General features: G+C 31.8%; 4 protein-coding genes and 3 long non-coding RNA genes across 9 annotated transcripts; 5 read left to right on the forward strand and 2 right to left on the reverse strand.

The window, feature by feature from the left end:
• Positions 1-5,319: 5,319 nt before the first annotated feature.
• On the reverse strand, positions 5,320-13,232 carry LOC148607373 (uncharacterized). The gene is made up of 7 exons (XM_088545128.1): positions 13,160-13,232; positions 12,808-12,906; positions 11,106-11,225; positions 9,961-10,074; positions 7,919-8,073; positions 6,779-7,009; positions 5,320-6,408 (listed from the first exon to the last, which is right to left on the reverse strand). The coding sequence occupies exons 1-3, from the start codon at positions 13,217-13,219 to the stop codon at positions 11,220-11,222; spliced, it is 165 nt and encodes a 54-aa protein (XP_088401254.1). The 5' UTR covers positions 13,220-13,232; the 3' UTR covers positions 5,320-6,408; positions 6,779-7,009; positions 7,919-8,073; positions 9,961-10,074; positions 11,106-11,219.
• Positions 13,233-18,480: 5,248 nt separating this feature from the next.
• On the forward strand, positions 18,481-21,926 carry LOC148607374 (uncharacterized). Its single transcript, XR_015915144.1, has 5 exons — positions 18,481-18,591; positions 19,638-19,717; positions 20,084-20,182; positions 20,472-20,594; positions 21,702-21,926. It is a non-coding gene; the product is annotated as an uncharacterized LOC148607374 (long non-coding RNA).
• A 4,243-nt stretch (positions 21,927-26,169) lies between these two features.
• Positions 26,170-33,010, forward strand: LOC148607375 (uncharacterized). The gene is made up of 5 exons (XM_088546211.1): positions 26,170-26,284; positions 26,486-27,380; positions 28,078-28,201; positions 29,340-29,496; positions 31,227-33,010. Exons 2-5 carry the CDS (start codon positions 26,782-26,784, stop codon positions 33,005-33,007), a joined length of 2,661 nt encoding a protein of 886 aa, XP_088402337.1. The 5' UTR covers positions 26,170-26,284; positions 26,486-26,781; the 3' UTR covers positions 33,008-33,010.
• Positions 33,011-33,571: 561 nt separating this feature from the next.
• On the forward strand, positions 33,572-36,273 carry LOC148607376 (uncharacterized). Its single transcript, XM_088546212.1, has 3 exons — positions 33,572-34,347; positions 35,038-35,190; positions 35,425-36,273. Exons 1-3 carry the CDS (start codon positions 33,588-33,590, stop codon positions 35,568-35,570), a joined length of 1,059 nt encoding a protein of 352 aa, XP_088402338.1. The 5' UTR covers positions 33,572-33,587; the 3' UTR covers positions 35,571-36,273.
• A 1,325-nt stretch (positions 36,274-37,598) lies between these two features.
• Positions 37,599-57,421, reverse strand: LOC148607377 (uncharacterized). Of its 2 annotated transcripts, XR_015915364.1 has the most exons (3): positions 57,226-57,421; positions 39,956-40,077; positions 37,599-37,841 (listed from the first exon to the last, which is right to left on the reverse strand). It is a non-coding gene; the product is annotated as an uncharacterized LOC148607377 (long non-coding RNA). The 2 variants fall into 2 exon arrangements; XR_015915365.1 differs by lacking the exons at positions 37,599-37,841; positions 39,956-40,077 and adding an exon at positions 54,407-54,550.
• A 2,428-nt stretch (positions 57,422-59,849) lies between these two features.
• On the forward strand, positions 59,850-62,466 carry LOC148607378 (mucin-5B-like). 2 transcript variants are annotated; one of them, XM_088545762.1, is made up of 5 exons: positions 59,850-59,939; positions 60,483-60,609; positions 60,851-60,919; positions 61,814-61,933; positions 62,351-62,466. In XM_088545762.1, exons 1-5 carry the CDS (start codon positions 59,901-59,903, stop codon positions 62,362-62,364), a joined length of 369 nt encoding a protein of 122 aa, XP_088401888.1. In that variant the 5' UTR covers positions 59,850-59,900; the 3' UTR covers positions 62,365-62,466. The 2 variants fall into 2 exon arrangements, with proteins under 2 accessions (XP_088401888.1, XP_088401889.1); XM_088545763.1 differs by having other exon boundaries at positions 60,486-60,609.
• Positions 62,467-64,558: 2,092 nt separating this feature from the next.
• Positions 64,559-72,484, forward strand: LOC148607379 (uncharacterized). The gene is made up of 2 exons (XR_015915276.1): positions 64,559-68,443; positions 71,974-72,484. It is a non-coding gene; the product is annotated as an uncharacterized LOC148607379 (long non-coding RNA).
• The last annotated feature ends 48,218 nt before the right edge of the window (positions 72,485-120,702 follow it).

Genomic DNA, 120,702 nt, shown 5'->3' on the forward strand with positions numbered 1-120,702 from the left:
CTGAGGACAAATGTATCACCCTAACATAATAACGAAAACGAAAACTCGTTATACTACTTTGCATTACAAAGACATGAAGTAATATATAGTTTATTTGTAAGTTATTGTTATTGTGTGTTGAATCTCTTATGTTTTAGATTAAAGTGTGAACAAGTTTTGATCTATAATAAAATTGAACTGTTAATTCGTTATAGTGGAGTACATGCATTAAAAATTTCCCGAAACAACTGTTCTTATTGTTCTTTATTTTACTTGACAAATGTAAAAGTGGTTGAGGAAAGGAGGAAAGTGTCACTTGTGTTTCCAACATTTGTATTTCTATGTAAAATGACTTTCGTTTTCGATTTTGATACAAAGTCTTTTTGTTTGTCGGGAAATTGATTTTAAAATTGTGGTAAGGTGGTATTTTTGGTATGTATGTATATTTATAGGTTTACTTGTGCATTTTCATTGTATTAATTATTTTATATTTCAGTACAGATTATATTTGCATTGTAGTGTCCTATTCAAGGTATATTTGTACTGGGAGTAGATTCAGGTAGTTCAGATATTTCAGGTTCGCTCAGGTGTGAAATTGGTCAGGTGTTTTAGGTATTGAATTTTACTGGCTTGAGTTCAGATTGAAATTATTCGGCGGGAATCTTGTCAGAGAGAATTCAATAGTCGAGCTAATCAGATGTTCTAATGTTACAGGGAGAATTGTTGAATTTTTGCATACTCATTCAACATTTATTCCCAGGTTAGTTTTTCATTCTTTTTACTAATTATTCTAATTGTCTGGCTCTAAAATTCACGATTTAACGTAAGTATAGGAATGAGTGGCTTTGAGCAGATGTGCGATTGTAGTGAGTAACTGACAAGCGCTAGTTGGAAAAAAGATTTTTAACGCAATTTATTTTAAAGAAAACCAATTCCGGTTTAAAAGTTAAAATATCTAAATCCTGGTTCACTAAAATATGTGCGAATGTACATTTTCATTGGTAAGTGCTAAATATCTAAACTGTATTCATTTATAAATATGATGCGTTGTTTTACCGCAGCACTTTTTCTGATAAAGGTATTTATGATTCGTATATTGTACTGTAGGTATGACTGTTTGATACCTGTTTATTCCAGACGTACAAAAAAGCCTTTGTACAAACTTACAAGGTATAATGTAATTGTTAATTATTTTAACAGAATGATTGTTTAATATTTTCTATATCTTGAACTGCGTATTTATATAAGCAATTCGTATAATGTGAATTCTGGAACAGTGCATAATTGATTTAGTAGTTTATCTGTATTTTTGAGAATCAGTGTAAAGTTAGCAAAACGTACTATATTCATTTTGCAATGTGGATACATGCACTACGTACAAGACGCAAATAGTTATTTTCTTTTTAAATGCAGTGCCCGGTTGTTCTAAACGCTATGCGCTTTAAGGTGTGAGTATATTTATGTGTAATTATTTATTATGGTATACACTTTCCATATATGTAGCTTATTGTCATTATTATATTACAGGGTGTTTTTTTCTTTCCTGTACGTCCGAAGTTGACGGAAAGTGTTCGAACCAATAAATGTAGTTATACATGTAGTGAGCAGTTGGCTTTTGTTTGGCCTAGTGCCCCAACCTTACTACATAATGCTCAAAACGAATTGTATCAAAAAGGTCGAACGCCTTTTTACTGTTACAACGGTGAACCATGGTGATGAATAAAGTTAAATATTCCCTGCAAATGATTGTGAATTCTACTTCTTTTCGGTTACATACATTTTTAAAATATAGTTTTTCCTGTTTCAGCATAATACATTGATTCATTATCGAAATGCATATAATTCCTAATTCCATACTTTCTGATATCAATCATTGAGCAAAACGTATTTTATTGTTTTCAAATAAAGTCAACGCAACATATGACCACAGGTAAAAAGAAAAGTTAAAACAAACATACAATTTGGAGCCTTCCATTTTTTATGTTGATTTAATGTTTGTTTGTGCTTTTGTTTTTTAAGTTTCTAAAACATTCTTTCGTTCAGAACGTCTTATTTCATAATTGCAATTCTATATTATGTTTCAAATTCTACGTGGTAATACACATCTGTTCATTTATGTGGTAGACCTACGGAAAGGGACATAACTCATGAAATCAGTGATATGTTTGTATATTATTCAATTTCACCAGTCTTTCAAGTTTTCATTTAAAAAAGAAAGAAATCAATCCAAGTTAATTTAATGTTTACATGAGACTGATATCAAATGCTAAATATAAACATTCGAATGATTTGTAAGAGTTGGTTGTGTTCCTTATCTTAGATCTACTCCCTTAAATAATATCATATTTTATTTACACATACACTTTACATAGTAATTCCTGACTCTTTAAATATTAGATGGAAGCAAACAAAATATGTCAAAGTTGGAAATAATTGTTCAACAATATAAACTATGACATATGTCATCAATGCATTCAAAACAAAACAAAAAGGATTGATGTGAAGACCAGTTCCGGTTTAAAAGTTAAAATATCTAAATCCTGGTTCACTAAAATATGTGCGAATGTACATTTTCATTGGTAAGTGCTAAATATCTAAACTGTATTCATTTATAAATATGATGCGTTGTTTTACCGCAGCACTTTTTCTGATAAAGGTATTTATGATTCGTATATTGTACTGTAGGTATGACTGTTTGATACCTGTTTATTCCAGACGTACAAAAAAGCCTTTGTACAAACTTACAAGGTATAATGTAATTGTTAATTATTTTAACAGAATGATTGTTTAATATTTTCTATATCTTGAACTGCGTATTTATATAAGCAATTCGTATAATGTGAATTCTGGAACAGTGCATAATTGATTTAGTAGTTTATCTGTATTTTTGAGAATCAGTGTAAAGTTAGCAAAACGTACTATATTCATTTTGCAATGTGGATACATGCACTACGTACAAGACGCAAATAGTTATTTTCTTTTTAAATGCAGTGCCCGGTTGTTCTAAACGCTATGCGCTTTAAGGTGTGAGTATATTTATGTGTAATTATTTATTATGGTATACACTTTCCATATATGTAGCTTATTGTCATTATTATATTACAGGGTGTTTTTTTCTTTCCTGTATGTCCGAAGTTGACGGAAAGTGTTCGAACCAATAAATGTAGTTATACATGTAGTGAGCAGTTGGCTTTTGTTTGGCCTAGTGCCCCAACCCTACTACATAATGCTCAAAACGAATTGTATCGAAAAGGTCGAACGCCTTTTTACTGTTACAACGGTGAACCATGGTGATGAATAAAGTTAAATATTCCCTGCAAATGATTGTGAATTCTACTTCTTTTCGGTTACATACATTTTTAAAATATAGTTTTTCCTGTTTCAGCATAATACATTGATTCATTATCGAAATGCATATAATTCCTAATTCCATACTTTCTGATATCAATCATTGAGCAAAACGTATTTTATTGTTTTCAAATAAAGTCAACGCAACATATGACCACAGGTAAAAAGAAAAGTTAAAACAAACATACAATTTGGAGCCTTCCATTTTTTATGTTGATTTAATGTTTGTTTGTGCTTTTGTTTTTTAAGTTTCTAAAACATTCTTTCGTTCAGAACGTCTTATTCCATAATTGCAATTCTATATTATGTTTCAAATTCTACGTGGTAATACACATCTGTTCATTTATGTGGTAGACCTACGGAAAGGGACATAACTCATGAAATCAGTGATATGTTTGTATATTATTCAATTTCACCAGTATTTCAAGTTTTCATTTAAAAAAGAAAGAAATCAATCCAAGTTAATTTAATGTTTACATGAGACTGATATCAAATGCTAAATATAAACATTCGAATGATTTGTAAGAGTTGGTTGTGTTCCTTATCTTAGATCTACTCCCTTAAATAATATCATATTTTATTTACACATACACTTTACATAGTAATTCCTGACTCTTTAAATATTAGATGGAAGCAAACAAAATATGTCAAAGTTGGAAATAATTGTTCAACAATATAAACTATGACATATGTCATCAATGCATTCAAAACAAAACAAAAAGGATTGATGTGAAGACCAGTTGCAGAAAACCACGTAAAAACAAGGTTCATTAGGTTGTTGACAGACAAAGCGACGAATGGACATCACGGTCACTATATAACTCCTAGACAGGTAGGGTATATTATACACTATCAGTACAACTTCAAAGAATCAATATGAAAAAAACAATCACATTTAAATCAGACTGTTAGAAACGTATGCAGTCAAAATTTGAATACTTTTAAAGCAACAGTATAAAAGCAAAAAGGACGTAACAAGAAATGATGAGTGTAAAAAGTCACCCATAAATGTCAATATTTATTTTGTCAGGAGAATCATTGAATCTATATTGGAATTTGCCATAAATAAATATCATGTTACAGAAACAAGATTTTAGGTTTCTTATGAAATTATGTTGTATGTCAGAGTATGTCACGTGTGCTAAAATATGCTCCATTGTGTAAATAAAATTATTCCGAAAAGAAACCGATTTAAAAGTAATTATAACCGAAGTGCGAATATGCACAATAACTTTATAAGATGTGAAGGTGAATTTTGTAGGCTTTAAAATCAACTAACATCTACTAAGTTTGTTTTTTATATGTTTATTTGATGAACCTTTGTATTAAAGGTACATGTTCCTACCTACTATATTCAGTATGATTCAGTTAAATCATAATAGAAAATTTAGGATCTAGAATCAATGTGTACTACTAATAATAATATCTACATGTAGGCATTCTGTAGCTGTAAAACGCACGAATAAAGGCCATTCAACAACTGAATCTTCTACAGAATACATTGATAATTTCTTCTTTACGCATTTTACGTGGTGGATTTTAAGCTCATGAACTTCACTTTCAAGGACTAAGTTTAAGATAATTCGAAGAGTCCAAAATGGGAGTATAGCTTCAAAATATTGTGACCTTTAATGATTAATTTTCTAAAATGTATAATACTGAGGAGCTTGACACATTCAATTTTCACATGTTGATTATAAAGGCATTAAATTCAAAATATAAAAGATTTTAATCTCAATCATTTATGAATGCAAAAGACTTACAGGTATTAAAACATACACACTTTCTGACAATTGTATAAACACAATCGATATTGTGCAAACATTGTCATTATAACTATCCTACCTATTTATATATTTTATTTAGTTTTAAGATGTAATAAGTGCTTAATATTGTTATTGTTGAGAATTGCCTTCAACATAGATGCCGTTGGACCATTTATAACCCATCTATTATGGTTTTCAACGATGGTCAATATAAATAAAACCATAGTTTGTCTGATTTATTTACTCTGTATTACTATTAAAGTGCCAATACACTATATATAGTTCATCTGCTGCATGCTTATGTCAATGTAGTTATTGGGAAATTCTCGCAAATGAAGTTTAGTGATTGGCTACATTTGTTGTCATACCATTGTCCATTGTATTGATTTTTACTTTGAAATTCCATCGAAAGGCAAGTTTCTTTGCCGCTAAACTTCATTGGTCTTCCTGAATACCAATAAGAAAATTCCAACTCCTTACCATTTTGCCAGTGAAATTTTCCACTATTGTTTAGATTTGCACCTATCCACCAGTCAAGTCCTAAACAGAATTAAACGGTAAGACTGAAAGTCAAAACAAGCTTACTGCAAACATGTATTTGGGTCGCTTTTTATTTGAAGTGATACATCCTTGATCAAGAAAAAAAGTTTTTGGAGCTGAGTTCAAGTTTTTACTTATTTTACAAAAAAACAAATGAAATAGTCAAATAAAATATTCAAAACTAGGAAAGTCCGTATAACAAAATGGCAATAAACAACACCGAAACTTGGAAGCAATTGCATTGGTCCTGATATTGTGGGTTATAATAAGTTTGAAAGCGCGCTAAATTTTCAGCTTCCACCAGGTTGATAGTTTTTTGGTATGATGCAATTCAAACTGGACAACACTGATTAACGTATTGTGTTTATCATCAGAAACATTTCAAAACATGGCTATATGTATCAAAACGATGGCAACTTACATTCAATAGACAATATACCTAAAATATCTTTAATCAAAAGTATATATTCTAAATTTTACTTGTTGAAGCCGTTTTTGGAAAGACTATGCTACAAAAAAGACATTTGTTTTATAGAATGATCATGATTAAAATTAAATCGAGTCTTCGAAAAAATCAAATCCACTGAGATAACCTTACTGAGATTTTTAATCTTAATGGTTATGGCTTGTTGCTTTTCATTACTATCCAACATTAATAGTCGACCATTTTGATTTTCACATGTATCCTCTGCTTGGCTCCAAGTAAGCTTATTTGCAGACAACTGTACGCAGCTTCTTAGCTCTTTTACATATGTAAAGCACTTGGAAGCACAGGCTTGATATAGTAAAGATACAATTAGATAGATTTAAACTTTAAAAAAGGCAACGGTTTCTGAATTTAATCCAATATAGTGACTGCCTTTTAATTTTTGGTTTGCGGACAATAACAATATAAGTGGCTAATTAAAAAAAAATAGTTCTTGTATTCTAACTTTTCAATTAATAAGTTCACATTTAACTTCACCTGAACTTTTGACGATTAATTTTTTTTATAAGCAAGTACTTGATTATTTTATGTATTTTAGATATTTATCATGAATTCCCTAAAAAGCAAATTAGAATAAACATATTCATTCTACGTTTGTATATAATTATTTTATTAAGATATGAGTTCAGACGATACGTCATGATATTAATATACGTACTTTCAGTCGGTTTCTCGCAAATAAATCTCAGTGAATTGTTACAATTCGTATCAAATCCTTTGAAGTATCTACTTTGATGGATGAAGGCACAATAAGACTCAGTGCCATTGAATACAGATATGGTTTCTTCAGGAGTAGAAGTCCAATTGTTTGAGTATAGTTTCGCTCCGCTTAGCCTTTGAAAACCTCCATCTGAATCCATATTATTTAACCCAATCCACCAATCGTAGCCTACGATAGAAATATTTGAGAAAGAGATATACATGTGTGTTTCAACATCTGCAGGTATTGAATTGCGATTGTTACATAATACAAAATGAGTAAAGATTGTACCTGTACTACATGTATAAAAAACATATCATGTTTATCTTTCAGTATACAATATTTAAGTCAAAATATTTTGTCCAAAAGAGAGAATCACTGACTCTTATAATAAACAACCGAAATGAATTGTTTCGAAGAATGAATGAGTAATGACATTTTAAAAACACTTATTTTCGTCATATTTGAAAGATTTCCGTACATTAAATTTGTCGTAATGTGCTTGTGAGTGTGTTACTTTCTTAGCAGACCTCTTTTGTTAATGCAAATTGATGTTTTTTTCATGCTCTTTAATCAATTTAAATGGTTCTGAAAGTGCAGGTTGACTATACATTATAATTACATATTATAGGAACAACATTGAATAGGCATTACAGTATGGATTTATTTCAGGCAAATCTGAATGAAAGTTCTCTTCGTCCACAATGTCTAGCTTTAGCATGAAGGAAAATATGTTCTGATAGATAATGAATTATCCTGACAAAACATTAATTAAATTTGTAAACTCAACACAATCGCCGCACTCCAACCATCATTTAAATTTCAATTAAAGTATAAGCAACAATACAATCATTTATCACCACAATGTTCATGTTTACATTTGATAAAATTTTGATTTTTTTCTTGTATCAACAACCGATTTCAAATTTAGTTTCCACTAAGTTTGATGTTAACCTATGTCTGATTTGAAAAAATAAATAAATGTGTTTTTTTGTAACTTATTAGATGTGCAACATCTGGCATGGGTTTATAATTGTGACAAAGAATTCAAATATATATTCAAAATATTAATCGTGACAAAAATGCGAATAAACGTACCATTTGTATTTTCTTTCAACGTTTCCTCGTATTGTCTATAACAGCAAGTCTACCTCCGTCTGCTTTGCATTTATCACGAGCATCCCACTAATTCATCTTGAAAGGATAAAAACTCAGGTAGCTGCCAAAATCTTGGTTGTAGTTATAGCCTTGTACTTATTTTGCAAAAAAAATGAGGTATTAATTAATAAAATCAGACCGTTTAATTTCCATAAAAATACTCAATATTACATGTCCAAATATATATAACATGCTGTATCAACCCAAGACTCCTATTATAATTATAATTCTCATCAACCACTGCTGGCTTAAATAATGACTGTAATGTCCATACACAATCAAAATTGACTGAAGCAAACAAAGTTTGTCTATTTAAACAATCATTTTGTTTTACTTAGTCATATTTTGACCAATTTCCAGTAGCCGGCTAAATAACTCCTGCAAAAAAAATACTGCAAATGAAAGAGTGAAAGTGGGAACCAAGATTCGAGCACAAATCAAAAGAATATTATCCAAAGATAGAGACTAAAAACAGAAGCAAGACCAACTTTTACTTCTTCACAAATGAGAAGTTTGGACCAGCTATGGTAGGCGTAATTGACAAAAGAAGGACAATTTCTTTCAGTTGATTTAATTGTACGATAATAAACAAGTAATTCTTTTAAAACTTTTTATATAGTTTATAATGATATCTATTCTGGAATTTTCAATAGGAGTTGAATTCGAAACCAAACATGCAAAATTCGATTAAAATAAGACATCAGATGTACGAACAAATCACAACCATCTTAATGTCATTAGCTGCAGTGACATGTTGGAAGTTCATGTGGTTACTTCCCTTTGGAATTTATTCAAGACATATTCAAGTAATTTTTTTTCTTTATAATTCATCAGTCTTTGTGTACATTTATATACTGCTTATAATTATGAATTAAAAGATCTGTTCCATCACAATATCATGAATATACAATTATATCGTCAGGAACAGAAACATGTACACTTCACTGTATGTTACTTATACAACAACAAGAAAAACCTGGTTTTTAGTGGAGTCCGAGTTGCTCATTTACTTTTGTTACTTAATATGTATGATTTTAGTTACTTTATGTTCTTTGTTGTGTATGTCTGTATTCCATATCAGGTCTTTGTCCCTGGTTTACATACTTTTGATTACGGCTACAACCTTGGTTCTATTGTTTACTCTGTGAAGATTCTTTAGTATTGAAAATTCTTTAAAAGTAAATATTTACCACAATGGTAAACAAATATGAAGTTATTTTCAGAAAAGAGGTATTTTTTACATAATGTACTTGAAAAAGATATTAAATAATGGCGAAAAATCTTTTTGACCAAAAGATACAGTTTAATATTACAGTTTATTAAATTTATTTTCACCCCTTTTTACAAATACAGTCTACGTACAGAGTCGTATTTCGAAGAGTCTAAAGTCAAACTTAAAAATATCTGCAACGAATATTTTGTAAAAAATTTAAAAAAAAACACTTCACAACGTAACTAGGCCTTAAATGATTGATCATTTTATATCAGTGTACCATACCTGCGCATTTCGGACCTGTATAACCGGGTCTACACTGACATCCGTCAGTAAATACACAAGTTCCACCATTTGGACAAGTTATTGATCCATAACAAAGAGCTATTATTATATGATAATTCGTTCCAGACAAATACAAATACTCTACCTGTAATTTTATTTACAGGAACGAATAACAATTGTTCTTTACATCTACTTATTCTAGAGAAAGATTTGAACTATAAATAAATTTTTAAAATCTATATAAAAGACTTTGATTGAAGTTAACCACTCAGATCGCATTTGTGTTTTAGTGTTACACATTTAATTAGAGTTTCAATGTAGTGTATCACAAAACATAATCAAAGACATATATACAAAGATTAAGAGTTTAATTTTGCAAAACAAATGCTGGTCACCAGTAGATTCATACAACCATTATTGTCCTTTCCCTTATAGAATTGACAGGTTTGTTAAAACAATGGTTAAAACGTTATTATATACACACCGTTTTCACAAAATGTGCCACTAAATCCTTCCAAACAATTGCAATTGAAAGTCCCTACTCCGTCAATACAGCTACCACCATGTTGACACTGATTACCTTCGCAATCATCCACATCTGTAATGTCATGAATTATTAATATTAACAGAAAAACAATTTTTATATTAAATTAGAGCTATGTATAGCATCTAAACCTATCCGTGCAACAACAAATGCGAGCGATCAGCGATTAGTTTACGATCTGTTACTGTTCCGTCAAACTGATCAATTAAACCGGTGATCGCATCATGTGACAACAGAGCAGTCAATATATTTTACGGATGTCATTGTTTTATTTGTCCATTTTACCCATATTTACTTTATACAATAGATTTAGATATCAATTAAAACAGTTGTTTAGTATTTGATTTATTTTTAACAGATCATTCGTCATTTTACAAAACAAAATTGCGATCAGATTAGTCACCGGTCATCGGTTATCCATCTGTCAGCGATCAATCAGTCAGCGGTCATCGATCCGTCGAACTGTTGCAAGGATCGGCTCAGGGACTGTACTATAGAAATATTGTAAGTTAGATATTATCTATTAGATTTTAAGTACCAGTCTTTGTAAGATTCACGCAATTCTGTAATATGTGATAGACACCCAAAAAGTCTACACTTTTTTATGTTCGTTATTTAGTTCTTTAATATGTTTTTATGATGAAAATTATAATTATTCATTCCAATCAGTCTGTTCTAGGACATACTCCACATTGAAAACAGATTCACAGATTCTATTCTATTTTAGTGTCATTTACAGAGTTATCTCCTTAATTTTGAATTTTACAGTACATTCTTGATAAGTTTTATTTCCTTAGAGAACGGGTTGCATGAAAATCCATGCGTCATTTCTGTAAACTATGACATTTTAAACAAAATATCAACAATAAAAATATGTAGTCTTTCCAACCATGAATCACATTGCATGATTCTTACCTAGAGTGCTAATTCAGTATTTGTCAAAGGCCAGCTATGCTAGCGCATGTCATCCTAAAACTAATACCCAAGTAGGAGTAATAACATTTATTTAACATAATTCTTTTTGTGAATATGGGCATTACATTATAATCTAATGGTCATAGTATTTTATTTCGTTTTGGACTTACTGTGGCATGTTTTCCCATCACTATGGAGAGAGTAACCAAATCTGCAGCTGCATTTGTAAGATCCGGGTGTATTTGTGCAGATTTGAGAACAGATGGAATCCGATCTGCATTCATTTATATCTGGAAACAAGTAAAACGGGTTTTCATTTCAATTTATGAAACCATATTCAATGTGAAAACCATATTTGATAGACAAAAAAAAACAACAAGAAAACGACTTAGATAAAGTTGAATAACTTATATAATCATTATATGTATACTTGTACACAGTACTTTGAGATAGATACGTGGAGAAATTTAATGGATAAACCAGTATTTTAAGCAGAACGAACGAGTTATAGGCAATTAAAAAAGTCGTCTAATATAGTTAAATGTATTATTCTAAAAAAAAAAGAAAACGGCAGCGCAAAAGTTTTGCATAAAATGAAGGAGCAAAGATTACCCTGACATGACTTCCCGTTTTTTCATTCATTTATTTATTTTTTTTTTTTTTTTTTTCATTTCGTTTTACATTTATTATATGGTACCAGGTTGCATCTCATTGCTTAAGATAAATGTGATAGTGTTTCCAATTGACAAAAGAAGGACTTTTTTCAACTTTTACCAATAGGGAATTTTTACATTGAGTGCATGAGTGAAAAAAATGTATGCATTTTCAAAATTACTACTTTCAATGAAGATACAACTAGTCTTCAGACGTTATTTTTGAATTTAAACAGTTACAATGTGTAAATCTCCGTTCGACCTTCGATATTACGTGCTCCGTCTTCTTTATCATGTTAGTGTTTTTACGCTGAAAATGTTATTGATTAGATATTAGATATAAATATTTGTAATGAATGGTAAATAACTGTCCCTTTTCGAAAGTTTAATAGCCTTTTTTTGTTTGTATTTTATGTCATTATTAATCAAAGGTATCAACATTTTATTTTATTGTCATTTATCATTTTCATTTACTTTCTCATTGATACCAGTCTTTTTTCGACATTAATGAACAATGAAACGGAAGAAAAAAAATCTTACCCACAAAAATGTTATTTTTATGAATAATCTTAATTTGATTAATTGAATGTACTAAAGAAACAAATCGACATTATTTCGTAATACAGAATAATTGAAGGTAAGTAATTTTCAAGGTATTATATACAGATGTATCATGCGAATAACATTGCGGTGATTATATGTAAGCGTCTCTATATTTTCGGTACTTTCTCCTACCAAAACTTTACAATCCTGATCTCTTATAATGTTATCTTTATTTGAAATACCAATGATTGCTGACCAATAAATTAAAAATTGAAGAATATGATGTTAAAATGAATGCCCACAGATGTGAAGATTTTTTTAATACAAATTCAATAATCAAATCAATTGTATTTAAGTACACACAAAATTCTAAACATCTACTAGAACACTGCTCATTCGATATTCTTATACTCAAAGACGATGTTGCATTGGTTCATATAACAAAAACTCAATCAGCACTATATTGAAAAGGAATCTGTATATCGGAGAAAATTAATAAATGTCCAGATAATTTGTTTCATTTGTGAAAATTTAACCTTAGATGACTTTTTCATATAGGTATCCACAATGGTACACAAATATGAAGTTATTTTCAAAAATATGTAACTTTTACGCAGTACATAAAAAAAAATACTAGACCATGAAAAAATGACCATTTCATATTATTATATCATACCAGCGCATCTTGGACCTGTATATCCGGGTCTACACAGACATTGGTCTGGGGATACACAAGTGCTTCCATTTGGACAAGTTGTTGATCCATAACAAAGAGCTATAATTATTTGATAATTCGTTCCATATAAAGACTTTACTAGTAATTGTATTTAAAGGAACGATGACAACTGTTGCATTACATCTACGTATTCTTAAGAAAGAATTGAAATATAAACTGTAAAAAAAACATGATATCAGACTTTGATTAATGATAGTCAATCATATTTTAGTTATCTCTTTAATTTGAGTTCCAAACGGAATGTATTACATCAACAAAAATGATTAAAGATAGAATTTAATTGATAACCGACCTTGTGAGCAACTATTTCCAATATAGCCAGTACAGCACTTGGTATATTTACATTTGTCATAATAGGTGACCAACTCTCGACTTATAAAATAAAACAAAATTAATATCAAGACTTTAACGTAAACAAATACATTATATATTCAATAAGTGTTTAAAACAAAATAAAATGACATGTCAGCATGGAAGAGATTTCCATAATGTTAAATGTTATATTGAACATAGACCAGGAAAGGAATACCATCTTTGCCTATTTGGTGTCATTTCATATTTTCCTAATACATTATATATGTTTTGTAACCATGTTTTTTTGTTTGAGATTAAATATGTAAACACATGATGACTAAATAACAATTGTTTGTTATGTCATGCAAAACAAAAAAACATAAGATAGCATACCACAATATCATTGTGGTACCCGTACTACTGGGAATTAGTTTTCATGGTGGGACAGGAATTCCAAGAGTTGTTAAATCGTTCCTTAATTTAGTTTTTTTCAACTTTCCTCCAACTTTGTTGATGGACATAATAAACTTTGTCGAAATTTTGATTTCATTGTTTAATGTTTAATCGAACCAGAGAAACCTAGAAAAGTTGAACCATATGAACTGAAACACTACCAGAATAATCAACATTTAAGTACAGCTCTGCCTAAAAGCCAGGTAAAGACTTATTTTAAAAGATGTATGCATTTCTTAATCCCAAAATATATTTAGATTGGATGTCTTTCGGTGTGCTTCAAAGAAATTGTAATGAAAAAATAAATGTGCAAATTAAAATTGCCGACTGGAGATATTAGCACTTAGATTTTGGTTATTTTCTACTACAGAAAAAGCAAAGGAAAACTTCCCGCCATAATTTTTACACTATAACCAGACAAAAAATATTTCACGATAAGTAGCAAATCCAAATACAAGAACATAAGAAGAGTTGTCTTAAGGACCTAACAAATGTATTTATACAGTTTCATTGATTATTTTAAGATTTGTTGAATCACCCGCTGTCTGGTTTCAAGACAGAAACTTAATTAACATACCTGTATAGGGAACATCGACCCCAATGCCAGAAATGGCATGCTTCAGTATAATATTAGCTGCGATACCTTTGTTTTGCACACGAGGTATAGTGCTCACAAAAACCAGCAAATGAAATACTGAAACAAGAAAAATAAACAGGACCAATGACAAAATACTGATTAGATAATTAATTTGAAAGACTGAATAACCAAAATACTATCACGAGTGTTTAATAACGCCTAGATTTAACAAGTGTGCGGAACTTGTTCCACGCATGAGTTAAATCTTTAAGCGTTCTTGGCACAAGTGTTCATATTTCGTTCATTTACGATAACCAATTGATTATTACATAGTTTTGTTTTTCTTCATAGACATCAATATTTTTAACATGAATTTTGAATTATGTGATTGGCGGATTGATGTCAAAGTTGTGACGTTTGGGGGGTGAGAAAGTCAGAGTGTGAAATCACCGAATTTATTTCACATTTTGATTATTTATTACACTTACAACATCCGATAAAACACTGATATCTATATAATAATAAAGTTTAACCATTTGACGAAATTAATCGTATCAACAAGAATGTAAATGAAGTTACTAGTAGATATTACAGGTCAGGGCACACTTTGTTTCAGCAATTTTGAAAAATGATGTATAATTTACTCATCATAGTATAATAAGTGACATTGACTATTCAAGCCGTTGCATAGTGCATGTAGTAGTTAATAAATATGTATATCAATCATAAGTTATAGCGTGCATATGGTTAATTATATTTCAAATATTGATATTGAATAACACATTTTTTTTAAACATTTGGATTACTTTTGATACGCAACTCAATTTAACGTTGAGAAGATTGCCGATCCATCTTTCGATACACAATGTGCATGCTTGTGAGATCACAGAGTACAAAAAAAAAACATATCCACAATATAACAAAAATAACGATTTAGATATTTAAACAATTAATTACCCTGCGATGAAAATACTTTGTAGTAAACAAATAAGTATCCATTTATCCATAATACGCTACACAGCTAAATCATTCAAACTGCAATTTTCAAATTATCCTTGAGAATGTTAGTCAGATACTTTTAATACGTCCTTGTTTTAACCAGGAAGATGCATCTTCAGCTGTATTTTCTCATGATGTGTATACGTTCACTTTGCCAAATAAAAAGTGTGTTCAGGATTTTCTAGTGTCCTTTTTATGTGTGGCTTATTTTAGTTTACGGACATTCAGAGGCGGTCCAGGTAATGTCGTAAATGGCGTATCCCCCACCACACACACACACACTTTTAAAGCACAAAAAATCATAATTTGCTAAATATTGTATCGAATACGGTAATTTTTCATATTCATTCATTAAATGCGTCATAATCCCGTTTCCTTTTATAAGGATTTTCGTAATTACGCCTCCTCTTTATAAAATCCTGGATCAGCCAATGACATTTCTCATTATCAGTAATTTACTATAAATTTGGTTATAGCATTCGGTTTTACATGTACATTTGCAAGTTTGTTTTTTTTTTCAAAATGATTTAAATTTTAATTTAAGTTAATTTTTTCCGAATTAACCAAAGCAAAAATAATTAACTTTTCCAGTATATCTCAACACAAAGGGGCATCATATAAAGATTGATAACAACGCAAGAAAAACAATAAGTTGTGATTTTATTTATTCTTGTTTTTTGTTTTCAGGAGTATTTGGATTAAAAATGAAAATAATTGATTTGAATTGTTGGTTGGATTATGGGATGTTAAAGACTTCGAGTCGCTCTACTCTTAATAAACAAAGATTTCTAACAATTGAATTCAATATTTTTATATTTTAGTCCAAAAAACACATGAAAACAAAAATAAATATTTGTTCACCTTGGATGCTACGAATCAGAAGGCAAAAAAATAATTCTGGAATCTATGAAAGAATAATCAAGGGAACCAAGGTTATAGCGGTAATCAAAAGAATGTAGTCCAGGGACAAACACCCAACATTTAATATTATTTATTGTTTTTATTTAGGTACATTTACGTTGCGTTTCACCATTTCCGTCATTTACTCTAACATTTGTTTTCAAGTTTTGAAAATCTAGAACAAATTTGTCTACAATACAAAAACCAAACAGCACATGAAATAAATAACGGTTCAAAATTGTTTCTTTTTCTAAATGACACAGTATATTGACATGTAAATATTCCAGGTAACAGAATCTACATTCGTTAACATTTTAAAATTCCCGGCTATGCTTTGTACGCCAATTTCCTTGTGTTTGATTCGTCCAATCTCGAGTGAAAATATCGATGACAAATTGAGTATCCTTCGGACATATCCTATATTATACATTTTGACATTTTTTATGGCAGTATATAAGGACTTTGATAAAGTTCATATAACAACATGTTACATGTAAATCACACTAAGAAAATTAATACTAGTCTAATAGTCGATTGTGCTTAATGTACATTAATACCCTTCAGTAAATACTAGTAATTATTTCAATGAAGCTCTGTTGATCTAAAAACAATATGTGACTTACCGAGTAATAGGAAAATAACAACTTTTTTTCATGGACACCAGCAAATAATTATTAGTCCATCCGTTTTCCAAAAAGTATTCAACTTGATTTAAAATATAAAAAAAGAATAAAAGGACACGCTAAAAAGGTGAAATTATTTTTTTTTAAAATCTTACTGTATAAATCCACACAAATATTTTAGTGCAACCACTGGATGCACGCATTATGTTAATAACGGATTTTTGTTGATGAATAAAGCAAACAAAGAGTAAACAAAAGTGGCCACGAAAAACATGTATATGTAGGACTTGATACTGTTTTTGAAAGTGAGGACTTACATGTTTAAAGTACCTTTAGCTTTAAGGGTTTTACAAATTAGAAGACCCGATGAACGTGAAGATTGTCCGAAGACGATTTACACGAAACTCTCGAGGTCCTGACTAAAGAGTAAAAAAAGAGTACCAATATTGAAACGGCAATCAACAGAATGTAGTTCAGGGACAAAGACCAGGAAAGGGAAACAGACAAGCACGACAAAGAACATAAAGTAACTAAAATAATACATAAAAAGTAACAAATGTAAGTAAGCAACTAGGATTCCATTTGAAGTGTGAGCATTGATTAGATGAACCGACTTGCGAATCTCTGTCACTCAGTTGCTATAAATAAAATATACACATGTAACACTAATATGTGCAGAAAATTTGACATTTTAAGAATGCTTGTTCATAAAAAATTGTCTGCTTACTAGAGCATGTTTCTATCAGATAGAATTAAATCCTTGCAATTTGATTTAACTAACTCTTTGTCTTGTGAAACCATATAAGACCTGATACTTGTATTCTTGTAAAACTAAACACATATTGCATAAAAAAATAACTCGCATAATTGTTCGTAGAATCCTTTTTTCAGGCAACGGCGACACTAATTGTTAGGGTTAGGCTAAAACATAGGTGATCGACGACTTGTAAACAATGATAAAATTGCTACCGGGTTCCTTTTAAGACAATTATACATGTTTGATACATGTATGTATCATTTACATGTAACGTTTTGGGGGATTTTTAGTACATGAGATTGACAAAAAATACATTAACACGGAGACATATTGAAACTCTAATTTATTATTGCTTCGATTGGATTGTTTGATAAGGGACTACTGTATATTTACTTTTTGTAAATTATATAAGTATATCTTACACTTTTTGATACCCGTATAATTGATTTATCAAAAAGTCATGTTTAAAGTCTTATAAATTAAGTTTTGAAGATATGTACATAGTTATATATAAGTTAAAAATGAGGAAAACAAATCCAAAACACGTTTAGCTGAGGCTTAACTCTTGACACATTGTTAGCGTCACAGATTCTTCCTGGTTTAAAAAAAGAACATATAAAAAGAATAACACTTTTGAATTTTGAATCGTCTTCCACAAAGGAGGGTACATGTTAAATCATGGACAATAAGTTACTATTTTTGCTGAATTATAGTGTTTTTATAAGGTAAAACGGCAATTAGCGGTCTTTCTGAAGTACATGTAATAATACAAATTTTTAAAATATCAATTACTTGTCATACTTAGTATGTTTGTTTCATTTATATTCATTATTACAAATGGTCATTTTATATATGTGAAAGTGTTGTTTCGTACGGGCTGCTTACAGGTCTCTGATAAATCTCATTATAATCGGCAAGTAGATAAGAATAACACAAAACATTAGAATGACCAATTCAATATTAAATATGTACGTGAATATAGTGACAATACAACATTTTTGCAGTCCTGCGTTTGCGACATTTTGCAACTACTCTACGTCATGTACAAAGTATCGGTATCAGCGGGAATCTTACTCTGTGTCATGTTCGTTCTGGTACTTGGGAAGGTGTTCTAGATACAGGTAAATATTCATAAATACTGTACAAGTGTTAGATATTCATTTGATAGTGTCGTAAAAATGCCAAAAACTGAATATATCATTTGAAATGGAGCCTGATGATAAAAAAATTGGAAATTTAAGATATTTACTTTTCAATCTTTTTTCAGTTAAGTCAATTATGACATAGTTGCAATGAGATATTTATTTCACTTTTTATCATAAACACGGGCGAAAACGAAATTTTGCCCTTTACTACTTTATTTGAATTGTTGGATATTCCAAATTAAATTCATTTAAGACAAATCCATGTCATTCGAAGGGACGTTTTAATGTTATATAATCTTACGCATTTACAATGAACGAATTCAAAATAGTATAGCAAACAACTGAAAGGGTAATCAGGGAACCAAGGTTATAGCGGTAATCAAAGAGTAATCAAGGGAACCAAGGTTATAGCGACAATCAAAAATAATGTAATCCAGGGACAAAGACCGGACACGGAAAACAGACATACACAACAAAGAACATAAAGTAACTAATAATTCTGGACCACATTGTACATCACACTCACACCCTAGAACTAGTTTTTTAACATATTTTTTTTCTGTGCTGTTAAATAGTATACATCAGTCCTTGACCTGCAGTTTACAAATTGTGATAAAGACTGATATCCATAGAAATTAAAAACAATCAAGCAGAAAATTCCCGTATCTGTAATAAAAAGTTTTATTAAATTTTGTTTGTTTTCGGAACGTTTGGCGATTTGTTTTAATAAAAGAAACATTCTATATATGCTCATCAATTTGATAACCTTGAGTCCAATTAATCAATTATCACTCGATATCATCTCGTTATGTATCGTTATTTAAGTGTAATAGAAAAACAGGAGGGATCCGTTTATTACGTATGTATATTTGATTCATTATACATGTCAAGTTCAGTTGAGTACCTTATTTTGAAATTCGTTAATGCTTCTGATGTTATTCCCTTGTCTTTGTTTTCCAAATATTAACTTTTAAATTTTCATCACTCTGTTTATAGCAATATTACATTCCCAATCTTTGCAGACAAAGGCGTATTGCTTTTTCCGAAACATGTCAGAAATCAAAATGTTGCCATGGATATGCAGGATCTGATTGTTCACAGGGTAGGTAATGTTATTGTGTAAATGCTCGTACTGAATACCAAATATCAATGTCAACAAAAAAAAAAATAAAAAAAATAAAAAAAACGATGGCAAAGCATTCTGTATTTAGTTTGTCGTTAGTTGTTGTTGTTTTTTTTTTATTTTATTATTATTATTATAATTTTTTTTATTTCATTTTTGTGCTTATCATTTAATTTTTTTTTTGTCAAGAATTTCGGTAACCAGTACCTTACCCAATGTTATTATAAATTCTAGTGTTATTTTGTTTAAGGTCATAATAATCGCATGTGTTATTTGCTGAATGTTCGACTAAATATAAGTTCCGTCCTCTTAAAATACCATAGTTAGATATAAATATACTTTAAGCTCTTTGTGATGGATCAACTACATGTCCGAACGGTGGAAGTTGCATATCTCCAAATCAATGCCAGTGTTCACCAGGATTTACAGGCAAGGATTGCAAAGGTACTGCATTGTTATTGCATTTGATTGTTTTATCACTATTTAATTCCAAAAAAGGTTCAATAAAATATTTAATGCAGAATGTTTCTAAAAATCATGTTATTTTTTACAAAAATACATTGTATTACTCGCATTTGAAGACTTGTTTGCATTGTACTGTTTTGTCCTTTCCCCCTCTTTCTCTCTCGGGGTTAATTTTGACTTTTTGATTTTTGCTAAGTTTTGTTTTGTTTCTTTTTTTATGTTTTGAGGTCAAATATATGAAGGCGCATACTATGATTTTCTTATTTAGATATCAATGAATGTTTGGTCAGGAACGGAGGATGTAGCCAAATCTGTACAAACTTACTTGGGACGTATAAATGCACATGTGAAAGTGGAATGGAAATCGGTGCTGATGGAAAATCCTGTAAAGGTAAAATATTCCTTTCAATTTGCACAATATACCATCCCCTATTTCCCATGTCCCATTGTCCCCATACCCATTCTTCATTGAAATGTCATATTTCCAATGAAAAATCCCAATCCACATACAATTCCCATTTCATTTTCCTTTTTCAAATATTAACACTATCAAATTGAATTTTATATTCTTAAATACTACAACATTTTTTTTCCTTTTTTGAATTACGTATAATACATTTAGCACATCAATAAATACCTTAAAGGTTATATTCCTTTAATACCAATCTATCCAAACATTACCCCTATTCCCATTTCCATACCTATCCCAATTCTAGCTCCTTTGTACCATAGAATAGGAAGTTTTTCCCATACAAATAATGTTGTACATATCAACATATTTGTTCTAATATAAACGTATTATTATATTACACTTTGTCTGACGAGTTGTTTTAAGAAATGTGTTAAGTAGCACTCCAGCGAAGGATCATGCCAAATGTGATTCATGGGTAAAAAGCCTACATATTTTTTTTATTTTTGATATTTTGTTTGAAATGTTATGGTAAACAAAAATAAACATGTGGTTTTTCGTATAAACCGTGCTCTTAGGAAATAAAAATTATATAGAATGCACTGTAGATTTCAAAATTAAGGGAGATAACTCTGTAAATGGCGCTAAAATACAATAGAATCTACTGGGTTTTTTTAATATCGATTATCTCCTAAGAGCAGTTTTGAATGAATAATTACATATTTCATAGTATAGACCCATAACGCAAATTAATTAAAAAAAATAAAAATATGTAGCTTTTTTGGGGACGTATCACATTTTTCAGGTCTTGCAGGAGTCTTACAAAGACAGCTTCTTTATATGTCTATACTTGTAAGCAAAGATACGCATTTTGATGATTTATTGTTATTCTTATGATAATTTCGAAGAGGAATTGATATTAATCATATTTCTACAGGTTCGTATGAAACATTTTAGTCGCGTTTATCTTGTAAGTGTGACTCAGACATTAAAATTTGAATAGAAAGAAAAGGGACGGACGAAACTTGATTTTGCGAAGTGTAATATGTTCCCAACCAAATAAATTGTCTTTCTAATTGTATTATTCAGACATTGATGAATGTTTGTTGAACCACGGCGGTTGCAGCCAAAAGTGTGTCAACGAATACAGATCATATACTTGTGAATGTGACAATGGTTTTCAATTAGGATCCGATGGAAAATCATGTTACGGTAACGCATAATGATTACCAAACACAGTATGATTTCCTTTAGTAGTATGAAGTTAACGCTTCTATCTAATTGACAAAACCACTTGATATATCATCGCTGGGAGAAGTAGTCTGTATTGAATATAATAGCATATAACGAAGATAAAGGTTTTTTTTTTTTTTAAGTTTTAATACTGAGAAAGGTCTATTCTTACCTGTCGTGTCATCACTTTTTCTCTTTTCAATTGTTGTTTTTTTATGTTTTTCATTGACATATCATATCTCAACAACATAAAACCTTTTATATCAAGTAAAACTTGTGTATTTAAAAAATTGTATACATTTTCACTACTCACTTCAAATACACCTTTTTCTGCTAGAGTTTGTGTTTTACAACTTCTACTTGAAATAACATGCTCTTGAAATCATTAGTATTTGCAAATAATTTGACTATGAATAAATTCTAGTATGTTTACAAAAATATATAATAATGTTTATAAATTTAATGTCAAATTTCTTAATTGGAATGTTCAAAGAGAACTGTTTAGTTATTGCATGAACCGTTTTGAATTATGTATTTAGATATAGACGAGTGTGTGACAAGTTCTAGTTGTCCCCAAATTTGTACCAATACAATCGGATCGTACTTATGCAGTTGTAGGCAAGGTTTTCTACTAGCAACCGATGGGCAATCTTGTGACGGTTGGTAATATATATTTTCGATTAAAACATAAAGAATCAATAAAAACGCCACCCTTTCCAATATTTTCTTGTATTATACTTCATAAATAATTCACATTTTTTATTTGCATTATTTACCGGGAAACACACTCAGAAATAATATAATCACAATCGTCCAAGTCTTGGAGGACATATCTATCTCATGTGTTACATCGGCGTATTACCCTGTACTGCCGGCAATATGTGTATTGTTTATTGGCCTAAGAAGACAATGAGTAACATACTATTTGCGACTTTCTTTTTTTGTAACTTACAACAAGATTAAGTATATATATATGAAGTGTGTGAAATATTTTTTTCAAACATTTATTGTAGATGACGATGATTGCATTGGGATAATATGTGAAAATGGTGGAACCTGCATTGATGGGCTTGGGACGTTTACTTGTGACTGTTTATCAGGATTTGAAGGAATGAATTGTGAACATGGTACACCATTTACATTAATAACTGTATATTACAAAGTCATTACTGCTCTTGAATTGTATTAGAGTCATATTTACTCCCTAATCCTGCCCCAAATTCCCTACCCACTACGCAGAGAAAATCCCCATTTTCTCATAGAAATGGACCCCATCGCCATATAATTAAAACTGATTTTTTCGTTATAACACATTTGCATAATCAATTAAAATTTTATAATTTTCAACGTCATATAAAATGTTTTAATTGACTTGTACATAACTTCATACAAATAACATATAAAAACAGATTCGCCCTTTGCCCCCCCCCCTAAAATGCTGATTCCTAGTAGAGACAGGGAACGTCTATTTTGTCTATTGATGGTGACCATAATTACAGTAGAAGTAATGCACAAACTAGGGTTTACCTGTTTTCTATATCCTATATAAAATCAAAATAAATGTTATGGCTTTACAAACAGGGTTTCTTATTTATTTGACTGAAAATCGAGTTACAATTTATACGTGCCTTTCTTTTGGCGACGAAAGGTAAACGTACCGTTAGGATTTACTATAAATATGTTAAATTATATAAAATGGAAAACACCATTTATTTCTAATTATTTTTTTTAAACTACAGATCATATAAACATTATGTCATTAGAAATACTCAGTCTGTAAGCTCCCGTGGTTATTGACATGAAATTGTGACATGTACACGTTTTAAACAAGTAATATTGACAGCCAGGCATATTGTCCTTTTTTGGGGTTATGTATACATGTATCTCTATACAGAGAAGAATCGGCAAATGACTGCTTTGAAAGTTTGTTCATGGTATATTATACATCTTCGCTTATTGCCTGCAACTGACGGTAGTATACTAGATTAGCACACGAAGAAAGAATATCACCCGAGACGTAGTCTTAGTTATTGGATCTAGTATACCAACCTCAACTGCAGACAATGGGTGTTATATTATATTGAATATCATTAAGTTGTAATTTGGATGTACTTTTTTTTAGGATTTGTCTGAATGTATTACCGAAATTTCTCTAAAAAATTTTATAAATATTTTATAAGTACCGGAAGCAATTAAACAAAAAATACATTGTAAATAAAATGATATGATTTCCAACAATAACTTTTATTTAGTAAAAATATTTAGATAGAGTTTTAAACCAATGCTTTGAATGCTCTTTCGGACAAACATGAAGGCAGCTTGGCCATTAAACTAACAGATGTGTTAATGTATAAACTATATGTAAAAAGCCATTATAAATGAAACGAATCTCCAGAGTGAAAAGCGTCATCAAATCTAATAGTAAAACATAAAAAAGTTTTGACATTTAAAAACGTCAATCAACATCATTTGATTTTTCGGGAGGTCTAGCTAGTGACTTGTTTACCTGCTTGAAAACACTTCAAATTATTGGTTCTGTTGTTTGAATATGTATGAATATTGGTACTATGAATCAATTCCAGTCTTATTGCTCAAATGTCAGCCCAAAACCCCACATGTATTTGCATGTAAATTCAAAGTGATATTTACTCTTTCGATTAAATGTTCAAAGGTATACCTTAGACACACATTTATTTTCAAAACAATATCTCAATTCTTGATATGTGATGTCGAGCATGGCCCTGCCATTGAACGTTTAAAATAATGAAAATAAAAACAAGTTATTTGACTTTTAGTGGCATTGTTGTTCTGATTCTGTGAATAAAAGGGGCAATATCCGTTCTGCATAAAAATGTGTTTTTTTTTTTCATATCTTGACATAACCAATTTAAAACAAAACCTTTAACATATGACACTTATCCAACCTAACACTTCAATACTTTAAGGTTTAATAAATTATATATGGATATAAAACGCCGACAAGCCTATATGCGTGCAACGAACTTCGGGTGGTTGATTATTCGAGTGTTCTATACTAATGCTAAGCATGAGCTTGACTTGATTTCAGTAAATCCTCTTGGTTAACAAACAGACACGTGTATAATCAATTGAACTAATTACTTATTAACAAAGGTACTCTATTCCTATAGTTTTCTGGTATGCCGTTGGCGTTTTATAGTTTTTTTTACAAAGTTCAAGAGTAAGTAATCCCAGGTAACATTATTATTTCGATATGCATGTGAACGTTTTTGCCTATTTGTACTTAGCATTTCCACGAAGACCTTGTTTAACTTAGACATGATATGATGTATTTTCACTATTTCCTCTGTTTCGTGTTTTTATATATATTTCTGTTTGAGTAAGCAAGGTGTCTATCAGAATCTTTTGGACTATGAACTAGTATAGAGATAAACGGAGTACTCTTTCGGGGAAGAGATAGCTTCTTGTCGTTTGTCATTTGTTAAAGTGTTTGTATTCTGTATCGATATCTAGAGTATAATCCGAACTCAACACTTTTTATGGTTCGTTTTTTTTTTTTTTTTTTTGTTTTCCGATCACTACCCGGGGTAAAGGGAAGGGTTGAGCTCTAACAAACAAAATTTCTGGACCTTACTCTGCTTATCGGAAATACTGCACAAAATATGATATTTGTATTTGATATTCAAAGATAGTTGTGTTTACATTGTTGATCTCTGATCAAGAAATGAACTGGTAAAAAAGATATGAACAGTTCCAAACTTTTCACCTGCACCGAATTTCTCCCTTCCTTTTTGGCTGTCGCATATGGACCTATTAGGGAGAGTATCGTTCGTCAAATAAGAGAAAATTTTTCAAACAAAATCCCCATTTCAAATCTCCTACACCCATTTTCCATTTCCCTATTCCCCGAATACCATAGATTAGGACGTTAACAAACCATAACAGAATTGAACTTACACCACGACTGTGAACTTATGTGAAACATAGTAATTACTAAAACAGACTGAAAACTTTGACTTTCATTTCAATATGATTCGAGGCTTAGTCTATGTTTCAAATAGGGGTGTAGATTGCTGTGTTATTCCAAACTTCAAATAAATTCCGAAATACGCATGTCATTTCGAGACCGCCATGTTTCAGATTCCTTACATATATTGGATGTCAGTCACGTTCCTTCTTTATGTCATGTAATCCTTACAGAGTTTGCAGAATTATGTAGAATCAATTTAATGAGCAAAATTGAGCAAACAAGAAAGATACTACAGTTGTATATACTGAATGAGGAGTAAGATAATAAAACCAATAATTTAAGGAACTAATACCTGATTTTTCATTTATAGATACAAACGAATGTTTGTTCCTTAACGGAGGGTGTGCGGACCAATGTATCAATGAATATGGGTCTTACAAATGTGTGTGCAGCAACGGAACAAATTTAGATGGATCTTGTGTTGGTCAAAGTATGCTTGCATATATCTTTTGTTAATACATAATGCACACTTTCATCGAAAAGTCAAGCCATGCAAAACCGTCTAAAAGCATTTACAAAAAATGAACTGCAAACTAAACTTTAATGTTAGTCTCATCAAATTATGTTTAATATTTTATATACACTTGTTAAACACTTAAAATGACCAAACCTTTTCATGTGCATTTTGTAGATATTGGAACCAACGCAAGCGGAGACCAAAATTTCTTTCAACTTCATAAAATTGCTAGGAAATTACTACCAAAAGGTTGTGCTCTGCTTGAAATTGACACTTGCGACAATAGAGGGAAAAATGATAGCTTGGTGTTGTCCTCAACATCAGATTGGTTTAAATCATCTGCTAATAATAATATATATTTCACATTTGGAGTAGTTTTTGCTGAGATTGGATTTGTCTCATTACCAGTTTCAATATCTGGAGTAGCAGTAATTCACAAAGAACAAAGCATTGAATTAGTTTTTGGCGCAATGACACATTCTGAAGAAACTGGCCAAAAATTAACTAATCGGCTAGACGATCATTGTTTTTCCTTCCCTATTACTCCCCGAGACGTCCATCAACTGATTAATTCATTCATGCCAACACTGTTTGATAGATTGCATGCAGTACTTCCCGAATGGGTTAGATTCACTACCTCCGAATCGTCAATCCTATCAGTGGCAGACGTGAAGACAGATTTTATTTATGGCCATGATATTGGTAACGTACATGAATGCAAGGACGCCCCTGTTCAGAAGTCTCATTTATATAATGTATTTCGGTTTCGATCAGGTTTTAAAATGGCAATTTTTGAGAACGATCTATTTGTTCCTGCTCCTTTGGCTGGCAATAAATTTTGCATATTGGTGGACTTTTGTCAGGACAATGCTGGTACATTTTTCTTATTAATTCCTCCAGAGTCACGTGGTTTGTTACAAACATTTGATATCTTCAAGTCCCTGCGCATGTCAACTGGAATAGAAATACGTCCTAAAGGAGTAGGGTTATCCATACCAAAATACATCAACGTTGGTTCTTCAAACAATGATATTGAGTTCTGGAATGGACAAAATCTCTTCACATACAGGTACATCGAAAATAGCACTATTGTTTAAAGCATCTATCATTCATATTTTACTATCCACGTGTCAAAGTTTATATAAATATATGCTCAGTATTGATACATCAAACAGTATAACTTCATATACTCCGCTTGAAAAACGGGAATATACAGTTGTCATGGTGTCCATTCGTTCGTTATCTGCAAGTCCTCTGAAACCGACAAATGGGATTTGATACCATGTAAACTTCTATTTTGTTCGTTTTTTTTTAATCCGAAAGCCTTAAATCATTTATTGGGTTTCCTACATGAATTCTTGAGTGTAGTTGGCGGAGGGAGTATCACCAAATGAGCTTAGCTCAAAGTTTTTCTAGATACTTTAATATTTTGGATACATTTCCATTTGTACCTTTTTCTAAAAGAAACCACACTGTATGGCAACTTTTGATTTATATGTTTAAACAAACAAACCACAATTTGCCATATATAGGCTGTGCATATGCAATGTGAACAGAATTTCGTTAGATTAATATTAACATGCTTGTCGAAAGGTAAAAGGTCATCATAACGTTTAAGAACAAATTAAAATATCTATAGTTAAAAAAAACAACATTACACTATAGTAGATACACAATACGCGAAGAATATTGTAGTCTATGAAACATGAAGAAATGTATACAAATAAATAATAATTCACAAATTCATTAACGTTGATCATCACTAGGGTACCAACTACTGCAAATGTTTGGTTAGGTACAGGTTTATGGTGGAGCTGGCAGAACGATATTTTAAATGTTTCTGCTAACGGTGAAGCTGACATATTTATTGGAACTCCAAGTCTTTCAGCAGTAAGTGTTTTATCTTATTATTATTTTTTCTATTTAAATTTTCTATTTCAATTCATGTTTTTTGCTTTTCTGTATAATACGAACTGGCAAGGTATCCTGTGATTCCTTTCAATAATATTGAAGTTGCGCGTCCCTCCGTTGGTCTGTTCTTTCCCAGAGTATAAGATGATAACGTTGGAAAAAATCGATGGATTCTGGTCAAAATACTTATTATGTTATTTGCAGAATTTCAATTCGATTGCTTTATTCAGTCAAAAGATACGGCAACGGTAAGTCACCACACAAACAATTATATTCCTTTCAATATATATGTATATATATATAACATTGTGAAAGTGACTTCTCTCAGGGTGTCGTGAAGTAAAAATAAAATCAAAATTATATTTTCCGTTCCATCATTTACCGACAGTTTTTTTTATTCTAATAGAGCGATCTTTGTTGTAATATGAATAGGTGAATCTTTTTAGATTAACTTGAGTCCATTTTTTTACCATGCTGAGTGAGGGTAAAAATTGTTTCTTTTGAGATAATTGAGTTTAGATAAAATTTAAATTTGAGCTGTATCTGCTGTTCGTATTTAATGGTTTGGCATTAAGCATCATTCAATGAATGTTAATTGTAACGAAACGTTGCGGGGTATCCTTTAACGCGCAATTAGATGTCATACTTTTGTTGTTGTTTTATTTAGATTTGCCATTATTATGCCGATCTTCCAGAAAATTTTATTTTGTCAATTAACATTTGGTAAAAGCATACAGGGGCAACTCAATAATGCTTTATGCTAAGATGAAAAGCAATGGCTAGTTTTAAAAGTCTTTGGTATGAATATACACTGTTGAACCCACAACCTCACGATTTGCCAATAATCTGTGTAATCAAGGCGTTATATCGGCTTCTTTACGATACATTTTCCTCATAAATACCATCCTTTGCATCTTTTCTAAAATTCCTGTTTATGTTTATTTGTTTTTTGGTTTTTTTTTTTGTTTTGTTTTTCTTTTGTTTGAATTTAGAATTGTCGACCATTATTGCTTTATTAATTTAATGGATTCTTATTACCCTAAATTTAACAATCACAACCAAGTAAACAAATATTCCTTCACTAAACATTCTACTTTCTTTTTGTTTACTCTTGTAGCTTTTGACGGGAATTTTTGTGGATGAGTGGAATGTCCTACGAAGAATAAAGGCGGGATTAGCAGCACGGTTAATTTTTAAATTATTTGGAAAAGATGTTAGGATTGTACTGAAAGAGAGGACCTCTTTTAATTCGGATGCCTTTGTATCTGTTGGTGGTATGTTCAAAATTTTCAAAAGCCATCATTTCGTTTATCTGAGGCCTAACAGTTGATAAACATGAGATATATGCGTCAAATACAGATGTCTTTTTTCGAAGACGTATTATACTACATACGACAAACATGAAATTTCATATGATAAAATAGTTTATTTCTATGATATTTCTATTCCTCTTAACAAACCACTAACGAATATGTTTTAATTAGGTTGATATAATAATGAATGTTATATCAGATATTCTGCATGTATACTAAAATTCACCTCAGCCTTTTTCATTTTAAAAATATGCCATTTTATTCATGTCGTTCTGTACTACAACTCTCCTACAATTATTTCTTGTTCTTACCTCCGAGATCGAAATATTTCCATTTTTATTTTTTCTACGAGAATTTTGGACCCGTGCAGGCCTGCAGTAGCGCTAAGCTTGTCGTAAAAGGCGACTAAATAGTACTCAGAGCACTAGCCCCCGGCTAGGGTGCTCTGCCCACAGAGCAACTGGGATGTGTGCCCCAGGTGGTGGAATGGGGTACCCCTGGCATGTTACATGCTGGGGTTGTCAGGCTATAATACGGAAAACCTGACCGCAAACCATAGTGGTGCACCGTGTTGGGAAAGATGCCACGTTCCTCGCACGTTTAAGAACCCTACTGTGGTATTCTCCCGGAGTAGGAACCATAGGGCTCCGCCACAGGAGGCTAAATTGCCCGATCCTATCAATCTCTCCCCATTTTCAGTGGCACTCAAAATTTGTCGACCCCATTGTCCTTGTTTCCCACCCCCTTATTCATTTCATCATTTCATGTCCATTTTATCATCAATTTCATGTTCATCGTCTGAATATAGCTGAAATAATGCTGCTCGGACGTTAAACCCCAACAAACTAACAAAATCTACGAGAATTTTGCACTGAACGTATTGTATATCCGCCATCTTGTTTCTATGGATATTTTGAAATGTTCCCTATTATCTAACAATTGAAGAGCTGAAATACCCTAATTTCCAGCCATATCACTGGTTCCCTAAAAATTCAATACTATTTGTGGTAAGTCTCATATTAGATACCAGTTGTAACATTTTCATTCGGAACTTTGAGTTTATTTCTTTCACAAAAGGTCAAGGGCAGAAATATGGCGGGAAATCATGCTATTTCAGCTCATCAATTGTGAGATAATAGGGAACATTTCAAAATGTCCGTAGAAACAAGATGGCGTATAAACAATGTCTTCAGTGCAAAATTTTCGTAGGAAAAAATAACTATGGAAATATTTCGATTTCGGTGGTAAGAACGAGAAATAATTGTATGATATTTGTAGTACAAAACGACATGAATAAAATGGCAATTTTTTTAAAGGAACTTTTGAGTGATTTACAAGATATTTAAAAAAAACTGAAAACAGGCTTAGGTGAATTCGAGTATACACATTAATGTTTTTTTTTTTACAAAGCCTGGTCCATGCTCCCAGTTTTTAGTGGAGTCCGAGTTGCTCATTTGCTTTTGTTACTTTGTATGTATGATTTTAGTTACTCTGTGGTCTTTGTTGCGTATGACTGTTTTCCATGTCTGGTCTTTGTCCCTGGATTAGATTCTTTTGATTACCGCTATAACCATGGTTCTCTTTCCATTGATTTTTATTGCATTTTTCTCCTTTCAGTTCAATGTGTGATTAAACGAAAACTTTGGTTTAACTTGTTCACATTCTCCAAAAGTACCGTTTGATGATTTCAGGTAATGTGAGCCGGAATTGGTGTGGGGAGAGTGCTAATCCTGAAGGAGTTTTTTTGTCTTTGTACGCACATGCAGATTTGTTCCATGACATTCCAATATTAGAAGACTGGACTATAAAAGCAACAGTTCAAATATACGCATTTTTTACAACCACTCCAAATCACTTATCACCCACACGATCAACAATTGATATATTTAATGATGTCGTTGACTTTACTGCAATTATTAAACATTTCAAAAATGTGCTTGCAGAGTTTGTAACAAAATTCCAAAACGAAATGTCAATCGCAATTGTTAATGCTATAAGTGAGCTACGAGATGCTGTTCAATCTTTTCTTGTTTTGGTTGAAAATTCTCTCAAACGTCAAAATCTGGATTTGAAAGAGTGTACAAGAGGAATAGGTAAAATGTGGAAAGTGTATGTAGATAGTTTAAAAGGAGCTTGGCAACAAGTTCTAGATTTAACAGAGTTTGACCAAACTTTGGTGGCAAAACATTTAGAAGAGTTAATCAAAAATCAAACAACTTTGATACATCTCAAAGTAAATACAATCATAGAAACTGTAAGAAATCAACTCTTTAGTGTAGTCGAACACAGAAAAGGATTCGGATTTAAGTTGTCAGCAGACATTAACCTTTTCAAACTTAATTTTGGACTTGCAAGTTTTGAATTCGTTTACTCAGTTGATGAACTAGAACAATGTAGCAAATTTAAAGAAATCAATGAACTTCTGAAAGGGGAAACATCTGCTAAAGTTGTAGCTACATTTACTAAAAGTAGTCGACTTGGATACTTTATTGAAATGAGAGAGGGGTATTCAATGAAAATAGCAATAGGGCTTTCGACGCCGAAGATTGTTGTACATTTCAACTCATTTGTGAGAGCCCTTGGTCTATCCGTCAGTGGAGATGTTTTCATCAGTGATAAAAGACTTGTCATTTATATTGAAGGCAATATTTGGAACGTTTACTATGCAAGATTGCAGTTTACTGCTGCTTTAGGTGATAGTTGGTATGATTTAACTTTTAATGTTATTGGTCAGCTAGGAGTGAAACGGGGAAAAAGAGAAGTAGGGTGGATCACCAAAGACAATGACTTCGGGGGTAGTTATTTAGATGGGCTAAGTATTCTTGCAAAAAAAGCAGCTGATGCTGCTGGTGAGAGATTGGATAATGCAAAAGACATATTAACATCGGCCCAACAGGGAATCACAAATGCACAAAACGCAATATCGGATGCCCAGGAAAAGGTTGCGAGTGCAAACTCTGCATTTGACCGAGCCGTAGAAGCAATGGATATTGCAAAAGAAAACTTCGAAAAAGCAAAGGGTCCATTTAAAATAGCCATGGAAAAATTGACAAAAGCACAAAAAAATTTAGACAGATTATGTAGGATACGAACATGCTCTGGAATATGTGTTCCAGGCGTAGTCCTTAGATGGTGTAAAGGTGGATGGTGGAATATTGGTTATCCATGCTTTCGCACCACAAGTTGTATGTTTCGTCTTCCAGACATAGGCTGCCATCTTGCCAACTTCGGTTGCAGTGTTGTTCGAGCAGCAGCTTATGTGGTATTAGAGGCAGCTAAATTGTTTGTTCGAGTTCCAATGTTGGCGCTTGATATCGCCAAGGCTGCCGTTACAGCTGCTCAATTCATTGTTGATAAATCAAGGGTTGTATTAATTCTTGCAAATGGCGTCTTAGAAGTAGCTAAGATTGGACTTGAAACCGTCAAAGGGGTACTTGAAGTTGCCAAGCTTGCTCTTGATGCTGTAAAATAGTACGGGCTGCTTTACACGTTTTTGATCTTATTGTACAGTATGGACTTAAATCTTTATTAGATGTACGTAACTGTCGATTCGAATTGCAGCTATCGACAACTGATAAGGCGTTTTTTGATGTTTCTTGTGAATTGCAAGCGTTTCGCCTTGACTGGCAAAAGTTTCAGTTTGAATTCGACTTCCGTAATCCAGTTCTTAGTATGTTGAAAATTGCCAAATCGACAGTTGAAACGCTGTTTGAGATAATTAAAGATAGTTTTGGCAAGCGAAAACGTAGGGATCTTTCGTTCGAAGCAATGACAACTCTCCATCACATTGTTCAATTGTACAAAAGAGATGTGTCGAATTTTAATATTTCTGAGCTAAATGATAATAATTCGACATATTTGATGAAAGATGCAGTCATTCATATGAAGGCTAAGTATAAAAATCGAGTTGAGTATTTTGTTTTTTACTGTAAAATTTTCCTTAAAAATCATTCTTTTTGTCTGAGTCAGTTTTAGTTCTTAACAAAGTGTCGAACGATTCTGTGTCGGCAGTGAATAATGTTGAAGAGTTCAAAACGTCTTTGGAAATTAACATGACTATGCAACACCCTTCTCCCGATTCTATGGAACTAGATACCCAGTATGCTCTTGACGAATTCAATATGACAGAACACGAAATCCAAAGTGCCCTCCGAAATAGCTCCAACTCGTCGTATGCACCATTTATTTCACAAGTGGCCAATGTGTCCCAGGACACTCTCGATATTTTGAACTCTCAAATTAATAATGCAGAATCAGTTTCGGTTATGGAAAATTGGATACTTGGTATGACTAACACTACTAACAACTACTTTGATGAAACTGACTGTTACGGTTTAAAAGACTGCGTCGTGTTTGCCTTTTCTACAATTTATGAACTTTTCGTTGACGGCTCAATTCCAGGGGTTGAGAAAAGTAGAAACATAACGTCGGTGTTGGAAGGTATATTTCACGATCTCCTCTCAAACGACTCATGGTCAATCAAAGAGTCTCACAGAATGTCATCTGTAATACTACAGGAGTTGAATAACCTTAACGAGACTAATCTTTGGTGTTCTACGGCACCAAGTGCGACAATTGAAAACACTACTAACACTGCTTTGAATGGAACATCAGTAAACATCACGTGCACAGTGTCGGGAAATCCCTTTCCTAGTATCAGATGGTATTTAAATGATACTCTTATACCTTACGCAAATGATCAAAAACTTAGTATTATTAACATGGATAGCAGAAAAGAAGGCGTGTACAGATGTGAAGCAGAAAATCTTGTGGCAAACGTGACCTCAGCGGATGTTGCCATAACTTTAACAGGTTAATGTTTTTTAATGTTTTTTTATTTATTCTAGGCTACATATTTAGCGTCATTACTTTGTTTTGCATAAACGTTCAGTTTTCACCTGGACAAAATGAAATTGATATACATGTAATATCTAAAGTATGGAGACGCATTATCATAAAATGTAGGTATTATTAATCGTTTTCTCGAATTCTAATTCATTTTTGTCCACGTTTTTTGTGTCATTAGACAATAAGATATCTTAACAATGTCATATGTCCAAATATTCGTGTATCTTTTATAATCGTTTTCATTTTACGATATTGGTTCTTAATTACAGTATATGTTTGAATAATTAGTTTATTTTGAAGTACATATGAAAAGCTTGCCTTTTTACCAAAAAAAAGTAGTCTTTTATTTTACATTGATTTACATCTCATATCAGATACAACTGCGTGGCTACAGTTAAGAAGTTAATCGTAGAAAATGGCATGACAGTAATTACCTAACATTGACGTTAAGCCTTTTAAAATTAAGAACTGCGTGTATTTATTCTAATATCTTGCATTGCAATCAAACAGAAAAAAACCAGTACTTATTCCCTATAGAATATAGCAGAACTGCCTCAAATATTGGTGAAATTTATAGCGTTCTGTGAGAGCAATGCCACTTACTACAACTTCAACAAGCACTGTACAGAGGTTTTCCTTTCTCTTTTCTAACAGAGTGCATTGCCGGAACTTTTTTCCTCAACGATTTATGCAAGTCGTGTCCATTAGGGTTTTTCCAGTTCCAGATGAATGCAAAAGCATGTTTTAAGTGTGAAGACGGTTTTACAACGATAACAAAAGGGGCAACCAAGGCATCTGACTGTGTTGGTATGACTAACCGTTTATTCACTTTCCAAGAGGAAACAATAATTTGCTGTAAAAATACTGTTAAATTATGTTTAAATTTCAACGTTGTTGTCGTTAATTCTAAAACAATTTTCAGACCAATACCCCAAGCATAACAGTCAATTGCGATAGCATAAAATTATTTAGAAAATATGGACAAATACAATTTGTAGTGTCTTCCAAAGTTTGATTATTGAATTTTGTTTTACGATTTAGATATTGACGAGTGTAATGTTGACGTAAGTTTCTGTGACCAAGAGTGTAAGAATACAAATGGTTCGTTCGTATGCTCTTGCAACAGTGGGTATCTTCTGGATGGTAAATCTTGTCGATGTAAGTACTTTGAAAGCGTTCATGATTAAAAAAAAACCACTCAAATTCTGAAAATAGTTTTGAATTGATTCTTAATCAATGCTTTGTTGTTTTTTTTTTTCATGGTTTAAATGAGAATTTTAGATAACATTTCAAACCTTTTAAAACTTCTTGAATTCAAAGGTTAAAAAACGTGTCTAATCCAAGTAAAATTCATGTCATTTTGAGTAATCTAAGGATGACAAAAAGTACAAATTTGCAATCATAGAATAAAAACAGCCTTACATCATATATTTGATCCTCCTACACCTGTTTACATGTGTAAAATTTCTACGTGTTACTGATCATTGGTTTTCTTATTTCAACCTGCTCTTAACAGGTGTTTTAATTTAATTTCGGTGAATACACACGATTCGTTATTTGTGCAAACTACGTATGTTTTGATATTGCTATTGAAAATTACTTAAATACAGTTGATAAGTCAACAAATCCAGCAGATATTTCACTTTTTTGTCAAGTTCATGTGACTGTTAATAGTCTGTTTTAAACCGTCATAAGAGTTGTATTTCTTTATCGTCCCATGGGGGTAAACGTCAGTCGTTTTAACAACACATAATTCCATTTAATAATAAGTAAAATCTAACCTGAAGTAGTGAATGTAACCATCGTTGTTTAAATTGATACTTTGTATCTTATTAAACTTTATGATCATCTAAAATAAGAATACAGAAATAGAGGTTTGCAAACAAAAAGTTTTTTTTGTTTTTGTTTTTTTTTTTTTTGTTTTGTTTTGTTTTTTTTTTTGTTTTTGTTTTTTTGTTTTTGTTTGTTTTTGTTTGTTTTAGCTGCCCATAGAAGTATTACAGTGACAGTTGTGGCAGGGAGTGGCGCTGGATTATTTGCTGCAGTTGTTATCGCAGTCGTTGTGTGCAAACTGAGGATAAACAAGGGACAGAATAAGATGAAGTAGTTAATTCTTTGTTAACACGTTATTGTTTAAAACTCCATGCTGATATCAATTGTAATATTGTCATTAGTTGTGTATACGTATCATTCTCACAAAATGCAAATACTGTCGCGATAATCCCAGCAACCCTCCATAGATACAGTTTGAGCTTTCGTTTGAAACCTTTGCCAATATTTGTTAAAAAAGCTTTGCATTTCCTTAATATACAATCCAATTAGGAAATTGGTATACTGTTCCAAACTATGTTGTCGGGAATGTTGATCCCCGAGTAAACTTTTTGGTTAAGTCAGGTATCAAGGTTCTACTGCTGGTAGCGTTATATTGCCTTTTGTAAGCGATCACAATTTTCTTTTTTGACCTGTCTATTTACGTTTCAATAGCTTCACCTTGTCCTCGGTGGTCTTACCCAACAACATGTCTCTACCCTGTTCCTTTTATATCTTTTTAATGTAGGGTTTTTGTTATTTTTTGGACTGAAACCTAGCAAGATTAATCACGGAAAACATGATTCTTCCGGAATTTCAGGGCCAAAGACCTGACTTTGAAAACCGACAAACACAACAAAGAACATACATTGACCTAAATGCAATACATACAAAATAACAAAAGCAAATGAGTTACTTTGACTGCATTTAAAAAAATGGGAGTACCGACCATATGCCCGGTAAGGTGAATGTCTTCTGCTGTTCTTGAAATATCCACCGAGTTGCTAAAAAAAGTCCAGGGTAGACGAAAGAGGAAAGGAGAACTATAACACGTTGAACAAATCAGATTTCATGGTGAAGATGGAAACACCGTGATAATCCACGAATTCATAGGGACGACCAAAAACCTATCATAGTGATGACATCAATCTTGTAGCAACATAACCCTGTTCCACAAGCCTAATTGTAAGGAGTCTAGCGACTATGAATTTCGAAGATTTAACATTTTCTTAAAAGGTTAGGTGTCACAAAATTTTACGTTTCCTTTGTTTGTTTGTTTGTTTGTTTGTTTTTTTTTGGGTTTTTTTTGTTTGTTTTTTTTGTTTTTTGTTTTTTTGCTTTTTGTTTTTGTTTTTTATTTTTTTTTTTGTTAGTGCTATACGTAGTCTGTTCTTGAATCTATTCTAGTGTCTATTGAACTTATTCTAGAGTGTTTACCATTTTTCTTCCTGCATGATGTGTGTGTATGTGTGTGTGTTTGTAAACAAGTTTTTTTTAAAGCTAATGATGCATTGTGTACCCAAATTTGCGTTGTATTTCAATTGTTTTTAGTTTGTTTTTTTTTTTCTGGTTGTCCAATTTCCTTCATGGAAAAGTCGAACTGATGTCCACTTGCTCTTGTTTCAATATTCAAAACTTTGGAGCTGCACCTAAAGGGAAAAAACACCTTTGCATTAAGTTAGGTTCGTATGATAAATCATACCCACGTAAACAAAAAAAAATTATATTTAATGCAAACTGCGCTTTTATAAAATGCTCAAGGCTATGCAAAGTTCGAAATCCTTGAAATGTAGGTGGATAGCCATCTTGCAGAACTCTCCTTTCTGAAGATCATAGCCAGAGATTATTGATTTTTACCGATAGCTTCCGATTGGCTCGTGAAGTAACTAAGTCGGTTTGATACTGATACAAGTACTGCAAATAATATGTAAACAAAGAAAATTTCGTAACTATTTTTACGCTCATGTTTACCTAATCACCAAAACACGATGACTTGTCAAGCTTACGATTGCACGAATGATAAAAGAGAAATGTTCTAAAAGTTGTTTTTTTTTACCAGCAACAAGAACATTCTTCGGAAGTAGCCATAACATTTTCCTTACAAATACTAGTCATTTTGCTGCAAATCACGCTTACACTTACGCTTACGCTTAAATCACATTTGCTTACATGTTGTGCCTCAATCTCTTCTTCAATAAATTTTGGGTTGAAATTATAGGGGAGAAGTCCCAAATTTGCGATTTTTTTTTGACATCGTAATCATTCACTTTACAAACCGACTTCGTGACGTCAAAGCTCAACCGATCATGGTGGCGCCCATAGGCGCGGGAAATTCAGATTTCCTAATTATGAATCTCGATTAATTAATCAAGAAAAGGAAATTATTTTGTTTCAATTTAATTTTCATGAATATTTAACAGATTAGTTTCGATATTTATGACTTACACAATAACATCTTCTCCTTTAAACAAATACAAATCTGCAATTTTTTTTTTTCAGAAAAACCAGAAGTAATGACATAAGGATGCCGCACGCTTTTCATCAAGAAACATACGTGTATATGGAGGACTACGATGGTCAACATAAGACAACTTTTCCTTAGTAGAATATTGAAGTTTAGGGAAAATACGACACAAAAAGCTATATACTGTCCATAATCGGATGTTTTGTATTAATATTTTGTTTTCTGTTTTGTAATTCTTACTGCTTTATTATATATTGCAATTCCGACGCATTCGATATAGTTTTGCTTTTTACCATTAGACCTGAAAGATGCTCTTCCATTGTAACGCATGTCACCTGATCGCAATTCTGTTTCCCGATTGGCCAAATACTGATAACTTAGTGGCGTTCCAAAAAACTGTATCGAAAATTAAAATTGCATGCCATGTGTTATTTCCTGAATAAAATGTAGAAAATTGCATGTAAGAGGAATAAATTTTACTGCGTCGTCTATCTTTGTTTTAAAGATATTTCTTGTTCTGAATAATCTCAATTGTTATCAATCTATAGATGCAACATGCTTTAAAGATGTTTTTTTTTCTATTTTTTTAAACGGAAACAAATCTCCATGCATTCAAAACAAGGCTAAAATACTTGAATACAAATACGGGCAAATATATCAAATGCTATTTATTTCATCAAATATATATCTTTCGTTCATTTTTTACAACATGTGAAGGAAAAAAAATGTAAACCTATCCTCGCAACCACTTGATGGATCAATTACACGAACTGAATTATCACGTGATTTAGTTGCCTTTGTGTACTAACGTTGTATTCTTGATAATTTGGATTGAAGGTGTTTATAATATATCAAATGTTTACATTTAATCAAATAATAAAAGGTGTATCCTCTCTGGAAAAGCCAAGTGAGAATCCGCCAAAAACTTGTAAACATACACAAATTACATACATTTTTTCAGAAACTTACCTTCTAAATTTTATGGTTTTAAGATTTTGATACGGACACCTTTCAATGTTTCAAATACCAAAGTAGGAGCATTATATGATTGCAACATCTGGAAATGAATCTCTATACTGTCCATAGCAAGTAAGATCATACTAAACATTATCATGAAGCAAAATTTTGAAGCCATTGAAGCCACTCAGAAAAACAAGCAGGATTCCGAAAGGTAAAGGATTGTACTTACCAGATTTTATCCTCAGAAAATTTATTGAACTGTACTGAATAGCAACTTTGTCGACTTTGAAAAGGCCTTTGAAAGCATTTATGAATCAACATCATAAAACATCAACTTACGATTCTCAACAACTCCAACCATCCAACAGCACTACTGAATGAACAAGCCTGTTTACTCTTCTTGGTACAATTTGTTGAATGCATGGTCATCTGGCCAGTACACCACACGTATAAACCTGAAGCTATACAACAGTCAGTCGTGTTTTAACCAACAAGTTGTGTGATTCAGAGTGGAAGAAAATGACTGTAAGAGCGTTGGGAGGATCATTTGAATAGTTTAGCCAAATAATATCACTAATACAGACCTCTTTCGTATATACAATCAAACGAAAATAACAACATCAAAAGAAGAAGAAGGTGGAAATGTAGATTGGGCACGTCTTAAGAAAAGATCACTAAGACCTGATTAATCGGCTATTTTCTAGACCGCTAATAGGAAGTTTACAGAAGTAGAACAGACAGAAGTCACGTACCCTCGTTGCTGCCCCACATGCCAATGGGCGTTGTTGAAGAGTAATCAAGGGAACCAAGGTTATAGCCGTAATCAAAAGAATGTAATCCAGGGACAAAGACCAGACATGGAAAACAGACATTCACAACAAAGAACATAAAGTAACTAAAATCATACATACAAAGTAACAAAAGTAAATGAACAACTCGGATTCCACTAAAAACTGAGAGCATGGACCAGGTGCACCGGTAGAAGGAAAGTAAATAAGTGATACATATTCACCCCGCATCTAGATTGAACTGGTTTAAACAACACACGATTATCCATGTAAGAGTAATATTCTCATTGACGAAAGTGTTAAAACAAATTTACCGAACTGATACAATCAAAGCAATAGTCAAAAAGGAAAAGTCCGTTTATAAAAATGGCAATGCCGAGGGAAAAAACAGATATTTGGAAACCACTGCAATGGCTCTGACTTGGAAAAAGCATTTCATATCGAATGGTAGGTTCAGAAAAATTGCATACATATCAAATGATATAAGAACTTAGAAAACGTTTGTAAGACGTTTGAAACCGGCAAGGACCGTCAAAAGTCTACGCCTCACTAAGATTCCGGTCATTTTAGATCCATTCTCCAATTGTAACCTCCTACATTTGACAGCTTAAATCTAACATCTGTAAACACTAATTACAAGCCTGTGATGTTGTTCTGAAACTGAAACGGTTGCAAAGCAATCTAGCTTGCACAAAGCTATTTAACAGAAATAACAACATGGAATAACAATATCTGCTGATATTAACTACTCAAAAATCGTTTTTGTAACTACTGGTTTAAATGAAAAAAAATCAACGTCATTTTGGCCCTGACATGGAAACGTGTCGTGTCAAAATCAAAAATGCAAGGAACAAAAAGAACAGCTAGCCAAATACATGAATAGGCGTTTAAAGTCATGACAAAGAGGAGAATTTTACTCGCTTTTATCTGTTTCGTGTTTGTTGGTATGCAAGTAAGAAAGAAATACAACATTCATATTGCAATCGCGAATATAAAAGAAACTATATCGTTTTAGAATAAATCAGTTCCTGTCCTGATCAATTGCAAGTGGAACCATATATATGTACTAAATTGAGTGACATATATATATATATATATATATATATATATATATATATATATATATATATAATGGTCTGAAAAATTCCCAACGATGTTGGAACTGTCAAATTTGCGATTCAAATTTTTGGTCGTTCCCTCCGCGGGACTCGAACTCGTACTGCTGTGACATCTATGGCAACACCGCCTGCACAAAGTCGAGCGCCCTAGACCCTAGACATAGGTCCAAAAATTTAATATAATACATTTGCCCTAGATTCAAGAAACCTGACACTATTCTTTAATACCAGATGTTTTCTGTATTGGTCAGGTAACTAGTCAAAGATTTGCTTTATTTGGGAGAAGCGTAGCCGAATGTTACATAACAAAACAAAACATGACAAGACCAACAATTACTCAAAGGATAAGACGATAAAGAATGGTTTCTGAACTCGTGGATCGTTATGGTGTATCCATCAGCACCATGAAAACTGATTTATTCAACGGGTCATAGTTTTCCTTTCCTCGTTTGTCTACCCCGGACTTGACTTTTTATGAGCAATTCGGCGGGTATTTCTAGAAAAGCAGAGGACGCTTACCCTACCGATGCACCTTGTCCATGCTCCCAGTTTTTTAGTGGAGTCCGAGTTCCTCATTTACTTTTGTTACTTTGTATGTATGATTTTAGTTACTTTATGTTCTTTGTTGTGTATGTCTGTTTTCCATGTCTGGTCTTTGTCCCTGGATTACATTCTTTTGATTACCGTGATAACATTGGTTCCCTTGATTACTCTTTCTAATTCAGAACTCCCTCTTCCTTTATCCACGGTTCCAAAAGTCGTGAAATCCAAAGTTTGACTACACATTTTTTTTTATTTGGGGTTTTAGCTTTCTACGATAAGTAGAATCGTCTGTAAAATCATTCACATTCAAATGTTCAGAAGTTATAACCATTATACTCATCATGTTGAGGGAGACCATATGCATCCCGTGGCATGTTAAGTGTCTTATTTCACTCGTTCGGCACGTCGATTTTCTATGTCTAGCATATCATATTCGTTTCCAACATTTCGGAAAACTACTACATTTAATTGGTATGCGTTTTAGCGTTTTAGAGAATTATTCACAAAGTTCAATCTAAAAAAAAAAGAATCAAAAACATGTACAGTTTCTCATCATTTATGTATCAGGAAGGTATTATTGGTACGCTAAACATATTAATATATGGGACTGGATATTAATTTGGAATTCGTAAACATTGTTTTATCTTAACGAAAAGCAAGTATCATATTTCTGAACGGTGTACATATTTACTGTACTTTCTATTTAGACGTTTGTTTGGTCTATGTTACCTTGCCACAAATGGTGAAAACAGGCTTCCCAGCAGTTAAGTATGTCCGTCATTTCTTTTGTTTTGCATCGTAACAATGATTATAGATAAGAAAATATGAAGTCCTTAAGAAACGTTTGCCCCTATTGCACTCTAGAAACAGTGGTATGCTGTTTCCTTTTCGACCTTAAAATGATTGTCCGCCATATGGACGTTGTAAGACAGATTAATTTAAATCATAAATGAAGAATTTGAAACCTGTTCAAGGCATTAGTTGTCGAAAAGGTAAGAATGAATTAAAATATTCCAATATGTTAATTGTGTATGATTAGCATAAAGTGCCAAGAGAAAAAAAATAGATAAAAGCGCATTATATTTCTACTTTCGTTTCCGGAGAATTTCAAAAAAATGATCACGAGAAATTTGGAGATATACAATCAAATAAAGTAATAACACTACAGTCGTTCTTTGTCATTCGCCACACACTACTCGAAAACATGGAAAGCATGGTGTCAGGTATTTACGGGAATCACAATCGTAATGGATCTAAACAGTGTTCCGCAACCTCAGATGAACTGGGAGTCCACAAATTTAGTGGAAACATTGAAAAAAGTTCAAGCAACATGTGGGGCTAATCCTAGATGGACCCCTCGCTGAAAGAGATGACAAGGTAAAAATCACATATCTACGTCTATGGGTCGGTGAAAAGGGGCGTGACATATTTAACACTTAAAATAAAAGTACCTCTTATAGGAAGGACCGCCCATCTGACAAGCTAGGTCCAACCCACATCAAAAGTCACCATGGACAAAACAACAGAATAAATGTGGAATTTGTGGGAAGTCTCATTCTAAACTTGAAGACTCCCCTCGAAAGGGAAGAAGTGTAACAGTTGTCAAAAATGGAACCACTTGTTCAAAGTGTGCCGGTCAAAGCCAAAAGTGTACAGGCAGAAGACGCTCAGCAGAAAGACAATGATTTGTTTCATAGACTGTATTAATGATGATCATGATAAAAATATGTGTAATGTTAAATATTATCAAGGTTTTGAAACAATTGATGTATGTTCTAAACCAACCACGTTTAAGCTTGACACAGGGTCACATGTTAACATTCTTCGATACTCCCTGAATATTCCGATATTTTTAAAGGTGTTGGTCTAATTCCAGGTGAAGCTGAAATACACCATGACCCCAAGGTCTCCCCTGTAGTATTTCCCCAAGACGTGTACCTGTTGCATTACTATTGTGATCAACGGAAGACCGAGTTAGACAGAATGAAGAAGGCTGATATAATTTGTAAGGTTAACACCCCCACCCCCACCCCATGGGCCAATTCGCTTGTTGTTGTCGAGAAGCCAAATGCTAAACTTAGGGTCTGTCTAGACCCCAAAAATTTTAACTCTGCCATCCAAACTCCACACTACCCCATGAATACTCTAGAGGACATTCTGCTCCTGTTGTCAAATGCACAATATTTTACCAAACTTGATGTCCGTTCAGGATTTTGGGCCATTAGTCTCTCAGAACAGTCTTCATAACTGACCACATTTTTAATACCCCTTATAGCAGGTATCGTTTCAAGCGCTTACCGTTTGGCCTTAACTGGTCTCAAGACTTGTTCCAGTCCAAAATAGACGAATGTTTGGCAGGGCTTGACGGGGTGATTGCTATCGTGGATGTTATTTTGGTTTTTGGCTCCACACGAGAGGAGCATGACACGAATTTGCGCAAAGTTTTGAAAAAGGTACGTAACAAAGGTGTCAAACTGAATGACGACAAATTAGAGGTCGGTGTCACAGAAGTCACATATTTTGGTCATGTGTTTTCATCCTCAGGACTTAAAGCTGACCCCAATAAGGTCAAGGCCATTCTGGACATGACTTCCCCACAAACAAACAAGAACTGCAAACGGTATTAGGTATGGTAAATTTCATCAGTACATTTGTGGCCGTCTAAACCCAGTTAAAGTTGAGTCTGACCATAAGCTTCTGGTTTCTATTATGAAAAAGTCCTTGTTAGATGCCCCCACTAGACTCCTGCGTATGATTTTTACAGCTACAGCGTTACAATCTTGACCTTGTACACCTTCCGGGTAAATGTATCCCAGTTGCTGATACTTTGTCTCGCAGACTTTTATCTGACACTTGTCCAGGTTTTCTGACAGTTTTGAGGCACAAGTTCACATGGTTCTTTCTAGTTTGGCAGTTAGTGACGGAAAATGCAAGAAATCGAAAAGGCTTCTATGTCTGACCCTCAATTTAGAATTTTGAGATCGGTTATTTTATTAGGGTGGCAAAATTTTTGCAATGAATCCCCCCCCCCCCCGAATTTAAAAAGAAAGTAAAATTGTTATTCCCACCGCCGTAAGACATCTTATGTTAGAACGCATTCATATTAGAAATATGGGAGTTGAAAAGTGTGTTCATAGGGCTCGTTATGTTTTATTCTGGCCTAGGATGTCATCTGACATAACGAATATTGTGTTAAATTGTTCCGTTTGTCTGGAACGTAGAAATGCAAATGCTAAAGAGCCATTAGAACCCCGCAAAATTCCACAATACCCTTGGTAGGTCGTTGCTACTGATCTGTTTGGTGGAATATTGCTGATAACATTGTAATTGTTAATTATTATAGTCTATTCTTTGAAGTTCATAAGCTAGGCAGTAGAAATAGTCAGTCAGTTATTAATAAGCTTAAAGGTACATTTTCCAGACAGGGTATCCCAGAAGTACTTGTCTCGGATAACGGCCCCCGGTACTCATCTCAAGAGTTCAGTGATTTTTTTCAAAAAATTGGATTTCAAACATACTACGTCTAGCCTACATTACCCACAATCCAACGGGTTAGCCGAAAAGACGGTTCAAACCGTATGTTCAGTAAATTTAAGACGGATGGGGCAGACCCATTTTTAGGTCTTTTGGAGTACAGAACAACTCCACTGAATATTGCTTACGTCTAGGTCAATTTTGCCTTCCACTCTAATGGAAGTTATTCCACAAACTCCTGATTATGATTAAATTAATAAAAAAAACTAGGTTCAAAACAAGCCTATCAAAAGGAATATTTTGACACACGTTCTAGACCGTTGAACTAGGTGACTCGGTTCGGATCCGTCAAAGTAATGGCTTATGGAAACCTGCAATGGTATCTGGTGAACATTCCACAAGTAGGTCCCATATTGTTGAAAACCCTGATGGTGTAATTTATAAAAGGAATAGGCGTGATTTATTTAAAACCAATGAAAATGTTCCACTGTATAATTGTGAGAATGATTTACCAATGCATTCTGAACCAATACTACCTAATAAGTCTGGAATAGATGTAGATACTCGTCCACCAAAACTAGCAAACACAGAAAATAATAATTTTGAGAGTGAAATGTCCAATACAAAACCTACTTCTGAAGATACACATGTATACGTTACAAAATCAGGCAGGGCTGTAAAACCAAAACTTATAGAATCTATGTAATTAACCAAACATGAACTATTCTTATTATGTTTAATTTACTTTGTTTGCTGACTGATAGAATTCATATATAAAGATATTTTGAGAACTTGAATGAAAATGACATTTTTGTTGAGAAGGGAGATGTAACATTATTGATTTTTTTAGCAAGTCAATCAGTGTTCTCAATACTTTGATAATTGTCAAAGTGTATAACCTTAGTTAGTCCCCTTTATTCATAACCTTGTTATGTAATGTGTAAACCCTGTTTGTATGTTTTTATGCTTATGGAATACAAGTTTAACACGACAGTCGTTCTTTGTCCTTCGCCACACACCACTCGAAAACATTACACTTTCTATTTATACTTCTGTTTTGTCTGTGTTACCATGCCTCAGATGGTGAAAATAGGCTTCTCAGCAGTTAAGTATGTCCGTTATTTCTTCTGTTTTGTAACTTTAAGGGGTAGCGTCATTGTGTTACCCCAAATTTTACACCAAAAATCGCGCATTATTGAACCGTAATTCTGGTATTCTGAACTTACTAAGGTCCATCGTAACAATGATTATAGATAAGTATATATGAAGTCACTTAAAAACGTTTGCCCCATTGCACTCTAGACACAGTGGTATTTTGTTTCCTTATTGACCTTAAAATGAGTGTCCACCATAATCTAAATCTTAAACGAAGAATTAAAACCCGTTCAAGGCATTTGTTGTTGATAAGGTAAAAATGAATTAAACTATCCCAACATTTTAATTGTGTATTTTTAACATAAAGTACAAAGATAAAAAAAACACATACATGTTTATCTTATAATCATAAGTATCAATTTCATACTTTGTGATGGGGTTACTTAAAATGTTTTATACAAATGTGATAGAAACAAGCGTGTCAATGTTTGAAAGCAAACAAGCGTCGCCAAATTTTTATTTCCCTATTCTTACTTCATATTTGTCATTTAAGTGTTCTATTGAGTGCAGTAAAAGAATTCGATCAAACAAACGGCCATTTTGATTTGGTGTCCATCTTGAAACGTTCTGAAACATGAGTTACATTTGTCTTATATAGATCTATCTATGTTGTACGTTTTGTAAAGATATCTTAAATAGTTTTCTAACAAAAAACAAGGGAAAACCTATAAAAAACACAAGTTCTGGACAAAGTTTTGTTTTTCCGTTAACACTGCAACACTGAACATGCCGATCCACATTTTTCTGCATATTATTTTATGACTCCGAAAATTTAACAACTATTTTAACTTTCAATTTCCTAGCCATCAAGGTTTTTGCAATGTTCTATTTTTTTACCTTCCAGTGTTTTTTTTGGAAACGGCAACCATTTTGACATTTTTTTTGTGATAAAGCAAAACTTTGGGTGGAGGTCTATTCATACATTAAGTTTTAGTTGCTTCAATTGGAACATCGTCTCAAAACAACCTGGACAACCGCCTGACTAAGGGACATTATTATAATAGACCCAGCACGTCAATTTCACCAAGGAAAAAAATTTTCATCGAAATCCGTTCATTTTAAAGAATCTGGTGCTGAAATGGGTTGCCATGTAACGGCAACTTTCCAATCTTCTTGTAATGTCTAAATTAAAACTTATCACCCTTAATACCAAATGTTATCGAAATCACGGCATTTTGAATTTTGGTTGGAAAAATAATTGCCACGGCAACGGGCAAAATATCATTTAATGTTTCTCCTTTTTTTTTTTGTTTCTCCAAATTTCAAATACCTAGGCACCTATGTTTCTGAGATGTTACAATGTCCTATATTTTGACCTTTTCTCCTTATTTGGCAGCTATTTTAAAAATGGCATAGTTTTGAAAAATGATATCTCTCGAGTGTTACAAAAGTTCTTAAATATCAACTACTGTATTTTGTCCTCAATGAACCTCAATGAACTATATTTGTTCTTTTTTTTTTCTTCTTCTTCTTTTATTCATTATTTTTAATCTTTATTTGATATCTCCATTTCCCCGTCTTTTCTTTATCCTTTCAATATTTTGAATACATGTTGTTTTTTTGTTGCTCAATCTTTAGTTTCCTTGTTTACTCTTAAACTCCCAATGCATGTATGTAAAATTTCCATGGTTTTTTTCTTGAAAATCTCAATGTGGTATTTCAACTGCTATAACAATTTCAACTAGATTTGTGTTTTTAATTCTTTTGGTAGTTGATGTTAATCATATAATACTGTCACATAAAATGATTAATAGTTCCCTGAAAGCTTTCTTCCTTTTCTTGACTGCAGTTAGTTTTCTTACACATTGGTGCCAACAATGCATGAAAACAATAAAATTTCTATATTGAGCTCACGAAATAGTGTATTTTAAACTTTTCAAAATGTCAATTTTTGTTAGTTACAGATAATATGTGTACTCATCCATTTTATTTGGAAACCTTATTTAGATGCAACTGTTCGTGAACAGAGAGTGCTTTACAGAGTCAATGGCATATTACATTGCAAAAAATATATATGTTGAGTATCAATCCCAGATCAAAATATTCAGTCATTATCATTTAAGATAGATGATACTTATTATTTCTAGTAAATGGTCTTTTCCCTCACTCAAGAATTTTGATGTAAATAAATAAGTCACCGAACGTTAGTTCGAGATAATTGATCCATGATAAAGGAATTTTGATAATGATTTGGTAAGAATTTAATTCACTATTCCGCAAACCGTCATTAAACTGGTGATTAGAATTTCTTCTTATTTAATATAATGAACACTTCATTGATATTCTTTCATATTAAGAGTCATCGAGGTGTATTCTTGCAATATTAAAAAAAAAAAAATATTTTCCCACTTTCAATTCAGCATTTTCCCGCCAAATATGTTCCTTTGATATAACTTGAATTTTACCTAACACTTGTTTACCTTACAAATTCTTTAAAGTAATTTAAACAAACTGTTTTACATCATTTCAACATGATTAGTTCATTGAAAAATATGTGTCTGTGTAATGTTATAAGATTACAGAAAAAAATGCTCGGTATTAATATATATCACATTGTATTAATAAGATATAGTTAAAAGGGTGATGGAGCAGTTTGTTACTCCGAGAAAAATCGTTGTCTTCATTTTCTTCGTTATTATTGTTTTATTTTCTTTCAATTTTGCATTCATTTGAGCTGTAAATATCACACCCCCTATTTTTGTTGGACTTCTTTTCCCGCTCTCAGAGAGAAATGTTAATAAGATGTTATTTAAAAAAAAACAGTTTTCCTGTTTAAAGCTATTTAATCCCACTGTTACTGTAGATCTGTACGAGGCAGAATTACATGTACAAATTTGACATCAAAAACAAAATAAAAACAAAGACAAAAAAGGTCATGAATTCAATGTTTGGACATTTAACAACAATGACATACATTTGAACACATTTTTTTTTCAGTTCAAACCTCAGTCACTTTTTTTAATTTGACAACACAATTCAAAACGATTAGATGCAGATTTGTAGTAGATTTGGTATCATAACTACAAAATGTGTACGTCTGCTAAGTTAATTTATGGATCGATGCTATATTAGTTATTGATATGGAAGTTGCGCATATTGATTACTTCAAAGCTTGAAAGTGCAAGGCTTTAACGAATTATAATTGGTCTGTTGAATTATTTAATTGACAAATGTTAAATCTGCACAAATACAGCTCTTGCTTTGTTAGAATATTTTGAAAAAAAAATGATATACATGCATGTAGTCGCAAAATTGTCGTATAATTGCAGCATACTGTGTTCTTTCTCCGAGGGAATTTTTAAATACGAAAAGAAATTTAATTTTGGATCGTAAAGAGATTGTACCAAAAATTGTTTAAACAGGTGAGAAGGACAAGAACTGATCTTGAGTCCTGGAACTTGATTGATTTAGGAATTAGATGCCGAAAGGTGCAAAAAAGCATCGTCCTGGTTTTCTGGCAATGTTTTTCTGAAAAGGTTTATATGATTATAATCCTAAGATTGAGTCTTGGTCTTGTCACTTGCAATAGTACTTGGTTGGAAACGGTTACGAAACAAACGTTTTCCTGACCCCCGGTTAATAAACTTGATTTAAATGTATGGTTCTCTCCGACGTTGTTCATCAAACATTTTCAGAAATGGCGTGTCTATTCATATTGGGTTTTGCACAAAAAAATTGAACCTTTAACAGTAATATGTGCTATTTATGCAATGCTTTGGTCAATAATATGGGTAAAACATTTGAAATAGTACAATAACATAATTTCAGTTTTGATGTCACATGCACTTGATAAAGTTACATAACTGTAATAGATTTGGAGAAGATGTAAGTAAGCATAATCTTACATAATAAAATAGGAATGCTTAGCTAATTAGGTTTGATTAATTGTTGAAACAGCTAACGAACATCAATTCAAATGTATAATACTAGCGATGGGAAAACTTCCCATTCTATGATATATTGGAAATAGGAGATGATGAAAATGTGCGGGGGATGAAGATTTTGAATGGGGAGGTTGAGGAAATCGTATTTATTAGTTTAATTGATATGAAAAATGTAATGTATTAATTTTAATTAAAATAAAATAACAGTGTAAAATGTTCTTTTCTGGGACATGTATAATAATAGTTTTCCTTTCCTCGCTTGTCTACCCCGGACTTGACTTTTTATGAGCAACTCACCGGGTGTTCCTAGAAAATCACAGGATGCTTACCCTATCGGTGCACTTGGTCTATGCTCCCAGTGTTTAGTGGAGTCCCAGTTGGTCATTTACTTTTGTTACTTTGTGTGTATTATTTTGGTTATTTTATGTTCTTTGTTGTGTATGTATGTTTTCCATGTCTGGTCTTTGTCCCTGGATTAAATTTTTTTTATGTCCTCTAGAATCTTGGTTCCCTTAATAACTCCTTTACTTGCACTTTAGAAATTCGGTTTTTAGCGCAGTTGATTCAACTGTAGAATTAAACAAAGCAAAATATAATTCAATTCAAGTGTCACCGAATCGATAGTATAATCAATGAAATGTTAACTGAATACTTAGATTGTTCTACTAGTTCAGTACGTCTTATACAAATGGAAGTTTTCTCTCCTATATAATGAATGATTTGGAATTTTGAAATGGAGTTTGTACATAATGGTTATGTACATTTTGTAGAACAAAAGTGACTTTTACTCCTCTTAATGCGTGCGGATGATAAGATTTTATTCTCCGAAACAGTTGGAGGTCTATAAACTGTGTGAGATACACTTTGAATACAAGCCAATCAGATAGTTTGACAGTTAACACATCCAAAACTAAAAATGTTGTATTTAGACATGTTGGGTCAAGAAAGGAATGGTAAGAATGGTATATTATGGATACATTTTAGAGGTAGGTTTGTTATTTAGGAGTATTGTTGAAATATAATGGTAAATGTTGGAAAAGACTTGTAGCTGACCAAGGATAAAATCTGTGTTCAGTCTGAGGTCTAAGACTTCTTCATTCTACTTGAATGTACATGTCATTACTCAATTGGACTACTTTGATGCTTATATAAGCAGTAATTCGTGTTATGGTAGTGAAATACTGGGTTTCCATACATTTCCAAGTGTTGAACAGATTGAGCTAGGTATTTGTAAAAACTTGTCTGACGAGAAGCTGTGTACAACAATTGTCATAATGTATAATGAACTTGGAAGGTACTGTTTACAGTACTTAATCGATCTGTGCAACAAGAATTGCGATGGGTCATCGATCATCGATCAATTTCCGGTCAGTCATCGATCCGTCAAACCGATCCATTATACCTGTGTTCGCATTTCTCAATTTTACACATATTTACATAATGTAATAGATTAAAAATCAATTTATACTTTTATTTTACATTTCTTTTATTTCGAACAAATCTTACGTCATTTTACATAACAAAACGGCGATCAGATCGGTCATCGGTTATCGATCCGTCAGCGATCAATCAGTCAACGGTCATCGATCCTTCAAATCGTTGCGCTGATCGGTTCAAGGACTGTAATTAACAGTCCCTTAACCGATTCACACATCTATTTGACGGATCGATGTCCGCCAACTGACTGATCGATGAGGGATCGATAACCGATGACTGGTGACCGATCTGACCGCAGTTTTTGATATGTAAAATTGGCCCAAAAATAAAACGAAATGATTTAGACTTTACCCGATAGGGACAAAATTTTATCTTCTTGCATGACAACATTGTTGATATTGTTGTGAGAATATTGTTGAAAAAAGTGATCTTTCGACCAACGGAAATATGTGATACTTCCTATTCCTCAAAATGTTTGTCTGCGTAAAAGTTCAAGTAGTTACATGATAGTAACATACATCATTTTCAAATTGTATTACTTCCGACAGAAGTGTCATATTTCAGAGCATGGTTATATGTAGGCCTTTGCCTTGTGGTACAGTTAAGACATATTTACATGTATTGGAATTTATTTCAATAAAATACCTTGTCTGGAGATATTATATCGGGCAAGTGCTGTCATTTGATGTTTCAAAAATGAAATGACCAATCATTTGACTTTTAAATGGCATGATATATACTGCACGTGCTCCGTGCTTTATACAAAGTGTTGTTTATAATATCCTTAAGCATGTCCAATGAACTACAAAATATTTTATTCCCATTTTGCGATAAAATGCAATAAAAACGACACGTTCGTTTCCCTCTTATAGTTCAGAAAAATGATGACACAAAACACGGGCAAGTCTGTGTGTATGCGAACGAACTATTTTATTTGATAATTCGAATGTTCGACATCAAAAGTCCATCACGCTAGACAATAACTGACTTATTATCTGTTTTCAAATAAAGAATAAAAGATTTTCGTCTGAATCGGAATAGGCTGATCGAAAGTATTGTTCATAAAATGTTATCTTACTTCAATATTCATTTTTTTAAATGCTTTCAAAGAATCATAATGCTGTGTCGATGGTTGAGTTGCGTACATTTACGAAGCGTTCCGTTAATTTAGTAAATTTGACAAATTGACCTTTTTGTTAATTCATACGAAAGCATATGATACTTTTCTTTGACGACTCAAATATTTATAACCTTGGTTCCCTTTATTACTCCTTTTAATCATTATTTTGTCAGTTATTGAATGATAGCGCCCGATCAGAGAAACCAAAAGTGTGATATTTGTCACAGAAGCCAGTGTTTGGTGCTTTGAGTGTTTTGAGTCTCTCGGCCCTTTGTGCGATGAAAATAAACAACTCCGAAGCATTTCGAAAAACCACAAATCAATACCTATTCAAGATTATTTGAAGCTTAGACCAGCTGCTCGAGAAAGAGTAATCAGAGGAACCAAGGTTAAAGCGGTAATCGAAAGAATGTAATCCAGGGAATAAGACCAGATATTGAAAACAGACATACACAACAAAGAACATAGAGTAACTAAATTCATACATACAAAGTAACAAAAGCAAATGAGCGACTCCATTAAAAACTGGGAGCATGGACCAGGTGCACCGATAGGGTAAGCGTCATCTGCTTTTCTAGAAACACCCACCGAGTTGCTCATAAAAAGTCAAGTTCGGGGTATACGAAAGAGGAAAGGAAAACTATGACACGTTGAGCAAATCAGAGTTCATGATGACGGCCATAAAACTTTTGTTATGACGACTTCAATCCTGTAGCAGTATAACCCTAACCCTGCTTCAGAAGCCTATTTGTTAGAATTCTAGCGCGATACAAAAAGTCTGCGTAGCTCTGGTATAACGTATGAGTTGTGGTATGAAATTCAGTATGATTGCAATCGACATAGAATTAGGCTTGATTTTTATTGCGTTGACCATGAAGCACCTTGTTGCGTGACATGTGTTACAAAAACCCATAGGACATGTAACAATATCAAGCCATTGTTTGAGGTACGTCAAAAGTACTGATTCATTTACTGATCTCTTTAAACGATTGCCAGATATCAAGGAAATAGTTAAAACACTTATAATAGATATATCATCAAAAGAGGTGAAATTTTGTGACAAGACAAAGCGTGTTACAGCATTAGTTGAAGATGCTCGAACAACAGTTAATCAACATTTTGATCGTATACAAAATGAAATAATGAATGAAATTAGAAAAAATGAGATTGCACAGATAAAACGGATAAATAAGAGTGTAAAAGACTTCGAATAACTTTAAAACAAAGCACAAGAGACCTTGGAAAATATTTCGCATGCAGGTGAATATGCCTCCGAATTTCATATTTATTTTTCTATTCAAAATGGAAAAAAAACGAAGTTAAACATCACAAAGATGAGCTGCTGTCACTGCAGAAAGATAACAAATATTCCAATATGCTAAACATCAAAATAAATTCATCTATGGCCTCAGTTCCTACAATGACAAAAAAATTTGCTTTGAATGAAACAGAGTACTTAAAATCACTTAAGCAATAAAGAAAACAATCCCAATATTTAAACTAATCAGTATATACAAACATAAAATTACTTGTAATGGCAGAGAATTTCCGATTGCCGTTTTATACAGGTTGACCTAGGGTAAAGAGACACAACTTTTACAATCATTGGAAAGTTTTTGTTCATGATCAGCATTTAACATAAATCTCATAAAAGAATGAAAGTTAATTGGACTGATTTCACCCTGTTTTGAATGAAAGCTTGATAGGGCTTGGCGAAATTGAATACAATGTAAACATATCACTATTTTCCGAGAGTTATGTCCCTTACCCTAGGTCTATATTCTTAATAGGCAGTTGCAAATATTTATAATGGTTTTAACGAAGAATATAAAGTATAGTAGTATGTTATGATATTGTAATCGATTAGTTATGATAATACGCACTGATGAATTTCGATTAGTTGATGAAGCCGCATAATGTTAATGCTACGCTGAAAACGAAAGGTCTTTATGCAATGTACATATCCGATATTCAAAATTTTCAATACGGACTCCTGCCCAAATAATTCAATTAAAGCTCATCATATTATTCGATAACAGCCACTTGCATAAAACCTTTCCTTGTCTTTTGTCAACTATTTAAGTGACTTAGGTTTGATCTTGATATGGCAGTTAGACTAGTTCAGCTGTTCTCAAAAGGGGTGTCCTGTTCCACAAGTGTATTTTATTTCTATTAAATTGAAAGACAAATATGTATAACTTTATAATATTTTGTGTGATGAATAAAATATATGTATTAATATTTACATATATGTATATGAAAATGTGAATGCTGTCATAAAATACTATAGTATTAAGTGGTTATTAACCCTCGCCAAACCTTGAAAATAATACAGTTCAGATTTCACATTACTCGACCAAATTAAAAACAATAGATCATAGAACTCCATTTATTATTGCTATACCACGTGCTGGCCATTTATGTCGCATTGTGTTACCCCGGGCGAAAGCGAGGGGTCAAATAAACCTAAATGGCTGGCTATTGTAAAACAATGATAAAATGGAGTTTCCGTGATTTATTGCCATTCTACATATATTTGGGTAGACGTTACACAAATTTGTGGTCAAGTGTTTATCACTTTGTACCACGGATGTGGTCTAAAGAGCTTTATAGCGCGTGATATTACAATTGGGTGTTAATGTATTCTATTAACAATGAAAAGTATTTCTCGTATTTTTACATGTTATGGAAAAAGTATGTTTGGTTTGCTCTGTTAATTGTTTATTTTGGTTTGCTCTGTTAATTGTTTTGCTATGTTAATTGGTTTGCTCTGTTAATTGTTTATTTTGATTTTTGTATTGATTTTGTTTTTGTTCTCTTTTTTTAATTATTTTCAATATTAAGCTGTGTATTGAATTTGTTTATTTGCTTTGCTGTTTAAAACTTGAAATAGGTAATTGCATGGCATTATAATATATCAAATATGCATGAAATCTTTTAACGCATTGGGTGAATTCGGATATGAATCAGAATACGGGAAATGTGAAGAGTATAATAAAATGCATGTTTATCCCATGGTCAAAGAACACCACGCATTTACCATTTATATTGCAAAAAGGTTATAATGCTGACAATGACAAATTTAACGGGGAAAATCTAACAATCTCAATTTTAGTAACAATATGCATATTATTGTTCTAAAAACAATTTATTCATGGAGAACATAATCAAAAATTAAAAATTGTCACGAAGTTCCTCTCATTATAATCATAAATTTAATCGATACTTTCAACCCACCAATTCTTGCAATAAAGCCTGTATATGATATAAACATGGAACAGTTATGCCAAGTCATACTCATTTAGTACGAACACTAAGAGATTTTTTTTACACTCTGGCGCATATGAATGTATCGACTTGTGAATAACCTTCAAACACCGGATTTTGACCGTCAATAACCAGTCATTACAAGATCTATTTAAATAGTAACATCTTACTAGCATTGCTTGCATCAGGAATCAATATATAAATGTGACATTAAACAATTGACTATGTACAAACTTGGTTGATTCGCAAACATTGTTTATTAGGACGACAACACGTAACACAAGTACAACACATATTAATAGTTCTACAAAATGCATTATCAAATCGATGAAGGGGTCACTTAATTTGATAACAAAAGGTTTGGTTTGTCTTTGAAAAGAGGTGAAATTTCCCAAATGACTTCCTAACAGAAACTATTGTTTCTATTTTTTTGTTTTTTTTTTCTGTTGTTTTTGTTGTTTTGTTTTTTGTTTTTTGTTTCAAACATTTTCTTTTAAATTTGATTCATAATGGTTGAACTCCTTTTACAGTTGTTAAATTCCCAATCAAGTCAATGCATCAATACAAATGTGCGGTCTTACCAATGTCATGATAAATTGAATTATTATTGTTTAACGTTCCACGTTAACGTTAACCTTCCATTAAATTGTGTGTTTAATCACCGAAGCAAAAACTTAACAGCTTCAGATAATTACAAATAAAATTTGCACTATTTATACGATACCCTTTAATTCGAAATTGATTTATTTAAAAAGTTCTAGCAATTGGTCAATAGTTTAGTAACTTTAATCACAGCTCGCTACCTTGGGAAGTGAAATCTTACCCGCATTTCGGACTGGCATAGATCAAACTTTAAAAGTTGATTGCAACTGTAACAATAAAATCCCTCAGATAAATATTCCTTGCCCAATGTAAGGGGGTTTTATCCAAACAATCTCTGTATCCGTTTCGCGTATACTGTAAACTTAATACGCATTTTCTTTTTACATAATAGGAGAAAAAACATATATGCATATCCAATTAAATGCAAAGCATACATTGCTTTATTCATGTTATTTATTCTATTAAATCAACTTGAATTCTCATTTTGAGTTATTTTTTATAATGTCAGATTTATAATAATATGTATTTAACAGTTGTAGTCATTATTCGTTTTCTTGTTATCGTACTTTATATGAATAATTTAAAAATAGAGCACAATACAATGTACAATAAGGACAAAAAGAATTAAGTAGGTTTATGTATTAAATTCGCTTTTGAAAGAAGCAGGAACATTTCAATACCCGTTATATAAGGAATCTTCTAACTTAATAGTGCTTAGGAGCAATAAAATGGGGAATCGGACATTTACCAAAAAACACATTGGAAAACAACATTTTTTTTCATACTTTTATGAATATAAAAATATTGTTCGTTTAAACTGAATTCAAAATAAATACCTTACATTTGTAGTCCGTGTTTACTCATGCATAGACGACTAGTGAAAAGTGACATTAAGAATGGGACATAATGAATCGGGTACACTGACAGTTGGTTTTTTCTTTATAGGTCAACTGGGTTTTGGAAATGTTAATAGTTAGATATTGCCACAAAAGAAATTGGAAGCATCGGAATAAATTCCGTATAAAATTCATGGTATTGAAATTAAATGTTTCATTAAAGATCGTTTGGACAAAACATTAAAACATTATATTGCAAAAACTGCTAAATGCAAAACAAAAACTCTATAAGCATACATACTTGACGTTTTTTTTTCTGATATTAATTGCAATTAAGGAGGTAGACCTAGGGTAAAAGACACAACTTTTACAAATCATTGGAATGTTTGAATTCAGCATTTTATATCAATGTCATGTAAGCATCAAAGTAACTTAGATTGATTTCATTCTGTGTCAAATGAAAGCTTGATACGCTTTGGTGAATTTGAATACGATACAAACATATCACTAACTTCATGAGTTATGTCCCTTAACCTAGGTTTACCTCTTGAAGTGTGCTTCTGCCTAAAAACAGGCAATAGGTGATTCATCACATCTCATCATAATAAATGAAACTGTTGAAATACATTTGTTAAGTCATAAAAACAACTTTTACTATGGTCATTGTCTTTGGCATTTTATTTACCATGAAATATTTCTAACAAAATTTATATTAAAAAAATAAATGTTCTGGCGGGAAATGTTCACGTACTTTCCTGTAGTAACATGTAACTAAATGTTTAGTGTAATATTTTCAGTGGGCAACTATCATTTGCATTTTATTTTTTTTTAATTCAGTTTCAATGAGGCCTTTTGAAGGATTTTCAATCGAAAAATATTTAGGATTAAAACATGAATGAATCACTAATCATAAGCTGCTGCCTGGTTATAAGGTAGAGCTGCTTTTAAATACTCAGGAGACACAATAAAATGGTTGCCCGTCTTGAATATTGGTAGGAACAAACCAAAAAAAAAATATTCATAAAGTTTCATGGTTGATGCAGACTAAGTGAACTTCCAACCAATTACTGGATTAAATTCAGTCCGAAAAATCAGCCAATATTTTCAAACTAAAAGTAATATTTTCTTTGACTAATGTTATGCAAATATAATATGATATGTCGGATCCTATCGTCCTAATGATGTTATATGTATGAACAAATTAGGTGTTACGTTATGCGATCTAAAAGTTATATGTCATCACAATTCTTTGTTTGTCTATTTTAATGCTATGGTACGTCGATGTATCCTGCAATTGTTTACAAAATAAAATTAACAAGTTATCTGTATTGATAACATTCAGACCACTATTAAACAATATTGTGTACATATTGTTTCCAGAATTGAATGAATAGTTAAAGAACCAAGACTATGATTCGAACTATTAACATGATGTTTGAGTATTACACCAATAAAATAGTTTAACTATCATATAAAAAACAAGTTTACTGAAAGAATAAACACAACAACTAATATACGAATAAACAACTTAGATTTGAATTTAAGGAGGCAGACCAAGGGGAAGGAACACAACTCTTACAAATCATTGGTATGTTTGTATTAGCATTTTACATCAATGTCATGTAAGCATTAAAATGACTTTGACTGATTTCACTCTGTTTCAAATGAAAGCTTGATTGGTTTTGCTAGAATTAAATATGATACAAACATATCACTTATTTCATGAGTTATGTCATTTACCCTATGTCTACCTCCTTAAAATGGGTATATACACCAGATGCACCAGTTGGGTGAGCATAACATTTCTTCTTTGCTTTTGTAGCTACTTATTTTAATTAACGCCATCTGGTGTTATGTGTATAACCATATTAACATTTATGATGTAATCCTTTAGTATTGCTATAATTGAATAAAACAATACAAAAAGTTTAATAAAATATAGAAATTAGACTGATTACCATGTTTAAAAAAGCAATTAAATACATATGTTGCACCGTGTATCAATATATAAGTACACATTGTGCAATAAAGATAAACGACATAAGAAAGAAGTGAAACGATGATAACTGCAGTTTGTATATTTTTCTTTCTAGTCGGCGTAAGTAAATTTTGAATCATTTCGTCATTTACCAAAATCAACTATCTTTGTTTGCTTGTTTAGTTTAGGGGGTGGCTGTTTATTTGGTTTATTCGTATTTTTCTTTATTTCATCTTATTTTGTTATTTTGTTTCTACTTTGTTTTGTTACTATCACAAGTGTGATTTTATTTTTGTTGTTTAATGATGGTTTTTTTCGTTTTTTTTTTTCATTTTTGTTTTGTTTAGTCCTTTTTGACTTTTTTTGTTTGTTTGTTTGTTTGTTTGTTTTTGTTTGTTTGTTTGTTTTTTTTTTTGTTTTTGTTTGTTTTGTTTTTTTTTATCATTTTATTTTATATTGTATCTCTCTCTCTCGATTGACGGAATTAAAGAAAAGACAACTCCACAAACCCCATCAAAATCTGACTGTTGTACATATATGGATGAATTAATTTCAAAGAGAAACATATAATAGTTAATGGATAAACATGTGATCGTTTGAGTACATATCTCCTATTGTATCAAATTTATTTATTTTTATTTATTTATTATTTTGTTTTATTAGCAGATACAGGCTGGTGTATACATACCATTTGAAAAACCCGGACAGTGTCCAGTCACTCGCGGTATTACACCATGCGTTTGCATACCAGAAAACTCTGAATGCAGGTTTGATTCTAACTGTCCTGGAGGTAAGCGCATAAATGTGAAACATCGTCTTTCTTAATACTTTAAAATAAACTTTATATATAATATGTTCATTCAGTTACTCGATGAATGTACTGACAAAGAAAAGACTGAATTAAAGAAAAGACAACTCCACAATCCCCATCAAAATCCGACATTTGTACATATATGAATAAATTATTTTCAAGGAGCAACATAAAATAGTTGTCATAATGCCAATCAATAAATGTGTGTGTTAATTTTTAGCCATGAAGTGTTGTGATTTTGGATGTGGCTGCAACAAGAGATGTGTTCCACCAGTGCCATCGCCTTTACGTAAGGAAAGTTTATCTCATAGCTAATACTATAATTTTCAGTGCATACTAAAACATTTCAAATATATGTTAAATATTCTTGTCAGACGTTATATGCATATGGTTGCAGTCTATTCGCTGCAACAAAGTAAATGACATCATGTCATTTTTAATTTTCTTTCCGTGAGTGACCTGCTTGGACGATCATGATCTAAGTAGCAGATGAATGTAAATAATGAATTTCCACGAAGTTTTGAAGATGATAACTACAATCATTAAAAACTGTGTTTTACCCAAAACTAGTTGTTAACTCATGTCCGTATATTTTGTACTAGAGTACACACAGAATTTGTGCAACATCCCCTTCATTATTTGTTCGTTTCACTTCATTTGAATGCCATAAAAATATATACCAAATTCCTATGTAACACCGGTCAAGCGTAACAATAATACACATTAAAAACACTAATGCATAAAAATAAATGTCACCAAGACTGTGTTTCTGAGACACCAACCACAAATATACTTATTGTTTCTTTATTCAGTACAAAAAAATCGCTAATTTTTATTATGACAAAGTACAGTTTGTGAATGCAAGACATTTCTCAAGCTAGCCCGTTTATCTAAGACTGACATGACTACATAGAAAAATGTTCAGATTACAAAGATAAGAAAAGCTACACAATTTAAATGTAAATTTTCTGAACGAAACTTTTTACAGACAACCTCCTGATAAAATAAGATGTAATGGCAATAAAAGTTATCGTATAGACATGTAAGCAATGCGTATGTTCTTTCGCCATATAATCAGATATACTTTTCTTTAAAAGCACTTAATTTAGAATTAGAAACCTAACTTTGGCATAAATATATTTAGTGTGTCAAATGCCGCTACTTAAGCATATTTGCTCTTCAGAATGTTATTACAATGGACAGTACTATCCTATCGGAGCTCATTTCCCGTCTGTTGATGGATGTAATACATGTTATTGCAACGATGATGGGACCGTTATGTGTACTCTTAAAGCATGTGGTTGTAAGTTATCAGCCTTAAATAAATTTTTTTTTTTTTTTTTTTTTTTTTTTTTGTTTTTTTTTTTCATTACAAAGCAGAACTAATAAATCTTTTGTATGCACATGTATCCATACCATTACTTAATAAAAATACTGAGAAAAGAGTTTTTATAGACGAGTTATGCGACACAAGGTATAAATAATGAAATGAAATAAAGTAACCCCTACAATTAAATATGCAACTTGTAAAAATTGAATGTATATATATATATATATATATATTTTAAATGACCACTGAAAGATAAGTTGTCTTTTTTCCTTTGCTTTATTTTGGTCTAAAATCATATGTATTGCGAAGTTGGTTGAAGAACACGTAGATAAAGTTAAGCATTTTTGGTCAACTGTGCATTAATTCATTTCTGATTGATTTCTTTTTCAGATGGATACAAATAAAAAGTCATTCGTTCTGTGCAAGATCAATATATTTTGTCTTTATCTGTATGTTAATTAAGTATTTTTTTGAAAACAGAATAAAACAGAAAGTTTTGCAATATATTTATTTAATCCGTTTTTTACACTTAGAGATCTTTGGTAAAGGAAAACTATAGACCAAACTATCGACAAGCGCGGTGACTTTTCATGCCGTATTGTTTATTTTCCTTTGCGGCTTTATACCTACAGCACCTACATATACAGTTTTCATATGACAACTCATCCGTTATGCTAGAGTTTGCCGTAACCACGCAGACTTTTTTTTTCTGGTAGATTTCTTACAACTAGATTTCTGAGCAGGGTTATATTGCTTCAAGATTGAAGTCATCCCTACAGACGTTTTTTGGTCGTCATCATGAATTCGTTGGTCGTTACTGTGTATCTGTCTGCACCATAAGCACTGATTGTTCATCGACTCATTCTTTTCCTTTCCTCTTTCATCTATCCTGTACTCGACTTTTTAAAAGCAACTCGGCGGGGGTTTCTAGAGAAGTAGAAGACGCTGACCCTACCGATCCACCTGGTCCATGCTGCTTGTTGTTAGTGGATTATGAGTTGCTCATTTACATTTGTTTCTTTGTTCTCCGTATTTCTCTTTTAAAATTGATGGCTATAATTGTCGGGATATAACAAAATGCCGACCTGTTAAACTCTTGGTAATTGTCCGCAGTGAAGGATGGGCAACAATATTATTGCAATACCACCTACTCTCGTAGTGGCATTAATCATATGTGGATACTTGAAAATTCTGAAGATTTACTTCAAACTTTTGACTTCTCAACTCGTTTCAAATTGAAATCTCGTTTAAAAGGACTTATTCGTAAATATTTTGCTTTTTCAAAACAGAAATATGTCGTTCTTAGTTACAAATCCACATATCTTTCTGAAACATCGCAGAAGGGCAAAGTGTGCTACACTAAAAAGCAGGCTTGCGATATGCTTGATTTCCTCATTGATATCATATACCATATTTGTCACATTTGGAGGAGCTATTTTTCAACAACAAGTTGGCATTCAAATGGGCACTAACTGTGCTACTCTCCTGACCGATTTGTTTTATATTAATACGAGACTGAATTTCTTAAAGAATAAAAAATTAAATCCTTTAACTTTACATACAGATCAATTGATGATGTATTGTCCATAAACAACCCTTCTTTTGGTAAATGGTTACCGTCAATATATCCACCAGACCTCGAGATAAAGGAGACTACAGAGACAACATCCTTTTTCGACCTTAATCTCGAATTCACAAAAGTGGTCATCTTAGCACTAAGATTTATGATAAAAAAAGGCGACTAGCCCTTCATCTCCTACATATGTTTTTTTTTTTATATTTCACAATTGATTCGCTATGCTAGAGCAAGTACTAACTACTCTGATTTCCTTGAACGCCATAAATATCTGCCTAACAGACTCCTGAATAAGGGGTATGAGGAAATGCGTCTTAAAAGGTCCCTCACCAAATCCTTTTTTCGATATTAGTCTGAATTTAAAAAAAAATACTTAGTTTTTTCTAAAACAATGAGCAATAATTATTGTTTGTAAAATGTTCTTTGTGCCGATGTGACCGCTGATTTACCGATTATGAAAATGCATGCAAATGCTTTTTAATCACCACTGGTATAGTTATGTCGCAATGTGGGAAAAACCTCTGTAAAACATACATTTAACCTACAATTCGTCTGAAGTGCCTGTACCAAGTCAGGACCGTTGGGGTACCAGTAGCTCCGGTGGTGTAATATTTACTTTGCCAGATTAATTTTGGACTGGACTTGATAATGGAACGGATAAGTGTTCGATAATTTTGTTGTTATCCGTATTGAGAAGACATAGTCAAAAAGAAAAGTCGTTTAGCACTATCAAGGAAAGCCCGGAAAAAACAATGGTCTCAACTTGTTACAGGCATTGATGGAAATTGTTAAACTCGATATCATAGCAGGACTGAAATTAAGAATATTTCGCTGCTAGTTACTGTTTTTTGATATATTTAATATCAAGAAAAGGTACCTGTGAAAATATGAAACTTTTACTTAAACCTATAGCATACTTCACAAAGATACATTTGTAAACCGCAATTACATTTCTATAGCAGTATCTGTAAAAATGGCTTATAAATGTTTTCAAGTATCAGTTCTCAGAAATAGAAGTATTTTGTTATTTTTGCAATGTATAGGATAAAAAATCTTATGGGGTTAGGTAGTCCATAAGTACCAGCAATATCAGAGAAAGACAGAACAGTATAAACAACGTAATTCAGGGTATATATATATAAATATATTTTTTTTTTTTCTTAATTTTTTTTTTTTTTTTTTTTTTTTTTTGAAAATTAATAAACCAAGGATGGTTAGCTCTAAAATACAACATGATTTTCTCTTCCGGTTTAAAATGTCAGTTTTTAGTATGTGATTTATTGCTGAAAAATGGGGGGTTGCTTTGAATAGCTGTACTTTGGCTAAATAAAAGAATGCAAACAACTAAAATGAGTTGTGTTGCAGTCAATATAACATAGTAAATAATCATCAAAAATAACATTAAAGCGACCGATCAACTTTATCTGGATCAAATTTCATTGAAAACGTAGCGAGATAAGCAGGCCTTTGTTTTTTGCAAAACTGCAAGTGTAAACCTCAGCAGAAGTTAATGAAAATTTAAGCATGCATTAAACGATGTTTATTTTGCAGGTAAAGTGCTGGGGGTAAGCAAAATATTTCATAACAAATACATAAATAATTTATATTTGCCACGCGTATCAGTGATCATCTTCCTTGTTTACGCGCCTCGTATTCTTAAAATAGAAGGAGTTGCAACAACCCCCAGAAATTTTGAGAAACCTTATACACTTCAGGACTTACAATTTAAATAGTTTTAAGGTACTTCACGATTTGCAGCTTGCAGTTTTTAATTTTATCCATCAGTGGTTGAAAATTTAACAAAATGAAACAAAAATAAAACGTCGACGTGAAGCAGTTGTTAATTTTAGATTTTGATACGGACGTGCTCTGTTCATGATCCGTTCAAAAATGTCGTACTATAGTACAACTTCATTTAAAAAAACAGTTGATAAGATTAAAATACTTATCGATATGTTGAATATATTTACATGTACACGGAATATTTTTCAATTGAAATCGAGTTATACGCAACTTAAGTTGCCAACTTTTTTCAAAGTTCTGTCTGACAAAACTCCCGGTACAAGTCAACATTAATTCCTAGACGAGACTTGAGAGAGAAGTCAACAACATTTAACGCCTGTATCACCTTGACTGAGTAATAAATACAGTATATCAGAAAATCAAGCACTATAATAGTGTTTCAGTTCAAGAAAAATCGACAGACTCCACAATTAAGATAACTTTTAAAGAGACTCTGCAAGTGATTTGACAGAATTCTTAATTAACGGTAAGAAATTCAGATCGGAGACATGTTGACCCGATGTTTTTTTAAGGCGCGCATGATAACATAAAATATTTTTCTTGAAATGTCAACCGGTTTTAAAATTTTGAAGATTTTCATTCTTACATGTACTCTTGAGACCTCCATTCTTGGCATTTAAGTTCTTTGATATTTCATATCCCTCACATTTTGTCTAATTCCATATATTATACTATATACCCATTAAACTTCGTTATTGATTCATTGGTGCATATACCCGGCATACGCCTTGTCTTATAATTTCTCGTGCATAATCTCGTTAAATTTTACACCCAAATATTTTCTTGACTCGCGTCACTTTTAATTCTTTTTACGCCACTTACATGGCTGTTCAAAATCCTGGTTTTAGAAGGACAACCCGCATCAATGCAAAATCTGAAAACGAGGAGTTTAGAAAAGACGTGATCTCCAGTAATTTGTATATAATCAGCAGAATGAAACTTGTCAAACATAAACCCCTCTTCTGGGTCTGTCTGTGTATTGAATAAAATACTTTAACAATGTTATTCAAATCAAATTGTGTTTATAGCATTTCCTCTGAAACTGTCAAATAAGATTGATGGCTTTGCAATTAAATCAGGTCATAAGTAAATGGATGCACTTATTTATCCATAGATACTGGACAGGTGATGTTTATTTTAGACCCTAAAAGTAAGGGTCGTCACACATAGTTCTTGTGTATGTGATGGACAATGCAACTAGCATTACAGACGTACTGTTCTCTCTTTATATGGTTTAATTAATCCGTCACAATGAGTTGTATGTAGATTTCAGTGGCAGATCCCGAGATTCAATTAAAACTTTTTAAAAAGTACAGGTCCTGAGTCTCGTGTAAGTGCAACAGACAATTCATAATGTATGCTAAAGGTAGTAAAGTACTGATTCACTTGACTTGAACTTCGATGAAATATCAAGATACTACATGTATGTAATTTTTAGGTATATTGGACTCATTTTATATCATCTCCATAATTTTCATAATATTCTATTTAAAATTCGTAAATCTAAGCAGTATATGTATATGACAATAAGAAAGTGTGTGTTATTTCAATGTTCTTCAATTGATGTATGACCATATTGAATACATGCAATACCTTATAGTGGGTTATTTTGGCGGGTGTAAAATTTGACGATTTTGAAACAAAAATTTATACACAAAATCGCCTTCCCAATTTCTGCAGATGATAAGTGGTGCACTCAGTCCACTACAATAAGACAAAAAATTAGAAACCCACGAAAACTATCCACTTTACTCTTATTTCTGAAATAACAATATCTTGGAAACAAACTAAGTAAAAGTTTGAGCTTAATTTAGAAAAAAAAATATTTAAAAATGCAGTAGTCTGTTCAGGACCAATATTCACTGATAGTCATTATACACTGACAACACTGTTAATCTGTACTTGTACGTCCCTGCTAAGCAGTGTAGCAGATTCCTAAAATAAAATAATAGTCATCAAGAGTTTTGAATAGTGCTAAATAACATAACATTAAATTATTTGTCAACAATTTTTTTAAAAGGCATATAATAACATGTATATCATAACTCTATAGATTAAAACTACATTCACACTGACCTATGATTAAAACAGGAAGACAGCATGAATATACATATCATATGCTGAGAACGTTGTTATCTTATAATTGGCCTAAAGTTAGATTAATTGATTTCTTAAATTGGTTTTATACATGTACAGTTAAAGATCAATCTTTTCAAGGGCTGACTGATTGTTTGACTGTTCTGTTTTGGTAAAAATCATGATACATTTAGAAATTCTCCTGACTTGCATCTTTATATCCTGAGATTTAATTTGGTGCTATGTGACATGGTTATATAAATTTATAAAATTATGCTCTTAGTGAAGACAAGTAAGAATTTCACCAACATGACATACAATTGTAAATACAACTGTGTATAGTTTGAAGACAATTAAATACACCATTTCCTGAATATTGAGTAATTTACAGTTGTGCTTATCGGATATGTTGACTGACAAATAGATAGACGGACACAGAGAGAATGATTCCAATACACGACCCCAAACTTTAAATATCACATTAAAATGATCAATTTAACTACTAACGTCTTAAACTGCCATTGATATTTAAAACATAGATACATGTAGGTTAATCCTCTTCTGTCAAGTAGTCCCATGGCCACAAATGAAGGACCAGTCTACATTCAGACCTAGCATGTTCAGTACCCTACATATGTTACAATTAATAAAATGTTTAGTAAAATGCTTTACAGTGCACTGCTTGATACAACCACAAAGACTGAACCCTGAACACTTTGGACACAAATTTAACATTTGAGTCCTGAATTTCCAAACGGTTTGGGGCATAAACCCCAAAATCAATGTCAATCTTCCTGTTTTGGTTTGGAGCCTAACTGTAAAATTTTGATGTTTTGAAATATGACAGTGCCATTAACCTTATATTTCAGCAATTCCTTTGCAGTCCAATAAGAAGGGCATGACACCAACATTCAATGTAGTCACTAATAATTTTCTCTTGCTGATTTATGTTACCTCCTGTCAGAAATTATCATAGCCCACATCTACCATTGATCTTTGTTTGAAACACACATGGATGTTAAATACAGGTATAAGAAATCTGTCACAGCATATTTGATTCTTGCACTACAAAATAAAACAAAAATAAATATACTACATATCTCAAAATATATGGAATGTTTGTATACACACAACAAATATGAAAAAAAACTTCCTTTCCAGAAAAAAAGCTTCCATCTGTAATGTTAAATAAGTCATACAGTAATTATGTTCTTTATAGACAGTGCATATACAAGTATATTACAGAGTGTGATGTTATCAGTTTATGAACCTTCTCCTATTGGCCAGTTGATGAAAATTCTACTTGCCCAAACCGATATTTGTCTTTCACATGTAAATGCATATTGAAAAATAAATTTGGTTGTCCTCGGGACAAATATAATATTATTTTTACTGTCTGATTTGGAAATGTACTTGTCCCAGGCAACAGGACAACCTTTAACATTGTATCAGCATATCATTTGAATTTCGTAATGATACTAAAAGGCACTTTCAAAAAATCAATTTTTAACTCTAATTTGCAAAAAAAACGTGTTATTTTATACACTATCAAGAACCATGCAGTTATACAGTGTAAATTAAATTTGACCTATTGAAGATCATACAACTATTATCAACCTGAAAGCTACGTATGATTCCTCCACACATGTACATGTCTTTTAATGAGCCTTCTTGTGGGTAATAAGCCCTTACTAGATCCATGTGTTATGATGTAACTCGCTGTCCTTCTGAACATATCCATTTGTACATTGTATCTTTGAGAAGGTAATGCCGGACATCAATCCGACTAAAACTACGGCATGTGTATCACTCATACAAAAATACAATTTCAGCTTAATAAATCTATTAACAGTATTTATATATAACACAAAATATCAGTAACTCAGTAACATATATACATTAACGTAACATCAGTTCTTAACTCATTCAAAACCAATAACATAATTCTACCCTTATAAACTCCAATATATTTTTGCATTCTGGGGGCTACTAGTTTACCAACACCAGGGGAGAGCCCGGTAGGTGACCCTTACATTGTATCTGGGGGGAGCCCAGCAGATACATGTACATGTACTATATTTTTTTCATAATGAACTACAATTTAATACCTGTAGGAGCACGGCAGGTACTGTTACACTGTATCAGCGGGGAGCCCAGCAGATGCATGTAATGTAGATCTGTAATTGACACGTAATAATTCAGAAAATAAGATTTGGAATACTGGGGGAGCCCAGCAGGTACATTGTAATCTTAGCGAAATGAACTGAAGCATGGGGGAGCATAGCAGGCTTAACAGAAAACAAATTGCCAGATGTATTGGGGATAAAAAATTTCCTGCCAAGAAATCACCAGTAGCCCCAATATTAATTTGATAACAACTTGTCACTGTTAACATATATTGTACACAGACGAAAAAAGAAAACAACACATTGGTACCAACAGTTAAGTAAAGATTCCAGAATGATGAGAAAACTACTATCAAAATTTCACATACATATGCATGTAGCAATCAAATGTATCCAGCCTAAGCATAGGGATAGGAGTGTGGGTCTCAGAAAACTTGTCATGAAACAAAAGGTCAACATCATCAAGATTCTTACAACATCATTGACCCTTCCGAAATCACGTGACCTAAAAGTGCTGCCCCTTCCTGCTAATAAATTACCTTCACGAGGAGATATCCTTGATCTGCACTCACATACCAAATTATAATACTTCAATAAAACCTAAGTATATACATGTATACAAGTAAATATGGTATATGTGTATAAACATTTATTAACAATAAACATATTGCAATACTGTTATTGATATACAATGTACATGTGATCCTAGCCTGTGACAGAGTGCAATATGGTAGGGTTTATATACACCTTTCCCATATTGGCTCAGTATTTGGTCGTATTGGGCTGAGGCAATGCCTATAGAATGTCTCAGGACATAATTGCATGGACCAATGTGAAATAAACACATTATAAGACACCTTTATTGATTAGTTGTGTAGAATGAGGAAAATATACATGTACATGTATATCTTCCTAGAATTTCAAATTATTTTTTTAATTCAAATAACTGGCACAGAAGAGAAAATTGTGGAGCTTGTACATGTACATACTGATCACTATATAAAACATACAATTACATACACACTTGTACTGATCAAACTACATGTACTGTACATGATGTTTTATTGTAATTTGTGAATTAAACTCTTATCATTGTAGGGCATTTAATATGTTTGTCATTTGAGGATGGGGCATAACTTGAATAACATAGATGTTACATGTACATCCATATACAGTTGGCAGTTTGCTTGCCATGCATGACAAGCCAAGGCCTTGTTGCTTTGAATATAACATTCAGGGCATTGTAGGGAAGTTTCATTTATTGTTGTTGAGTATACACACAAATGTATCACAATTCATACAAGCGGTGTGACGGTGAGACTGTTTGTCAATGAGCTTTTTTTGCATGGTCTCCAAGCTATATATGAGGAATGCCTGAAAGCTATAAAATAGTGAAATTGCTGGGTTAAGCCTGTAAAGATTATACATTCTTGATTCTATCATAGGCCAAATACTTTTAAGTATTTACCCATATTTGATAGTACATGTAATTGGAAATTGATAGAAACAAGCGCCTGTGATTCTGTGGGCTTTACAGTGCTTTAGCCAGAAACTTTGAAAAGCGGTTCACTCGCATAGTTTCATCTTTCAAAGGGGACGTGTATTTTATTTCTATATTTAGGCTAATATTCGAACGTTTCTAGTCAATAGCATAAATTAGGACAGTGTTTAAAAATGAACTGGTAGCATACATTCTTGATATAAGAAAAATAGGTTTGTGTCTTTTGTCTATTGAGAACTAACAATTTTTATTCGATTTATTGACTTGTTGTTTGGCGTAATATTTTTTTAGAGTTTCGTTTTTCATTTGTTTTGATTTTTTGTGTATGTCTGTATTTATCTTTGATCAAAATATTTGACAAATTGTATTGTCTCCAGGCTATAAATGTTTCAATATACGTGCTGTAAATACTAATTAATATATTTCATTTTTTTCATTTGCTTTACACCGATGAATTGCATTGTTTATTATTTTATCGGATTTGTATACCGCGTTTATTTCGCCGTGCTTGTTTGTTGATGTTTAGTTATTTTCATTTTTATTTGTTTGTTTTGTTTTGTTTTGTTTTGTATTGTTTTTTTGGTTTTTTTTTGGTTTTTTTTTTTTTGTTTTTTTTATTTTATTTTTTTTTTTTTTTTGGTCTTTTTGTTTTGTGTGTTTGTTTGTTTTAATATTAAAAAACAATAAACTTACTGCACGCTTTTTCGGTACAAGCTGACAATTTCTCAGACGTACATATGCATGTATTACAACCATCCTTGGCAGTTTAACTCTGGCCAATCAAATACGATGTTCCGTTGTAGTAATAATCTACAGTTTAAAAAAGTCATTATAAAAGAGAAAAAAACTGATTTACTATCTTCTTTCTTCTAAGTTTTTACTTCCCGAATACTCATATCTAATGTATAGAAATATAAATGATTTTTTGTAGCAAAAAACAAAGGGCACCACCTACGACAACAGCCTAAAGTAACGATAATGATAATGTTAAAGATAATGTAGATGGTGATGTAGATGCTTATGCTGATGTTGACGCTGATGACTGCTTCAATGATGATGATGATGATATTAAGTACTTGTTTCCATTAAAAGCATTATTGAGGCGGAACAAACTTCCTGAAATCATTCATCAGTGACGATGATAGTTCTACCAACTGTCTTACTGTTCTTTGTTTAAACACCGAATAGTTCATGACAAGCAAAACAAGACGTACATAATCAGTGGATATGTGTGAAGGAATGTGTTATGTTTGAGTTATAGTAAATTGACACAATGAATATATTGAAAATAATTTTACTAACCTCCAAAGGGGTACTATTCAGTATCTAAGACAGTCGCAAGACAGAGCACAACATGTATCATCTAAAGGAAAAAACAAGAATGAAATAACTTGTAAAAGAAAAACAAGTACTATCTTTAAAAAAAACAGATGGCAGACGCAGTGAAATTTTGTCGTTTTTTACTTCTAAGTTTCTACATTTCTTTCGAGAAAATAACACATGGCACTTAATTTTTAAGGTTCCGATAATTTTTTTTTTCGAACGCAATTCCAAATTTTCGATACAGATTTTTCGAACGCCACTAAGTTATTTGAATTTGGTGGCCATTCGGGAAAAATAACTGCGATCAGGTGACTTGCGTTTCCATAGAAGAGCGTCCTTAAGGTCAAAAGGTAAAACGCGAAGCTATACCGACTGCGTCGGAAAAGCGACGTTCACAATGTTCTTTATATGGACAATTTAAAGTATTTTTTTCTGCTCTATACTCAGGAAGCTTACACTTTTTTTGCTCTTTGATTAAGTGCGCTTCAAAATTACTTGTAGAAGTTTTATTGATTGATTGATTGATTATGACTTGATGCCCTTAAGAATATATTCTATGCATTTCAGAACAAGAAACGGGAAGCTTACACTGTTTTGCTCTTTGATTAAGTGTATTTCAAAATTACTTGTAGAAGATTGATTGATTGATTGATTGATTGATTGATTGATTGATTGATTGAATGTCCTAGAGATGATATTCTATGCATTTTAAATCAGGTAGCATTGCCAGACAGGTTAATCAAATTTTTCCGAAAGAACAAAACGTCTGTCCATGGAAATGACTTTTGAATAAAGTGATAATATATATGTAGTTATGGCGTTATCTCTAGAATTGTTTATTATTTTCCCTTTTAGAAAAAAAACATATTACAAGAAACTGTTTTGTCGCACATACTTGACGTATAATAAGTACTTTTTTTGAAAAGTTATATCGCTTTGTATGATGTAGGTTTTCAGTTTGAGTTGATACTTCATCTTGGTAATTGGGGAAATGTGTAAATACTTGTGCAGGGAATGGGGAAATTAGATTTTAAACATGTAAAAATATAAAAATCATATCCAACTGAATATAGCTTTAATGTTGAAGAATTTTAATAATATATATATATATATATATACAACGTCTTAGAATGTGACGACTCTATTTGCTACACTGCTCCATCGGATCAAATTGATACAGGGAAGATATATAAACGTATAGAAAGGTCTGAAAAATTCCCAACGATGTTAGAACTGTCAAATTTGCGATGCAAATTTTTAGTCGTTCCCTCCGCGGGACTCGAAATCGTACTGCTGTGACATCTATGGCAACACCGCCTGCACGAAGTCCAGCGCCCTTGACCACTCGGCCAGCTAGGCTATATAAAAATATAGCTTTGGCTGGCCTGGTCATTCCTCCTCGTAGGATTAATCTAGGGCTGTAACTTAGTACGCGATGTATGGTGGTACAGGACAGTTCATTTAGATGTTAATATGTAGGATAGAGGATCAAATTAATAATGCATGTCACAACAAATCAATATTATATAACATTTCAGAATGTGACGACTCTATTTGCTACACTGCTTCATCGGATCAAATTGATACAGGGAAGATATATAAACGTATAGAAAGGTCTGAAAAATTCCCAACAATGTTTGAACTGTCAAATTTGCGATGCAAATTTTTGGTAAAATTTGGTTATATATTAATTCAATTAACAAAATATGGTGATTCAGTGCGAAATGATGTTTTAGGGAATAGTGATGGAATTGGACAATGGAGGATTTTGGATGGAACGTCGTATAAAAGGCACATTTTTACAATTCAGTTTATACATTCCATTACACTAAGACAACACTTCTTCTGTTAAAAATGAAAACAAAACCTTTAACATAAAATACCTTTGTATGGACAGTCGGAGTCTGTAGTACATTCTGCAGGTCCAGGACGACACACACATACCGTAACAAAGCCTATGGAAGGACAATGCCCAGGTCTTGGCGTCGAAACATTTTGACTCCCCTTTATCTGTGAAAGAGGACGATAATGAACCATACACGAGTTATGTTTTGATGTTAAATTAAATAAGCAATTGAACAAGAAAAATGCAAGAACGGTCTACTAATCATCATAGAGCAAGGCCTACATAGGACAATCACCTTATACGATTTGTTTGCGAAATGTTACTTATGTGTCAACTGAATAATGAATTTCCGTGGTTTACAGCTCATCTACTAGATAAACTTGTTTGCCTAAAGTAAGCGACGATTTATTTCATATAGGAAATAATGAGTTATTAAAAATGATGAAAGGTTTCAATATGTTTATTGTTTTAATTGGAACAAAGTACAGTAACACGTATGTACGTGCCTAAGACGTTGAAATCAAAGATGTTCGTGTAAGTTGCCGGGTTCGTATACGAAATGAAATAAAGACTGCGAATCACTGATTAAATATCTTTTAGTCCTTGAATGTAGGTATACTTACGCTAACAAAAATGACAACAACACAAAATATGCTAAACACATTCATTTCTTTCCTAATCTGGTAAAAGCAGTACATACAAACAATTTAACTTCAAATCTTCTATATAAAGATGTTTGTTTTTTATATTTTTTCAATGTTTATGTAAATCCGGCTTTATGTAATATTGTGGTTGATTACACACAAGATATTTAACGTAATACGAATAATTTTGACAAATGTTGATTTGAATATATACATTTTAAAAGAGATTGTATCAAATAAAAGTATCTAAGATTATGTTTATACATGTAAGTATGAGATTCATGCAAATTTAATTAAAACTTTTATTTGAAAGAATTAAACGATTTACATTTAGTTACTGACGATCTACAATATATTGTTTAAAGGCATGGTACTACTCAGAATTGTACACTTTTTTACTACAAAATTGCTTGTATTTTCCAAAGTTATACTGTTCATTGATCAGCTTCATGTATTAGTGTTTTGTTTTATTATTATGTTTGCCTACATTGTACCCTCAGTTTACACGCATGATAATTAAGGTGTAAAACACATAAGGTTTTTTTTTTGGCACTTTGATGTGTTGTTTACCTTCTAAAATCTCCATTGTGACACTTTTGCAACAGTGAGAAGTAAATGTACATGCTATAGCTGAGTAAACATAAATTGCTGTCACCGCCTACAAAAAATGTACTGAAAAATAATGGCATGGAATTTCTTTTGTTTTTCTTTTTGCTATTCATGCGTCTTTGTACATCAAGAATTTCAATTTCAGAAGAAATAAGTACTCATAGTTTACTTTGAGTTTTGAAATTAACAGCTGTTATCATTTGGAAAAAATATTTATTTTTATTTTTATTTTTAAGATGACTTCATTCTGATTCATTATTCGAGAACTCAACATCACCGTAATATTAAGAAGGAACCGAACATTAGTGGTTGAAAAATATGACGTTGTATCAATCTCATCTTATTGTCTAGTTTTAAGTATCAGTCTTTCTAAAAATAAGAGATAAGGTGATTTATGCATGTCAAAATTCCACCGAATTCAGTATTATTTCTTGTTCAAACAGTTACTGATCACATAACCAGTTTTAGATTTTCATTTTGGTTGTTGCACTTTTGAGATAAACATCAGATAAATTTTACATGAAATTTACACTTTGGAAGATTATCGTTCTTGATTCGGCTTCATTTGGTTAATATCAGTGGGAGATGAATTATTCTCTTAAAAGTGCAGATCTGGATGCAGAAAGATTGTTGTTATGTGAAAGTATGCATAAGTAGACTGAAAAAACGTTGTTTGTTTGGTGATTTTTTTCTGCACCATTAATACCTTAAACATTGGCACTGCCTGAACTTTATATGGACTGGTGCTTAATAGGTTACATCAGATTCCTAATTGGACTTTTAATTTAACGAATCTACACAGGTTATACACTTTTACCATTAATCAAAATAGTTACAAAACAAAACCTTGCATAGTTTGTTTTTAAGTAAACATAAATGCGTTACAATAAATTCTCATTTAGCGAGTGACATGTTGGCACGTTATTCAAGTGTTATCCTAAACATGCATAAACGAATGTATTACATGTACTTACATTATCTTTTTTTTTAAATTACAAGTAATTTTTAAAGTGTATACATTATTGGAATTGTTAGTTTATGGAATAAAATAGTTAAGGTGATATATTTGATTTCCCTTGATAGAGGGATTATTATCTGGTGAAATGCTTTTGGCGAAACTTACATCAAACATATATAAAATCACAAATCGAGTTATTTGTTACCAATGTCAGGAATTACTTCATTGCAAACAATAACTATCGAAGATTTGTAAGGACAAACAATGACGAATGAATTTAAAGTGCATTTGTATTTACTCAACTAACATATGCAAAATATCTTCACCATTACGTTATTATCTCTACTGATGCACATTGAATGAATTTCAGCAAATAAACGCTTCGCAGTTCATTGATCTGAAATCAAACTATTTATCAAACTAATTATTCGATCTGTCCGGTTTTCATATTGATCTGCAGCTTTAATGGTCATCTCTATTTTAACAACTTCCTGTCTTATCCGGCCTTTTTGACACCTCTTGTTTGTTTTCCTGATATATTTTATTTTATTAAACGACCCAATCACCTGCCAATTGCCTAGCAACCTTTTTGTGGGATGTTAAATTGGTCTAAGACCCTTTCTTGAACGATTTACAGCGCAACCTATTCCACCGGTAGCAAAACTGTAACTGGATTCTTTGGTCGGAATTATCAGTAATTTCCGTATAACTACGTATAATAACGTAATTTACGAGAATTAATTTTGCAAGTTTTATATAGTTAAAGAAATGGCGACAGCAGAAAGAAAGATGTTCCCACTCGAACTTCGAGTGAAAGCTATCAAATTGTTAGATACCAGAAAGCCAGTCTTTTATCAATATAGGGTTTTGAAGGTTACTTTAATATCAGATATACTAATTTGCATCAGTAATCAAAAACGTTTTCTCTTCCGAAATTGAGATTAACTACATATCTCTTAAATGGTATGCTTCTTTAAAACTGCCGAAGAAAAAAAAAACTGATCCAAGTTATGAAAATTACTGTAAACGTTTTAATTTTCGCGGGATACTAATTTTGGCCATTTTTCGCTGTTGCCTCAAGATCGTGAAAATTAATACCCGCGAAAATATATTCAAATTACTAAGTCTATTGACCGTTATATCGTGGTTCCTACAATTTTGAATAGAAACATCGTTTGTGTAAGGGTCGTATCATTCAGTGCAATCAAGTCACACGAAGTATATTATAAAAACGTATACGGTAAAAGCATATGGGTTTTAATTTCTAAATTCATGATCTTATTTACATAATGATTTGTATCAATTGCCATATAGTACCCGTTACATCAAATAATAGAAATCAACACTGCGCAAACATTATATTCACACAAAAAAACAGAATGTACACACTAAGGAAATCACCGATAAAAGGTTACCGATAAATACACAAGCTGATAACTGTCAATAAAAAGTTAATCCGTAATTATGCAATTAAAGTGTCAAAAGTTCATCCCTACAATAAGCTACGGCTTGGGCAATTGAGTGAGTTCTTCTAAGTTTTAAATAAGAATGCACTGTCAGATTAAAATGGGCAGAAGAAGCAAGACATGTGGACAGGTCATTTTTTTTTTTTTTTTTTTTTTTTGTCGTATTAACGGCCGCTATTAATGTATTTTAATTTATTGAAATATTTACAGTAAAATAAGAGATCAAAAAAGGAAACACACACTGCCGAGAATTTTGGAAAACTTTTTTACCAACCTTGAAAACCGCAAAAATTAATACCCGCAAACATGTTGACTTCTCAGAAACCACAACAATTAATACGTTTACAATATTTCCAAAGGACATTAATCTGTTTGGACAACGTTTAAAAAGTTGTACAGCCTATTTGTCGAAATAATGAAGATTAATATCAGCAATTGTAACACCATAATAAAAAAAACAAGGACACGAAAAAAGACAAAAAAATGTATGTTAAATCATGTAAGACAAGTCATATAAAAAGCCATGTAAATTAATACAGATAGAATGCAAGATCTACCCGGATCCACTAAAAACTTGAACAAGATACATTGGAAAGATAACCATCTCCTACCTCTTGTGAAGAAATATCCGTCGGGCTATTATAGCATGGTAAAAATGTTTCGCCTTATTTATGCAAGTAAGCGTTTAAACTGATAACGTTAAAACTGTGCTCTGAATACTCAATGATCAAATACTCCCGTTAACAATATTTATTCTGTACCTAAATAACACACAAGACAAAATGAGCAGAAACAGGTTTTGATATGCGTTTTTTTTTTTCTTCTAAAGGTTATATTTTAATTGGGAAAGGAAAATATGTATGACAAAAAATGACCAAAAACATAGGCTTTAACTATAGTTGCCTCCTATATATAAAAAATTAAACAATTAAAAGTGATGTAAAGAAAAACAATTTCGTACAAATAGTATTGATAACATTCAATTTTATCATTGAATGTCGTATAGTTATTTGCTTATTTTGGCGAAAGTTAGTTGTATGTCTAAAAACGTCAAAATCAATTCCGCAAAATATTAACTCAGGGCGTAAGTACTTATTGCACCTCTTATTATTTATTCAAAATTGTAAACTTTGTATATATACTTTTGTTTAAAATCGCCAGGTTTTACAAACGCAAAAATAAATCACCATATGATATATAGCTTCATTAATGCATATATTAAACGAAACTATTACCTTAACTACATAATTGCTCATTTAATAACATATGATCAACTGAATCATTTTATGACATAATAAAACAATTCGATTGATTTTCATAATGCTTATATTAAAATAAACAAATCAACTATTGGTTTTGACTAAAAATTGTCGTGACTTTAATTAGTTCAACAAAATAAACTTGTCAGCAAACAAATTGTATGTTGACGCAGCAATGAAATAAATATATTGATGTTCAATGACAGGTAACCATCATAAATTTTGTAAAGTCACCGCCGTGCTACAAGTACCATTAGGACGATTGATAAATTCCGCCAACACCAATCTTTTTTTCTCGACACACTTTATATGGTAAATCATGACGCTTTGTGATTACTGATGATACTGATCTATCAGAAAAGGAAAGCAAACAGCAGAAAATGGTATTGAAATAAAGAGTTTTGGGTTGGGGAGATCTTGATTGTATTCCTTCCAATATAAAATTGTAAAGAATGAACTAATAACATTCCTTTGAAAGCGGGAAAAGTATATGCTTTTGCACGGACTTAAACATGTTAAAGAGTAATCAAGGGAACCAAGGTTATAGCGGTAATCAAAAGAATGCAATCCAGGGACAAAGACCAGACATGGAAAACAGATATACACAACAAAGAACATCAAGTAACTAAAATCATATATACAAAGTAACAAAAGTAAATGAGCAACTCGGACTCCACTTAAAACTGGGAGCAAGTGCATCGCATTCGCTTTTAACGTTTAAAATTCTTTTGAATATCGCTTAGGTATTTAAAAAAATCAAATAAATGATAACATATAAACGATAACAAATTGTATTAATGCAATAAACGAATTTAATGGTTGATTCATTAAATTTAGTTCAGCAGTAAAGGCATATGCAGCCTTTTGCCTGCAAAATACTACATATCAAGAACTCGAGAAATCCGGTATGTGTGATTAAATATTGGTCTTTAACACTTTGTTTTATTGTGACATGAACCTGAACTTGAATGTCACTCCATTTTAAAAATAAATACGCCATGCTTTTAAAAGTAGCATTAACATTTCTGGAAATGCAGAGATATATTTAAATAAAAACCATATTTGGAAATTTTGCATATATACACTATAAACATTGCAAAATATCTCTGAACTTGGCATGTCAGGCTTCTTGTAGTAGCAGTCTATGTATTAAAAGTTGACATTCTAACATTCAAGAACTAATAAAAAAAAATTGCAACAAAACCAAATATGATTAAACACTTTGTAACTTTTTGATCATGTGAAACATTTAAAGTTTTCTTTAAAAATGTAATGGAATTAATTTTTTTATCCGTTTTGTGTCTATTAAAGACTTAAGCTGGAAAACCAAGGTTTGGTTCTAGTGGAAATCAATGAATATAATCATAGGAAAAAAGACCAGACTTGAAAAACAGACACACACAACTAAGAACATAAAATAACACATATTAATTAACATCAGTAAATGAGCAAAATATAAGAAGTGTTTCTATAAGATGTGTTGATTACCAAAATGTTAAATTTTAAGTGTACAAATTAGAGTTCAAAGAGTTAAGTCAATAGGTCGGACATTATTTTGGATTAGAACATGAAATGACAATACTTTACGGGCCTCTCCGTAGTGCAATGCTTCCATTGTTTTTTTTTTTTTGTTTTTTTCGTTTTTCTTTTAAAAGGGATGCTGTACTGTCCGCATCATCACAAACTGCAAGTACATGAATCAGCATCCTGCACAAAGTACACTCAAAGTATAAGCTCCAATCAGCAAAATTCAAATTAAATACATGAAAGGTCTAAATCAAAATATTACTTGTATAAAATAAAAACGCATAACAATAGATAAAGAATTACGAAGCCTGAATCAGCCCCTGATAGATTCTACAGAGTGAGGCCTTAATGATTAAGGGATTTTAAATTTCGTAATACATTGTACTGAAAATTTTAGTAAATAATCTGTGATATTATACGGGTCATGCACTTATTACCAGTGAGTCGGTGAATACCCACAGAGACTTTTGAAACACCAGAAGTATTTGATTTTATTTTGATAAGGAACATTTCCTGTGCCTTAATGAAATATTTTAGATCATTTTTTTAAACATGCGTTGAGATTAAGGCAATTTAAGGCTAGCAGTATATTTACCAATAATTTTATCATAGAAATAAATATATAGGTGTAAGTATTCAGCAACTCCTTTATATGTAATGATAAACACATATGTAAAGACTTGAATACGTTCTTTTGCTTTAGACGTGTGTTGTGTCCTTTCTGGAAAAAAGGACATGAGCAAAGAAAAATAGAAATGTCGATGAAAAATACAATTTCTATTCTATTTATTTGACAAATACATATGATTTTTAAGATTTTTTATGATTGTTTTTGCTAATAGCAAGAATGAAAATTCTCGTCTTATAGATTATCAAAGAAAACACAAAAAGTGGTGTCGAAAATTCCATATGTATATGCCACATGCACTATTCAAATTTTAAGAATATAAATGTTTTAATCAAGTATTATTTGAATATGGAATTATTTTGGAATTTAGAAAATGACAAAACTAAATAGCTTGTAAAACTAACCCTATCATGCCGGTATGGCAATGGGATAGGGTTAGTTGGATAACAAAAGGCATGGAAAACTTACTAACCCCCCTTAGTCATGACGGCTTGACTAATCCTATTAGTACGGGTAAGTTTTATAAATATTTTTTTTCACTTTTTTTTAAATCCAAAATAATTCCAGATTAGAATAATACTTGATTAAAACAAGATTATTTAGTATAAAACTGTACCGATGTATCAAATGTCAAGTTACTAGGTACCTAAGTTTCCGATATATTGCATGGTCTTATATTTTGATCTTTTTTCCTTATTTGATAGCCATTTCAAAATGGCGGCCTTTTTCCAAATTTGATGATCTTATTTAGTACAGAAAATGTGTGCATAGTTTAGTAAGAATTTGTCTCTTGATTTTGAACAATTTTGACTGAAAACTAATAGAAAGGAAGATACATATGTCCTCTTATCTTTCCCAAATGTTCAAAGAACCTAAGTACCTGAAAACTTTTATCCAGGTGTATTTTTAAAAAAAAAAACAAAAGAATGTAATCCAGGGACAAAGACTTTGAAATGGTTTAAGTTTTTTATAACTACTGCAAATTGTGTAGAATAGGAGAACATTAAGAGCTGAAATGGCCTTGACAAATGTACAAATATTTAATAATCTTTTTTGTACGTTTTATTGTGGTGAGTGATTGAAAATGCATTGTGCACTTGTGGATTGATTCATTTATGTCTTATTTTTCAGTTGTTATATCGTTTAACAAAAAATTAAACATTTCTTCTTCTTGCTGGTGTTAGTAGAACAGTTCGAGTCAAAGACTATGCCTGTAAAAGCTTGTTTTCGTATATTGTATATTATAAGTTGTATTTTCAAAATGTGTGTTGTTTTTTTTTTTTTTTTTTTTTTTTTTTTTTTTCAATAAAATATGTTTAAACTAATAATGATGCTGCTTTATTTGTTACTGAACGATGACTTGATTATATAAAAGCGGATGATTTTGAGGCCATCATAAATAGTATGATCTACACAGCCATTATAAGAATTGTTTAAGTTAATATAATTTAAGTAATATGATGAAGGTGAACGCTCCCGATGAAACAGCAATAAAAAACAACTTAGTTTGACAATTTTAGTCAGCTCTGATTTGATGATTTAGACATTTTTTATTCAATAAATAAATTGAATAGGACTGGATAGAAGGCAAGGCCTAAATATCTTCTCCATACAAGGCAATATATACAGCATGCAGATAGAAAATATTCACATAACTTTTGTATGTAAATTAACATTTTACTTTAAAAAAATAATGATAATAATTATCTGTGCAATGTAAAATACAATGCATAACTTTTCCATTTTTTTCAAATTAATTTCTTTTTTTTTTTTTTTGTTGTTTTTTTTTTTTTTTTTAATTTAGAATATTATCAATATACATTTTTTGTCAATATTGATGGATAAAGTTCGAAGATTGAATATTATTAACTCGATCTTGACAGAAGAGGTATTTTCTGCATATTTCATGCATAGATCCCTTCATTAAGGATGATTGAATTGATTTGAAATGATTTTTAATATCTAGCAATAATTTAACTAAATTGCATGATAAATATATCATATATAATGCTGATGAATAGATCAATAAATTAGTTTTTTTTTTATATAAAATCAATATTTTATGAAAAATTAACTGTTTGTCAGCAATATAATGTTAAGGTCTAAGCAGACAGACTGCAGTCACCTCCTGTGGTGAGCATGGTGATTGCAAGATAACAAGAAATGATGATTATCTTCAATGTGGTCTCTACAGTGCGGATAGTTTTGGTTATAAGTGATGAAGAAACAAATTAAGATTGCTTGCTTTATTCCTCAAGCTCTTATTTGATATATTATACTCATAACCTTCACTTATGGTAAATTGTGTAATGATATATATTTGTCCCAAAGCATTATGCTAATTGTCATGGTCTGATATGTCTATTGGCCGAAATGTCTGGCATTCATAAGGAATGATTGGTTGCCATGGTCCGAAAATTTTTTGGTCGAATCGTCCGGCACTGGTTAACATTATGGTTCTTAAATTTCGAATCGTCTTAAAAGATTTCTTTTATTGCATTTAGTTTCACTTCATTCTGTTTCATTTTGTACACTAAAATTATGTTTTTATAACGATTTGATTCATTTTTATTTGATTCGTTCCGATTCTTTCTTTTATCGATTATTTTCGTTTCGTTTTGGTTCATTTTCATTTCGCAACTGTATTACCCGAGAATTATGGGTAATATTGATTACATAATTTTCGTAAGCATCTGGGCGCCATATTGCAGACTATAAGGCCAACTCTCTCTTGGAAAAGCTATGGTTCGATTTGTATTTAATTATCGAAACTAGCAAATACTTTCCGAGACTGGTTTGGTTTTCAATCGCACATATACAAATATACGCAAATGAAGCTGCCATTATGTTGTTTTTCAGCTACTGAAAATGCAGGTACAAACCGGATATTGATGTTTTTTCTTGCCATAAGTATACAGAACCTTTCGGGAGCGTATAAACTTACTTAAAAACGGATATTTATACGTTATTGCGCGAGTCACGATTATTGGTTCGATTGTCGTGGTCCGAAATGTCTTTGGGTCGTTTTGGCAATCGTACGGAATTATGGGTACTGGTACTTTCGTAAATATTGGAGCGCCTTCTGTTGACTGTTTTGACAATCCATTGGAAAAATATATGTTTTAAACTTAGTCAAAAACGCTAATGAGACTGATTCTGTTCACAATCACATTTTTGAAGTGTACAAAAATGAAGCTGCCATTATACTGTTTTCAAGTTCTTGAATTTACATGCACAAACCGGATTTTCATGCCTTTTGTGCCCATAAATATACATGACCCAGTTGATAATACAGTCATTAACGCTCCCTTCGGGAGCGTATAATGAATTCGCATAAATATTTGTCCCGGTTGCGTAATACTTCAGTCAACAGCAAAAAATAGACCAACAGATGTTTTTAATGTATTTTTTTTTCGGAATTTACCCTAAATACCCCCTACTAATTGGTTTAAATATTTCATATAAGTTTTGTATCAATTAAGGTAGACAACTTGTAAGAAACTGCCTTGGTTTTGACCACACTAAAATACAACAGTTTTTTTTTCTAAAGGCTATATGTCATCTAAGTTAGTGAGGCAGTTATTTCAAGCTGTTTTTTTTATATGTTTGTTTTAGTTTTGAATAAAAATCTTTCGATGTTTTATCTTTTTGCCTTATAAAATTATTTTAACTTCACAAAAATAATTGATATCATTGACATTTATAATCATGAAAACTTATAATCATCATTTTCTAAATTAGTGTGTGTACACAAATGAAATATGCACATGTATGATGATAATTTATGTCAATGTCAAAAAAATATAAATATTTGTCTTAGTAAAGGAGAATTACATTGGTAATCAAATTTATTCCACCAAGCTAACTCCTTCTATGCAATTTACTTAACTACGAAGGGAATCCATATTTGACATAAATGACATCAAAAACATTCGCTTTTAGCTATTGTGGTCTCTTGCTCAAAGAAAATCAACACGATATTTGCAAATTTACTGTCATTTGATGTATATGTGTTATTCGTCCCACCCAATTATGTCATGCTATTCTGTTAAAATTAGTTTTAGCCAAACTTTATTGACTTGACGTTTTTTGTGTATGTCGTTGTTTGTGTTCATTTCATTTTCTTGTCTTGAAAAATAAAACAAGTGTCTTTTGAATTTTATTTTCTATATTATTCTCTAATATATACATTAGAATTTCATGTCTTATAAATGGAAATTAAAAGAAAAAATATGCTGATAGATACATGCTTAACTCATTGATGTTTTCTATTTTCAGCATTCTATTTGTTCATACAGATAGAATAAAAAAAACTAATATGGTGAAACACACGCAACAAATGCACAAGAATGTAACCTAAATAAAACTAGTAAATGCATTCAGGTGTCACCAGATGTCTTTAACTAAAGTAAACGCTGTCATTTCTGAAAGACACAGGCAACAATAGTAATACAATTCCACAATAACAGAATGATGACACGAAATACATTTAAATAGCCTTCTTAGCAAAGATTCACATCCAATAGACATTAGTGTATATTACAAAGCAAACCAACAGAAGAAAACATAAACAAAATATTAAAACAAATAAAACAGACAAAAAACACGAACAAACAAATAAAAAACACAAAATCACAAAAGACAAGAAAACATCTATTTTTAATGATAAAAGTAACACAAACAAAGTATATATTTTTTAATTTAAGTTAATAAAACTACAAAGTATATAACGTGCATGGAAATCAATTAACCAATGACATTGGGTTTTTTTATTTTTCTATTTTTTCTATTTTTTATTTTTTATTTATTTATTTTTTTTTTGCGTTGTTGGTTTTCTTTCAAACTCCAGCAACAGAAAAAAAACAATGACGGATAGAAAGAGTAATCAAGGGAGCCAAGACTCTAGCGGAAATCAAAAGAACAAAAACCAGACATGGGAATCAGAAAAACATGACAAAGAACGTAAAGCAACTAAAATAATACATACAAAGTAACAAAAGTAAATGAGCAACTCGGACTCCGCTAAAAACTGGAATCATGGACCAGGTGCACCGATAAGGTAGGCGTCCTCTGCATTTCTAGAAACACCCACCGAGTTGCTCATAAAAAGTCAAGTCCGGAGTGGTCAAAAAACAAACTATGAACAAATCAGTTTTCATGGAATCACCGTAACAATCCACGAGTTAATTCGTGATGACGACCATAAAACAGAACAAATATGTTATGGTTAGATAACATTAAAATCTACAGTTTTCAAACTTTTACATGAATTTATGGTTTATCTTTTTGTTGTTATCAAATTACAGCCAAAAGATTTTTTTTAAAAAATAATCACCCCCTATCCCCCCAAACTTTTCCATTGGAAATACCTGGTATTCGGTGATCTCCACGAGACAGTGTAGACCAGCAATCCCTTATTGCAAAGTGCCTTATTTTAAAGACTGGCTTTAAAAGGGATCCTTTCTTGATAGGTCGCCCCAGTGTCCGTCTAAACATTGTCCTTATATTCCATACTATATCAAGTGTTTAAGATCAAATCTTGGCGTTTTGTTTCAAATTTAATGTTGTATGGTTTTTGTAATTTTTCATTATTTTAACTTATGTTTTTTTCTATTTCAGATATTTTCCACAAATGTCACACTATTTACTATGATGTTTACATCCTTTGTTGAATTTGCCTTGTGACTTGTGTCGGGGAGCTGCATTATATTACCGGATAACACTTATTTATTTTTACATTTAAGCTTTTCTTTGACTTATTTGAATTATACCCCTGCTGATATTAGTATTTTTGGCCGATATATAATGTGTTTTTGCAGTTAAAGCGAGAAATTTTCTCCTATCCCAAAACAAATAAATAGTTAAATCAACATTTTCAGTATTACAAATTTCAACATACCTGAAACACTGAGGCTTCATTCCTAGTATTACTTGTATTGCATATGGTAGGGAATCTGCAAGTGATGGATTCGGCTTCCTACTACGATATTTTTTTTTATTTGACTACTTTTTTATACAATCATTTTTTAAGATTGAGATCATCCTATGTATTTGATTCCTATGCTGCTAATAAGAGTTAAACTCTTTCGTAAATGTACAGTCCATCTCAAAATTAGCAATATGTATATGTATTTTAGAAAATGACATTTGTATACATATGTCAATATTTTTTTACATTTTATATAATTTCTGTAGGGAATATTTCGCAAACTCCTAAAAAAACCTAGTAGACAAAACGTCTTGTAACTTTGTATAAAGAACAGTAAACTGACATTCTTTCATATTTCAAAAAGAAAATTGGGTGTCACCGAACTCTTTTTCTTCCAATATGAAAAAAAAACTGAAGTTCTTTACACATTTCAATATAATATTTCCCGCCAGTTATCTCCCGTTGCAAAAACTCTTCCCGCCAGTTATCTACCATTCAGAGAGACTTTTAATAATATTAACTTTACTATTCTAATTTTTATGTTAAAAAATGAAATGATTTAAATGAATTTATTTTGCATCATTTCAAACACTTTTAGTTTATAGAAAAAACATATATGACTGTATGATTTTGCATGACTTTAATTAGGCTCCAGGTAATATGTATGATATTCCTTAACAGTATAAGCACATTAAATTATATCGAAGTCTTGAAAAATGGCCAGTTTTTGCTCGTTTTCTGAATTTCGCCATGCGACTCCAAAACATTGCTTCAAAGTTATTATTACAAAGGATTTCACTCATATAGTACGTCGTTTTCAATATGATAAATATATATAGTTGTATTTTATTATAGCGTTTCTTCAAAATTGTTTTGTTCATGCCAGGTTTTCAAAACACCAGTTTTAAAGAATATGAATTCCATGTCATTTAGAAAAGTAGAGGACGCTTACCCAACCGGTTAACCTGATCCATGCTCACAGTGTATAGTGGAGTCTGTATTATTCATTTGCTTTTGTTTCGTTTTGTTTGTTTGTTGCTTTTAATGACATATTAATTTGGGATACGCTTCCCATACTTAAATATTAGTCTCTATAAAATTCAGACGCTGCTTTTAGTAGACGTAATTGATAGAGTAGAAAACTGACAGCGATGTTTTTTTTCTAACTATATGACATATTTTAACGATATAATTTACTTTATTTTTAGAGAAACTACATTTTCATATCCCATTGAATTAACAAAATCAAACCAAACCAAGAATGATCACTCTTTCTCGGTGTCAATTATCTGTTTTTTTCTCAGTTGCGCAACACAAAAAAACTTTAAAAAAAAAAACTTTAAAGCACGTTTGGAAGATTTTCAATAACAAAGCACTAGTATGTTATATCCAGAACCAAAACTTTTGTAAAAGCAAAAAAAAAAAAACAAATCGTCAAGAAAATTCAGTGAAATTTGTACGGATATTGTAAAGAACTGAAGTGTTTAAAGTTAATGTTTTGTTTTTTTTCTGTTGTCTTTGGAAGTTCCCGTTTGTATTTTTATTTTGTCTACTTCTGTTTGTAATATGAAAGTTGCACAGAGAAGCACGTGTTTGTCTATGAGTTATGAATAATTATAAATATGTGTGGTTAAAGAGAGACAATCCTAGTGTATTTCATAAAATAAACAGTATATGCTTTTTTAATAATCCTAGAAACGTTCGTTACATAAATAAATGGTAATTCTCAATATTACGAAAACAACGTAATATTGAGAAATACTATTTAATTATGGTATTCAATAACTAGATTTTCTGTCTAATTTGATGCACGAAAGTTCTATGTATATTTCTGTAGTAAATAATATCCATATTCAACAAATATTTGACTGTATATAGACATCAACATGATCAAAGAAATGTGGTGTTGTTAGTATTATATGAAATTGAATTGCTTCTATTCATCCATGTTTGTATGTAATGCAAATATCAATTAGTCATTTCGTATACTGAAATAGCATAGGATCACTCGTGCCAAGAACGCTTGAAGATTAGTCTCGTGCGCAGAACAAGTCAAGTTTAGGCTCTCCTCAGACTTTTCAAAACGTGATTTTTATTAGTTCCAGCTATTTTTGTTAGCGTCTCAAAGTTAACAAAAAACTTTGATCGCAAACATATTGACAAATAAGAACCCAGGTCAACTTTTGCAGATGATAGAGAGACGCATTTACCTCTGTTTAACCATATAAAAATATGCAGTCTCGGAGTTAGCCAAAAATTGATAAATATTATTGTAATGGAAAATATTTCGCGCGTATAATATGTTCAGTCAAGTAGTTAAATGCTATTTATTTATATCCTAGTCTGGTCCGGAATCACCTGAAGTCAGCATTTGTATAACTCTCCTTCAAGTATTCCTTTTAAGAAAATTGTATCTTTTAAACCCTCTGAAAAGAAACACTAAGAAGCCAAGAAAAACAAAGAAGGTTTTAAAAATATCTTGACTGAACCCACATGAGCTTCTTTGAGGGGACTTTCTCAGTTTAAACTTTTATATGTATTTGATTATAATTTATTCAGAAATATTAAGCCAATGAAAAACGTATTTAATATTTTCGGCTGTTTTAGAATCATTTAAAATCTATAACTAATATAGACAAACGGCATATCAGTATGTTTTTCAACCACTTCGTTCATATTTCATAATGCCAATATCATGACAGTTTTAAGTTTCCTTGTAACAAGGACATCTTGTATATATAAATGTACAATGTCACAGAAGAAAAAAGTGTGATAAAATTGTTGGTATTCATGTACATGTACGAAAGGGAGTACGTCTGCACATATCTGGAATATCGACTAAAATACGTTGCAATACAAAAATAATCAAGACTGCTTTTGATTGTCAAAATAATGTCGAAATATATTCTTCATTCCAAAAATATAGACGTACTTTATATTGTATTCTTTGTGATAACACGAAAATTAACAGGACCAAACATATATAAAAAGGACATATGTTCTAATTGGAAACAAGATAAAACAGAAGAAATCGAACTTGTTTGTCATTTTAATGAGTTGGTCTACTACTTATAGTTAGTGTTGCTAAATTGCACTCGTCTGCTTTTTGTGTACCCATCAGTTTCGTTTTGTTCCGTTTCTATAAGCAATTGGTCGTTATTTTCTACTTATTTCTTTTTCGAATGATGAGATTTGTATAACCCTTTTTTATAAAAGGGAGACGTAAAACAATAGCAATAATAAGACCATTACTACTACCACACTCTCAAAAGAAGAGAAATTCCAAAACCATAAATCGATGCTATCCTTTCTGTCTCTTTACCAACGACGATGATTGTGATATATTACTGGGTTCTTCAATTCAACATGAATCCATACAAACAACATTACATTGCTAGATCTGCAAAGTGTACCCCCAAATTTCTTTCAAAACTTTAAATTTCTATAATCACAGACGTTATATTCGGTCTTCAGTCATTATTACTTCCGTTAGTGTAATGTGGATTCGAAAGATCCTCTAGAAATCCCGAATTCAACATCACTATCAGAATAAAATAGAATTAAAACCAATGATTTTTTAAATCATTATACTCCTATTTTCCATATTTAGTTTTAATCCTGAATCAAAAACATTATACATCGTTGTTACTCCAAAAAAAGACGGTACACCTAGATATAAAAATAGAGGTTTCTCATACTTTGAAGTAAAAACATATTTCAAATCGTCTTCCAAATAGACCGATGGAGATGTTTTCAAAATGCTAGAATTTATATCGACAACATATTTGTCCAGTTTGGTCCAGGAAAACTATTGAAGAAACTATACGACAAACACCTTGATTTTGAAATTACTATTATCAATATTGCTTTCATCTGTGGCAACATCAACTTCAGCACCTGCGTCTGGAGTTTTAATAGCACAACTCATATGTTATGCCAGAGCTTACTGTAACTATGCAAACTTTTTGTATTTCGCTAGACTTCTTAAAATTAGGCTTCTGGAACAGGGTTATGTTGATAATAGATTGAAGTCATTCCTACAGATGTTATGAACTCGCCTGGATTGTTAAAAAAATGGATTTGTTCAACGTGTCATAGTTTTCCTTTTCTCTTTCGTCTACCCTTCACTTGATTTTTTTCTCAGTTGATGTTTTAAACAAAGCAGAGGACGCTTACCATACCGGTGCATTTGGTCCATGCTCCTAGTTTTAATCCGATGTGCTCATTAAATTGTATTACTTTGTATGTATTATTTTGGTTATTTTAAGTTATTTGTTGTCTATATTTGTTTTCCATATCTGGTCTTTGTCTTTGAATAACATTCTTTTGATTTCTGCCAGAATATTGATAACGCTTTTATACTTCACGTGGTAAAGAGTAATCAAGGGAACCAAGGTTATAGCGGTAATCAAAAGAATGTAATCCAGGGACAAAGACCATACATGGAAAACAGACACACACAACAAAGAACATTAAGTAACTAAAATCATACATACAAAGTAACAAAAGTAAATGAGCAACTCGGACCCCACTAAAAGCTGGGAATATGGACCAGGTGCACCGGTATGGTAAGCGTCCTCTGCTTTTCTAGAAACACCCGCCAAGTTGCTCATAAAAAGTGAAGTCCGGAGTAGAAAAACGAGGAAAGGAAAACTATGTTGAATAAATCAGTTTTCATGGTGCTGATGGATACACAATAACGATCCACGAGTCGATGATGACGACCATAAAACTTCTGTAGTGATGACTTCAATCTTGTAGCAACATAACCCTGTTCCAGAAGCCTATTTGTTAGAGTTCTAGCGCGATATAAAAAGTCTGCGTAGTTTCGGCAAGCTCTGGCATAACGTATGAGTTGTGATATGAACACTCAATACGCAGGATCCGAAGGGATGTTGCCACGGATGAAAGGAAAGTCGACAATTTTGAATGAAAAGTCATCACCTTTGTCGTAACGTTTGGTCAATAGTTTTCCTTTACCATCGATGTCTAAGTGTAGGTCAAGATATGAGGATGACTTCACAGTGTTTGTCGTATCCTTTATCTCAAGTTCTTTTGGGTAGATGCGATGTATCAAATCCCCGAAATTAGTATTGTTTAAAAATAATACGTCATCTATATAGCGGAAACTGAGTTTGAAGGATCTAGCCAAACGATATTCTTTCTTTCTGATCAGATCAGCTATGAAGTCAGCCTTAAAGAGTAAAGGAATAGGTCAGCAAGGAAAGGAGCACAATTTGTTCCCATTGGAATGCCGACCGTTTTTTGAAAAACACGTCCACCACACTGGACAAATATGTTGTTGATTAAAAATTCAAGCATTTTGTAAACATCTTCCTCTGTATATTTGGAAGATGATTTGGAATTATTTGTTCAAAGTATGAGGAATCTCTACCAAGAACTATATATTTGTATCTAGGTGTACCATCTTTTTAAAAAAAAAACAACGATGTATAATGTTTTTAAGTCGGGATTGTAACTGAGTATGGTGAATAGAAGTATACAATGTTGAAAAATCATAGGTTTTAATTCTATTATATTCAGATAATAGTCTTGAACTGATTGTCTCTATAAGATCTTTCGAATTTTTCGGGATCCACATTGAATTAATACCACTACGGGAGTAACAAGTGTTGTGGTAGGAGTAGGACTGCAGACCCTCTTTGACAGTTGTGAGTATAGAAGTTAAAAGTTTTGAAAGAGGTTTGGTGGTACATTTTTCAGATCCAGCTATAAAACGTTGTTTGTATGGATTCTTGTGAAGTTAAGGAATCCAGTACATAGACGGTAAATCACAATCATCGTCTCTGGTAGACAGACCAAACGAGGATAGCACAGCTTTATGGTTTTCCATAATCTTTTCTCTTGAGAGAGTGGTTGCAGTATAGGTCTTGTCACTGCTATTATTTTCTACGTCTACCTCTGATAATTAACATTGGATATAAAACGTTTTGCAGACAAAAACAATGTTGTTTTGGACTTTGTCTGCTGGTACGACAACATATTTGTCATGTATAGTAGACAATATTTTTGCTATATCAGGTCTTTGAAAACTGATGTAGCCTTGGCACTCATTGACCTACTTACTCAAAGTTTCTCGGTGGTTGATTTGACTTGTGTTTTATGAGTATAATTCGATGAAAAAAAATTAAAATGTTGGCGAAACATTCTAATTCTTGTAAAGAATTACACTTTGAAGGACGTGTAAAACACAGCAAAATTCCCAATATTCATATCATATAAGTTGTGAATGTGATTTACGCTGAGTGCTATCCACTTTTTCCTTTTACATACATCAGGGACACGCGTATAAATAAAAGTAAAAGCACAGTTTCCCCTATTGGATAATAGTAAAGTGAAAAATACTCGTTTTTCTTTTTTTCCTCTACTACTTTATATACTTTCTTTCTTTCAGATAGACCGTCTGACCGCATAACCGATTATGTTTGTGAACAGAAATCCGGAATCCCGTTCACGTCGAAGACAGATGTTATTTTTTTTCTTTCGTATTTTGTTTAAAAAATATATTTACACAACAAAGAGATTAAATACTAGTAACTGCATGAGCGTGAAGCAAAGCATTTGTCTAAGACAAGTAAACTTGACTTGTTTTACTTTAACCCTATAAAGAAAATCTAAGTTAATGTAGCTCTTTAGAGGAAGCATATTCACATATGAAAGACGCAGACTCAAACTCCTGTCAAGTTTCTTAGTTCACAAGCAATCCTTATCATACATGGACGTCAATTTAAATCTTTACAAATGAAATATATCTTTCACCTAAATTGACTTTGTCACTTTCAATATTGTATTAGATCCTTGAATTGTTTTCGTTTATAAATATCAAAGAGTAATCAAGGGAACCAAGGTTAAAGTGGTAATCAAAAGAATGCAATCCAGGGACAAAGACCAGACATGGAAAACAGACATACACAACGAAGAACAAAAAGTAACTAAAATCATACATACAAAGTAACAAAAGCAAATGAGCAACTCGGACTCCACTAAAAACTGGGAGCATGGACCAGGTGCACCGGTAAGGTATGCGTAGATCACCGAACTTGATTTTGAGATAATTCAGCCTTATCAAACTAATATTTTAATACGTTTTTTTTATTCTGCAGGGGATTTTCCATATGCGCCAAATTCTAAAATCCAGGTAAAATAAAATGTCTTATAACTTTACATAAAGAACCCTTAACTAACATTCCTTCATATTTCAAAACGGAAATTTAGAGGTCACCGAACTGTCATACTTGCAATATTAAAAAAACATTCCCTTTATATTTCAAAAGAACATTTTCCTGCTATTTTTCCCATCTATAGAATAAGCTTTCTTAAACTAATGTTTTCAACTTTACCAATCTAATGTTTATTTTTATAAAAAATCATTTGAAATAATTTAAACATCATTTCAAACACTATTAGTTAATAGAAAATATATAAGATGGTATGATTTTGCAAGACGAGAGGTGTATATGCCCCGTGTAATAGGTATGATCTGTCTTACAAGAAATCAACCCAAACACTCTTCAGAAATAGCATTAACGTAATTGTCAAACTAAGTCTGGAGGTTTTCTATTAAAAGAAGTAGACACAGCAATCTTTGCGAGCGTCAAGAATCAGGATACAAAATGAAAGCCCTTCTGGGATCTTATTAACTTTTAAAAAATTCCCCGTCTACTCCTTCATTTTTCTGAGGCTGACTTCCAGCTTTGGATGACACATTATTGTTTAACAGTCCTAGTTTCAGGGATTAGACATCTCATCTCCCCGAAATACCTTGACATAAAAGATACTACAGACACGGTCAAATTAGCCTCATATATTGACCTACACTTAGAGATGGATAGTAAAGGAAACCTTTTGACCAAACTATACGGCAAATGACTTTTAATTTCAATTTGTGAACATTTCTTTCGTCTGTGGCAACGTCCCTTCAGCACATAAAGCTTTCTTAAAGAAATAGATTTTTGTTAATTAAAACTAATTTAGTTCGGAGTAACTAGCGGAAATCAGCATGGTGAATTTCAGGGTCAAAAACCAGACATAGAGAAGAGAAATACAAAACGGAGAACATTAAATAACCAAAATTATACTTTCAAAGCAACAGCAGTAAATGAGAAACTCGAACTCCAATAAAACATGGGAGCATGAGGGGACAGAGGAGACAGTCTGATTGAGCAATACTTTCAGTTTTTTTAGAAAGACCCACCAATGTGCTGATAAAAAATCAAGTCCACAGTATATGAAAGAGGAAAGGAAAACTATGACATGTAGTACACCTCGTTTCTTATGAGGCAGATGGAATGATCCACGAATTCGTAATTTCTACCGTTAAACGTCTGTAGTGATTACTTCAAACATGTAGCAACATAACCCTGTTCCAGAAACCTCATGATAAGAAGTTTCGCGCGTTACAAATGTGAATTTTTCGTTTTATTTATTGGACTTTTATTCACATGTCGTGCAATTGCTTGAGAACTGCTTGTTCAATGAACATCAAACTTTTCATAATTGTATACAAGTGTTTTTGTTTTATAGTCTATCGGTCTGTATACTTTTTGGAGAACTTGCTGTTATAATTTTCAATTTGTTTAATGTGTCATAGTTTGTCTTTATTTGGCTTTTTCATGTTCTTTGTTGTGTGTGCCTGTTTTCATGTCTGGTCTTTGCCCCTGGATTACATTCTTTTGATTTCCGCTAGAATCTTTGTTCCCTTGATTACTACTCCAGAGTTATGGGACTTTTTTTATGTTTTTATTGGACTTTTTCACATGGCAAACTATCGCTTGAGAACCGCTTGTTCTATGATTTTCAAACTTTACACAAGTGGTTCATGTAATTATAATGGTCTTATAGTATAGAAGTATAGAAGAAAATGTCTTTTAGAGTAAGGATTGTACGTTAAATCCCATATTTTGGAATGGCATGTTGGATTTACTTTAGTTTATACATAGTCATTAAATATATGTATAAACTTTGCTTAAGTACCTATTTTAACTTGGTTGAGTAACTGATATTTTATATCTTTTAACGCATTTCTTTTACATACTTTATATAGCTGTTTGTTATAACAGTTTTACGGTCCGTATAGTACTGTTCTACATAAGAATTTTGTTTAACCATAATTGAAGAAGAGAAAAAAGTAAGTAGATCATACATTTATTTTGTTATCGTCTCATAATCTGATATGCCTTTATCTTCCTCTATAGACGGCTACAAATTAAAAAAAAATAATATATATATATATATGTGTGTGTGTGTGTGTGTGTGTGTGTGTGTGTGTGTCTTTATCTACAATGTGTCAAAAAGTAATTTTACTTGACATTTTGTACTTATGACATTTCCTGTAATCAAAATATAAAATGACTGTATAGCTTTCTTCTATATGTATGTCAGTCACCTAGACATCAGAAACTACATATATACCAACAAAAAAATAAGACCTGTCAATAAATTAGACTTCCAACTACAATTCAATGAAAAAAAATGGAGTCAATTTTACTTGTTGGGAAACTTGATAAGTTTACTTTTCAAAATTCTATTTGATCATATTTCAAACGAGGGAGGCAACTACAGCTTAAGCCTAGGTCTTACAACCACTTCTGGGTCAAATGGCCACTCCCCGATGTAGAATCAAAAACATACTGAATTTAGATCTATAAATTGTAAGTGTATTATTTGTGTGTATTCTGATCAATAACAGTCCAATACACCTGAGAATGTGTACTTTAAAATCATACTTTGAGTTTACTTCAAAGGTGTACGAATATTGTTTTCTGGTGGGAGTATTTTGCCTCCATGCTGTCAATTAGTAGAAAAGGTTAAAGTGTGGACTTACAGTATAATTTATTCAAGTAAATGTTGTGAAGAATTTCTAGGATGATCGTACCATTTGCATGATAATTTTAAAGCCTGATTTTACCAGCTTCGCAATAGTATGCAACTTTACGATGTCAATTGTCCTGAGTATTCACAGTTAAAATTACATTTTTATCATACAATGTAATGATAACGCTAGTGATAAGTGAGACCCTTTGTCTTCTGTCATTTTTCGTTTTCCTTAATGTTTAAAGAAGAATTAAAGTGGCTTCATTTGGTAGAACAATAATTTTACTTCTCAACAAACAAGACAAAAAATGTGGTTTCTTTTTATTGAACGATTTCTCATCAAAGTATACTGTTGAAAATAATTATAATAGTTTCAAAGAAAAATAGTGATCATTTATATTTTTTTTATAAATGTATATAATATCAATCATTTCTGCTCGGCTGAAATAATTTCTATTTTGATGTAAGTGCATGCTGTAAGAGTTCTTCTTAATTGTTGGATGGATCAAATGCATTTGCTGTCATATAGTAATTTGTTTATTCAAGACATAGTTCAATAACAAGTAAAGACGCATTATCATGGTCTTGAACTTCTTCTAAACACCAAGGAGTAAAATGTTTTAGTTGTTGTATTAAGGATATTAAAACGACAAATAAAACATAAATTAAGCATAAATTAAGCATTTCACAAACCCACAATGTGTTTTAAACACTTACCGCAACCTCCAGTCGTACAACTAAGTTTCTGGAATATTGTACAAGTACACTTGTCGCAGCCATTTTTAGCTCTGAATGTTTCTCCTATTCTATACCATTTGCCATAGTAGTAACAACCTTTAACAATTTAAAACAAAATTTATGTAACACAAACAAGAAGGAATAAACATAAAGTTTCAGATATATGCCAGACTTTGCAGAGGATAATATGTACCTATTTTGACACTTACAAAAATCTTATGTAGCCTCAGGATTTTATCAAATCCTCGTGAATGTTCCTTTAATGTGTACTTCCTATTAAACAGTATTGCATTAGATCGATGGAACTGGTTAAGTATAAAATAGTGTATAATTGCTTAATATTTTAAATGGGATAACTGTTCAAACCTTAGCTTATATATATATACATATATCCAACGCAACGTAAATTTCACACCCATTTTATTTTAACAAATAATGTGTTATTTAAGCTAGTCGAAATGATAAATATGTCATATGCTAAAGATATAAATAATTATTATCTGCTGGCCTATTTGCATGATTCGAAATTTGAACTACACTTACACGCAATTTCTTTGTACTAAATTGCTCGACAAATCGACATTTTCCCCAAATATACTACTGAGTTCAACTTCTGAACGGTGTACTGTTACTAGTGAAATCCAAATATAACAGTCACGATACGATGACATGGTAATTAGAAACAAGTACTTAATTTATATGAAGTTTATTATAACATGATGAATACATACGACCAAAAATACAAGAACGTTGTGTCAGGTTGTAAGAACTTTTGATTATTTCGGGGAAAATAGTTTCTATGTTAGAAAGAGACCACAAATTGCATTTTTTATTATAAAGCTTTTAAATCAGGTAACATATAATTCTTCTAACGCGCACTCTAAAAGGATGTACCATATACCTATAGTTTCTGTGGTAGAGGGTGTCTCAGAAAACTATGAAGAAAATAACATATATAAAATTTTTGACCCATATCAATCATTGTGACGTCACAACATTTAACGATCCCCTCTACTATTGCATGTCTAGTTGTTTATCGTGACCCTTCTTGAAATTCTCTTTATCTTTTGTTACGGCATCTCTCGAAAAGTTTTTACACTGTTAAACCCACCAATTTTGACAAACGATAAGTTTAAAAATATGTACAAATATAGTAATGTAACTTTAAAATTCGTCAAACCTGATGAGTTCATATACAAAATATTACGTCTTAAGTAATTAATAATATTTTGTTCATATATAACCAACATACCCGTATATATTGGTCTATGACAACCCCATACTGATGAACAGCCACCAGATGGAAAGTGAGGCATATGGGCGTTTATCTAAAATTTAAAAAAAAGTTGGTCATTAAAAAAGTTTTAATTGAGTGCAGTGTTAATATTTGAACGGGTTAAAAAAATTGATGATTATGGCAGCCTGTAAATGTCTTCTCACTAGCAGAGATAAATATACAGCTAGTGAATGGAATAAACTTCATATTTACATCATATACCCTTCCCATACATTTGTCATATCAATAAATACTTTTAAAACTAACTTGCTCCAAATTCAAATCCTATTTCCCCATACACTATCTCTATCCCCTCATTCCCATTCCACCTTTCAAAAACCCCATATATCATTGAATGGGAAGTCTTGTCCATACAAGTACTATACTGAAATATTTATATCGGTCTTTTTATTTCTTAAACAGCATTCCACTTTTAAAGGGCTTAAATCACTACATTTTTTTTTACATAAGAAGCACTTTAAATGTACAAGTAGATGTGGATGCGCAATGCGTCGTTTTTTAGTGATGCTTTTTTTTTTCTTAAAATATATACATGTGATACTGGTGAAGTGGGTATCTGAAATAAACACAACCACAACAGAAAATAATGTCATATGATTATTTTTGTTTATATATTTTCGCCATACGATTTTCAGCTATTACAGATTTTATTTTCGCCATTGCCACCGTCATGATAAGTATTTGGGAAATCAGTATGGGTAATGCAAACATAAGTATATAACGCATGACTGGACTTTTCCTAGCAGGAGCAGTGATTGAAGTCATATGAACAACCAAAGTGTCTTAAAATCGTCTTTTTATAGAGATGTAGCTCGTTTATCAAGTTTTTGTTATTTTATTTTTTATTTCTTTTTACGTCTGCATGACACCAATTCATTAAATGCATGACGATTTCTTAAGTATATATTTTTTTGATTTTTTGAAAGATAACATCCATTAATAAAGCTAGTTGTTTTTTTGAAAAACACCTCAAAGAATATAAAGTAACTAGGATAATATTTACAAAGTAAAAAACGTAAATGAGCAACTCGGACTCAACTAAAAACTGGGAGCATGGACCAGTGCATCGGCAGGTTAAGTGTCCTCTTCTTTTCTAGAAACACCCGCCAAGTTGTTAAAGCAGGTCATATACAACATAATTGAACTCTTTAGTCTCTTTAGAGACAATAAAAATAAAAACTAAGTTAAAATCAAAATATATTTATTGCACCTGATCCTAGTTTAAATGGAGTCCGAGTTGCTTATTTACTTTTGTTTCTTTGTACATGTACGTGTTATTGTTATTTCATGTTCTTCATGTGTGTGTCTGCTTTTCCTGTCTATTCTATATCCATGACATATTAATTTGATCTCTGCTCGATCTTGGTTCCCTTGATTTATATTTTAAATAAATGTAAACAGTACAGGTCGAAACGTAAAAGCGACTGTGGATCTTTGGAAATAAATACAGAATAATATTTGTTTGGTTGCAATTTCTTTATTAGGTCTCCCAGAACAAAAAGTGACCCTTTTTGATTTGCTTTATTTCATAATAAATGCACGATACAATTAAATTATGTGGCTAAAAACTTGCAATTTTGTATAGTGGAACTGTTCAATGAGCTTAATAAAATTAAACAAAACAGTTAATCGATATGTTGTTTCTTGCCATGACAAAAACTGAAAATAACAAAATTATTTTTCCCACGTCATTATCACTTAATGTTTTGACTAATTGTCATGAAATGTGGTAATATTCAGATATCGGAATCTACGCAAAATTTGTGCCAAAATGCCGCAGTTTTGAAATGACTGCCATAGGTCACAATCCAGGACATTGTAATATCCCAGTAACTTGATTGGCTAGAAGTTTGAAAATTAGTATGTTAACAAAGTTGTACAGCCATAATAATACGGTAAAAAAATTGGAGACTTAAATTGTCATCGGAGAGACATTCGCTATTTCAAGCAATGGCAATTCTTGTTATTATCAGCGATCCTAATACGAAATTTGGGAACCTTATTGATTTTTTTCTATTTCTTTTTATCATTTATTTTTTATTATGTCACTTTTCTCTCCAAAATTTTGTACAAAATGCATTTTTATTCGATAAGGACACTTACAACACTACACAGACATACATCCTATCTTAAGTTGTACTTCCAGGTTTTTAAATTTCGAAAAAAAATCAACCATTTTGAAATAAAAAGGGAATGTCAAAATAAAGGACACTGTGATATATCAGAAACAAGGGTGACCAGAAACTTGTACATTGAGTTCCACATGCTAAACAATTTTGGGGACAAATTGGCAATATGTTAAATAGTTCTGCGTAGAGATTCCTCAAATTTTGTAAAAAAAAAATAACTCCAAATTATCCTCCTAATATACGGAAGGTGTTTTCAAAATGCTGGAATTTGTTATCGACAACATATTTGTCCAGTGTGGTTGACACCTTTTCCAACAAACTGTGGGCATTCTAATGGGAACAAATTGTGCTCCCTACATTTGTACTTGCTGATATATTCCTTCACTGTTATGAGGCTGACTTTATAGCTAATCTGATTTGAAAGAAAGAACATCGTTTAGCTAGATCCTTCAATCTCAGTTTCAGCTATTTAGATGATGTATTATTGTGAAACAATCCTATGTTCGGGGATTCGATTCATCGCATCTACCCCCAAAAAACTTGAGATAACGGATACTACAGACACCGTGTAGTCAGCAACATATCTTTATCTACATTTCGAGATGGATGGTACAGGAAAACTATTGACCAAACTTTACGACAAACATGATGATTTTTTAATTCAGAATTTTTCTTTCATCTGTTGGAACATCCCTCCAGCACCTGCGTATGGAGTTTTCATATTACAACTCATAGGTTATGGCAGAGCTTACCGTAACTACGCAGACTTTTTGTATCGCGCTAGACTTTTTATCAGAAACTTGGTGGGTGTTTCTAGAAAAGCAGAGGACGCTTACCATACCAATGCAAAATACCGTTAAGTGTAATTCCAAACAACCAGTAAAAAAGGAAAAAAATGACTAAACTTTTATACTTCAATTATCTTTTTTTCAGAAACGGACAAATTACTTGTCAGGAAAATAAAAACATTTGGCATTTAATTAAGACAAATGCAAATTAAACAAGCAAAGACATCACAAAATATAAAAATGTACACACGAAAACGAATAAACGTCCTGTGTAAAATGTCAACGCGATGAAAAAATGAAATTATGAAAATAGCATCTGCAATAAATCGGATGTGCTGATTATAAAGGACCAATATCTCCTGCCTGTAAGCAAACATTCACAATTTAATAAACATTCAACTAGTACACTTTAGAAAGTAAACGAGCAGAAGAAAACATGAACAGAACATTAAAACAAATGAAACAGAAAAAAAAACACAAACAAACAAATAAATAACACAAGGAAAACTATAAACAAATAGTTTTAATGGTGCTTATAGATGCATCGTAACGATCTACGAGTTAATTCATGATGACTACTATAAAACAGGAAAAAATAGTATTGTTAGATAACATTAATATCTGGAGTTTTCAAACTTTTACATGAGTTCATGGTTTATGTTTTTGTTATCAAATTATAGCCAAAAAGTTTTTTAAAAGAATAATCACCTACCCAAAAATCTTTCATTGGCAATTCCTCGAATTCGGTTATCTCCACGAGACAGTGCAGACCACCTAAATTCAAAGACTGGTTTTAATAGAATTAAATCCTACTTGTTTTCTAAATATAATTGCAGCGTTGATCATTTAATTGAGGTTGAATTAAGTAACTCTTCCATATTGCAGACAAGATGAGTGTATTGTATACATAAAAGTAAATAACCATTAATTGTTCTTCTGAATTGTTCTGTTCTACAATTAGGATTTGCATTCAGTTGAAATCCCAGAGACAGTGGTTTTACAACCTAAAATGTTGACTTATAAGAAGAAAAGGGATCTTTTTTTCATACGTCGTTCCAGTGTCCGTCTAAACATTGTCCTTATATTCCATACGATATCAAGTGTTGGAGATCAAATCTTGGCGTTTTTAAATCTACTGTTGGTTTTGTTGTATAGTAATTTTTCATTATTTTAATTTTAATTTATTTTATTTCTATTTCAGATATTTTCCACAAATGTCACACAATTTCCTTTGTTGAATTCGCCTCGTGACTTCTGTCTGGGAGCTGCATTATTATTACCGGAGAACACTAATTTGTTCTTTACATTTTAGGAGGTAGACCTGGGGTAAGTGGCATAACTCTTGAAATTAGTGATATGTTTGTATCACATTCAATTTCACATAAGCCTTTCAAGATTTCATTTCACACAAAATGAAATCAATTCAAGTTAATTTGATGCTTACATGATATTGATATAAAGAGCCTGAATACAAACGTTCCAATGATTATAAAGAGTCCCTTACCTTAGGTCTACCCCCTTAAGCTTTTCTTTTAGACTGACTAATTTGAATTATATCACTGCTGATACTAGTATTTTTTGCCGATAAATAATGTATTTTTACAGTTGAAGCGATATATCTTCTACTATCCCAGAACAAATAAATCGTTAAATCAAAATTTTCAGTATTACAAATTCCAAAACACCTGAAACAAGAGGCTTCATTCCTAGTATTACTTGTATTGCATATGGTATGGACTCTTCAAGTGATAGATTCGGCTTCCTATTTTAATATTTTTTATTTGACTACTTGTTGTATACAATCATTTTTTTAGATTGACATCATCCTTCGTATTTGATTCCTATGCTGTTAATAAGAGTTAAACCATGTCGTAAATGTGCAGTCTATATCAAATTTAGCAATATGTATCTTTAGAAAATGCCATTTGCATACATATGTGAATATTATTTCTACATTTTACATAAATTCTGTGTAGGGAATACTTCGCAAACTTCTGAAAAAACCTTTAGACAAAATTTCTGATAACTTTGTATAAAGAACAGTACACTGACATTCTTTCATATTTCAAAAAGAAAATTAGGTGTCACCGAACTCTTTTTCTTGCAATATGAAAAAAAAACTAAAATTCTTTACATATTTCAATATAATATTTCCCTCCAGTTATCTCCCATTGAAAGAAACTTGAACTTTACTTTTCTATTTTGTATGGAAAAAGAATGAAATAATTTAAATGAATTTACTTTGCATCATTTCAAACACTTTTAGTTTATAGATAATATGTATGACTGTATAATTTTGCAAGATGACCTAAATTGTGCTTTAGATAATAGGTATGATGTTTCTTAACAGTATAAGCACATTACATTGTAGCAGAGTCTTCACAAATGGTCAGTTTTCGCTCGTTTGTTGAATACTTAAACTCAAGAAAGTTCCTTTTAATGACATATTTATTTGGTATAAGCTTACTATTCTTAAATATTAGTCTTTAACATTCAGACGCTGCTTATAGTAGAGGTAATGTTTTATCTATCTATATGGCATATTTTAACGATAGTATTTCCTTTATTTTTACTTGTAATTTTGAGAAACTACATTTTCATACCCCATTGAATTAACAAAATCAAACCGAATCAAGAATGATAACTCTTTCAAAGTGTCAGTGATGTGTTTTTTTTTAACTGTGCAACAACAAAATCAAAAAAAAACCTGAAAGCACGTTTGGAAGATTTTCAATAACAATGCATTAACATGTAATATTCATCACCAAAACTTTTATAAAAGCAAAAAAAAAAACAAATCGTCAACAAAATTCAGTGAAACACCTAATCAAACTTCTCTAGTAGAATTTATATGGATATTGTAAAGAACTAAAGTGTTTAAAACTAATGTTATGTTTTTTTTTCTGTTGTCTTTGGAAGTTTCCGTTTGTATTTTTATTTTGTCTACTTCTGTTTGTAATATGAAAGTGGATATTGCATTTTGCACAGTGAAGAATTTCTGTCTAATTTGATGCACGAAAGTTCTATGTATATTTCTTCAGTAAATAATATCCATATTTAACAAACATTTGACTGTGATGTTGTTAGAATGATATGAAATTTAATTATTTCTATTCATCCATGTTTGTATGTAATGCAAATATCAATTAGTCATTTCGTATAGTGAAATAGCATAGGATCACTCGTGCCAAGAATGCTTGAAGGTTAATCTCGTGCGCAGAACAAGTTAAATCTAGGCTCTTCTTGGCACTCGTGATAATATTTTGGTTATTCACTCTTTCCAATTAATTATCCTAATATTCTAACTACCTCTAGTTTCACAACCGAGTGTTTTGAAAATGGCACATGTACATGAGTTCATAACCATTTTAGCTCTGAATGTTTCTTTTTAAATACAGTATTCACAAGAATTTTTAAGTCATATATGCGATCATCGATAATTTAATGCCTCAATAAACTCACCTGTTGAGAAAGTAAGATAATGAATGGAAGAAATAAACACATCAAAATTATTAGGAAAAATATCAACACTAAAGGATCCTTTATAGCATGACATCCATTAAAGTTGATTTGATGTGTTTGTATATTCTAAAGGAAAAGTTCGGTAAGGACCCATTTTGGCCTCATGTTTGGTGTATTTTTAAAAAGGTAATATTAGTATAGTACAATGGTCGGAAACACTAAATACAATCTGTTTTAACGAGATTTATGGCGTTATTCCAAAAAAAAGATAGCAGTATGTATTTATGTAACTTTGACAAAAGCCTTAAACTTAATATTTCTGCAATTATTAAATATGGTTTTTGAGTGGAACGGAAGTGACCACATTATTATAACTCAAGATATTTTCACATGGAATGTAACTGACATTACATGAATCATGCGAATGAGCACCCATGCAGCCATTGTTAAAAGAGTGAATAACTGCAAAAATTTTGTGATTTTCAGCCTTTTTACAGTTGTTTATCCACTTTCAGTCAAATTTGAAGGGCATATATGAACATAAATGTTCAAATGATTATCAGAAACCAATCGAATCAACTAAATAACAGATTAAAGAGATGGAGACACATCATGTCTTTAAGTAAACTTTGATTTTGAGGCCAAATTTAGCCCTTACCGAACCAAAATCCTTTCACTTTTGTTATGTAATGTATACATTTGGATTGGACTTCGTATAACCGTTTCAGCATAGTAATGGAGATTGATTTGATATGCAACTGCCTTTTCATATACACAAACATAATTTTATTTACTTGTTCAGTTTAAATTTAACTTGTTTGTCTTTTGTTATATAATGCACACATGAACCTTTATTTTAGATTTTTTTCAGCATAATAATAATAATAAAGATTGATTTGATATGCAACTGCCTTTTGTATTAAAGATAGACACCTTTTAAAATTCTTAGTTTGGTTTTAACTGGAAACATGCGTACAATCGAAACACGAAAGTATAAAAGACGTATCTTTTTTTAGATTGACCGATAATACCCACTGTGATATTTTGTCAATTTACGGGAAAACATATCTTCTGTCAATTTATGTAATTAGAAGAAAGGGTCACCGACTTATTTAAAGATTTATGACGTTATCTTTATCATCTTGTTTTTAATCTAAAAAATAGATCATTTATTCTGTGTATTTGTTCAAGGCATCTTTTAAAGAAAAACGCAGTAGCCTTGAGTTCGGCATGGCATATGTATCATTCTTAACTGAAAATGAATTAATTGGATTTTTTGGACTCTGCAAAAACTGATTTTTATTAGTTCCAGCCTTTTCTGTTAGCGTCTCAAAGTAAACAAAATCTTTGATCGCAAACATTGACCAATAAGCATTTACCTCTGATTACGCATATAAAAATATGCAATCTCCGAGTTAGAGTTAGCCAAAAATTTATAAATATTATTGTAATGGAAAATATTTCGCGCGTTTTGATTTGTTCGGTAAAGTAGTTAAAAACTATTTTTTTTTTATTTCTAGTTTGGGCCGGAATCACCTAAAGTCAGCATTTATATAAATCTCCTTCAAGTATTCGTTTCAGAAAAAAATGTATCTTTTAAACCCTCTGAAAAGAAATTCTAATACGCCAAGAATAATAAAAATATCTTGACTGAGCCCACATGAGCTTCGTTGAGGGGACTTTCTCAGTTTAAACTTTTATATGTATTTGATTATAATTTATTCAGGAATATTAAGCCAATGAAAAACGGATTTAATATTTTCAGCTGACAAACGGCATATCAGTATGTTTTTCTACCACTTCGTTCACATTTCATAATGACAATAACATGACAGTTTTAAGTTTCCTTGTAACAAAGACAATTTGTATATATAAATGTGCAGTGTCACAGAAGAAAAAAAGTGTGATAAAACTGTTGGTATTCATGTACATGTACGAAAGGGAGTACGTCTGTATATATCTGGAAAATCGACTAAAATGCGTTACAATCCAACAGTAATCAAGACTGCTTATGATTGTCAACATAATGTCGAAAAATATAGACGTATCTTATATTGTATCATTTGTGATAACACAAAAATTAACAGGACCAAACATATATAAAAAGGACATATGTTCTAATTGGAAAGAAGATAAAACAGAAGAGATCGAACTTGTTTGTCATTTTAATGAGTTGGTCTACTATTTAGTGTCGCTAAATTGCACTCGTCTGCTTTTTGTGTACCCATCAGTTTCGTTTTTTCCGTTTCTATAAGCAATTGGTCGTTATTTTCTACTTATTTTTTTTTTCGAATTATTAGATTTGTATAACCCTTTTTTATAAAAGGGAGACGTAAAACAATCGCAATAATAAGACCATTACTACTACCACACTCTCAAAAGAAGAGAAATTCGAAAACCATAAATCGATGCTCTTTACCAACGATGATGATTGTGATATATAACTTCAATTCATTATGAATCCATACCAACAACGTTACATTGCTAGATCTGCAAAGTGTACCCCCAAATTTCTTTCAAACGTTAAAATCTCTATAATCACAGATGTCATAATGGGTCTTCAGTCATTGTTACTTCCGTTAGTGTAATGTGGATTCGACATTACTATCAGAATAAAATAGAATTAAAACCAATGATTTTTTAAATCATTATACTCCTATTTTCCATATTTTGTTTCAATCCTGAATCAAAAACATTATACATCGTTGTTACAAAAAAAGACGGTACACCTAGATATAAAAAATATAGATTTCTCATACTTTGAAGTAAAAACTATTTCAAAATGTCTTCCAAATAGACCGATGAAGATGTTTTCAAAATGCTAGAATTTATATCGACAACATATTTGTCTAGTTTGGTCCAGAAAAATTATTGAAAAAACTATACGACAAACACCTTGATTTTGCAATTACTATTGTCAATATTGCTTTCATCTGTGGCAACATCAACTTCAGCACCTGCGTGTGGAGTTTTCATAGCACAACTCATATGTTATGCCAGAGCTTACTGTAAGTATGCAGACTTTTTGTATTGCGCTAAACTTCTTAAAATTGGGATTCTAGAACAGGGTTATGGTGATAATAGATTGAAGTCATTCCTACAGATGTTATGGTCGTCATTATGAACTCGCCTGGATCGTTACGGTGTATCCGTCTTTACCATAAAAATTGATTTGTTCAACGTGTCATAGTTTTCCTTTTCTCTTTCGTCTACCCTTCACTTAATTTTTTCTCAGTTGATGTTTTAAACAAAGCAGAGAACGCTTACCATACCGGTGCATTTGGTCCATGCTCCCAGTTTTAGTGGAATCCGATGAGCTCATTAAATTGTACTACTTTGTATGTATTATTTTGGTTATTTTAAGTTATTTGTTGTGTATGTTTGTTTTCCATATCTGGTCTTTGAATAACATTCTTTTGATTTCTGCTAGAATATTGATAACGCTTTTATACTTCACGTGGTAAAGAGTAATCAAGATAACAAAGGTTATAGCGGTAATCAAAAGAATGTAACCCAGAGACAAGGACCAGACATGTCAAACAGACATACACAACTAAGAACATTAAGTAACTAAAATCATACATACAAAGTAACAAAAGTAAATGAGCAACTCGGACTCCACTAAAAAACTGGGAGCATGGACCAGGTGCACCGGTAGGGTAGGCGTCCTCTGCCTTTCTAGAAACACCCGCCGAGTTGCTCATAAAAAGTCAAGTCCGGGGTCGACAAACGAGGAAAGGAAAACTATGACTAGTTGAATAAATCAGTTTTCATGGTGCTGATGGATACACCATAACGATCCACGAGTTCATGATGACGACCATAAAACGTCTGTAGTGATGACTTCAATTTTGTAGCAATATAACCCTGTTCCAGAAGCCTATTTGTTAGAGTTCTAGCGCAATATAAAAAGTCTGCGTAGTTTCGGCAAGCTCTGGCATAACGTATAAGTTGTGATATGAACACTCCATACGCATGAGCCGAAGGGATGTTGCCACGGATGAAAGGAAAGTTGACAATTTTGAATGAAAAGTCATCACCTTTGTCGTAAAGTTTGGTCAATAGTTTTCCTTTACCATCGATTTCTAAGTGTAGATCAAGATATGAGGCTGATTTCACAGTGTCTGTAGTATCCTTTATCTCGTTCTTTTGGGTAGATGCGATGTATCAAATCCCCGGAATTAGGATTGTTTAAAAATAATACGTCATCTATATAGCGTAAACTGAGATTGAAGGATCTAGCCAAACGATATTCTTTTTTCTGATCAGATCAGCTATAAAGTCAGCCTCATAAGAGTAAAGGAATAGGTCAGCAAGTAAAGGAGCACAATTTGTTCCCATTGGAATGCCGACCGTTTATTAAAAAACACGTCCACCACACTGGACAAATATGTTGTCGATTAAAAATTCCAGCATTTTGTAAACATCTTCCTCTGTATATTTGGAAGATGATTTGGAATTATTTGTTACAAAGTATGAGAAATCTCTACCAAGAACTATATATTTGTATCTAGGTGTACCATCTTTTTTTTGGAAAAACAACGATGTATAATGTTTTTAAGTCGTTGAAACGTTGTTTGTATGGATATTTGTGAAAGTTAGGAATCCAGTACATAGACGGTAAATCATAATCATCGTCCCTGGTAGAGAGACCAAAAGAGGATAACACAGATTTGTGGTTTTCCATAATCTCTTCTTTTTGGAGAGAGTGGTTGCAGTATAGGTCTTGTCATTGCTATTTTTTTCTACGTCTACCTCTCATAATAAACATTGGATATAAAACGTTTTGCAGACAAAAACAATGTTGTGTTTGCTTTGTCTGCTGGTACGACAACATATTTGTCATTTTAGTAGGCAATGTTTTTGCTACATCGGGTCTTTGAAAACTGATGTAGCCTTGGCACTCATTGACCTACTTACTCAAAGTTTCTCGGTGGTTGATTTGACTTGTGTTTTATGAGTATAATTCGATGAAAAAAATTAAAATGTTGGCGAAACGTGAACATTCTAATTCTTGTGCACTACTTTTTTATTAATTCATTGTGAATGTTTAGAATGTTTTCTAAATACACTTTGAAAACACAGCGATATTCACAATATTCATATCATATAAGTTGTGAATATGATTTACGCTGAGTGCTAGCCACTTTTTCCTTTTACTTACATCAGGGACACGCGTATAAGTAAAAGTAAAAGAACAGTTTTTCATATTGGACAATAGTTAAGTGAAAAATACTCGTTTTTTTCTTTTTTTCCTCTACTACTTTATATACTTTCTTTCTTTCAGATAAACCATTTGACCGTATAGCCGATTATGTTTGTGAACAGACATCCGGAATCTCGTTCACGTCGAAGACAGATTTTTTTTCTGTCGTATTTTGTTTCACTTTTTGTTAACAAAAATATCTTTACAACACAAAGAGATTAAATACTAGTAACTGCATGAGCGTGAAGGAAAGCATTTGTCCAAGACAAAGTAACAAAAGCAAATGAGCAACTCGGACTCCACTAAAAACTGGGAGCATGGAAGAGGTGCACCGGTACTTGATTTTGAGATAATTCAGCCTTATTAAGCTGATATTTTACTATATTTTATTTTGATTCTGCAGGGAATTTTCCATATTTCATCAAATTTTAAAATCCTGGTAAAATAAAATAAAATGTCTTATAACGTTACAAAAAGAACTCTTAAATGACATTCCTTCCTATTTCAAAACGGAAATTTAGAGGTCGCCGAACTGTCATTTTCCCGCTTATTTTCTCATCTAAAGAAGGAGCTTTCTTAAACTTATGTTTAAACTTAAGCAATCATTAGAGATGGATAATAAAGGAAAACTTTTGACCAAACTATACGACAAATTACTTTTAATTCCGTATTGTGAACATTTCGTTCGTCTGTGGCAACGTCCAGTCAGCACATAAAGCTTTCTTAAAGAAATAGTTTGTTGTTAATTAAAACCAATTTAGTTGCTCCATGGCGTAAGCAGTAATAAAGGGAACCAAAATTCTAGCGGAAATCAGCATGGTGAATTTCAGGGTCAAAAACCAGACACAGAAAATACAAAACTAAGAACATTAAATAACCAAAATTATACTTTCAATGCTACATCAGTAAATGAGAAACTCGAACTCCAATAAAACATGGGAGCATGGGGGGACAGATGAGACAGTCTGATTGAGCAATACTTTCAGTTTTTCTAGAAACACTCACCAATGTGCCGATAAATAATTAAGTGCAGAGTATATGACAGAGGAAAGAAGAACTATGACATGTAGTACTCCCCCTTTCTTTTGAGACAGATGGAATGATCCACGAGTTCATGGTTTCTACCGTTAAACGTTTGTAGTGATTACTTCAAACTTGTAGCAACATAACCCTGTTCCAGAAGCCTCATTGTAAGAAGTCTAGCGCGGTACAAAGAATTTGCATAATTACGACTTACTCTGGCATAACGTATGATATGAAAACTCAGGTGCCGAAGAGATGTGTACAATTTGTTCCCACTGGAATGCCAAACGTTTGTTGAAAAATGCGTCCACTACACTGGATTTAATTTATTTGTCGATAAAATATTGCATCATTCCAGCATCTTCGTCGGTATATTTGAAAGATTATCTGATTTAAAATCGTTTTTTTTTTACAAAGTATGAAAAATTTCTATCAAGAACTACATGTCAGTATCTACGTGCACCGTCTTCTTTGGAGTAACAACAATGTATAATGTTTTCGAGTCGGGATTTTAGGAACGTTGGTACACGACACTTAGGACTTTTTGAAAGAAACTTCAGAGAGATTCGTTAATTACATCAACAAAAAAGGTGAACCTAGGTCTTTGTATTTACATCTAAATAGAGTAAGCCAGAGTTGAGATATTTACCTAATGCGGTTTAAAAGATATTTGCAGAAGCAATCAGTCTTAACATATCTTCAGGCTCTGGTGACTACTCTGATCTCCGATCTGAATTGATACTGGTGTAGGTAAAGCGCCGCGTTTTGGAAACAAAAAGTGGTTAAATTCTTTAAGAAATTGTAATACAATTGTGTTCCTCACATCTTATTATCACATTTAAAATATTCTCTTATTTTTATAAGAAAAAGATAAAAGCAAATGAAGAAACTTATTAAAGTATTTTGCATTTTATAGAGAAGCCAAGTAAATATCCAGTGCTGAAACCTGATACCCAGCAAATGAAAATGTAATAACTTGCATACATTTTATTAATCAATAGTTTGATCCTATGGCTCAAAAGAGTGATATGCATCTAGAATTTTATGACAGACCAAAATGAACATAATAACATAGAGTTGACGTTTGTCGTGCTAGTTATACTCTCATTCGTACAAGAAGCTGATATTGGATGGACATTGCTAACAATGCGTGATTCATCTTTGTTCAGACACACAACCACTTTTAATCAATCCATGAAGTGGGAACCGCTATTTTTAAATATAAACATTCTTTATAATTCCTTGTGGTTAGAACATAATGAAATATAATTTGTTGATTTCAGACAGCAACCAAAATCGTTTGTAACCAAATGGCCTTTTGAATACACAAAAGTTAAAATCGACCCATCAATTGAAAACTTATATAATAAATGCAACGAAATGATTCGGACGAACGAAAGGACGGGTGAGATGATTCCGAAATCCAATCCATTTGGCGAGTGAAGATATATAAAACCTCCAAGGCACTTGCCAAAATGCCTCGAGAAACAGTGCGTTGCCGTGGCCTTTGATGAACATAGAGTGTCTTTACGGTAATGACCATGCAGTGCTGGGGTTTTTGTATATTGGAGTTGCTTTGACGATCTGTTTTATTTTTCCACTGAATTTTAAAAATGTACACTGACAATTTAATTATTTTATCAAATTGAACAAAACCTATAACCATGCATATTCCATCATAACTTATGTTTTGTACGCCTTTCAAGGACTACTCGTACTTGTATTGCGGTTTGCAAATGTACGACTTAGTTCAAATGTCGCACCGTAAGTTCAGAACATTTTGTTTGATATACAGGAAACTTTATAAAAGTATTTGTTACAATGGTTAAATGGTCTGTATACTTTTTGAATTTTGATATTTAATTAAAGAGTTATGTGAATTTTTCGTTTTATTTATTGGACTTTTGTTCACATGTCGCGCAATTGCTTGAGAACTGCTTGTTCAATGAACATCAAACTTTTCATAATTGTTCAAACATTTTCAAATTTTATACAAGTGTTTTTTGTTTTATAGTCTATCGGTCTGTATACTTTTTGGAGAACTTGCTGTAATAATATTCAATTTGTTTAATGTGTCATAGTTTGTCTTTATTTGGCTTTTTTATATTCTTTGTTGTGTGTGCCTGTTTTCATGTCTGGTCTTTGCCCCTGGATTACATTCTTTTGATTTCCGCTAGAATCTTTGTTCCCTTGATTACTAAACCAGAGTTATGGGACTTTTTTTTATGTTTTTATCGGACCTTTTCACAGGGCAAACTATCGCTTGAGTACCGCTTGTTCTATGATTTTCAAACTTTACACAAGTGGTACACGTAATTATAACGGTCTTATAGTATGTTTATCTGTGAAGAAAATGTCTTTTAGAGTAAGGATTGTACGTTTCATCCCATATTTCGGAATGGCATGTTGGATTTACTTTATTTTATACACAGCCATTAAAGATATATATAAACTATGCTTAAGTTCCTATTTTAACTTGGTTGAATAACTGATATTTTATATCTTTCAGTGCATTTCTTTTTCATACTTTATATATCTGTTTGTTATAACAGTTATACGGTCCGTATAGTACTGTTCTACATAACAATTTTCTTTAACCATAATTTAGAAACGTTAATTGAAGAAGAAAAAAAAGTAAGTAGATCATACATTTATTTTGTTATCGTCTCATAATCTGGTATGTCTTTATCTTCCTCTATAGACGGCTAAAATTTTTTAAAAATAATATGTATATATAGTTACAAAGCATCATATTACAAGACCATAATTAGGCAGTTCTACAATACTGTGGATTGCTGGCTATCTTTTTTTAAAGATAGTACTTGTTTATTCTAAGCATACTGGGTCCGTCTAAACACCTCAATGACCGGTCGTAGTGCTCTAAGACCATAAAGGTTGCGCTAAGACCAATAAGAAGACACTTTTCACAAGTAAAAATACTACCAGTGGAAAGGACATGTAAAACTTAAGTTAATTATAAAAAAGTAGTTATACCATCAGATTTTTAGACTTCTTTTGTGCAAAGCTTTTCCGGCACGTCAGCCATTACGTGAGTCAAAGACCCTGACCTGGACTTTTTGATGTCTACAGTCGGGTGTGGATATTTTTATTTGTTATTTGAAGATTGGTTTAAAACAATTAAAATCAGACGTGTGGACATCCGGTAGTGCCTAGGTTTTCATTTAGTATTCAATTGTAGATAATTTGTTCATTAAATATTTCATGTAATTTAAAATCGCCACCAGAGTACAAATTGAGTTGAATTGAAAACAGGAAATGATATGAAAAATGAAAGCCCAAATTTATTCAAGTTGAGCAATAAAAGTAAATGCATGCATTTTCGTCAATTTGAAATAAAAAAAACAACAAATATATATAAGAATTCGCTTGTTCCTATTTAAAATCAGCCATGTGGACATCCGACAGTGACTATGTTGTTATTCACTATATTAAAACTTTATGTGACAACCATCAATAATTTATTATTTCATGTACTTCAAAAACGTAAAAGGGAATCGTTTTTTTTCCGCACTGACAAGTGATTTTAATACATGTTTTTACTTAAAGAGTGACATGTTCTTGTTATTGAAATGCATTAAAACGAGGTTAAAGGAAATTTGAAAAAGTTGTTTGTCTGATTTTTCTTATATGTTTTAATGTTCTTCCAAAAATAAAGATATGATGATTAATTGGATAGAATAAAAAATCGAAACATGATCACAAGTGTCGAAGAACCTCTAGAATTAACAATTCAATCTCAAGATATTTTTATACTTTTATATCATTTACGATAACCAATTGATTACATATTTATCTTATAAATTTTCTCAACAGTTTATAACAATTGTCAAAAAGATTTTGAATTCATCAGTATTTTGGCCGAAGAAAATGCCATAGCGGAACCACAGGCTTTATTTCACATGTGAAATTTAGAAATTTATTACATTTCGATAATTTATCATATACAACTATATCATAAATACATTGACATCAATTTGTGTCTATCGTCTGTGTGTTTACCAACAGAAGTAAGTTCTAGTGACGAAGTCGCTATGTATCCGTGGTCTTTGTCCCCACAAACAGAAACCTTTGCACAAATGACTAAATATCCAACTATTCAATGGCTATTTCTATATATAATTAGATGCAATATATTCATTTTTTAGATACCTAATGCAGTGGTGGTACTTTTATTTGAGGATAAAAACATCATATTATTGATATTAGTACAACTTTTATTGTCTTGGTGCACTAAGACCGGTTTTTGCGGTGTTTAGACTGACCGATATTTACCTCACTATAAGAGTCGAATACAGGGATGATGAATTGGGGATGGAGGATTCCAGGCTATTAACTGTTCATTTTTTAGTAATATTTTAGGGTGTAATTATCATATGCACAGTTAATTCGAGTTTTTTTCTCTCTGGAAATGAGAGATTTCGTGTTTATTTGTATCATGCACATGTACATGCACATGTACATGCACATGAAAATTATGTTGAACATGTTTGTAAATTTGTTCGGATCGCAACAAGATATTTTCAATTCATCGCGTAATTTAATGCAAAACAGTAAAAGGGATCTTTCATTGATTTTTTGGTTCCCTTGATTACTCTTTAAACTTTGAACTAAGTAAAAGTTAGATGACATGGCCAATATCGGGTTTATCTGGTTATGAATATTATTGAAGGGTAAAATAAGCCAATCGGGATAGACTCAACAGGTTGTGTATACTGAAGTTCCTGGCGAATGGAAGTAATGCATATTGAGTTATGGTCAAGAGGATTTCCATAACCAAGAAACAGCTGGATCGCCACTACATTCCTTAAATGACGGTCACAAATATTCGAATGCATACATTTTATTGTTCACTGCTGATGTCTTCTTCTATACATGTAGCATGACGCTATTCTACACAAATACTTACATACATGTATCGGATTACGATTCTTGCGCATCAAACGAAAATGACGATTAACTACTTAACCTATACATGTATTAGGCTGAGACGTTCGGACTAGTGTATTGGACATGTTCTTTGTGATGTCATGATAGTTGATATAAGGGACAATGAATTATAGAATGTTCCATGTGTAACAAATTCGAATATTTCACATGACTGTGAAATAAAACCTTTAATTTTACTCTCGGACTTTCTCCTGCCAAAACACTGTAGAATTCAAAATTTATTTGAAAATTGTTACATTGTATAAAATGTGTAGAAAGTCTGTCTATTAAAAAGGATAATCAATTATTGTTATTAAATTATGAAATTAAATATACTGATATACAGTATAGTCTCAAAAAGTTTCTAAGCTCAATGAAAACCTAAGTATTTTCTGCCCCTAAGGCTTATTTTGCAATATCGAGTATTTTTTCAAGAGTTTTAGTTTTTCGACATTTCACTTGGCTCCCATTTTTAATTTTACATAATAATAACAAAAAAAATATAGATTACTATAAAAATGAATAAAAAAACGATCACTCAATACAATTATTAATATTACAAATAAACCTTTATTTACATTTACACAGTGCAAAATTGACATTGATTGAGTGTTCTAAAGTATTCTCTAGATGCCTTGATATACATAAGTTCAGGCGATACACGAAACACAGCGCCCTATCAATTTGAGAACATTTCTCAAATTATATAAATATGAAAAAATGAAAAAGAAAAATATATTTATTCTGCTCCACCACCTGTAAATTTGATGGTACTCCGATGGATCTATTGTTAGACACTCTGAATGCAGTCTATTGTTAGACACTCTGAATGCAGTCTATTGTTGGACACTCTGAATGCAGTCTATTGTTAGACACTCTGAATGCAGTCTATTGTTAGACACTCTGAATGCAGTCTATTGTTTGACACTCTGAATGCAGTCTATTGTTAGACACTCTGAATGCAGTCTATTGTTGGACTTGCTGAATGCAGTCTATTGTTAGACACTCTGAATGCAGTCTATTGTTTGTTAGACACTCTGAATGCAGTCTATTTTTGGACATTCTGAATGCAGTCTATTGTTAGACACTCTAAATGCAGTCTATTGTTAGACACTCTGAATGCAGTCTATTGTTAGACACTCTGAATGCAGTCTATTGTTTGTTAAACACTCTGAATGGAGTCTATTGTTAGACACTCTGAATGCAGTCTATTGTTAGACACTCTGAATGCAGTCTATTGTTTGTTAGACACTCTGAATGCAGTCTATTGTTAGACACTCTGAATGCAGTCTATTGTTGGACATTCTGAATGCAGTCCATTGTTAGACACTCTGAATGCAGTCTATTGTTTGTTAGACACTCTGAATGCAGTCTATTGTTAGACACTCTGAATGCAGGCTATTATTAGACACTCTGAATGCAGTCTGACCTGCAGTGCGCGGTGAAAGTATTTATCAAAATCTCCAGAAAAGTAAATACACTGCAATGTATGCATCTTTACAATACATTCCGACTACCTCTGTTTAGTTACGTAATATTCACATAAATAAATTATTTAATATATTTTAGTATAATGCTTTTATTTATTTCAGAAACGAAAGGTTTAAGTAGTGTACATTGGCCTGCTAACTTAAGGGAGATAACTTTTATTATTATTATTATTTTTACATAACATAGTAATTTGATCGGAGTAGTGACTTAAACCATCTTATCACAGCCTGACACCTTAATAACAACATTTTCGGCGCTAATCTGAAATAGTCTGACCGTGACTGAACCAGTCATGTCTGGATAAAGAAGACTGAACGGACTGAAATAGAAAAAAAACAAGCTTTCTCACATTTAATCTCAATAGTATGTATTGTTTTATATTTGTGGTTATCATGATTTAATCAAATAAATAATTTATTTGAACACTGCATCAATAAATCTTAAATTAATGTACATTATTATAACACAAACATAAAATTAAATGATTGTGTTCTAATTCTAGTACATAAATTATATATAAGGCTTTTAATTGGCTCGACCCAAACGTAAAATTATTTATTTACCTTCAAAAAATAAGCGCGTATGAATAAAGCGGTCTAGATAGTTTGCACAACAATTAAATCAGTTGACCTTCTAAATGGCAAAATGTATAATGACGAAGATTTTGATGATTTTTATCGTTATTGAATGATGTTTTTTTTTCTCTTGCAAACCGGCTTATTCGAATTTCCTAATAAACCAAGATGACTTAACTCTAAGGTTGCTACCGAATATCTTTATCTTTGAACGGACTATAATTGTCTTCGAGGAAGGATTTTGTAGGGCGGTCAACATGGGTAAAATGAAAAATTAGCAATGGGAATGGGGCGAGGGAATAATTTGGATTGTTAAAACCAAAAAAAAATGTTTCGACTTTTTTCAGCAAGCAAGTACCTATTACATTTCTATGACAGCAATTGAAAGAGTTTTAAGAAACGCCTTTTAGAATAATTTGTAATGATTACGAATAATTATTCATTCACATTTGTAGTACATTTGTACAATATTAAATGTCTGGTCATTATAGATTAAAATATTTGCGCTTACACGATATGTTAACATATATCATTTGGATATAAATAATGTTTGGTCACAGACACTCGCATGATTTTGATATTAAGCAATAATAATAAGATGATTTTTTAAATGAAAATGTTGATTCCCTTTCAATTGTCAGAAATATATGATTAGTGTCCCAACCACAGACTGGATACAAACAATGCCATTTTTGATATTTTAAACAGTAATTTTGGATCATTATTCAAATTAAATCTCTTGCACCCAAACAATTTGCAGAAATATGGCATTTTTGAAAAATTTGACATGAATAAATTTGTCACAGGTACACATACGATGCATATTTTGACATTTTCTTTTTTATTTTTCAATTAATAATGTATGTCAATTAAGGCAAATTCAAGAGATCGCATTCGTTCAATTAACGAAAATATTCAATTTGTAAAATTGGTCTCAAATATATGTATCACAGCCATCGACATAATACTTATATTGAGAGTTTTAACTTTTTGTACAATAGTTTTAGACTAATGGGTATATTAAAAGTGTTCGCAACATACATTTTGCAAAAATATGTCATTTAAAGATTTTAGACTCAAACATGTCTGTTGCAACCACCAACAGGATACTAGTATTGCCATTTTTGATATTTTACAGAATAATGTTGGACCATTATTGAAATTAGAACTCTTTGCAACCATACAATTTGTAGAAATATGTCATTTTTTGAGAAATATTACTTGAATAAATGTGTCATAGTCACACACATAATGCTTGTTTTGACAATTTTTACATCATTATTATCAGTCCAATCTTGAAATTAACATATATTCACTTGGTAAGTAGTGTTTTCTCATTTCAAATTTGAAATAAAGCAAGAACATCTTAAATACATCATTTAGAATCATTTTGAAAATTAAATTCGTTCACACTATATACATGGTTTTAAGAATATTTAAATGATTATTTCTCATGCAGCTCGGAGTGGCGAAAATACGCAATTCAAGTTAGCTTTTGCGTGATTTAGGTAATTCCCGAACCCGGCGGTGAGATTCTAAAATCGATATTGATTGCAGAAAACTTTGTGCATCCTAATGCATTATATGTTTTTAATAAAAATATACTTTACTTTTTCTTTTCGGCATTGGGAATGGGCATTGGACAACATGAAATTTTGCGATGTAATGGGGTATAGGGCAATAGTGAATTGGGATATGGGAAATGGGGCATATGGCAATGGCTATGGGGATTGGGGCATGGGGCAATGAGGAATGGGGAAAGTTTTTTCACATAAGATGACCTTGAATCAACATTCCTTAGAATTTCAATGTTAAAGAGTAATCAAGGGAACCAAGGTTATAGCGGTAATCAAAAGAATGTAATCCAGGGACAAAGACCAGACATGGAAAACAGACATACACAGAAAAGAACATATAGTAACTAAAATCATACATACAAAGTAACAAAAGCAAATGAGCAAATCGGACTCCACTAAAAACT

Source organism: Perna viridis, chromosome 9 (assembly GCF_037379345.1).
Source record: "Perna viridis isolate PV_CMFRI_1.1 ecotype Kerala chromosome 9, ASM3737934v1, whole genome shotgun sequence".
Lineage (NCBI taxonomy): Eukaryota > Metazoa > Mollusca > Bivalvia > Mytilida > Mytilidae > Perna > Perna viridis.

What these genes read in the sequence shown, in the direction of transcription:
- LOC148607376 (XM_088546212.1), top strand. Translation starts at nt 33,588, where the DNA reads ATGACTATGCAACACCCTTCTCCCGATTCTATGGAACTAGATACCCAG. An exon ending in TGTTGCCATAACTTTAACAG is followed by an intron (nt 34,348 to 35,037) that starts GTTAATGTTTTT and finishes CTTTTCTAACAG; the next exon opens with AGTGCATTGCCGGAACTTTT. An exon ending in CAAGGCATCTGACTGTGTTG is followed by an intron (nt 35,191 to 35,424) that starts GTATGACTAACC and finishes TTTACGATTTAG; the next exon opens with ATATTGACGAGTGTAATGTT.
- LOC148607375 (XM_088546211.1), top strand. Translation starts at nt 26,782, where the DNA reads ATGACACATTCTGAAGAAACTGGCCAAAAATTAACTAATCGGCTAGAC. An exon ending in GAACTCCAAGTCTTTCAGCA is followed by an intron (nt 28,202 to 29,339) that starts GTAAGTGTTTTA and finishes TTACTCTTGTAG; the next exon opens with CTTTTGACGGGAATTTTTGT. An exon ending in TGCCTTTGTATCTGTTGGTG is followed by an intron (nt 29,497 to 31,226) that starts GTATGTTCAAAA and finishes TGATGATTTCAG; the next exon opens with GTAATGTGAGCCGGAATTGG.
- LOC148607373 (XM_088545128.1), bottom strand. Translation starts at nt 13,219, where the DNA reads ATGACAAATGTAAATATACCAAGTGCTGTACTGGCTATATTGGAAATA. An exon ending in TGGAAATAGTTGCTCACAAG is followed by an intron (nt 12,907 to 13,159) that starts GTCGGTTATCAA and finishes AAATAATTATAG; the next exon opens with CTCTTTGTTATGGATCAACA.
- LOC148607378 (XM_088545762.1), top strand. Translation starts at nt 59,901, where the DNA reads ATGATAACTGCAGTTTGTATATTTTTCTTTCTAGTCGGC. An exon ending in TATTTTTCTTTCTAGTCGGC is followed by an intron (nt 59,940 to 60,482) that starts GTAAGTAAATTT and finishes TTGTTTTATTAG; the next exon opens with CAGATACAGGCTGGTGTATA. An exon ending in ACCAGTGCCATCGCCTTTAC is followed by an intron (nt 60,920 to 61,813) that starts GTAAGGAAAGTT and finishes TTTGCTCTTCAG; the next exon opens with AATGTTATTACAATGGACAG.